Source organism: Lathamus discolor, chromosome Z, assembly GCF_037157495.1.
Source record: "Lathamus discolor isolate bLatDis1 chromosome Z, bLatDis1.hap1, whole genome shotgun sequence".
NCBI lineage: Eukaryota > Metazoa > Chordata > Aves > Psittaciformes > Psittacidae > Lathamus > Lathamus discolor.
Window position 1 is genome coordinate 6,610,952 of NC_088909.1, and position 144,179 is coordinate 6,755,130.

A 144,179-nucleotide genomic window follows, 5' to 3' on the forward strand; every position below is an offset into this window, starting at 1 on the left:
AGCAGATGGTAATTGTGGAGATTGGAGCTTGAGGTACTCTTTGTGATAGGGAAGTTTGTTTGACTCGGAAAATCGAAGCGGCTGTTTGGAGTTGGGATATTTGGTGTGAGGGAAACATTCAGGTAGCAGGAGTTTCTTCAGAAAGCCATTTTGCCCTTCCTTTGGTGCAGCTGTGCTGCTCTTGGTTCTGTTTTGCAGGATGGCCAAAAATAGATGGCAGGAAGGCTAAAGAGGGGTAGCAACAAGGAAACGTGAGACTTTCTCCTGGGGCTTCTTGGTATTTAAGATGGAAACTCTTGAATCATCTTCTAGTTATAACAAGAGCAAAATATTCTGCCTTAGATTTTTCTTTGTGGGGCTTTGTGTTCAAGGGCTCTTTTCTGTGCTTCAGGCTGTGTTCAAGGTGAGGGGGAAATGATGGAGTTGAACTAAATCTCCTAATTGGAATATTGTTTGTTGTTGCAGGGAGTGGTGCATCAAGTGGAAACCAGTTCCGGTGTCCAATACTTACTGGAGATGTTGTAATGTTACTCTTGTTTGTTATGTCTTGCCATGTGTGAGAAGATGCTGCATGTGGAAGTCATACGCTAGACATTAGACCGGGGAAGCAGAACGGCCATACATGCAAGTGAAGTGAGAATTCTCCCTTTGAGCAGAATGGCAGGCAAGGAATCTTGCCCATGTGAAAATATCTCTCTCTTAAATAGGTGGAGTATATGGGAAGAAATTGGGACATAATTCACAGGGGCTTTCTTTTGTTTCTTGATGGGGCTTGCATTGTTTGTGGTTATAGATCAACAGGCCAGTTACAGTGTACTGTGTTGCTGCTAAATTGAAGTTTTCTTATGTCCTTACATCACAACGGCGCTTAAGAGATGTGGGTCATGCTTGGCAAGAGCAAGTGACATGAACCTAGGTCTCTGCTGTGTCCTTTCCTTTGTTGTGTTGCCTCCCATTTGCAGCCAAAAGGGTTCCAGAAGTTGCACAGCAATTCTTGTCTGGTTTATATGAGTGAATTAGTAGGAAAGGGGGAAAAGTAAAGGCAGCAGTGTAGGTTTTTTGAAATTATTAGTAACATCCAAAGCTACATTTGAAGTGGTGTTGTGTGTGTATGTATATATATCTGTGTATTTATAAATGTATAAAAATTAATACAGCAGCAGAAGAAGGGAAATACCAAATTTAGCCAATATTTCAAATACAGAAGGTGTAGGGTATGTTTCTTGCTTTCCTCTGAAGCTGCCTGCTGTATTGAAACCTAGCAGTAATACACAGTGTAGCCTTAATGATGGCGTTTACTTTTATTTTGGGGTTTTGATTTAGCGTATGGAAAGTGAAAAAATATTATCTAAAATCAAGAGAGAAAACAAAATGCATTAATCTTTCTGTTATCTTTTGAGACGCTATAAAACATATTTTAATTTGACAATGTTTTACTTGGCTTTGGCAGTGAGAAAAGCTAAAATAGCTTAGCAGCAGCAAGGAGTTTGGAATTGTTACCTGTTTCTGTGCTAACCTGTGTTCTAGAATTATTTAAGCTAAGTGCAGAATTATGTTCTGAGTCTTGCCATTCCCAAACAAATCAGATTGATAATCCTAATAAAGGAAGCAAATGGTGTACAAATACAGCAAATAAAGAATTTCCCGTTTTTCAGCCCAAAAGAAAGCATGACTGGCTAGTAGATTTACATACAGACTACACATATAGTGTGTAGTCCTTAAATAATGATAATAATCTCTTATAATAAATACCTTTATTTCAAATTCACCAGCAATGACAGGTAATGTAAGTTATTTTTGCTGTTGCCATAAACTCTTTTAAATAATCATGGCTTACTCTGTAAAGTTAAATCACCATATTCTCATCTTCATTTTAGCTTCCTGTGAAAGTGGTAATGAATAAATGCTTCAGCATAGCCCCTTGGAGTCTATGGTACGTTGCAAAGATCCAGTATTTAGCTGATGTAGCTGAAAATAGATTGGGAAACCTCAAATTTATTGAGACACTTAGATTTTAGCTAGTGATGGTCTCCCTCGCAGAAAAGCCATGGACTTAAACATCTGTGAACTTATGTTCAGATTCAGATCTGTTTTTTATTTTATAGCTTCTTCTTATCTTTGTAAGCAGAACCAAAACCATGGTTTCAAGTCTCTTTTGCCCTGAGGATTATATGTGTGGGCTTGAAACTAAATACAAATTTGGTGGTTTAGGCTCGTGCTACTTAATTTTTTTTATTATTATTTTAATTATTTTTTTTTATTATTTTTTAATACGAAACAAAATGTGAACACCACCTTAGCAGCTGGCCATGCAGGCTGCCATTTTACCATAGATAAATTAGGATTCTCAGTTTAAGTGTAAAATTGGTCCTCGGGAAAGGGAAGAACACAAGGTGCTGCCCTGAGACAGTTGGCAGGTGGCAGGTTGACACAGTGTTTTCCTCCAAGCCTATGCCAGGCCGCTCAATCTGGACTTGAAACTGAGTGCTGGAATGATAACGTTGTTACTGTAGAGCAGTGGCTTCTTACAGCATAGGACTGCAGTTACATGCATGTAAAGTGCATGAAGGAATCCTCAGATGCACTAGCCATTTTCTGTTATAAGCAAGTATGTAGACAAGGAATTTGTAACTGCAGTTGGTTTTCTGCAGAAATTGTTGTACTCCATTACATTCTTTTCACAGCAACATTAGGGAGTTCTTTCAATTAGGTATCTTTTGAAATTGGTTTAAAAAAGTGTATTGTTCTCGGTTTACAAACAGACAGTGGAGCCAGGCTAGTGGTTTTGCTTTGTATGGTTGTCGGGAATTGTTTCATTCTCCTTTCTGAATCCTCTTTCTCTAGGTCAGCAGCCAGCAGTGAGGAACATTAAGTAAAAATAAAACTCCTATTTTTAGTTCAGCTACATAATGCCCTATTTATAATACTGAAATTTCAGCTACTACCTGGCTGCTTTCAATTCAGTGAACCATCTCTCCTCAGTTAGCCCTCAGTGCTCTTTTTTTTCCACACCTGCCCCATTTGATTCTTTTGCAGTTATAGGTTTTGGGATGCTTTTCCAAGAGGCTCTTCATTCTGCGCAGTGCTGACAGCTATCAGTTCCAGTAATTTGGCTAGAAGTAAGGGCAAGTAGCAGCTAGCAGGGGATACTCTAAACTTGGCATAATTCATCCTCAAAATTTTAACACCATGGAGCTTTTGGGGGCAAAAAATAAAGGAGAAAGAAGCTGCAATCATAATGATGTATCAGTTTCTGCAACGTCCAGATAAATGTTTGCTTCTGGTTTCAGTCCCTCATGACTACTGAAAATAAGATACTTTAACTTCATTTTCCTCAGGATGATACATGACAGTCATTTTCTGTTTTTCTCCTTTTGTACAAATTTTAACACATCTCACCACACTAACAGTAGGCTAGTGAGAGAGAGACAAAGAAGAGTATATACATAAACATCTCATGGATAGCCAATAAGCTGCTCACTATTTGGAAGTAAAATTGTTAAAGATGTGTTGAAAACCTCAGAGTTTAGCAGAAGTCTGGGGGTTGGGGAAGTAAAAGATGGTGCTTAGCACAGGAGCTTAGGAGAAAATACATTTCTGCAAAGGCAGTTTCTACCCTGCTCACGGTCTTGGAGATAAGGCAGTAATTGTAACAACAGGTATAGTTTCAAATTACGTTTGTTAACTCAGAGAATTAGGGGGAAATGTTGATGTGCTTCTGGACTTGTCCTGCAGACGTCACAGAGTGGGCTTCAAACTGGTTTATCTCTCTGGTAAAGCCAAAATGCAGAAAAAAATCCCAGTTAGAAGCAGTTTATGGAACCAGATAGACGCTATTATCCACCAGGGACCAAGCACTGCAAATAACTTCTGTAAAACACTTAATTTATTTCCTCCATATGATGTATCCCACTTGAAAGGAATGAAATTACTTGTAAACCTGCTGCTTTTCAACTGGGTTGAGTCATGCTGCAGACTGACGAGGAGCTGGATTGGGGGCGTCGGAGGAGGCAGTGTAATTCTGGTAATGTGGAGACCCTATCATTCTGTGGCAAAGTTTTGAGTTTTAAGAGCCATGATTATGCTTGATAGAAATTTTTTGTAGGATATGTGTGATACATGATGCCAAATACACTGCGCTGAGCTGGGATGTGTTGGAAACTGGGTAACTGGGTTGAGCAGGTAGTTAGCCAGGCATGGTTGGTAGTTATAATGAAGGCAGCAAAGTGTGATGTCTGGGAACAGCTGTTCTTTAGGGAGATGGGGAGCTGCTTTAAAGGGGCAAAAATAATGTAAAACCAGAATTTAAGAAAAAAACCCGACCCAAGCAGCAAACCCTGTGACGCATGCTGCTTTACAACATTCAGTGTCAGCAGTACAGAACACTTACATGATTAGATTCCATACTCAAATAGATATGTGTCTCATGAAATTTCAGGTGTCTTCAGAACAACAGCAAAAAAAAGCTATTGTTTTTGTGTCCTGTTTCATCTCCTTGTTTGAATACAGCTCCAAAGGGAATTTTCTCCTTCTCAGAGGGCTACCCCCGCTTATTGAATATGCATTTTTAAATATCAGAATAAAAAAGTGAAAAATAAGTGAGGTATACATAAAAGAAAGGAACCCCTATCTTATGGCTGCTCTCTCTCAAAACCTTCACTTGTTGGGTTGGGTAAAAGCTTCCTTTTGGAGAGAAAGGCAATGATTGCAATGAGGTTAGGTGGGATAAATGTGTAATTCTATTATATTTAGTATTGCAGTATCTGTGAGAGGAGAGAAAAGTGGCAGGGTAGAGGCACACAGAAGAGGAATTGTCAGTCCCTGCTTGAGGAGAGACCACATGAGTGAATGAGGTAAACAGAGGGTAGAAGAAGAAAATGTGAAAAAGTGGTGGGGTGAGAAGAGCCCTTTGGGTAATGTCCGCAGGTACGGTGGGAGGAGGAGGAAGAGGAGGCTACTGGATGTAGGTCTGTGAAGAAAGGCAGGGAAGAAGCCTCCTGGTTAGAATCATAGAAGAGTGTGGGTTGGAAAGGACCTTAAGATCATCTAGTTCCAACCCCCTCGCCATGGGCAGGGGCACCTAACACTAGACCATGTCATCCAAGGCTCTGTCCAACCTGCCCTTGAACACTGCCAGGGATGGAGCATTCAGAACCTCCCTGGGCAACCGATTCCAGTGCCTCACCACCCTTACAGTAAAGAACTTCTCCCTTATATCCTATCTAAACTTCCCCCATTTAAGTTTTAACCCATTACCCCTTGTGCTGTGGCTACAGTCCCTAATGAATAGTCCTTCCCCAGCATCCCTATAGGCCCCCTTCAGTTACTGGAAGGCTGCTCTGAGGTCTCCACGCAGCCTTCTCTTCTCCAGGCTGAACAGCCCCAAATTTCTCAGCCTGTCTTCATACAGGAGGTGCTCCAGTCCCCTGATCATCCTCGTGGCCTCCTCTGGACTTGTTCCAGCAGTTCCTTGTCCTTTTTATGATGAAGACACCAGAACTGCACACAATGCTCCAGGTGAGGTCTCACAAGAGCAGAGCAGAGGGGCAGGATCACCTCCTTCGACCTGCTGGTCACGCTCCTTTTGATGCAGCCCAGGATACGGTTGGCTTTCTGGGCTGCGAGCGCACACTGAAGCTGGCTCATGTTCATTTTCTCATCGACCAACACCCCCAAGTCCTTCTCCGCAGGGCTGCTCTGAATCTCTTCTCTGCCCAACCTGTAGCTGTGCCTGGGATTGCTCCGACCCAGGTGTAGGACCTTGCACTTGGCATGGTTGAACTTCATAAGGCTGGCATCAGCCCACCTCACAAGCGTGTCAAGGTCCCTCTGGATGGCATCCCTTCCCTGCAGCGTACCAACCGAACCACACAGCTTGGTGTCATCGGCAAACTTGCTGAGGGCGCACTCAATCCCACTGTCCATGTCAGCGGCAAAGATGTTGAACAAGACCGGTCCCAACACCGATCCCTGAGGGACACCACTCGTTACCGGTCTCCAGCCAGACATTGAGCCATTGACCACAACTCTTTGTGTGCGGCCATCCAGCCAGTTCTTTATCCACCGAGTGGTCCATCCATCAAATCGATGTCTCTCCAATTTAGAGACAAGGATGTTGTGTGGAACAGTGTCAAACGCTTTACACATGTCCAGGTAGATGACATCAACTGCTTTACCCTTGTCCATCAGTTCTGTAGCCCCATCACAGAAGGCCACCAAATTGGTCAGGCAGGATTTCCCCTTAGTGAAGCCGTGCTGGCTGTCACCAAGCACCTTGTTGTTTTTCGTATGCCTTAGCATGCCTTCCAGGAGAATGTGCTCCAAGATTTTACCAGGCACAGAGGTGAGACTGACTGCTCTGTAATTCCCCGGGTCATCGATTTTCCCCTTCTTGAAAATGGGGGTTATATTTCCCTTTTTCCAGGCGTTGGGAACTTCACCTGACTGCCATGATCTTTCAAATATGATGGCCAGTGGCTTAGCAACTCCATTTGCCATCTCCTTCAGGACCCGCAGATGGATTTCATCAGGTCCCATGGACTTGTGCAAGTTATGTGTGTAACTTGTGGTTACACAACTGTGTCACAAACTGAAGTTTTAATGAGAGATGGGTAACTTGTCAAATACATTGACGGGGGGTTGTTGGAGATGACAAGGAGCAGGCAATGTGAGGTCTTAAATTAAAAAGCTGTCAGTGGTGCCTTTGGTGGTGGTTTTAGCAGAAGCTGGAAAATGCCTTTCTATAGACCTGAGGTGCAGACTGCTCTGTGCTCCCAACTTCTTGAGTGAAGAAACTCCCATTTTTAACTGTCTTTACCTTTAACAAGTTAGGATCATTTCATATCTTGTAACAGACATCCTCCAGCTATTCATTAAATGACTAATATTCTTGCACTTTATACAGTCATAAATAATGTGTTAGATGTGACCATTCCTGGCAGAACTCCAGATCCTTTCTGCAAAGAAGCATTTGTTTGCCTTCTACTTACTAACAATCAATGGAATGAAGATGCTGCTGTCGTATTTTTTTTAAATACGTGGAGTGTTTACTGCAACATAACACATTCACTACTCATTGCATTCTCCCAGATTTTTCTTAATGACAAACACCCTCCTTATTCCTGATCTCCCTCCCTCCATTCACTTCCCACTTTGAGCAGAATCCTTTCCAAGCAATCAGCTGGATCTAACCCAAGTATAAATACACTACGTTATGCCATTGTTGTTCTGTTTTTCTTGAAGTCCCCTTGTTTAATGCAAATTCATTTGATACCTCTTGCCTTTGTGCTACACGATCCATACATTTAATATAGCCTTTCGATTATTTCTCTGTATTTAATATCAGTATCTCTTTTTGGCTATTCATAAACTTTGCAAACAGTTCCAAACTGGTGAAATGTTCAAAACTGGTGCTTTACTTGTTTCTAGAGCTTTTAGTGCCAACTTCACGTAGCTACACCTGCATTTGCCATTAAATATCTTCACTTAGGGACTGGTTTAAGACAGGAGAAAAATATATGGAAAATGTGGAATTTGGAGACAGCATGGTCATTGCCGTCGTTTATGTTAGAGAAGAACGGTTCGTGGAGGCAGTGATGGCTTTGAATATGTTCTGTGAGGGGAAACTACTGTTGCTCTAGATCATAAAATGTGACAATAAAATGGGAATACACTGCTTGCCTTTGCACACGTATTCTGCCTGCTGTGGGTGAAAGGTCATGACTGGTAATGAATAAAGTAGTGAAAATGTTTTGTATCCCAGTATCATTGATTCATGAAGGTAGCTGGTGCACTGGAGGGGATTGAAAGTACCTGTCCATAAGCAGAGGGAGTATTGATAAACACAGAGCATGAATCATTTCTTATGTTGGTATAACTGTTCAAGGTTGTGTGTTCCCTGATAGATTGGTTGTGTTCCCTGTGAAAAGGGGCCTCTGCCTAATTGTTGGTTTGTGTTAGCCACCATTATCAAATTAAACTGGGTGAAATTCCACTAGGAAGGCAACTGATCCACTGTTTCTGGTATATGAGAAGAATATGACTGGAACACTGCTTTGGTTTTTGCTGTAAGTCTTTATTTATTTATTTATTTTTAGCTTCCAAAAATTAATAAGATACAGGAGAAATACAAATTCCTTTTGATATTTGAATATGTATGAGAAGGGAAGACTGTCTTAGGAGATGGCTGCAAATAAGAGAGAATCTTATTCACAGGAAATTGGGAGCACAGTTCAAAGAATATATTTAAGAAAGTCAGCAGCATTGAAGCAGCTAGAAAGGAATGTGATGAAAGAATACTGTGCTAATAATAAATAGAAATACAATACTACTGCAACCAGTGATAACGCAGAAAACAGTATGTAACTGTCTTCCACTGAGGTGGAGATAATGAAGCAAAGATGAAGCAGAATGTAAGCTTGAGATACAAACTGTGGCTTCAGAATCCAGAGGTTGTTCATTAAGTATCTTGGAAACTGAGAGCCTTCGAGATATTGCCTCTTCCTTGAATTGTTTTGTAAAAAATAAAATACCAAATGAAACTGCAGAGAGAAAACTGTCCTTCATATTTTGTCTTAAAATTAGGAATCTCAAAAATTATTTCCCATCCTACCCAGAAAACTTCTAACTTGTATTCAATGAAGCTAACAGGTCAAGAAGCATAAACTTATCTGAAAAGTAGGTAACTTTGCAGTATTATGAGAGGTTGCTATCATTCCAGTGAATTTGATAGTGCATTAACAAATTGCTTAGTAGCCAACTGCAAGTTGATCCCAGAACACATTAAATTGACAGATTCACTTGACAGATAACACAGTCCTAAAATCCTTGCTCTGCTGAAAGACAGTGTGGCTAACTGAGTGAGTCTACCAGAGAAAGAAAGACTGGCAGTGCTAACAACATAATTGAACTTAATGGGGAATAAATAATAAACACTTTATGATCAAATACAAAAAGTTCTTTGTCTTTATGGTATGCTGAGAATAAATTATGAAAAAAAATGCAAGAATGTAATGGTTTGCTACCATCTATGTTTAGAATTTTAGGGACTGCTTTATTGTGTATTCTCCAGGTTTTCAATTCTAAATCTGGTGTTTCTGAATAGACTTGGGTTCTGAAAATCTGAGTGATTGCTGTAATTTGCAAGAGTAATTGTGTAATCACATTTTGCAAACTAGGTGGTGAAGAATTAATTTTGTGGAAGACAAAACAAGGTATGAATTAACATTTCAGGAAAAGCTTTTCTTTCCACCACTGAATATCTTGGTATCTGTATCAGCATAATAAAACACGAGCAGTACGTGAAGACAAACATGCATGAAACTCCGAGCACATGTAAAGAACCTTCTTTTTTTTCAAAGGACTGGGGATCTGTCATGGTTTAAGCTCTGTCGGCAAGTCAGCCACGCAGTCTACGCCCCCCCAACCCTTTCTTCCCTCTGCTCCTGGAGGGCTGGGGAGGAGAATCGAAAGAATGTAACTCCCACAAGTTGAGATAAGAACAGTCCAGTAACAAAGGTATAACCCAAATCACTGCTGCTACCACCGATGATAGTAATGATGATAAGGGAAATAACAAGGGGAAGAGAATACAATACCACCCGCTGACCAGTACCTAGCCCAACCGAGCAGTGAACTAGCCTTTCCGGGTAACATCCAGTTTACATCCTGGGCATGACGTGCTGTGGTATGGAATACCTCTTTGGCTAGTTAGGGTCAGGTGTCCTGTCTCTGCTTCCTGCCGGCTTCCCTTCCTCCCTGGCAGAGCATGAGGCTCACAAAGTCTTTGGTCAGACCAAACATTTGAGCAGTAACTAAAAACAGCGGTGTTATCAGTGCTGTTCCCAGGCTGAAAGTCAAAAACATAGCACTGCACCAGCTACTAAGACAGAGAAAAATGACTGCTACTGCTGAACCCAGGACAGGATCCCAATGTCATTAAAATGCCATGAAAGCTTTGGTTTTGAATACTGATGTGGAACTCCTCCAGAGCAATGATAAACAGGCAGAACTTGCAAAACGTAAACGTAAAAAAAGTGAATGTTCTTCACTGGCACATTCTTGCCTGGGATTCCTGAGTGTTCTGCTGTCCAGGACCCTGTATCATCTGCATGGCATTCCCTTGCTCTTTTCCTTATCTTTATAGCCTTTTGAGGAAGAAAAATATCTAATTCATATAGTGAATTTCTGCTTCTGCATGCAAATTATTCATTCTTGAGTGCATGGCTCTAAGGGAGTAAGCTTGAAGGAGAGGGCAGCAAAGACTTATGGGTTCCTCCTGTCCCAAAAGCTTAGTCATTAAAATGCACCAGCCTTAGAAAATTTTATGTACAAAAATTTTGTAATGTTGTGAGGCAATAATATTTCTTAAGTGAGGCATGGTGATAAAGCTTTTTTTTTCTGTGCCAGAAAAGCTTCCAGTTGGTTAAGTAGGATTTTTCCCTCAGTTTGTTTCTGCAGGTCCTTTTTTTTTGCCATTGTTTCATGTTTTGCATATGCTTAAGTAGGATTTGTCTGTTCTGATGTTGGATGTCCCAGGCTCTGAAGGTTCTCACTTCAGCTGGGTAAATAGAGGAAGCAATAAAATTAGCAGGTTATGTCTACTTTAATTCAGCTGTGGAAAAATTCTATTGCTCCATCAACTTGAGTGATGGCTTTAGACAAGAAATTATGTTTATTTTCCTCCCAGTCATCTTCCTCATTGTTAAAGGACAGGCGAGTAGATCCTGTTTCTCTGCTGGTAATGTTCACTGCAGCACAGAAAATTAGCTTTTAAGTAGGTGTACTTCTGAAACGTATGTTTTTAAGTCCCTGTCAGGGACTGGAATTTATTTGCTATCATAGTTTTAGTTACTTTAGTTAGTTATTGTAGTTAACATATTTTTGTCTTTTATTGCTGGGACCTGTGTCACGGATACCCATGGTTCATCAAGAGGTGCTCTCAGCATCTTTCGCGTGGTAAAATTTGTACAAAAGTTAGGCTTTTGTCCTATTTGTCAGGCTTTTTAAATTTAAAATAAGAACTGGCCTATGTTTCCAAAAGCTGTTGTCCAGTTTGAAAATTGTTAAACTGTATTGCGGAATTTATTCTACGCAGAAATGAAATTAAACCAGATAAACATCCTCTTCACTTACTGCTCCCGTCAAGTTCTCCATTTATGATAGCACATTAAGAGGAACATGCTATTCACTGTTTCTTTTCTGTTAACGCAAAGCAGTCACTGTTGATTGGAATTTGGAAAATGCAGTGACATTTCTAGGGAATTGTTCCTGACTTGATACATACTGCCCCTGAAACGGCAGAATTTCGTGCATTGAACTGAGTATTATCTTTTTCTAAGCTCTCGTAGTTTGGGGCCTTCCCCCCTTTTCTGTGTCTCCATTACTGTGTATAAACCCAAATAGGCACAAATTGAGGTATTAAGTAGCTTTTGATGCAAATATGTGCCATAGGAAACTTCTTCGGTTGCCTGACCCTGTAAGAATTACATACCATGTCATGGTGTTGCCACTGCGACTTTCTAGACTAATGTGTTTCATTTTGTTTCTCAGGCAGTATGCAACAATCTCTGTTTCCTCTTTCTGCTTTTCCGTCTTGATATTCTGCTATAATTCTGTAAAGAGAGGGATTGGACCCATTTTTGGACAATCATCGTAGTTCCCTGTAAAGGTGAGTTTTTGCATTCCCCCTCAAATGTGTGCACATGTTACAGGCTTATTAGCCTTTAAGGTAGAACTTCTCTTGTGCAATGGTGTGTAAGGTACGTACCGATAGAGGCCAGCCCTTTTAACCTTTCTGCTCTTCCTAGGTACACAACTTTAATAAGCAAGTGTTAGGTCTTTTGTGTCCTGGCTGTTTGTCTTAGTGCTGTTCTCTTTCCCAATGTATCTGTAATATTGATTATAGCAGCCGTTGAGGCATGTTGAAATGATCAGTGTAAACTACTATCACTGCTGAAGGAAAAATGTGTGTTCCTTCAATATGTGTGGCTGTGTTTTGCAACAGTCTCTCCCCTGACGTATTTGCGGCTTCCAGACATGCGGGGTACCAGGCCAGGTAAGCTGCTTTCCTTGGGTAGTTATGCATCACGCCTATTTTTTTCCCAGCTTCTCCCTGAGCTGGCAGTGATTCCAGAGGCAACAAAGCAGTTCATTGACAATCATGCTGGAAAAATGGCTTTGTTTTCTTTATTAAACTGTGAGTTTATAAGACCAAGACTGGAATGGGCTTAGTTCTAGTAAGTTAGAACAGCCTAGAGGGTTTTCTGTGCTTTACCAGCAATCTCCTGTGTACCAATGGTAACATCCCTACTGCAGTGTAAATCGCCGGGTAGCTGAGTGTACCTTTTATTTAGCTGAATATAAATAAACAGCAGGATACTTGAAAGAAATAACACTCCAGAGAAAACACAATCCTAGTGCAATTAGAGCATTTCTATTTAGATAATTGCTCACTGAAATTATAAGCTTGCATCTAATCCTCAAAGGATATAGAAAATTGGCAGTTCTAGAATGATCTTCTGCTTTCACTTTTTTTTCCCTGCTAATACATGAATATCATTGTTTCACAAACCCTAAATGCTTATTATTATTAATTTTTTTTGGCTTTCTTCCTGCTATACTGAAGGTGATGCTGAAAGTGACAAAACAGCAAACGATGCCCTAGAGATAATCTAATTTTTGAGGGAATCGGTGTAGAGAAGTGATAACAAGCATGGTAATTTACTGCTTCTTGAAACAAAAACATGACTTCATGCAGTTACAGAGGGGCTTGCCCTAATTATGGGTGCAGACAGGGTAGTCACTAGGGTATTGGTGAGACAGGCAGTGATCTTCACATGCAAGTATTTACCTTAGTGAAGCTGTTCTCTCCTACCCTCTCTTTTATAGGACTATGCTTTTAGTGACCTTTTTTTTTCCAGATTTCTAAGAACTGAGGCTTGGTGCTTAGGCTGGGAGGCAGAAATAGGATTCTGTGCCTTGCTGCCCTGTTTGTATGTGGGTTTAGGCAGGTTAACTCAGTTTCTTTTCGTCCTTTCCCATATCTGTGTAGTGGGGATTACCAGCCATGGGTAGAGTGCTTTTTGTTACTTCACATGCTTTAATTTGGTTTCTATCTTTGCTTCTCTGTTACTGTTATTTTTTATTTTTTTTTTAATCCTTCAATTTTATGTTAAACTGAGACCCTTCAAAGCCAAAAAATTGGGAGTACAAAGAGACTTCCCTGTTACACAACTCAACAGAGTCCTCTGAAAAAATAGCATTTTGGGCAGAAAGAAACTGTTTGTAAGTACTGATGTATAAAACAAATCTTCCCTGTAATCCATATCACTGATCTGTGCAGTGGTGTTTTCTTAAATGTCTCCTCAATTCTCTGTGTGCAACACATTTTATGAGACATATTTGCACTTGCAGTTTATGGAAACACTTACTGCTTTGAACACCTGCCAAAAAGCAGAGTTTTTAAGGATGGAACTAGAATAAAGATCTTAGGGTATGTTGCAGTTCATAAGATTAAAATGAGAAGTTTTTAAAAATAACATTTCAATACATTAATTACTGGAAAATGGTTGAATTCGTTGATAAAGCAAAATGTGAAGCTGGTAAAGATGTGTACGATGTGCCCTTTTTGGTAACGAAAACTAGCTCTGTATTTACATGAGAAGATTCCAGATCAGAAAAATCAAATGCTGCCCTGTGTATGAAATATTTATTGGCTAGAGGAGTAAAATATGCCTTGAAAGAACTTTTTCTGTATGCAGTCTTTCCTGTGTATTCCACAGCTCCGATTTTTTCACAAATACATGGGAAAAGGGTATGTATCCATATGCAGCTTCTGTGCACTAGGCCTCTTCCCCAGCTCTTTAACATTTAAGGGAAGGGAAAAAGTGGGTGTGAAGTATGGGGGCAGTTTGAGAAGGTGCTCTTTAAATGGCATGGGACTGTGTCATTCTGTCTTATAAATTACATCGTCAGACTGTCATTTACTTCTTAATCCTACCTTTGAATTATGAATATTCATCTAATCTGTTCCTGGTTCTCCATGTAACTCCTGTCACTGATGGGTATCTCTACGCAGCCACTGAAAGGCACTCTGAATTTCAGTCCTTGGGACCACTAAATTCACAGGGGCCTGTTCTGCTTGTTTTGAACAAGCCTGGAAGGTCTGGATGCAGCAGAAGATGAAACTGCTTATTTTCCTTTCCACCCTGGGGTCTGATGGCACATATCAGCTCCAGTCCCTAGCATAAAGTAAAACTGATACAGACTAAGCCTCTGCCACAAAGGACTGGTTTTATTGATTGGGAATTGGTAAAAATAGAGTGACGGTCTGCTCAGGATCCTCCCCATTCATGGTCTGTTTAACTCTCCCAAATGGGTGCAGAGCAAAAGCCACAACAATTGGGGATTCTTCTGAGCTGAGGAAATGCTTGTTGACAAATTTCCTTGATTTTAATTTTGAATCATGCTGTTGGATCAGGGCACAGCAGACTTAATGGCTGATGAAGTCACCCACATTTTCCTTTGTTATTTGTGGTCTGCTGAATGTTCACTTGTATCACTGCAGGACACGAGTTTATGAAGTTGATGTGTTGTTATCAAAGCCTTTTAGTGTGGCTATTATACACCTCTTTTTTTTGTCTCCTCTAGCAGTCAGCCATCTGCAAGAGCTGTTTATTATATCCAAGTGATTGTGATAGCATTTATTTAGGCTATAAACAATAGCAGAGCTGGTTTCATTAGCAAAGGGCATGCAGAATCAATGTCTAGGTCTGATTCGTTCATTCTTGATCTTTTATCAGTATAATTCATGTTTAAGTTGTTAACTTCTGATTTACGTGAGCTCAAGTGAGAACAGATACAGATCCACAGGCTGACGCTATTCATGTTGATAGGAAACCTTTTATATTGCTGCCACATTGTTGGGGATTTTTATTACAGTGGCAGTGAATAAAAGCCAGAGTAAATCATGAATTTCACTATCTATAATACCTGAGAAAATGCGACATCTTACCATAGGAGCCCTGAAGTAATTCACAACAGTCATTTATCTTCATTGTCTTCTAGTGAGATTGGCTGAACATTTTTAATACACATAGCTTTGTTTGGCACTGATTATAAAAAGTATTACCTGTCTTAGTGTCAAAACACTCTTCACTGATTATACAGTATTTGTCCCAGAGAGAAAAACAGTTGAAGGGCTCCCGTGGCAAAGTTTTATTCCCATAGCTTCTCAAAGAATATTAAAAAAGAATAAAAATAATCTAATAAATCTGAACATGAGCTGCCAGATTTCCACATTTCTGCAGGGAGTACATCACAGATGAAGCAGGCTTTCTCCGGGGGGATTTTACCTCATTACTTGGTAAAGTTAATTGGTAGTGCAAACCCCACAGAAGCATCCACTTCATCTGCAGACACAAGATACCTGAGCTGTCCACAATAACCTCGTTTTCTGGACTTAAAAAGGCAAAAGTATAGGACCTTGAGCACTTAAGTATTATACATTTAACTAGGGTGAGTCTGTAAGCTGCTGAAGCAAATGGTTTGACTTGGTGCATTACTGAATGCTGACAGGAGCCACATTCACTGTCTCATCTCATGCTACGCTAACGTTCTGCCATGCAGCCTTCAGACTGAGTGCTCCTTGTGGGAGGATCACTGTGCAGTGCTGTATGTGGATGTTCAGGAAGGAGGTTACCATCAAGACCAGTTGCAAACTTCTCTGTGTCATCAGATTCATACGAATTCACATGGCAGACAGTACAATCAGAGGGAGGTGGCTTGCTCATACGGAATATCCACGAAAGTTGGGAGTGAGAGGAACTTGGGCACACCAGCATCTTCTGTCATATAGAAAAGGCTGCCTGATACTTACAACAATGTACCTGATTCTCCACTTGCATAGACTTTTCTGAAATATAACTTAGTTTTTCTTTGAATCTCCTTTAACATGTAGACTGGTGGTGTTACTGTAGCCAGCAGAGACCCTCTATTGCTGTATGTCTGTGGGGAAGGTCCCCTGCTCTGATCGGCATCCAAGCTGAATGGGTGTTCAAACTGCTGCTGACAATATCATGTCATCATCAGTTCTTTAGAATATGGCTTTTGTGCATCATAATGTTGTTTCTTACAGCAGTGCATCCTGGAAGGCATAAAATCAGTGGTGCAGGAAAGAGGCTGGATTCTGTGTGAAAATGAAAGCAAGATTGTATTAAAATAAGACAATACTTGAAACGATAGCAGAGCCTTCCCAGCATTCAGTGCGGGCTGTCGCTGTTGTTGCCTCTTAAAGACAACTGGATATTACATGCCTGGAAAGTCTGTACTGATTCGGAGAAAACTCCAGGAACAAACTCAACAACAGAGTTTCAAGCTGACAAGCAGGTATTCTTTATTGTGGCGCTGGGAAACAAGGGGGATAGTTCCTCCTAACGTGTGTCCCCCTATTGCTATTCCTTATATATGAGGCTACACATGAATTACATCATTTTCCAGAAAGTTTCCCACATGCATACAAAACAATGTGATGGTGGTCTTTAAGGGTCGTTTACTTCTCCCAACAATCTTCATAACTTCTGTTAGTCTTTGAAGCACCAGCTTAATTAACATTACAGACATAGCAATCATCCTGTCCTTCTACTTATCACTTAGTTTAACTGCTCCCATCCTGAACATCTGCTAGTCCCGGGATACTCCCCAGTAGATGTTTACACCAGCTTAATGGGTTCATTAACACCACAAACATAGCAATTATCCTGTGCTTCTATTTATCAGTTAGTTTAACTGTGCTCATCCTGGACATCTCCTAGTCCCAGATACTCCCCATCCCCATGTCTGGTTTTTCTATTCTGCTTTTCATACACTTTTTGTACTAAGGTCCTAAGGACCTGAAACTATGTCAACTACCTTCAAGCACCGCAGTTAGTTTCCATTACAAAGCCATCAAACTTAACCTTGCTTAGAACTGACTACATTGTGCTTTTGTGCCTGCTTGTCTCAGTACCATTCTTCCAAGTTTTCATGATTTTTCTTACTGCCAGTGGTTAGCACATATCCGTACCTAAAATTGTTCTGAAAATACCCTTTCTCATTATAACTCATCCAGTCATAAAGGTAGTGGCTGATTCAGGTACTTCAAACAGGTTTTGGGACACAGTGACTGTTTTTGAGGCACTTTCAATGGCACTGAGTCATGGCACCAGCAGCACTTCCCAGGCTGCAGTTAAAGGCCTTTGTTAATTTGCTGGCCAGCAGTGTGTACCTGTGCAAAGTACAGGTACAAGGTCACTAAATCAAAAAGGTTGCTGTCACAGGGACACATTTATTGAGATGGGATGAAGGGCCAAGAGGGCTGCTTCTTGCCTGTGCCTGTACTTGCATTGCCCATATCCCAGTCACATAAGTAGGACAGCTGTGGAATTCCTCCATCCACACTACAGCGTTTCTGCTTTTGCATCATTTCTTGTACTTCAGAGGTTCTTGGGCCCTAAACTGAAGCTCATTTTGCTGAGTTAGTGGGAGAGTCTGCTGCCTCCAGAAACTTGGCTCTGCTAGAGGTTTCCGTACTGCAGCAGAACTGCATGAACGCTCCTTGAGTCATTCTGCCTAATGGTGTTAATCCACCTTTGCTGGAGGGTACTGACCTGGCAGGTAATGATGGGAAGGTAGAGATGGGTGCAGACTTCATCTGTATCTGGCAAAGATGTCTGTCTGTGGTTTCCAGTAGTCTATGGACTAGTGTCCATCTTCCAGGCTGGCCAGTGGACCTGCTCTGCCACCTAATCCCGTGAAATTAGATAACCCTTCTACAGCTGTTTCTTGTAGCCTGTCAGATTTGGCCAAAACATTTGGGGCAGTGCTCACACGTGGTGGCAATGGCGTCACGTTGGAGGATGCACATTCTTTCTACGGACATGGGTGTATACAAGGCTTGTGATGCTACCGCTCTGTCAGCAGATGTTGCCTATATTGATTCACAGCAACAAAAATGTAGCCCATAAACATAGAGAAGCAGGAAAAGGTCAGAATGAGGGCATTTTTTGTGCTCCTGTTTACCATTTACCTCACTCTTCTCTGCTATTCTCTACAGTTGTACTCTTCTTTGGGACAGTAGCACAGAATTTCAGAGTTTAGTGTTAAAATATAAGGTCAGGACCAGCCAGGATATGAAGAAAGTTAATGTTGTCATGTCCCAGAAACAATAAAGGGCCTGGGGGAGCTAAAGAAATGAAGAAATGCTTTGCCACCTTATCATCTCACATGTTTCTTCCTCTCAGCTTGCCCTGCCTCTTGCAGCCTTGGTATTAAGGCTCGTGTGCAGAGTTATCCATTGGTAAAATGTAAGAACCCAGCTGGAGAAGTAAAGAGAAAGGGAATATTGTGCGCTGCAGCCTCAGTTATGAGGCTTCAGTGTTTTGTTTGCCCCAGGACCTAAACCAGCTTGTGGTCTGAGAGTGGAGGTTGAGCTGGAGCTCTGTGCTTTGTGGGGGACACAGATCAATACGTGCATGTTGGTAACAAAGGAAGATCTGACCCTTGGCTGTCACTTCCATCTGGCAGCTGGAGGCCGGGGAGGGATTTCTTGCAGAGGGGGAAGGGACGGATTCATTCTGTAGACCTACAGAACAACTCTTGCTGTGGGCAGCAGCCAGTGACTGGGAATGGCTGATGCTGAGTGAACCACTGAACTGATGCGATTTCACAGCCAGTCTGAGTCAGATCATCCTTCTTGTTTCCCTTAATTGCATTTGTATGTTGATCATGAGCACTGTACTTGCTCTGGTATAAACACCAGTGGCTTTGAAGAACTCATGAGAAGAGGAGGAAATGCGCGCATGCACATGTAAGCACACACCACACGCACAGAGAAGGAAATTAGGAGTCAGCAAGGCAAGGAGAAGTCAGCCACATAGGGGTAGAAGTGCAGGAAAGAGTAGCATCTTAAGGAAGTCTTATTAGGGATCCTCTTTCCATCAGATACATGTTTTAGTGATGAACTCAGATGTTTAGTAATCTTACTGCAAAGAAGCAGAAAAGGAGGAGATTCTAGACAGCACTTTTTTCTTGACCAGGCAAGCAATGTTTGGATGAAGTAGACCTTTACTGTTTTGAAAATAAGGTAGTGCTTAAAGCTGTATTTCGCTTAGTACTTGTTATTGCAACGTTAAAAGCCCCTAGGTTCTGCCCTGAAGAGCTTACAGTAAAGTACACAAGGCAGAGGAAAAAGGAAGCGTGTGAAACAATGACTATTAATTATCCTTTTTTAAACAGATGGAAGGATCAATAATTTGTAAGACTGTCTACAGCAGGGATTTTTGGGGATAGTGGGTGTTGTTTATAAAGGGGTTACTTCCATCAAGGTCAAAGAGTATGTTGTTCCAGGGCACTGTATTTGTGAAGTGCTTTGGCTGCCAGGGATACGTGTTGTATCTCGTCTTTGTTGACTGTCAGTTAGCTCAAGCAGGGATCTGTTCTGTTTCTGTCCTCTGGATGTTATTGATCCTACTGTACTGCTACTTGTACATGTTCTTTCAAGGTATTGTTGGACTGAATAATGTATTTCTGGCTTAATAGTAATACTTGGCACTTACAACATCTTACTGGCTAGCCAGCTTTCAGAGTGGGAATGAAATAATGTTTCTGGAATGGTATCCCAGGAGTTAGGACACAGAGTTGAGCAGTTCTGGGTATGCAGCCCCAAAGGAAAAGACCAATGTTCATGCTGGAATGAGAAAAGCTTGGGCTCCAGGTGGAGGGAGGGAAAGGACTGTCTTGCAGTGCATAGACCACACTGCGTGCCAGACCTCATACAGTGCTTTATTTGCTAGTCTAAATACCACACTATAAAAGGGGCTGAGGAATCACCTGCACGTGCTGTCTCACTGTGGAAGTGATCAGCTGTCCCTTGCTGGTTCACATGAGTGCAGCTTATGTTATACTTGATGTTTTTGCCATTGTGGACTCTTACAAAGATGATTGCTCAGGCTTTATGTTCTGTAGAAAAAGATAATCTGTGCAGAGCAGTTTTAGTGAAGGGGTTGTATTTGTCATTCCTATATTTACCCAGAGTGCATCAAAACATGAATTCTGTGAAAAAAGACCAATGCCGCTTGGTGTTATTGTGATCCACAAAATGGGCAGGAGGAGATTGAAGAGCTCTGAAGGTCTTGGTCTGAGCTTGTTGCCAATGTGTTAAAGAAACGGAGTTGCCATCACTAAGGTTTAATTGGCTTTTAGGTTTATAATACTGTAGTGATTTTGAATTACCTTCCCTAAAATATACTGCAGTTCTCTTTTTTTGTTGTTCTTTCCCCACAAATTAGAAACTACACACTAAAAAGTGCTGTTACACAAACTCTCACACTGTTTTTTTTTTATTTATTTTAACCAAGCAGACAGTGGAACACAGACATAAAATTAAATGCAGGACAAATGCTGTAGTCATATGCATATGCAGTAAGTATAATTTTGAACATCACAGAATTATCTGTTGTGCTCCAAAGCAGAGAAACTACATCTTTTCTACACTGACAGAAGCAATAGTAAAGTTAAAACATCATTTCTTGGGTTCTATAAACCAAACTGACTGATGTGCTGTCTGCTGAAGTATGCATTGCCTCAAAATTGATGCTGTTGCTATTTTTTATATGTCTAAACTTTTAGCAATCTGTCTTCCTCAAAGACAGAAAAAAGAGGCACGGGGAAGAGATTTCCAGCATCTGCCCATAATGAAGGATTCTTTTTATTCTGTATTTCAAATCTTTCTTGATCAAACCCATGCCATTCTCTGAACTGCTTCTTCAGAAGGAAAAATGGTTTTTAGCCTTGAAGACAAGAATTAAGCAGCTTGCCCTAGAGGGCTCTAAAGCTAATAGCAAGAGTGAACACTCTTGTCATTATTCATTCTGGTGTTTCAGGTTTGGAAAATGTAAGGTAAAACAACCTGAATAGTCTTTCTAAATGGTTGCACAGTAAAAGATTTTCTTGTGTTGAGAAGGGTAGGGGTCTTGATCCTAAAGGAAAGGAAGACCTGGGATGGTTTAAAACTGTCTTACAGTATAGTTGGTTTACTTTTTTCTGGGCCATTTCTTCTGTATTTTATCTGTTGGAGAGGAAACATAATATTTCTGATCAGGTGAAATACATTAACCTTCCTTCTCTGTCCCATTTATATATGGAAGATAAAGCCGTGGCTTCCCACTGACTTTAATCCAGGATGCACTGAGAGTGAAGAGGGCCTTCCTGCTTTCTTCCTTCCCCCAGCTTTCCCCTCTGTTCGATAACAAACCGTTGTCTATTTAGCATCCTGTGATGCCTAAAGGGGTCAGTTAAGTGCTGTTGCTTGCATGAAGGAGATGGGAAGGGGATGGGCAGGAGATGCATTGCTAGCTTTCATCAGTCTTGAGTTTTTCCAACAGTATTGAGGCAGGTCTGTGCTAATCGAGTTTGTTTTGGCTAAAGTGGTTTTGGTGCCTGTTAAAGTGATAACTGGGAGCTGCTGTGAAGGAGCAGTAACCTCTGCAGCTGAGCTGATGTTGAATATCTGGGGATAAACCTTTTCCACTAACACAGCTATTTGCCATGTGGGTGTTTACCTACACCCTTCATTTCTTCTGTCTGCAGAGCTGAACTAAGAATCCAGTAAAATAGATGGCTACCCACAAAGCCCTTAGATATCCATTTGGTGCTGAAAGCTCTACATGTTAATTTCTTGCTATCTCTTATTATTTCTTATCCTTTTCTATTTTGCAGATACAGTATTTTAGTTTATTGGAATACAGAACACAAGGAAGTTTTGCTATGATGTGTCTTAGGAAAATAGACTGGAACACACTGTCACTTAAAAGTTGGCAGAGATCTTCATAGTTTCAAGAAAATTTTGAGAATATATTGCTCTTTATCTTCTTTTTTTTCCCCTATTATTTGAATGACTGATTTCTTCAGGAATTAATGTGCCTATCTTCCTTCTTTTTCCATCTCTTGATCAAGGCCACTGAGGAACTGAAACAAGATAAAGCAGAAGTTGTATTTTGTTTTGCCAGTCCAGTGTCCTTAATTCTTAATCAGGCATTGATTAAGAGTCCATGGCATTGTTTCAACAGAATGAATGAATTCAAATGCTAAGAAGGCTTTTCTCCACTCTTGCCACATGAGGTTTTGGAGGACACCTGGGTACGGATGAGTTCTTAGTCTCTCCACAGAGCTGAACCGTTCAAGCAGTAAGATAAGTGAAGATGCCGCTTGCCTCTGCTCCCGAGTGGCAGCTGTTAAACAGCTGCCTGGGTACCCTGTCAGCCCTGTGACATAGCAATCCTTTCCATTTTTGAAGATTAGGAGTAATGTCCTTAAAGAGTGATAATTGAATAACCCGTATGTGGCTTGGCCTGTGGGTGTATAGCATATACTCACAGAATCATAGAATGGTTAGGGTTGGAAAGGCTCTTGTGATCATCTAATTCCAATCCCTACTATGGGCAGTACTTCTTAAATTTTGAATTCTTGATTCTGTTAGAAGGCAAACCAGTAGCCAGGCTGTGGTGAAAATTCCTACCTTGAAATCTGTCATTACAAGTATTCATTACACACAATGTAAATCACACTTAAGTAAAAAATTCACAGAAATATTTTCTTAGGTCTTCATCTTCATAATCCTCTTTGTTCTCATCATTTTGATCTCAGTTTTCTTTTTCAGACAATACTGTAAAATGTCAACAACACAAAGCTTGGAAATTAAAACTTGGATCAATGATTATCTAGTACAGCAGAAACTGATGTATTAAAAATTATGAAAGCAAGTATCTTTTAATAAAGCAGAGACTTCTGTTTACTTCATAGCAGCTGAAGTTTTTTATTTAGCCTTTCAGAGAGCTGGTTTATATCTCATGATGAGAGATTAGAATCATTGTAGAATAGTGATAAAAATCAGCTTCATGTTCTGAAATCACCAGTGCCGTTTCATCTGACACCTTCTCTGGTGTAGTGCACACCAGAAGACCTTCAAAATGCAAGTATCCTAGAATTGATATTTGTAACATGTACAAAGGAAAATATTTAAATACAAGTATATAATAAGCAAGATCTCCATGGATGTAAATTATCACAGGCCTATTTATGTTAGTAGGTCATGGTATACAATGTCCAACTTGAGGATTCTGTTCGGGATAATATACAGTATTTGATGCCACAAATACTTATGTCTTTGTTGCAGCCATAATAAACTAAACAACTTGAAAACATCTACATTTGGAAAAAAAAATCCAACCAGAAGAATTTTATTAGAGCAGTTTGCAGAGGAGAAATATCCAATCCAAGTACTGCATTAGAGCTTATAGAATCATAGAATCATAGAACAGTTAGGGTTGGAAAGGACCTTAAGATCATCCAGTTCCAAGCCCCCTGCCATGGGTTTTTGCAGATGAGAATCAGGTAGGGATTTAAAGATCTCCTGCTATTGCCTACAGGGAGGCCAGAACGCAAGGGAGAAAGGAGAGCAGAATACAAAAGAGATGTGATGGATTTGGAGAATGCAAAAACCACCATAAAGAAATGTTTTAGAGGAGGCGCATATATCAGCTGTTAGGCCAGGAGCATGTCTCTGTGCCTGGCAGAACACTTGGCTGCTTAGTTAAAGCAGCCTTCTGACGAAATAGAGCAGTCTTACAGAGCTTATTCAAACAAGGGCTGGTGGATGCCATTTGTGAGCTCTTCTGGGGACAAATGAAAGGCTCATTTCACCTTATGGTTCTTTGTGGCCCTCAAGTCCTTCATTAAGACAAAAAAAAAAGATTCTAAAATATGTCAATGCATTTTAAAGATGCATTTTGTATTGGAACTTCCACAATGAGTAACACAAAACAAATTATTTCAAAATCTTCATTGGAAACAGTAAGAAAGCAAAGAAAAATAATCTTGCACACATCTGTAATTAGATATGCAAGTCTTTTTAAAGAAGCAGGTAGCTATTTAAGCAGTCCTATATGAGCTCAAACTCATCAAAATACAAAAGCTTGCACTCTCAAATTTAAGTGTCGTAGACATCATCAGGGCTACTTCTGCATTTAAAGCTGACCACACATTTTGCTGGCTTGGGAGTCTTAGAATCATAGAATAGTTAGCGTTGGAAAGGACCTCAAGATCATCCAGTTCCAACTCCCCTGCCATGGGCAGGGACACCTCACACTAGACCATGTCACCCAAGGCTTCATCCAACCTGGCCTTGAACACTGCCAGGGATGGAGCACTCACAACCTCCCTGGGCAACCCATTCCAGTGTCTCACCACCCTAACAGGAAAGAACTTCTTCCTTATATCCAATCTAAACTTCCCCTGTTTAAGTTTGAACCCATTACCCCTTGTCCTGTCACTACAGTCCCTGATGAAGAGTCCCTCCCCAGCATCCCTATAGGCCCCCTTCAGATACTGGAAGGCTGCTATGAGGTCTCCATGCAGCCTTCTCTTCTCCAGGCTGAACAGCCCCAACTTCCTCAGCCTGTCTTCATACGGGAGGTGCTCCAGTCCCCTGATCATCCTCGTGGCCTCCTCTGGACTTGTTCCAGCAGTTCCATGTCCTTTTTATGCTGAGGACACCAGAACTGCACACAATGCTCCAGGTGAGGTCTCACAAGAGCAGAGTAGAGGGGCAGGATCACCTCCTTCACCCTGCTGGTCACGCTCCTTTTGATGCAGCCCAGGATACGGTTGGCTTTCTGGGCTGCGTGCGCACAGTGCAGCCGGCTCATGTTCATTTTCTCATCGACCAGCACCCCCAAGTCCTTCTCTGCAGGGCCGCTCTGAATCTCTTCTCTTCCCAACCTGTAGCTGTGCCTGGGATTGCTCCGACCCAGGTGTAGGACCTTGCACTTGTCATGGTTGAACTTCATAAGGTTGGCATCAGCCCACTTCACAAGCATGTCGAGGTCCCTCTGGATGGCATCCCTTCCCTCCAGCGCATCAACCGGACCACACAGCTTGGTGTCATCGGCAAACTTGCTGAGGGCGCACTCAATCCCACTGTCCATGTCAGCGACGAAGATGTTAAACATGACCGGTCCCAACACCGATCTCTGAGGGACACCACTCGTTACCGGTCTCCAGCTGGACATCGAGCCATTGACCACAACTCTGTGCATGCAGCCATCCAGCCAGTTCTTTATCCACTGAGTGCTCCATCCATCAAATGGATGTCTCTCCAATTTAGAGACAAGGATGTCGTGTGGGACAGTGTCAAACGCTTTGCACAAGTCCAGGTAGATGACATCAACTGCTCTACCCCTGTCCGTCAGTTCTGTAGCCCCATCATAGAAGGCCACCACATTGGTCAGGCAGGATTTCCCCTTAGTGAAGCCATGCTGGCTGTCACCAAGCACCTTGTTGTTTTTCACGTGCCTTAGCATGCCTTCCAGGAGAATGTGCTCCAAGTTTTTGCCGGGCACAGAGGTGAGACTGACTGCTCTGTAATTCCCCGGGTTATCCATTTTCCCCTTCTTGAAAATGGGGGTTCTATTTCCCTTTTTCCAGTCGTCAGGAACTTCACCTGACTGCCATGATTTTTCAAATATGATGGCCAGTGGCTTGGCAACTTCATTCGCCAGCTCCTTCAGGACCCGCGGATGGGTTTCATCAGGTCCCGTGGACTTGTGCACGTTCAGGTTCCTAAGATGGTCTTGAACCAGATCCTCTCCTACAGTGGGCCTAGGGCTTCATGCTCTGTGTTGTGAAAATGCCAGGAGTCTTAGCTGGGGTCATGTATTGATTTTAGAATGGAGAAACCTACTTTGAGAAATTTGTGATCTCAGCTTCCTGCTGTGTTCATTCACACCTGTTAGAGGATGTTGAATCTTGGTGTGCTTGGACAGGTTAGTGCTGGGTTTGCCAGTTGATACAGACTGGTAAAAATCTAATATTGTTTCTTACAGATCAGTAAGAAACAGGAAATTGGATTAACATTCTTTTTTTAACATGATGTGCTTTGGTTTATGTTACATAAAAATGTTATGATGAAGTACTGAAGTTACTGTCAAATCAAGTCGTCACTCATCTACCCCAGCTCTCGGAGCCCAAAGTAAGAAGTAAAGAATAAAGTAAGTGAAATGTGTAAACTGAGCTGCATTTGTCGTCTTGTGAATGCTACAAACAACTCAAGATTCTTTTCAGTGTATCTGTTTGAATGTTGGTGCCTCCTACTAGATCTGATAGTGCAACTGACTGTAACAAGAGGCTTTGGGTTCATTCTAAGTACTGCCAAAAGACCATGAGATCAGAATACAGGAAGCTTTAGGGCATGTCAGAAAGTAAAAATCTTACATTACATGAGGACTACAGAGGCTAAAAAAAAAAATCTGTTTAATTTTATCTGTGGTTATGGGCTTTGCTGCAGTAATCCTTGCACATGAATGCATTCATTCACAGCTGTTTTTTAATGTGAGAAGCAGCGCACATACTTTTTCTGTTCTACATTGTCCTTCCTCCTCCTCCTTTCAGCCTTAGTGAAAATTGCTCTTGCAGATGCTGGTAATACCCATGTACAAAGACTGTAGTAAGGAAGCTTTCAGTAATAAATACATGCTTATCTGGTAGTGTGTGTGTTTTCTAAAGTATTTTTAGACAGAGTTCAAAAGAGCAAGTTATGGTTGGAGTTTTTAGTGTTACTTTATGGTTGAATCTTTCTCTGTAACAGCAAGAATTCAGCTGTAGTTCTTACTGCTGTGTAGTGGAGAGGAATAGTGAAATTAGCTCTGTTAAGAAAAGTGGTGTCATTGAGGAAGATTTGCTATGTGAAATATGCTATGTAAAATGCAGCCCATTTTGCTGTGCTCAGATGGTAACCGAATATCAGTGTATGTGCATGCCTGCATCCAAAATCTGAAACTTTGATTGCTGGTTTCCAGTTCATTGTAGGTTTGTATGTCAGTTGAGTTTAACAGTGAGTGTGGTATCCTTTCTGGGAATGTTTTATGCAAATTGCTGAAAGCACACTGTGAGATTTGCTAGCAAGGTAGTAATTTCAAGAGTGAAATGTATGAATGAACTTCCTGTCCATTAAAATGGCCATCGACTCGGTGACTTGCTCTTTTCTGATTTTTCAGGCGACTTATGCAGAACATTCACACTCAACCATGTAGACAAGATTAATTCCTTCAGAGGCTTTCGTATATATTGTGTTTGTTCTGTAATCATCAGGTTTTTTCAAAACAGTCTGAAATGTAAGGACTATCCCCATTTCACGGGTGATAAACTGTAGCAAAAGAAAATAAATGACAGTTTATACTAATGCTGGTTGCCTAAATTGAGACACCTAGGACATGAATTACCCTTTTCCAGCCACCATGTAGTAAAAATAAGCCCAGCATGTACCTGTCCTGAGCAATAGGGAGTGTGGAAAAGAGTAATATGGAAATACACAATCCAGGGCCATGTGATCCTACATAATGCATGGGACATTTCCCCACATACTAATTCTGCTGGCACCTTGCATAGCAGTTCCTGAGTTCTTTCCCTTCCCCCTGCAAAGTCATATCCTGCCAAGTGTGTTTTAGTTCTCTTCCCCGTTTATGCGCTGTTCTTCTCCATCTAGACAGAATACAGGCATGAAACTTTCGAGTCTGGCAGATGTTATCACAGAAAGCAATGCTGCTGTGCTAGACTTTACCTCACTGGGGATGCAGGGCCAGGGGTATTTCTGTAGCACAGCTATAAGTGAGCTGCCGCCACACCATACCCAAGCATGTTTTGTGAGAGAGGCTTTCTTAGGCTTCATGTGTAAGGATTTGCTGACTTGAAGTATAAAGCAAATAATCAGGCTAAGTACTATTCCTAAATGACATCAGAGTAACTCTGTGTATCCTCTTACCACTTTTTGTGATAAAAGCTCTTTAATAGACAGGCTTGCTCTGTCAATTAAGATTATACCTTGTTCTAGTGGCTGGCCCTGCAGCAAGGACAATTCAGTGCTAAATAAGTGTCCTCGTCCCTTAAAGTGTGGAAGACGAGTTTGATTTTTGTGTCAAGACGTGAAAGATCCAGTCTTCACTGACAAGGCAGAGTGGTTGTACACAGTCCTGTTTAAAACACACTATCATGTTGACTCTGCATATGTGTATAAAATAAGACAGTTTAGTTTAAGCTTTGATTATGCTTAAATCCTTCTACTTCCTTCAATATATAAGAATAACCAGGCAGCATATAATTTTATTGTTTAACAGCAAGTTCTCTAGCTGTTCAGAATTTTACTGTAGGTTGTGAGTGTAGGAAAACAAATAAAGAAGAGATATACGGAAGCCTTACTTAGCAACACAGAGAATTTTTCTATACAAATGTATTTGGCAATTATGCTGATAGCTGTAATGATAAAAAATAATGGTATCTTAATGGAAGTTAATATTTCAAATGTATGGAGTGTACTGTGGCACCAGTGACCTTCTGCAGTTGTCCACAGAGCATCCCAAAGGCACATTTAAGGTGCATTAAGTAAGAACTATTTAGTGTTTATTTTTAAACACTTACGAAGGGTAGAGCACAATAGAAGCGAACCTTGTCCATGGTCTGTGGTTTTGGTCACAGTGTATTCAACAACCAGTTTGCAGTTTGTGTTTCCCTTTTCTGGAACAAATTACCTTTACTTGTCCGCTTACAAAATGTCGAAGTACAGTTGAGAATCTGTACTCCTTGTGTTCTAATTTGTGGACTTTTATGCCACATTAAACCGTGACATTTGTAGAAGTTGGGAGCTGTAAACTGAATCTTGGACATTCACATGCCCAGTTTTGAAGATATATCTGCAGTTTTGAAGGTATGAACCCCTGAACCTTTCGAAGGCAACAGAGAGAAGAGGGATGATTTGAAGTTGTTAAAACACGTTATTGGAAGGGTAGAAATGTTGAAGGCTGTTAATAGCTTTACTTTCTTTCCCCATGAGAATTATGTATGTTGTAATAAAAGTCCAAGTGTATGTTGGGGTGAATGAGTCATTGAACTGTCTTATCTATCTCCTACTCACTAGCTTGTGGAATCCAGAGTGCGGGTCAGTTAGCAGTGATCTCAGCTGCAGGGCAGTAGATGTGAAGTTCACAACTAATCTAGCACACTGATGGTTAAAAATGTTTGCTTATCGCTTCAAAGGCATCACTGTGATCTCACACTGGGAATCCAGTAGACCTCATAAAAAGTTACTGTTCACGAATGTGCAAACACAAAAGGGAAAAAGCTCAGTAAATAAAACCGTACTTCGGTCTTGTGAGTAATTCTCAAGATACTCAGTGTTTGGTTTGCGCAGTTGATATTTTCAGGTGTATTCTTCTTGAGTGTAACTTCCCTCATAGGTCACACCAAAAAACCTGAAGCTCTTCATTAAAATAGCCTGATGCAGCAAGTAAGCAGAGTTTGGAGGTTTAGAATGACCGTGTAGATGGGGTAAGTAATTTCCTGTGTAAAAGTAACCTTCCCTGTGTCTGGTGTGTTTTAAAAAGTGTTTGGTCATGAACGCTATAGTTAAATTTAGACTTGCACAGTAAGGCTGTTTTATAAAATCATTTATTTTCAGCAGTTTTTTTTTTTTTCTCCTTTGAGAAGATGATTTTATGTGATTTTAGATTTTGAGAAAGACTGCAAAATCTTCCTTTTCCTCTCTTCTGCCCATCTTTCTTATCTACATTCGGACTATATAAGAGTTTCTGAGTGTTTTTAATATTCATCAGGGTCACAAGCCAAACCACACTACTGATCTCTTTGAACATTTTGTTCCCCACAACTTCACCCCCTTTCACTCTTGTGGCCTCTTTCCTTGTCCCTGCTTTTGTTGCTCCTTCCCCAGGGAGGCCTCTCTCCATCTTGGATACATTTCTTCTAAACTGGGAACTTTATCCTTTAGGTTTTTACCCTTCTGCAAAAGAAAGAGCCTAGAAATTCCTTAGCTATGTAAAAACACAAGCCAAGGTCTAGAATGCCTTCAGTGATGTAACTGATGTCATTTGATTCTCTGAATTTTCCTGACAAGGACAGGGAAACGGGGCTTGGTATGCCAACAGTAAAATAAAATCTTTTACTAAATCTCTGCTTCCCTGCATGCTTTTTCTCCTCCTTACTTATAGAGGCATATCTGATATTGTTGAGAAATACTAAAGAGGAAAAATAAACTTATTCTGTATGATTCAACGTGAAAAATTGTATCATACCTTAAATTCATAATCCCAAAAGTAGAAATTGCACTCGTTTAGTGTTCCTGGAATCACCATTATTATGAAGGAAACATGGTCAGTGTTTCAAATGAGCACATAGTTCACATGTCTAGGGTAATGTTTTCAATGTACACGTGTGTATACATTGAAAAAAAACAAAAGGAAATTTATTCATTAACAATACTTCATGAGCAGAAGTTTGATTAATTTAATACTTACATTTTCTAATTTCCTGCTATTCTGAGAATCACTTTTAAACAGGATATTGATTCTGTTTACAAAAAAAGAGCCAGTTTATTAATAAAAGATTGGAGTTGTGCCCAGATAGAAATATGTATTCCCTTGCAGCTATCTGCCTTATATTGGAGCTAAATGCTGAGGTTCACCCACCATCCACAAATAGTATCTGACTTTAAAGAATTCTTGGGACTTCCTTTTAATTTTTCTTTCTCTATATTCTTGGTAGATTTTTCTCTAGAGATTGCTGATATGGAGACTGATTATCTGCTGAGGGTCTGGCCCAGTGCAGTTAAAATGTCTAGGTTCTTAGTAGGAATTCCAAGGCTCTAATCCTGACCTGTGGAAATTAGCCCATGTTTTGTTGCTGGTATCACTCCCTATGGAGTTATGCCCTTTCCAAAACCAAGATCTATTGACACCATTTGTGCAATATGTATTATTTATCTACTAATATACTTGTTCAGTGACTTGTTTCTTTGTCACTTAATTTTGCCTTTACTTAACTGGAAATTTGAGTTTATCTCGTGTGGATGAATGGTTAGCCCGTGTGATGTTGTTTATTTTTCAGTATCTCAGAAAAAGACACAAGTGTGAAGCACTATGTGCATATAGAACACAGCGGAAAGTGATGGTGGAGTAAGGTGGTTCAGTGACACAACCTGGTTTAGGGGATCTCAGTGAAAAGTACCTAAATATCTTACCAGATTGGGGCCAAACACAGCACATATGTTACACCACGTGTTTTGCTGGAGCATAGAATTGAAGCTTGATTTGTATTGCTAAACCTACTACCTCAAACTACTTGTTTTCTCTCTATAAGCTGGCTGATTCACCTTAACTCATTTGAACTTAATTTGAGGTAGGAACTGATTCATTTGAATGATTTGAAGGTACTGATTTATGCAGGAATGCACGTATGACCACACGAAAAGTAAATAGTGGATTGCAACAAATTTACATTGCAAAGACCAGAGAGCAGATTTGATGTGCTGTGGTGCGTCTGAGTTCAGCTGTATTGGCTGGAGTTTGATTTGGGGGAAAAATAAGTTTCTCATAAGTATGATTAAGCAGTGCAATAGAGCACTTGATGTCTTTCTGGTAAATGACTGGTCATGTACAAAAACCTCTCAGTCTTCTACCATCACAAATAATTTAAATTCCATCATTCTTTGGGGTTTTAAAATTACTTCCAGTACTTCTAAAAAGGGGCTGTTGACCAGCGATGAGTAAGCAGCCCTCCTCTTGAGATAAAACAGATTCTTTGGCTTGCAGTCCCTAATTCGTTTGTCTTGCAATCAGTCACAGTGGAAATATCTTCGTATCTTTTTGAATCAAATGTTCATAACAATGAACTAAAAAATCAGTCGTGTGATACCCACTAACTGCTCATTTGCTTGCTAATGTCATTGCGAGACACTCTGAGAACACTCAGCTCAGGGTATCCTCACATGTCTGTGGTTGTTTTAACAATTGTTGTTTACAGACTTCAAAATACTGTGTAAATTAATCAGTGCATTACCCCATCCTTAATGTTCCTGCTTCCCTTCAGATCACTAAAAGCTCTTTAATACCTTTCACCATGCGGGCTGGCAACAAATCCATAGATACATCAATCAAATCATTCCACGGCTCGAGTTCTAGAGAAACATTCTATTTCCCACAACTGCCTTTATAAAGAAATGCACCCAGCCATCCTCTTTTCTTGTACTAAAGTCCCGTTTTCAACCTCATCATTTTTGTGCTTTACCCTGTTAGTTTCTAAGCCCTGTGCTCATGAAGATGTTTCACAGTTCTCCTGGAGTTGTAATGATTTGTATCAGCTGCTAATCTGTGCTTCTTCCTACTCATCTTTTGTATCAATCCCCCTCCATCCCCAGCCTCAAACCCCATTTTTAAATCTTATACAAACTTAGCTGTGTCTCTTTCTGCTTCTTATTGATCCTCCTGACGACCTCCCTCTAATGTGCAGATTGTAATAAATGAGACTGTGCAAAGGCTAGTGGACTCTGATGAGCAGAAGTGGCGTATCTACCGTCTCTGTGCTTGATCCCATTTCCATTCCAGCTTGAGAAAAATCTGTCATTGATTTTAGTACAGCAAGGTCAATATTAATTTTCCATGTATCTGTATTTATAACTCCGCATTTCTGATGGTGAATTTTCCTCCGAGACAGCAGCTACATCTTTGTCTGTGGTACTACAGCATCTTGGCAAACGCGCCAAATCAGGGTTTGAGATCTAATCTCTATTGTAGTAGAATCATAGGATCATTTGTGTTGGAAAAGACCTTCAAAATCATCAAATCCAACTGTAACCCTAACACTGCCAAGTCCACCGCTAACCATGTCCTTGAGTGCCACCAACGCCAGAGACTGGGATAGAGTAAGAAATGGGGAAAGGTCTGATGCTGACTGTGTCTATACACAATATCGTGATCCTCTCATCAGTTTGTAGTGGCAATGCCGTATCATAATGCTCCTACTGTTTTGGTTTTGTTTTAATTACATGACTTGGTGTTATTTACTCATCACTCTGGGAAGGTTCCCTGAATTTAACTTAACAGCATCATCCTGCTTTGTAGCTAAGCAGGGGAGATATGATGCCATATGAAATAAAGGAAGACATAATTCTCCTAAAAATGCAGCATAGAGTTCTGCAGAAAATGAACCAGGTTCTAGGGGCCTGTCTGGCAAGAATCTCTCAAATCAAAGATTCCTTCTGTAAAACTTGAAGAGCTGAGCCTGTGGACTAAATATACATATAGTTAATTTAGGTCTTGTATTGGCCAGCACTGCAAAGCCTGAATCTTAAGGTCTGTGTGACCCATAGCAAGTTAGGTGCCAAGGCATTGAAATGGGTTACGGATCCTCCCTAGTAAAACTCAAGATAAATACAAGGCCAATGAAGAGATACTTTATTTTTCCAGAATATGGAATGTGGAGGCGTAGCTGCAATGCTCTCATCTACTCAATGGATTTGAATCCACCTCCTGCAACATCAAAAAGTACGTATATCCCAAATGATGAACAGGATACTCAGAAGTGAAGGAAAGCTTTCTCAGTGCCTCCCATTGAAACTGTTCCGCTTTGCAAAGAGCAGTTAAATGTTCAATAGGCCAGCAAGCATATCCTGTGACTTACTGGTCAGGGAACTTGTTGGGAGGGTGCAAATGAGGTTCCTGTTCTGCTTCAACGCTGTCACCTTGTGGATCAGCACAACACCTGGAGAACAAAGTGCTGCGCATCTTGTACAAGGGGAGCCCTCAGTAGAGTGTGGGGAGTAAATACAGGTGGGTTTGACAAAAGCAAGGTGCAGAATTGAGCAGCAGCAGCCATCTGATGCCATCTAGTCTTTACTGCTTGGCTGGTGCTGCTGCTCAGCAGCCTCCTTGATGACTCAGGACATGGTGAAACCAGTTTTCTGAATCCAAAGGAAAAAAGTGGCTTTTATGACAGGAGGAGGTTCTCTACCTCTCCTCTGTTCACAAAGCAGAACATTAACTGGCTGAGTATCATACTCCCATAATATCAGTGTCATCTTCTTTCATGTTCAGCGTACAGGTTTTACACAGTGAAAACTGAGAGGTCTTGCAGAATAGACATGGGAACATTTTAGAGCATTAATTGACTTACAGGGTGAGAACCTCACCCCAAGCACGTGCATTTGGCGTTTTGTTCTTGGCTGGTTATAATTCTTTTTATAACAGGTGAAGATGACCTATTTTTCTAGTGGCAAGATTTGAATCTCTAAAAAATGTGCCGTTTTTGTCAAATGAACAAGACCTTCCTCCTGTTCTGAAAAGTTATTTTCATGCTTATAATATGGCCAGCTGCTTTAATTAACTGTGGTTTTGTAGATCATATGCAAATCATACACAGGCAAAAATAATCCAAGCCTCAGCAAACCCAGTATCTCACCCTACCCCTGCTTTGTAAGGTGATATGAAGGCTTATTTTCAAGAAATGTATTTAAACATATGGTGGTTACACGTTAAGAATGTGACTGTTTGAAAGCTGTGTTACTGCGCCCATGCTCAGACTGCTGCCTCAGTGGACACCCTGGAGTCAGGCAGTGCTTACAAAAGCACCTTTGTATTTTGAACAAGGTGGACAAAGGTGTTGCCTAAAAGCTAAGAGGAAGCTCCCCAGTGAAGACACAAAAGACAGGACACAAAAGACATGCAGCTGTGTAGATTTGGTACCTAGCTTCAACTGATGCACATGTAAAAATCACATGGTGGATGCCCTGTCTTCTTTGCTTGGAAGGAGCCTTGCTGCTGCCATGGTGTCGTTCCACAGGTCATCTTTAAAACAAGTGGTACTATGGCCTTGGGAAATCTGAAGGTCTTAATGGTGCAGAGATGTGCCATGTTAGCTAGCAAATAATAAAATAATTTAGGTTGGAAGGGCCTGCCAAGCTCTAGTTTAACACAGAGTAAAAAACAAATAAAATTTTCACTGTTATGTATATTTATAAACTATTTTTCATCACAGTAATTCTGTGAATGTTACTTAGATTGGCGAACAAACAGAACCTTTCTGGAACTGGGGCCCACGTTCGCATCAGCCTATTGCTAAGTAGTCTAAAAGACAACAACGGGTATTGCTGAGGAAAGTAAAGATTTATAAGGAATATAAAGAATCTATGAGCAACTCTGGGACATGTTGGACTGTCAGCTACACACTGCATTAATACCGCAAGTAGAGAACTACTGTAATCAGTGAGAGGATCTGTGACAAAATCAAAACTTCTCTGTACTTGGCGTTATTGGTTGTTGTCTTCTGCAGACAATAAGATAACATATCTAAGTTACAAACATTTTTCTCTCTGGCACATTTCATTTAATATCTGCTATGATGGTGCTTTTGTGGGACTGCATTTCAGCTTCATCCTTACGCTCTTCCCCCCGGGGCCTTCATGGACTCATTTTTCAGTTTTAAGCATTTGCATTCTCTTTTGGCTAAAGTTCATCCCGGCTGTGCTGCTTTTCTTTTGCTGCACACACAGAAGTGTCTCATTCTCACTGTACCTCACCGCAGCAAGACATTTTGGTGCCTCTTCCAGCACTCAATTGAGTGCCTCTGCTGTGTGCTGCTGGGGACAGGTTTCTGCTGTGTCCCTGTGGTGTGTTCAGTGTGTGCTGTGAGCTTCCCGACAGGCTCTTCCCTGTTTTCCTGGTGTGTTTGCATTATAACCGTGCAGGAAAAGTGGCCTCACTGCTACTGTGTGTTTATGTGTTCCTTTGTGTCTTAAGAATGTGATTTTTTATTTATGAGTTAATTTCAGTCTATTTATGGTGGCATCTCTCTGTGCTTGTGGTGGCCTTTCACTGCTTCAGATGTTTCAATTTCTAAATTTTATTTTTATATTTTAATTTTTATTTTTATATTTTATTTTAATTTTATTATTTATTTTAATTAGAGAAACTTCAAGAGTGCTTTCGAATAAAAGCCCCTCCTTGTAACTTAGAGCACAAGTTTCATAGCTTGCCTGTACATTGGCCACTGTACACTGGACATTGGAATCCTTTCTGTCCTTAGATGAATTTGCACAGTGCCTGAAAACTGAATGCAGTCTGTTGCAAAATGGTTTTTTACTCTTTTTTAGTAATTACATATCATTATAGTGCTATTGAAACGCAACCTAAGCATTTTGTTAGTACTTTGCCACTTAATTAACATCTGTTCTGAAAACAGTCCCCACACTGAGACTTACTCCACTTAAGCACCCATCCTCATGAAATGGAGCTCCCCATTTGGAGCACTATATGGCGTTCTGTTGAATTGTTTCTTAAAAGCCACTTATTTAGTGGCTGAGTATCTGAAATTATTTTAAACAGCCTCTGCTTATGCTTTCTGCAGGAAAATTGCAGAGATTGTACAAATAAAATTCTCAACAATAATTCACATTCTCATCCGGGTGAAGGACTTTCAGACAAAAAGCCAATGAATTGTGAAGTGTTCAGATATTTTTGGTGCTAAATCAACAGTTGTATCATTCTCGTGGCGCTGCTGCGTGTGCCATTTCATTTGGTCTCTTCCTCTCCTGATTCATTCAATATGTTGCAAGTAGTGTAAGCTGGCATAACCTGCAGATGCTGGCATCTCCCAGGTGTACACACAGAGAATGGGAGAGCAAGGATGGGCAAACAGCTTTCTATTTGTAATTGAAATGGAGATTGTTTTAGCCAGTTTTTGATGGAGGAGTGCTGGTTATGTGAGATAGAGCTCTGGAGAGTTCAGGATTTCTGGGAATTAGGGATAATGATGGAAGATTACTTAGATCTTTCTGCATACAGGAAAGATGTGTCATGATTTCCTTCTATAAACTGCAAGCTTAATATTGCAAGCTGACAGTCTTTCACATTCCTCTTCCTTTATAAATTTCAGATGGAGGAATTCAGCAGCATACATGGGGAATGCGGTTCCAGAACTGAAGTTCGGCAGGACTTTGTGCAAGCCAAATGCGAGCCATGACGGAATCAGTCACAGTGAATGACACTGATTTCTCATCAAAGTTATTCTTTGGTCGTGCTTCCATATTTCTAGTCCATGAGATCACGGTGCAGAGGAATGTGGTGTTTGGAGAGGTAACCTCCTTCTCGCTGCTGGGTTCCTCTGTGGGAGGTTGCCATCATTCGTGTCCTAGATTTCTGTCAACCGTTGGAGCTCATAGCTCACATTTATCTTCTTTGGTGCAGATGCGGCTATCTAGCACCCCTGCTACAGTTGCTAACATCTGGCAGAAAGACAGGTCTAAAGGCTGGGGGTCTTTTCAACCACTCCAGCAGGGTTTGGCTGGGCTTGTCTCTTAGTGCCATAGGTGTCTAAACTTTGGGCTTAGGCTTTATGAGGGCTGTTAGATGGGGGAAAAATTACTTCACAGATCCGTGCAGGGAACTATGAGTATTTTCACTCTGGTCATACACGAGGTGTCTGCACAAACTAATTCTTATCTCCAGGATTATCTCCAGGGAGGTTGTGAGTGCTCCATCCCTGGCGGTGTTCAAGGCCAGGTTGGATGAAGCCTTGTGTGGGATGATTTAGTGTGAGGTGTCCCTGTCCATGGCAGGGGGGTTGGAACTAGATGATCTTGAGGTCCTTTCCAACCCTAACTGTTCTATGATTCTATAATTTCACATCCCAGGCTTAATCATAGAATCCCAGACTGGTTCGGGTTGGAAAGGACCTCAAGATCATCCAGTTCCAGTCCCCCTGCCATGGGCAGGGACACCTCACGCTAAACCATCCCACACAAGGCTCTGTCCAGCCTGGCCTTGAACACTGCTGGGGATGGAGCATTCACCGGGGCAGGACAAACACTACCATCAGGTGGATGTTACTGGCTGTGAGTTGGGCTCCTGTAGAAAACAGCTCAGGCTGTGGAGTTCGGTGGGGATGAGATGTGTGAAAAATTACTCATTGGTGCAGGCGTTTGCAGGATTGATCAGTGTGAGGCATGGCAGAGCTGGCTGTTGTCAGCCTTTGACTGGGAGCTGTATCTGTTTGCTGATGGGAGTAAACGCCAAGTTCACAGCTGGTCTATAATTACCCTTAACTAACACTATGACGGTAATAACTACAATCTCCCCCCCGTCCTTTCCCCTCCTCTGCAGGTGTCCAATGTGGTTATTTACACCTGTGAAGAGCGAGTGAGAAAGCAGGTATAAAATGCTGCCGTTCTGGTTTGGCAGTGTTTATCAGCCTTGTAAATGAGTGTTCAGATTTTCGGGTGGAAGATTGGGTTCTCTTTCAATTTCTCTTTTTCTTTGTAATTTTTTCAATCCTCATCTTTGTTTCGGTCCTGTGTTGCTCTCCTGAAGGGAGTATCCAGGGTGATCGCACAAAGTGATGCTTCAGTGGGGAATTCCTGAAGAGATTAATTTAGAAATGACTGAGGAAATCTTGTGATTTCATCAAATGCTCCACAAGAGCACTGTGAGCAAAGTAACGCACACAGAGAGTCCCTTGGGAGTACGGCAGATCATCCGAACTGTATTTTCATTAGGAAGATGTACTTGCTTCTTATATCTCTGCAAGTATCTAATATTATTAATTCTAATGCTCTCACGAGACCCTTCCTCACTCAGCCTTGCCAGGATCACCAGAGGAATTTTCGTCAGAGCAAGGATCGTAGGACTGGATTGGCTGGTGTCCATGCACCTCTTCCTTATCAGTTTGGTGACTGCTGTTTTCGTAAGCATTTGCCCCAGTTCGAAATGTGAGAGCTCCTCTAAGATGGAAGAAAACTGAGAGGTGCCTGATGGAGAAAAGAATTCCGGTCATTTTTTTCTTTGTTGGTTGCTTTTCACAGAGTGTTTTTGTTCTGTTTGTAAGAAAAGTGTTCTCTGGAGTGAGGGTTAAATGGATTCTTGACACTTGATTCCTTACCCTGCCTGCTGACTCACCATTTCACTGGCACACAGCCATGGTATGGTTGTGGAGTGTGTTTACTGAGTGCTCGAATCCCAAATGGAGCGCTGTTGGATTTTCTCATACTTGAAATGGTTGGGAAAGGTTTTGGCCTTTCAGATCAGCCGTATCGTAGCCTATTTCGTTAAAGCTCAGTTTGATTTTCAATAGATTTTTAGAGAAGGTGGATTTAATTTAAGATACCCCATTTAGAAGGGGATAGTGTCCTTGTGTTCTAACTAGTTACAGCCATGTATGGAAGATGAATCCTACCAGGTTTAACACGTTTTGGGGTATTTCTTTCCAACTAGCATCACATTAGCAGCTGGGAAAATAAGTGTATCTGTTTTATGCTGTTACATGTAAACACATGAAAAATATAATCTCCTGTTTTTCTGGTCTGATGAATTCAGGCACAGCGTGGTGGTGCTATGGGTGTCAGGATTGCCTTGTCCGCTGCTTTTTTCACATGGCTTGGTCCTTGGCATAAGGAACTTGTAGACTGCTTCGTAGTTAACAACTTCCATTGCTCCAGGTGTCATTCCAGGGCACAGCCCTATGCAAAGGAGTGAAGAAAGGTCATTATGGCAGGAAAAACCCACAGAGGGCTGGCCTGCTGATACTAATCAGGGCTTGCTTTCAGAAGTAAAGGGAGGATCAGGGTTAAGCAGCTGTTGACTCCAAACCCCATGCTCTAACCACTGGGCATGCTGCTGGCGATCAGCAGAGCTGATCTGACCTTCACCCTAGAAGCAGGAGGGGATCCGTGGCAGCTCAGCTGGCAGGGGTTTGGAGCTGTTGCTCATTACAAGCCTAATGGGCAAAAAGTGGACTTGGAGGGAATTGCTTGCCAAAGTCTGAGTCCCTGACAAAAAATCTGCTGCAGCTGCATACAAGATAAACAAATGAGAGGGTAAGATAATGCAGATCTTGAATAATTAGTCATGGGAAGAGTTTTCTATGAATGCCTTTATCCATTTAATGAAGCTCGTGTAGAACGTGAATACCCTGGAGAGCCTGGTAGGCAGCGTGTATAATCTGTAACCAGAACGCTGGCAGGACAGCAGTATGAAATTGCCGATCTTTTTGGAGTAATGGAAATTGTAGCACTTATTTACAGACACATCAGAAACACATTTCTGGATGACTGTGAATAACTTACTTCTAGATGATAGTAATTAACTTAATCCTAACAAGTCAAGATTGCTGCTTAGTGTTTAAATCATTTTTCATTATAGAAACTAATGCTAGTGCAGCTTTTAATCTAACATCCTGGGAGGCAGTGGCAGTTCCATAGCCCCTGCTTCCAACATGACTCTTAGTTGCAAAAAGCATTTTCACTTTTCTCTTCATAGTTGTTCACAAACGTATGTCTGTCTATGACCAAGGTATAAAATAAGTTTCGCAGATTTTAGTCATCCAGAATCCAGGCTGATAAATGTGACCAAAGAGTTCAGGAGGGCTAAAACCCAGCAGACATGTCTTACTACTAACAGGAGTCACTGATAAAGTTGAAAATGTTGAATTTTAATAAAAATGTCTTAGTCACTGCTGTTGAATTTTAAATAAAGGCCATGGAACCCTGCCTACGGTGCTGATCACGTCTTTCTGACTGGTGCCACGTTGCTCTCTGAAGATGTCTACAAGATATTCCCTGTACTGTTATGGTGAAAGAGTTTGCTGTGGCATCGGTCAGCCATGGGGTTGACCTAGAAGGAACTGAAGTCAGTAAGATCGCCATTGATGTGGATGGCTTTTGACTTGGATTTGCTCAATTTGTTCAAATAACACCAGTGCTGGGAAGTGATAAAGGAAACATGACACGGTTTAGCTTAGGATTTTTAAGTTATGAAAAAACAAACTGTTTCCTTTTCCAGAAACGAGAATTCCATTCTTTCTCCCATAGTACTTTTGACTGAAAATTAGTGTCAAGCCAGATGGACTTAATAATTGGAGTTCAACGAAGTTTCCAATGGTTCTATTTTTATTATACAGTTGGAATGAGCAAATTTTGTAAAACCAAAGAAAGAGCATAAATTAAAGCAAAGTGGTGCTAGCACAATGCAAATGGTTTGCACTCTAGAGTGAGCTGTTATTCTGGCTTCCTGAGTAATTTGGAACTCGCTCTGTGTTATGACTGTGGATTGGTTTTGAGGTTAAGTCTGACATCAGTCATGAAGAGATGCATTATGTTTTATTAGATTTTATCGTCTTTCATCATGAAAAATAATGCACCAGGGAGGGGTGAATTCCTGATGTTATGGGCCCAGAATGTCACCCTCTGATTTTCTCCTCCTCACCCAAACTATCCCCTAGTCCGACTTCCAAGACTTTATTTGCTTTGAGCTCCCGCAATCTTTAAGATGGTGTCAGTCTGGTTTTCTCATGTGCTTTTGTTTCAGAACCTCTCCCTGTTTTTTTCCATATGTAATATTGTTTCTGTTATTCAAAACTCAAAATGGGAAATTGGCATGTTTTAATACATGTAGAGCTTTGACCGGTTTGAGTACTGTTTATATCTTTGGGACTAATACCTGCCTCTTCTGTTACACATGCAATTCATAGACTAGTCTTGTCCTCTTAAATTTGTAGACCTTTTTTATATAGCATCATAGAATCATAGAATGGTTTGGGCTTGAAAAGACCTTAAGATCATCCAGTTCAAGGCCAGGCTGGACGAAGCCTTGGGTGGCATGGTTTAGTGTGAGGTGTCCCTGCCCATGGCAGGGGGTTGGAACTTGCTGATCTTAAGGTCCTTTCCAACCCTAACTGTTCTGTGATTCTGTTTTGCCCAAGGCTCTGTTCAACCTGGCCTTGAACACCACCAGGGATGGAGCATTTGCAACTTCTTTGGGCAACCTGTGCCAGTGCCTCAGCACCCTCACAGCAAAGAACTTCTTCCTTATATCTAACCTGAACTTCCCCTGTTTAAGTTTGAACCCGTTACCGAATAGTCCCTCTTCAGCATCCTCAATGGGCTCCCCTTCCATGTAGTTTGTTCATGTATTAATTTATAGCAAGAGGGACTAACATTTATCGTGCTTTCAGAAACCCTGGCTTGACAAAATATTTGGGTGGATTTTTTCATTTTAAAGAATTTTTGCTTTCCTTTAAAGATGAATTATTTAAAATGAAATGCTCATGCTGGCAATCTATGTTAAAACCAGAACCTATCCATAAAACCGTTGGACAGAAACAGTGTTATACCCATCATGCGTACATTGCTTACAGTCCAGTGCAAGCTATGGTAAGTTAATTCCTGGCAAGAATCACTGCAATAAATAATTGGATTTGTTGATAGTGAAGCAAGACTAAATTGCTCAATCCTCTGCTCTAAATAGCTGACCACAGTTTTTATTAACGGTGTCTGTCAGATTAAAGCTAACCAATATAATTGCTAGGACACTGCTGCTGTCCTTTGATTCAAACGTAGGTCGTTTTTTCAGACCTTGTTGTATAGGTGGTTTGGGTAACACTGGCTCCCTACAAAAATATCCCTCCTTTTCTACCACTGGTGGAAGTAATTTACAGTTACTCTTCTAATCATGGGAGATACATGATTTGAAATGGCATTCATGGACGCTACAGCCAAACTATCACCTTGTATACATGAGACCCCACGGTGTCTCTATAACCATGCAGGACCATAGGGTGACTAAGCTTCACACTGCACCAACAGGGTTCCGGGCTGAATCTTAGCCTCCCTGGAAAATACCACTTTAGTATCAAATTCCTCCACGGGGAGCTGAAATTCTATGTGCAATAGTTGGTTCTGGAGAGATATGGTTTGGGTGACATTCAGGTATTAAATAGTGGAAGTGATAATGGTGGAGAAGGTGTCGTAGAAGTGCATTTATAGGACAGTTCTTGTTGATTTTCTTGGATTTGATAATGAAATGATAAACAGACGGATCATAATGCATGATTTCAGACAGTTCTTGTGCAGTGTCTTTTAGTGCCCTGGTTTTTGCCCTTCAAAAGTTTTAAGTTTAACTTCTCTTTTAAAAAGCCTGCTGTATGCCTGCTTCCTTTGAAAAGGCCAGAGTCCATGAATAGCTTTATCATATATAATACAAGGGTCTGTGGCTACTACTTATCACATTCATTCTGACTGTGTAAAACTGAAGGTCACCGCATTGAAATGAAGTTTCAATGTTTTTATTCAAAGCAGCTTCTCACAATGTATAAATACTGCATATTAACACACATGAAAAATACAACTTCTAAGGCACCCAGAAATGTGTCCATACACTAGTTACAGGACCATCAACAAATAAATTGTGTACAATTTGATCTAGACAGTCAATATCTCGTATATCAGAAGATACAAGTCCCTCAGTACTGTACCAGTTTCAGAAAATATTTACAACACTGTGACATAGGGGTGCCTGTACCCTTATAATATTATAATATGTACTCATCGTTACAAATATTAGAAACTGTTTTAGTCTGTTTCATGGCATTTTGACAAAATAACTTAAGGGGCTAATTTGCAAAGTTCTACAATTAATTCTTTGTGCAAGTTCTGAAAATAAAGTTACATTGACGTAATTTGTGAATTTTTGGTTCTTTGCTTCATCTCAGAGGTTTGGTAATAAGCCTTACCAATAGACATGCCATCCTAGCTGAACGTCACTCCTTTCCCTATAGGTCCGTGGATACATCTTTCCCCCTTATGCTTGACATGGATGAGAATGCAGTGTTTGTAGCAGAAAGAGACTGATCTTCAGCATAAATGTCAAACCAGTTCACTGGTGAAGGAACTAATGCTTTGTTAAAATAATGCAATTCTTTGGTCCTTTGTTTTTATGGAAGGCATAACATTTTTATTCACTAAAAATTGAAATCCCGTCTGTGAGTAAGCAAGCTAGTGAATGACTTTCAACGTAGTATTTAAAGTAGCAGTAAAGAGATTTAATATGGCTTAAAACATACGGTTAATTGGGCAGACACAGATAACACATCTAGGATACTGAGTACCCAAATGTACTATAAGATTGTCTATAAGTCTCTTATGTAAACTTCTTTAGTGTCTCCTAAAGAGCGCTGGCTTTAGCCAGATTTGACTTTTATAGACCCAGCCACACAAAGCCTGAGATAAACTACTGTGGTTGGGAGCACAAATGCACAGTTTATATATAACAAAGCCCATGCTGACAAGTCTACCTATGTTGTTCAACCCGTATTACCCTTTTCACAGGAAAAACTTAAGGCCCTGTACTCTAATTTGCTAACTTTCTTACAGCAATTATTTGGGGAAGTCCTTAGCACTACATAAGCAATTTATGTAGCTTTAAAGATTTCTTGTACCTAATGGTAAGGCTTATTCACAAATGCAATAAAACTACATTTTAAAACTGTAAAGGCTGGCAAAATAATACAAAAACCCAAACCAAAACAAAATAAAACAAACCCCAACCAAAATTGTCTGTTTATCCCTACCATTAAAAGAGCATTTTATTCTAATGAAAAACTATTGGCACAAAACCATTATATTAGAGATTAAAAGAACAGTTAATAGTAGTGAAAAAGATTGCCTAAAACGCATACCCTAACCTACCACAGAAATATAAAAGTTTATATTCTGAAAATATATACTGTATTAAAGTTTGTAAGCTTATTCATTTAAACAGAAATGTAATGAAATAGTAATCTAAGCAACACTTATCTACAGCAAAAATATACATGCAGGACAACACAAAATAAATTGCTTACCTTTAATATCTACAAATGCAAAACTGTAGATTTTTAAAGATTGTACAAAACAATTTACACAAGAATAAAATAACATACTTAACAACAAATTGCATTTATAATCTTAAATACTGTGAATATTAGTAAAGGTACCCAGACTAATATGTACAGTACATCTAGATATCTGAATACCTAGTAAGGACAGAAACACAAGAGAAAATTGATTTCTGATCTTTAAATACTGGAAAAGAAGCTGTTGACATTGTTATTACTTTTTTTGGAAGGGAAAATAGAGTCCATGAAAACTAGACTGTAACTGTATAGCTATGAATAATTAAAAATGTTAACTATGGTTAGTGCTTGCTTTAATGGAAAAATAATTATAGAAAAATGTATTTCAACCATTCCTTTGTCATAAAAAATGCTAAGATGCTAAGATATAGATATCTGAAAATTCAGATGAAATGATGCAGTTTAAAGGTCTTAACAACTTACGATTCTTCTCTGAAAATCTCATCTGGAAAGCATACCTTCACATTGCTGAGCAGTTTCTCTATATCTGTCTGCAAAACCCAAGCACAGTATTAAAATAAACTTCCTAATGTCTTACTAGCACATGACTAGGAGTTATGGCTCTCTGAATAGGCATAAAGGAAATGAAGGAAACTGAGGAATCATGGTACTTTCCATTGCTTTTTTCTTTTTCTGAAGTCATATGCTGGACCGCGTGAGCACATGTTCTGCATGTGAGTGGTTTCCATTTGAGTAACCCCTCTCGTTTAATGCCATCCAGGTGACTCACATGTGCACAGCAGCAGAGCAGGGGGTCCCACGGCCCTGACTCAGCCACGTCCCTGCACTATGTGGCCTTGCTGGCAGGTTGTGGAAATAATCAAGTATTAGTCTAAAACAAGTGGTGCACCCATTACTTCCAATAGTTCCTGAAAGAGTTTAGTTTCAGATGCTTAGAAGTTACTTGTTCTGGTATACTTTTTTTTTGTGGAAACCACTGAACGGGCTAATTAGAAGCCAGATATTGTCTTTTTAGTGAAGAATTTCCATGAGAATTTCTGCTGTTAAAGTGCTGATTTCCTTAAAATTCAGTGGTACAGTTAGGCTGTAGAAACAGTACTCCTATTATTGAGAAAAAAGAATGTTATATTAATGTGTTGAAGGTTACTGTGTACTTTAATCACCTTTAACTTTACAGAGGCTTTGTTGAAACCCTTCATGGAAATACCAGGAGGGAGAAAACCTTGCAGAGGTTTAAACCATTAGCAAGTAATTGAGCTGAAGGATAGCGAGCAAGTGCACAAATCACAAAGCAAACAAATGTGCAAAGCTTCTTCTTCAAAAAGCGATGGTTTGGGCACACTGCAATGGCAGGGGGAGTCACAGAGCATGCTTGTGTTAGTTCCGTATTAATTGCTTCACTAACAAGACAGAACTTGGACATCCAGTGTTTAGGAGTCAATCAGTGTCACTGAAAAGTACTAGGATCACATTCTAAAATAGCAGATTGGGTTTTTGTTGCTTACTGTGGACTGCTTTTATGGATAGCCTTAAGTTCTTGTACCAGATGGTGGGGTGGCCAGATGTGGAGAGCAAAACAAAACCACTCCCTCCATTTAGTTCAATACCTAGCACCTTGTATAAACTGCTGGCCTATACCCAAAGGCCTCCAGAGCAGGAATTATCTCACACCTGAGGAATCAGGCGACTAAGGCTCATAAGGAGTTGCTTTTAGACTTCAGACCAAAAGGGGATGTTTAAACCTGAAAAACAGTACGATGCCACATAACGGCACCACTCACCCTGTCACTGATACCTGGCTAACAGGAATATAGTCATCTTAAATAAAGCATCTCCTTGGCAAGCCCTTCAATGCCCCTCAAGAAGGCAGAAAGTGAAGAGAGACTTAAGGGGGACTCGCTGTTTCAGAATTAGTTCCCCCCCCCCCCCCCAGCCCTCGCAAATGAATCTATTCCATTCGTTTTTTTGTACAATTTTAAACACAGAGGAGCATGCACGTGGCTATTTCTTTTACTGCCCGCAGCATCCTGCATGTTTCCTATATATTCTGCACGTGGCTGTTTCTTTTACTGCCTGCAGCATCCTGCATGTTTCCTATATATTCTTTATTTTTCTACACAATTTGCTGCTGTAATTGTGTTTGCGTTCCCATGTGATGCCATTAATTCAGTCAAGGGTAGTATGAAAAATCCGACCTGCAACCAATAAACAGCTGAACATGAACACAAAATAAATAAGTTAAATAAATTCAACAAAGAAAAAAATCCTAGTAGTTTTTGTAAAACTTTACATATTATACATATAAATTATCAAATTTTTCCATTACACTGTTCGAACTTAGGAAAAATGAAAAAAAATTAAGGTATTTCTAAAGCATGGTGTTTGGGTCTACAAAATATAGTGCTGACCCAGTTTTTAGATTGAGCCCTCTGTGTCAGCCCAGATGTGTGGCAGCAGCAAGAATAAGTCAAGAAGGACAGACAAAATAAATCGTTACAAATGGTGTGCCTTACTGGGCCTCAATGGTGCTTCTCAGCACATGGAATGTATACTTTTACCTGGATGAGCAATGTGAAAGATGCAGCCCTCTGTTGAGATTATGTGCACTGAACAAGCCTGCCTATGTTTCGCTTACACAAAATCAGACCAGCTACAAGCAGCTGTGTATCTCACAAGGAAATCAACACAACCATATGTATTAGGATACACTGTCACAAATTCCTCATTGACGCCTTGCCTCTGCTTTTCAAACACAGGTAACGTTTGACTTGGTTCACAACTGGGGCATTTTCTAAGTTAAGCCAAGACATCAGGCTTCATATATTTTGTCTTGCAGGTAGCTGAATAATGAATCCAGTCCTTTAGAAGAACTCCACAGCTGTTTTAACATCTGACACTCTTTCTCATTCACATCTTCAAGTCCAGATTTCAGGAAGCTCCGCACAAGACATTTGGACTCTTCCAATACCTAAAGCCAAAATATCACTCAGTATCTCATTTTGCATCTGCTAGAATTATTACGGATAATGTTGTGAACAGAATTTTTACACTACTGACTCTGTTTTACAATTTAAATAACTCCTCTGGGCACAAAAACTAGATTTGATTTACAGCCATAACTCCACTTGCTGATAGTCAGCATCTTTAAGAATTAAGGACTTCTCAAGTTTATGTGGTAGTGCCAACATTTTTAAATGGAATGAAGGATTCTGAATTGCTTTACTTTACTGAAGCCATGAAGCACTAGACAGAGCTAAAAATGTTATCTGTTGAAATGAAAATGTGAGGCATGATATACTGGCTACCTGCTTTCTTTAAGGTTAGAGAGGTTGGAAACCCCTTTAACAATTTTCCCTCATGCATCATTTCCTTATCAAAACAGAGATGAACAGGAAATGGCCTTTACTGCAAATACTTTTTATTTCCTAGACCCAATTTAAACACAGATTGCAGCCTTTAAACTCCTTTTTAAAATATGTAACACGAGCATGTACCTCACAAGGAACCCGACTAGTCAAAACCATTAATAACTCATACATTGCTGCTCTTTTGAGGGTAGAAGATTTAATGTGAACTAATGCAGTGTTTATGTTAAGGAAGACGCATGCTCTCCACTGAGCTTTGTCAATACCTACATGCTAAGTCCAGTTCTTATCAAGTCTAGGTTACACACTGCTATTCCAAAGTAGTATTTCCCTTTAACTCAAGTAGATGGTGTTCATTGCAAATCCTGGGGCCTGTGTGTTCTTTTTAGTCTGTTTGTGAGCAAGTATTGACAGTGAACTCAGATGAGCTCATCATATTCTTTGTTTTTGTGACTTCAGCCTGATTTGCATTTAGGATCTCAGAGAGTAAATCTTGTCTCTGAAAATTTTAACTCTCATCTTTGTCCACAAGTTAGCACCAGTCTTTCTAACAGGTCTCAAGAGAAAATTCCCTTGACAGCCAGGAACAGTGAATTCACAGTGAAGCCCAGAGGTTTTCCCAACTCATATAATACATTATATCAGCATGATCAAATAAGCTTATGCTACATTTGCAGAGTTTCATTCTGAATGTCTTTTCAGAAGATCTAATCTACATTTGATTTAATTAAAAGTCTTCTGTGTCTCTACCTTCTCTTTTATGACAGATCTCTTAAATGAAGGGATGCTAAGAATTACAGGCATAAGAAGTATAGCATGAAATTACAACAGTGTGCACTTCTGCTGGAGCAGTTTTATTGCAGCCAGTATCACTTCCTTCACTCTGAGCATTGTTTTTTTAAAACAAGGATGTGCACAGAATAGGAGTGTATTTGCCTGAAGGGAAAATCCTTAGGAAGTAAAAATAGGAAAGGATTTTCTTTCAACTTCAATGTACACAAAAGGAAGTTATAATACACTGTGACCAGACTGTGTTCAAATCCCTCTGTGTCTGGATCTCACCTCTCCTGCACAACAGAACTTAGCTGGCACTTTCCTACCCTTCTGGTGCCTTCTTCTGCATATTCTGCAGAACCAGGAACTATGCAGCTGCAGAAAAAAAGGCAGATCCAGTTGAAATGTAGTAGTCTAGCACATTGTGAAAGGCAAATCTATTTTCTTATTGTCCTTCCTTACTGGCCCTGCGGAGATCTCCCAGTCCAGTTGTATTGCTTCAGTGTCTTCCACCTTCATGAAAGAAACCTATGCTACAATCCCCCTTAAAAATCTGGGGCAAGGAGGTTCCACTCATATTGCATAAATGTGAAGATAGGGAAAATAAATAACCCTCCCTGACCCTGAAAAATGAGAAACTCCATGAACTCATGGATCCCTATTCAAATTGTCTGTTATCAGCCTTCTTTCACAGGTATAGTTGTAGAAACTGAGGACCCACCATGTGATGAGCCTCTGGAGCACACATTAGCTCTGTGAAATGTAGTTTAATCACAAAGGAGTTTGATTTCTTACCACTGCACTGCAGGATGCCATTTCTTTCACTCGCAGCATCACTTCTTGGCTAAATGTTGTTGGCCAAAATACTTGTGACACTAGTCCTCTGCTGCAGGCTTCCTGTGCTGTCAGCTTTCTTCCACAGAACAACATTTCATTGGCCTGTAAAACCAAAAGATTACATGTGATTGTGTGTTACCAGTCTCTCAAAGGTCTTTCCATACTTGCCTGCTATTTTCAGGATTAAATTTACAAACGGTCTCCTGTATCTTTCCACACTGCAAAACACTTTAAAAGGAGTTTCGGTAGCTATTTAAAGATTGTGCAGGTGGCCAGAGCACAGCATGGGTTTCATTTAAGAGAAATGTGCTGGCATGCATGATGAATCTATATTGCTGATTTTACAAGAGTAACTGTCACTGCTACTGTGCCAAGAGTCATGGATTCTAGTATATAATACTCTGTGGGGCAAATTCTGCTTTGTTATACTGGTGAAAACTAAGCAACCTTACTGGAATTACTATGGATTGTCTTTAGAGAGCAAAGTCTGTCACCACACAATCCTACCATGGTACAGACAAGGACTCTGTAACACTACTCTGCTAATGCATTACTTTCTGTTTCTACCATGACCTTGACAATCTTTGCTTTTTCAATCGGTGTTCAATCCTTCTTGTGCACAGCATGTGTAATACACTGAATTCTGAGGTCATTTTGTGGTAAGAAATGGGTAGGGATCAGATGGACTTTCCAGAGATTTCATTTCCACTCATGCCAATTAAGAGAAACAGTTGTTTTCTGTTTTACTTTTTAAAGAGAGAAAGAAGAGCATGGATTTAAGAAGGGTTCCTCAGTAAACTGAGGTTGAAAACCTTACCAGTGCAACCCCCAGAATTTGTGGGAATGTGTATGATGAGCAGCCAGCTGGAGTGAGTCGGATTGTTGCATATGGTGTCTGAAACCACGCCTTCTCACTTGCCCAAACGATATCACATAGTGGTAAAATAGAAGCTCCTAACCCAAGAGCAGGGCCGTTGATAGCAACCACAATGGGCTTCTTAAACTGAATAAAAGCTTTTACAAAATCCCTAAAACAAAACATAGAAGAAAGACCTTGAATACAAAAGTAAGTCTCAGACAAATAGCCAAACTTAAAGTACTTAATCTGAAAGCAAATTAGAACCACAGATGAACACAACAAATGCCATGGCCCAGTTTTATGAGGTCAGAATTGCAAGCTACTTTCTAGTTTGCACATGGAGAAGTTTGCTTATGTTTAGTTATTTAATCTTTTGAGTACCTGGCATATTAAATAATTTTGTGTATGTTGTATGTGAACTGATTAACTGGAACGCACTGACTTTCTGCAGAATGGTTTGGTCAGGCTTAGTTTTACTTCTGGAATAGTAATTCATGAGTTTGTACACATAGTGCTTCTGTTTGCTCCACAATGGCTAGTATGGCTTCTGATGATCTGGTCTGGCTAACCTGATGGACATATTATAGCATGAAAGAGAGAAATGTCATACGTTAATTGATGAATATCCATTTTTTTCTAAGTTCTCTTAAGACCCTAGGTCAGATGCTACTCCAAAGTCCCATACATGGATTGGGAGATAGTAAACATTGCTGGCACACCAGCATAAAGAATAAGACCCAAAAAGGGGAGTCAGAGAGAGAGAGAAATATCTGATCTGAATTAGCCAAGTGATCTGTTGAGTCTTCGCTGCAAATGTCATAAGCAAAGACATAACAAAGTAGATGCCCTTGCCTGCACAACAGTAAATATGAAGGGATGGGAAATAATGTGAAACTAGATGTGATCAGATTCATCTGGACAAATGACTGAGAACATGTTAAATTCTGTGCAGTGAGGAGATATTTAAAATAACCTACCTATCAGCAACGGTGGAAAGGTATCTGTTGAATGGAACAGCCTATACCCCAATTAGGAAAAAGCATGAGTGTAACTGTGAGCAAATTATGGGTTCCAGCAGCTCATGCACAGCAGGTACATGAAGGAAACGAGATGCTCAATTACGTTAGAAAAGAGACATGTATAAATCAAATTTGAAACAAAAGAGGAGAGTCTGTTCCTGCCCTGGTTCACACAAAGAGTGCATCTTTGCTGACAGACCTGAGGAAAGAGCATTTTGTCAAATGTGCCCTTTGACGGGTTGTGGTTCTGCCACTGAGGTCAAAAAGACCCAGTCTTCTCTTTCTGGGAGCAGGGGCTGTGCCTGGCAGGTCAGAGTGCCCATATGGCAAAAATGGAAAAGATACCAAAGAGAAATGTTTTATGGGACAAGGGCATTGCCTATATTTTAAATGAAAACAAAGAGCCTGAGGTGAGCCAGCATTACACATTCAATGAATCAGTTCTGGTTTTCCAGCTACCTAGTAAGGTGTTGATCTTTGACCATGGGAAAATAGATACTTGTGGGTTTGATGCAGCTCTCTTCACACTGTGAGCAGTAAAACACAAGATGAGTGGCAAGATAAAGAGAGCGAAATAAGGAACTTATCTCCTTTGAAGACATGTCTTTCTAGAAGCAGGGTTACGAAGAGTTGTGGTTCATTTCTGTTCGCAGAAGCAATGCTGTTCCCTTATCTCGTTATTTCTTCAGTTGTTTATGGCTGAGTAATGACTGTGGATCGCTGCACGTTAATTCCAGAATTTTGACAGCCTTAGTAAGTGAGCCTTCCAAGTAAGACTACAGATGGGAATGGCGATGTGATGAATGACAGGTAAAAAGAACAAACTATCGATAAATGCTGGCACCAGATCTGAGGACCATGTGAAGGCAGAAGAAAACAGTGTGGTGGAGAAAAGCAGGAAGGATGTGTTGATAAATGGGACTGGGAATGAATATGGAAAAGCAATTAGGAATGTGCAGAGGTAGCAGTTAGATGATGAGGAGGAAGAACAAAGCAGAACACATTAGTGAAAGGGAAGGGTTGAAGGAAATGTGAAATCTTCGTATGAGTGAGGAAGGAAGGGAGCACCTGGAGATTGGGAGAGAGTGGAACCGAACACTGAGAAGGCACAATGAGCTTCTGTCATGAGGAAAGGATGGGAGCAGAACGGATGGTACCATGGATGGGTGTGGAATATGCCACCTGTAGGCTATGATGTTGGGAACTTTTGAGGGGAACAAATGCCTGTATTTGGTCTACAGAAGCTGCAGTGAACAGAACTGCACTCAGCTGTGTTCCCTGTTTGGTACATTACCTATTTCAGTGAATTGTCTTTATACGCAGAACCTGGCACGTTTCTATATCTCCGAATTGTAAGTTCACACCTTTAGTTTCTGGGCTAGAAGATCCTTGTTTCGATTCAATGTAGTCTTTCAGGAGGACTTAAAATTGTAAGTGTTATTCCACAGCAGAACCAGAAGCTCAAAGACAAGAAAAAGTGTCACATGCAGAAGGCTTTTGGTTTTGCTGGAGGACGTCTGGGAAGTTGACCATCAAATACACTTTGGGACGTTGCAGGCCAGGGCTCCTAAGTATGTCAAAGGCTATAAAGAAGCTGAGTGAGAGAGGTCATCCTTCTCTGTTTTCTTCTGAGCACACACAGAATTTTACGTATCGGGTCACATAAGGATGCCTGACTGACGATGTGAGACTGATGCTGGGAATGCTTCCAATGGGGCTTTCTCCTGCCGGGCTCTGTAGGCTACATACATGCAGCAGTGCAGTCTGTCTGTCTGCCTCTTCCCTGCTTCCAGAGTGTAATGCCAGACACACATCTGGATGGTGGCAGCTTGGGCTGATGGATCTATGTTCAGTACCTGCAGAGGAGCCACAGGGCCACACACAAGCCCCAAAGGCAGTGCATGAGGACAGGAGCCAAATGAATAAATCTTTCACATAAGATGAATACGGATGATGGGTATTTAAACTTCATTTTTGACTTGTGATCACTATATGAGATCCATCTTCAGAAAGTGGAAACATACATTAATCAAGACTTTAATTTCATTTTGTTACAAGTCTAACTTGATGTACAGTAGTGGAGGCAGAGACCCATTAATGTGTTTGAGGACATCCTAACCACTGAAAAGCAAAGTGTACATTTTTTTCTACTCCTATTACAGTATATTTTCATTAGTTTAGTCCTTTGTTCACACAAAGCACAGAGTGCTAAGCAGAAAACGTAGTGCATTGTTTCCAGAAGTACAACAAAAATCTATTTCCAGTGGGCCTGAAGCCGATGTTCTTGACAAGGAGCAGCACATTGTACCAGTATTTCAGGAGTGTTCTGTGAGTCCAAGGGTAGAAAAACTGAGTATTATAGTCTATTTTATACTCATTTGTATGTGGAATTGAAAAGTATAACTGTATATTAAATGTGTGTGGATAAATGTATACATATACAACAATACCTATCGACATAACATTTACATGAATATCTTCTAATGCAGTGAAAGCATGTCTGTATTTTCAAACAAAACCAGTGATTTTCTTTCCTCACTTATTTTGGTTCCACATTATTTAAAATCCCTCACATTGAAGTAAAAAATAAATTAGGATATGTACTCCAAGAGGTTTTTCTTTTTTTAACTATCTCTATAAGATATTCAAGCATAGCTAGGCTCTTAAAAACATGTCAAAATTTCTTATATTTAAGACGTTAATTTTAAATTCTTTCAAAGTAATTACTACCTTGAAAATTTCAAAAGTATTAAACGGAATCCAAACTGATCTGCTGCAGTTTTAACCAAGATAATTGGTGGTTAATACATGTCATGTAATAACTAAACGTGATCTTATGCTATACTAACATACGCAAAAGACAGATCTGTTGTAAAACAAATTATTTAATATTGCTTCACAGAATTGTTGCATAAAGGCTTAAAGCTCTCAGAAGAGTAGTATTTATTTGTAGAAAGTGGGGGGACAAAAATACGGACCAAGCCCTCTCCTGGTACAGACTGGTGAAATACCATTGGCTTTAGTGGACTGATGTTGATTTATACTGGAAGATAGTGCAAATATGTATAAAAAATACCTTGAGGATAATGGAAATTTTTGGCGATGTATTGTGCAGATTGATTTGTAGACTGCATGTCATAAGCCCTGGATTTCTATTAAGGTAATGTGATTTATATATAAGGAAAGTCACATTTTAGTTACGAAAATAAAACTACATTTGCATATATATTACGTTATTTGAGTTTAAGAAAAAGAGTGGAGACCCTTCTAATAAGGTTCTGAAATACAGTGGCAGACTGCTATTTCACAGAATATGAGTAAGCCATGGGTTCTTGTTTGCACTGAAATTCATTACAATGACGAACATCAAAACAAGTGAAGTATCTGCCTTTCAAGAACCACTTTAGAACATAAAGCAGTAACTGATTTGGATAAACAACAAAGTTGTATTGGAATTTGGAGGAATGATTTCAAATATTAAATACAGAGAACTGGAAAAAAAAGAAATCCCTGTGAATATCAGCACTGGAATGAATGTGCATTGTTTTCTAACATTGAGAAGGTCCAAGGTTCTTACTGAACAGATTTGTAGGGCTATAATTAGAATGCAATCAACAATTAAATATACAACAGTTTTTGGACCTGATGAATACCTTTATAATCACACACTGCATTTCATAATTTAGAGATCATAGGTAAGCTTGGGTCACCTTATAGCTTCTGCAATCCTAGTGCTTTCCTTTCTTCTGTCATTGGATAACCTGCCAATTAAATATGAGTAATCTAGGCCACTACAGAATACACTTCCCACTGCGCTGAGAAGTAAGAGTTTACTGTCATCAGCTGATGCATTGCACAATGCTCTCCGAACTTCCTTCATGATCTGTGGATAAAGAAAAGTAAACAATTCGACATGCATGCCGTTGCAATACCATTTCCCTAATTTTACAAACCTTATTGATCTTGAGAGACTTAAATTTTGGGCACTATTAATACTTACATCAATTATATGTATATATTTATCTAATTTTAACATACTTAGAATGAGAACACTGAGAGTTTACAAAATATTGTATATTTGGAAGTGCTTTGTTGATGATTACTAATTCAAAGAGTTTTTAGGACTTTGGCTGTTTGCTATGGAAAATTCTAGCCAGCTTATGCTATCTGGTTGCAATTTGATAATTTCAAATATCACTTTTTTTTATTTTCATGGTGTATATTCAGTGGATATATATCTCATTGCTGTATCTTCAGTAAAATGGGTATCACAACAATAACCTACTATCCTCAACAAGCTGTGAGTAAATCTATAAACTCCAGTTTTCAGTTCTTCAACTATTTTGGTTTATATGACTTTAACCAGAGTAAAGCAGGACAAGAGGACATCACACACATCAACATGACAAATATATTATTCATTTTTCTGTGTTCAATGATATTGTTAAAGTCTATAAAAGTCAGAGCAAAAAAAGCCACTTGAAAGAGACATTTCTGCTCTGATTTACAACTGGATAAAGCTAATAGTTGCACTGTAAATCAAACCTAAAATCCATACAGAACTGAACTGCTCATATTATAAGAAAATGGCCTTTCACTTTCTTACAATGAGCAGAGAATTGTTTCCCTAACGATTTTTAGAAGGAAATATTATTTTATGAACTTCTTGTTCGGTTACCATTCAGCATGGTTTTTCAGCTGTTACTGATTTCAGCTACTTCAGCTTCCGCTCTTCCCTTTAGTGATTTGTTCCCTACTTGAAGGGCCATGAGTTCATCAAGTGTGACATGTCCTATGGTTAAACATACATGTGTTAAAGTATTTCCTATAGACAAGGTCCTGTTGAGTCAATTTCTTCTCTTTTGCAATGCAAGATTTGCTGTTAATTTACGCAAAAGACAGCAAAATGTGGTTGGGGAATTAGATATGATTTCCATGTGAGACAAACGCAAGATTTTAGGCTTGTTAGTATTTTTGTTCACTACTTTGTTTCCAAAATTCATTAGATCTCTGAAATGCCTTATTTAAGAAATGTCCCTAAACATGTAAGTTTTGTTTACACAAAACCTGACAGTTTTTTTCTTAGAAATCCTGTGGTTTGTGAGACCAAGTTTGAACCAGTATGTTCAAACCCCACAGTGTAATACTACTTGCCTGCTTTCCATATGTGTTTGCATAGCAATGATTGCTACTGGCTGCTGAAACCAGGACAGGAGAAAGCAGGCTGTGAATTTCTTGATGCTTCACTTTCATAACTGCACTTCAGAATGCCTGTAATACTGAGTATGTGACAGTGGATTGAAGTGAAGTAATTAAAAGCAGCAGAATTTGAAAGTGTATTTGAAATTCTTGTGCAGGTATGAAGACTTCATCAGTGATTTTACAAGTACTGTGTATTCCCAGAGCCTCAGAGGCTGTATCAGCCCTAAGCTGGTAAAAAAACACAGCAAAACTGCACATTTTGTAAAGGGGAAACAGAGGAACCTAAAACCTCTGTTCAAAGTTAAAAATAAACTTGAAAAGGTGGTAGATGTTAGAATACAGAAAGACATGTATTTTGATATTCCTAGTTCCATGTGAAAGCAAGACTGTCCTTAGTTTATTTTAAATGTTCTCAAAATCTGCTCTTTCTTAGGGAGGGTGTATAAATAATATCAGGGAATACCAGTCAAACATTTTTATATATAATGAGTGTTGTTTTATTATTCAGCAAGTTTCTTTACCATTCTCCTTCCTCCAGTGATATTTGTATTTGTACCATATCTTTGATGTTATCACTGCTATGCTTCAAACACATCATTACCATTCCAAACCTGTCTCTCTTTTATCTTGCCCCTCATTGATCTGGATAGTTAAAGCCACCTGAAAGTATACAATACTTTCAAGCAAATCTGATACTACCTGTAGGAAAACCCAATATTCTGCTATCACTGTTCAATGTTTTGGAGAGGGTGATATTAAAAGCCCATTATTAGGAACTGATTTCTCAGATATGGTGGAAAATGGGAATGCTTCAACAGCATTTTGGACAGTATGAGCAGCAGTGGAAATTCAGTTTCACTGCTCTACTAGTTTATAGCAAAAGTAAATTGTATCAAAAACCAGGAAACCATAACTTATCAGTGTTTTCAAGCTCCAAAAATTATTTCTTTTAAATCTGTAAGTTTGTCACTAACTTTATAATCAAAAGGTGCTTGGAAACTCACTGGAATACACCAATGCCAGCAAAATCAATCCTCATTCCCTTGTTCTATGCCCAGTCCTTTGCTGGTGCAGTCCAAAATCCACCTTGTCACTCAGCCTGGTTCTAGCCAACTTCATTGTTGCTTCCCAATGCCTTGGCTTCATGGCTTTCCCCATGTATTATCTGGGTATGGGTATTTCGCCACAGATGTTTATATGATTATAGGAAAGTTACAATAAAATAAGCACAAAAAAGAAGGTTTGTCTAGGGTTGTTGAACTGTGTATTAAACTGCAGTATTGTAAAGTAAATGTTATTTTAGGTCAGAACTGCAGTCCGGTTTTAAGCACAAATTTCCATTCAATGATGCAGTGAATTCAGTTTGCAAATACAGAGATAACTACATGTTTTCCTCTTCTCTCTTCCATAGTCTTTAAACCTGCCCTCATTTTGGTATAACTATGGCATTTGTCCAATAAAATTTTACTTTTCCCATTGGACCATATCTAGAATGTGCAAGGCTCCATAAGCAGTATTCTCCTATTCCATTGTCTGGGGTTTTTATCAATTAGCTCTTTATGGTCTTTTAGTTAACTTTCAGTTGTGGGAACAGTATTTCTGTTTGAATACATTTGACTAAAATTTCAGAGGAAGTACGTACCAATCAGTATGTGCCAGTTATTTAGCTTGTGATAATCAACTGAATTATAAATTTAGACCAGGCCTAATGCTTCACGTACTGCTTTATTGAAACACAAATATATAATAAAATTATCACATTCTCAAAAGTTGCTTACTTTTTGAATCCTGTCAAGGATTAAATCCTGGTTACTTCCTTAACAGGACACCTTATGTTGCAAAATAAACATAAAATGTGTGAAAACTTCATTAAACTTCTAACAGCTTATTTTAATGCCTTTTACTGGATGCTGGAAACTTAAAAGGCATTTGTTGCTCTTTGCTTTCAATCTTGCTTGCATTCTGGGGAAACCCCAGAGCTGGGAATTTATCACCATGATTACACAAAGTCTCTTGAACACAAGTCTCCTGTTCATATAAACAGGAATATTGCTTTAAACATTTAATTTCTCTGAATCTCTAAGGACTCCCTGTTGATATCTGTAAAGGTAAATATTCTGTAAATACTATAGCAAACCAGAATTTTAAAGTCATTCAGTTGTTTTTAGAATCTCTTCCTCACTTGTACCTTTCTACATAAATACCCTTTTTGTCAGTTGCTTACTCTGTGCAAACAGATTGTGAGTCCTCTCTGCTGTATTAATGAATGATGTAGGAATGTGTAAGGTTGGCTTCAGGCAGAAATACTGGCCAAACCCGACAAGTTCTCTATGTATGAGAGCAAAAATACAGAGAACAGTAAACCTGTACTTCTTTTTTTTATTATTTTATTTAATTTAAAGTTAAGAAAATTGTAAGCAAGGAGAAGTGAAGGCAAACCAGTGCTCCAAAATGCATCTGGTAGAACTTTGAACCCTGTAACTTTCATGGCTAGGAACCTGAAACCTGATTATTTTGTATTTGAGTATCAAGTGTATTTGAAGTTGTAATATCAGTCTTTAATGGAAACATTAGCTGTCTGGGGTATGTTTTGCTTTTAATTCATATATTATGAATATATTAATAAGCTAGGAATATTAATTCCTAGTGCAATCGTGTAAAGTAAAAAGTGTGGATGGATCCATTTAATCTTAATTTTGAAACAGAATTTGGATCCTTGAAATGTGCTGAGTTAAAATAGCAGCATAATCACTGGAGAAAGAACTTCAGAACCAGCAAAAGACCCATGAGAGAAAATGTCTTAATGGAATTTATAATGACGAAATACTTTCCTTATCTATTTTGAAAATTAATTTTAAAGGTAGCAAGACTCAGCCACTGAAATAAAAAAAACCTGTGCTGTTTCATGACACTGGCTTGGAAGTATTATAAGGCCTTGTAAAAAGTAAGAAATAATTTCTATAGTGGCCGTAACATTTCTGTAGAAAAAGCTCAATTACCAGAATGGCACTGAGCCAACTTCAATCAGTGCAGCAAGGGCTAGAAGGAGCATGGGCACATTTCTGCTAAAATCACCTGCACATGCCCACAGGTGTGATGTGGTTACCACAAACAGGATAGAAATTCAGGGAGACTTCTCTAAGATTTTTTTTTTCTTTTTTTGGTATAAATACATTGTTTTTTAATTAAACTGGCATAAATAGCAGAGACCAATAGTTGAACAAAACTATTACATCTGAAAGTTAAGATAAAGCACAAAAGCAAGCAGCGCTGTTTAGGGGTGAGAGTGATTTTGTATAAGCTTAATTTTATGACTGCGGTCCGTGCACACCTTCTCTTTTTTTTTTCCCAACATAGATACATGGCCGAGGATGACCACATCACTATTTTAACCAAGCAAGTAGAGCTACCCTGAGTATATTAATCATTTACTACTTGGCAAGTATAATCTACTGGATGTCTAATTAAGCTTGAAGTTAATGTTTCTTTTGACAAAATGAAACTCCCATTCTTCACTTTGTGGGAGTTTTGTTTTTGTACTCTCTGTTCACTGGTGGTAAGAGGCTTCAAAACTGAAAATGCCGTAAATGTCCCTAAAATACTCTGGCAGTTTGCCTCACCTATGGCGATGGGTGACAAACTGCAGGGACAAGGAATTCAACATATTCCTCCTTTCAGTTCCTTGGATTTCTGGTGTAGCAGCAGCAAGGATGTGGAGTTGCCAATACTGGAGGTGCAGGATTTTGTGGTGTGAATGATCATGGGCAGCAGCCTGGATGCAGGCCAAATAAGTCATTTCATGTGTGCCAGGAAGCAACCTTCAGAAGGCAAGAGCTTTCAATTGCTCTCAGCCTGGATGAGTTTTAAACAGACGTTCTCAATGTGTGGAACACATTACCTTGACTAATTCCTGGCTATCCAGATCCCGGTCAGTAATGTAGTTTTATAAAATGCATCCCCTAGTTTTCAAGTAAGCTTCAATGGTTTTAGAAATAAATTTACACCATTCATGCAAGAGAAGTTCTATTACATGTTTATCATTCATTCTTCACAGAGGTGGCTTCCCAGCATATGGAGTATTTCCAAGGAATGAAGCGGATTGGTTTGGCAGACCTGAAGAGCCTGAATTAATTCACTGGTTTGAGCATTTGAACACTGCTGATATGGAACAGCACAGCCAGCACCATAGAGGTAAGGCTGTTCGGCCTGAACATAGCAAGTTCTTGACTTCATACTTTTTTCAGGCCCTTGAGCTCTTCACTTAAATTACCTGTGGTGTCAGTTAGTAGTAATTAATACATAGAGATGGAATGATGGATTTTATGAAATCTGAAGTGTTTGTGTTAAAAGCTAGTGTTAGCTAGGAATTAGTATTAAAAGTCTGGTGTTCTGTGTTAATTACCAAGATAGCTCTTTAAAATACGATAAAGTTTAAAAACTAAGAGTTCAAAAACTAGTTTCATTCTCTCATTGATGTACCTGTGTAGGTGTGCGTTTGGGAAGGGGAGTCAAATTTAGGGCTCATCATACCTGCTAGTGGTTTTATCTGAAGCTCATTATAAGTAATTAATTTCACAGTTACTCAGTTTCTTACTGAATAAAGTAATTCCTCAAAGCTACAGTCTCCTGTTCCCTCAGATGGTGCTCAAACCGATATTTCATATCCTATTATCTTGAAGTCACTGTGTAGGACAGAGCTCCACTGGCATGTCTGGGGGGCAGAAGAGGCAAGAGATCTGCCACAGTGCAGCCTGCCCTCTGCAGGCAGAGGAACTCTACCTGCAGAATGCTCAGAGTGGCAAAACTGGTGCTGTGAGGCACCTCCTGCTCTTTTGTCTGTGATCTATAGCAGCCCCTTTCAATCAGTCCATTACTGCCCATGTGGAACAGGGCTTAAGCATGTTCTCTTCCCTCCAGGAGAGATCTGACATTTATTTGACACCTTTTTAGTTCTGACATGGGAATGGTACACCTGGGCATCGCTGCCTGCTATGCTGGGATCACAGGGAATGGAAGGAAAAGCTTCTCAGCCCTTCCCCTAACCCATATATTTACTGGAGCAGTAAGTACAAGCTACAAGCCCAAGTCTTACAGTAAGTATGTAATGTTTGGAACAAGGGGATTCATTAATATCATTTATATGTTGTACAACTGTATGAATTCAGCTGGGAATAGAGCTCCTAACTGGTTAAGATTTCACAAGCCAAGGGCTCATAAAGTGATTCAGAATAAAACACAATTGGGCATCAAGATATACACTTAGAATTACTGTCTCAGCATATCACCTGAAATTCTGTTTTCAAAAACTGGAGGACTATTTAAATAAAAAAATGAAAAAAACTAGATTTCTCTCTTGGACAGTAAATATCAGTAACTTCAACATGAGAAAAACTTTGTCATACAACTCCATGCTGGAAGTACTGATTCTGCAATTTCTTTCTCTACTTCTGACTTTGGTTTCAGAGATGTAAATTAAAAATTAATTTCCTCGGCATTCTTTTGGATAGGAATCCTAAGCATGGAAAAGGTTAGATATACCTCAACTCCATATTTCTTTTCTAAGATAATCAGTAAGAGAAAAAATACATAAAATCCAGTTTAAGTGCAGTGTTTGCAAGATAACCCACACATTAAGATGGCTTTTTTTGGCTTTCATGGCTAAATGCTTACCTCTGGGGTCAATGCATTGTTATCTGAAGTCTGACTTGACAGCAAAATATGTGTGAAACCATCTTCTTTCCGGACTACAATGTCCCTGAATCGGCAGTTACTTTCGTTTTGACGCACACTGTATCTTAGTCTCTTATCGAAGACATAATCTTTCTCCCCATCTAGTTTCCTTTTCACAGTGCTGTGTAGATTCAAGCTTCCATTGGCCAGAGAAGAACCTTTCAGATGGAAAGAATCAAAGCACAATTATGTCTCAATCTTTGAAGAAATGGAGCGATACTTTCTATTAGCTTAAAAACAGTTCAGTACTTTCAGTAGCCCCTACATGATAAATGTGATAAATCAAAACTGTGCCTGGCTACTTATATGTAGCCTCAAGCCATTCTTACTGTGTTCCAACCTGCAGTACTTTTTGTTGGCGTATCAGACAACTGAATTGTATAGCATGTACGACTGGGACTGTTGATGGGATTCAGTTCTGCTTTGAAAAATCACTTTGAAAAGTGATTGTATCATCTGAATGTGGGGTGATCAGCTTTGGAAAAACTTGACAGCTTTAGTCCAAATCCCTTCTTTCAAAACGTACATCTTCTTTCTCTCACAGTGGCCAGAAAGTCATTATCACATTCAAGTGACAACCTGAATACACAGTTGTGGCACATCTCTATGTGTCACATAGAGTAAGTTAGGACAGTTCTTACTAAGCTGACACAACCAGCATTCTCTTTCACTTACCCTTGTGTTAGTGTTTCAAGCAGCAGTTGGCCATCCTCTGCTCTCACCCCAAGCTTCTGCACATTACATTTACACGAACAGTAATTACTGACTTTTGACTAATGGGTATGATATCAATAGTGGACTCTGTATACAAGAAATATCAGTGCTGATGCCATTTCTGGAAGGCACCAAGCACTGTGGAAAAAAGGGAACTATGACAAAGAATATACAGCTCCTCCCTAAAAACTAATCAGTTATAGTACGTCAATTTTAGAAGACAGTTTATTCTGACTTACACTGTCTATGAGCTGTAAAGTATTACTTTGCTTATGCTTACAGTTTCTCTCTAATAGGCAATATATAATGATTGTTAACAATGCTGAGCCGCAGTGTTGAAAACATCTTTACAAGATTTTTATGCAATGCTCTTTTTCTAATTACAGACGTTTCATGCTATTGCCATGAAAAATAACACAAGAGGCAGGTCATTGAGGAACTGAGATTAAAGTCAGTCTGTTCATTTAAACAGTTTTGATGAAGAAAATTATCCCAGCCAAACTCAGCACATTCTCCAAATCTGTTTGTTTAAACAGACACAAGCCCAAGAGATGCTGTACTTAAGAAAGGCCAAGAAAGAGCTGAATGAAAACACCTTTGTTTGTTCTGTTCTTCACTCTGCCAAAGCTGACCTGTTCCAGCTTCTGGAATCAAATAGCCAGGAATTTTTAAAGGGCAGATGACATGAATATTAGAACATAGATATGTTATAGTTTAAATGACCACTATCCAATTAAAAATGCTCTTTTGGAATAGAAATGAGTGGAGAATTTGCAACAGATTACTCTCTCCAAAATCACTTACCCTCATTTTAGATCAGCTATTTTTCCACTGGATGTTTATGTAGGTACCTGAAGTGTCTAATACCTCTCAATTGGCAACAGCCCGTGGAATTGCTCATAGTGTGTGAAATGCCTATATATACACTGCAGTTATGGTATGTGATGCTAAAACACATAGTATGCTTAGCAATATTTCACTGGTGCATCATTTGGCCTCATCATGTAACAGGTACATGTGTGTACACATATATTTGCACACAGAAATGTTTGTTTGTTAAAAAGCCTGCTATTTCAGTCCATCCTAAAACTCTTTTTCATTGTTAAATTAAGAGACACCATCTAAAGCAATGCCTGTGCTACAATGAATAGAGGATGCAACTGGTGCAATACAAATACTGACAAATTACATCAGATCATCAATGTGAAAAAACATCCATTTGAAGCCAGCAGAATTTGAATTTTTTTTTCAATTATCTGCAATGGTAGGAATCACAATGTGCTTGAATTTTTAAAATTATTAATAATTTTTTATTTTTCATAAGGTTTTGCTACTGCATATATTCTGACAAGTATTCTTACAAACAGAAATGGACTTGTGAAATTACTAGTGGAAAACTAGTATCATTGGGAATATACTGAAGCAAAGTAATTATCTGAGGCAGGCTTTTAAATATTGCACTTTTATCTAATCAGTCCTTACCGTGTTACTTGATCCAGCAATAAGCTACTAAGATGCGAAGAGTTAAATATCCTAAAAAAGTGTAAAGAACGTACAAAATCAAAGGCACACATGAACACTGAATGGAAGATGTACTGGTTATCTACCTACTATTGAAGATTATGCCACATCTATTTTAAATACTGAGGGGAAGAGAATAGTGAAAGATTAATTCTCACAGATAATCCAGCTCAACAAAAAGCCTCATAGTAATAATTTTAATTTTTCTTGTATTCTTCTTTGTTTGAGAAATATATTCAGTTTGTGAATTAATGTATGATGTAAGAAACTATAGATCTTGTCAGAGTACTGTAACTATCTGCATGCTAACTGACAAAAATTTAACCAGAGGAAAAATATGAATTTAACAGGAGAGGAACATGAATGGAAAAAGTGACATTTCTAAGAATGGATGATCAACATACAGTGTGTAAATTGTTGTTTTGGTGTATACAGTAAATCCCTGTAATCTTGTTTGATCTGACAAACTGGAGAAAATGATCAGCAAAACCTAAAGACAAGGTTCATGTGAAACCAGGCCCATTGAGCATGTCTGCATGGATGTGACAGAGCTCAAGCCACGAAAGCATTGTCCAGATTGTGTCTGCATGGGCGTTGATACTTAGCACCTGCTTAATGTGCGCAAGGGTGACAGTACCTTAATATGTCAAGATAAAAAATGACTGCAACATAGGAAAAAAGAGACATTCTTAAAGCAATCCATACTGCATCTGAAACAAATTAGGGTGTCACAAATTAACTAAGGAAGCTTTAGGTACCTGTAAGTGTGGTTCACTGGCTGAGTACTAAGTATTTGACAGTCAGACTAAGTACAAAAAAACCCCAGAATGTGTGAAAATATTCCTTCATTTAGTGGGATTTTAATCTAATTATTACCTTGATTTTAATCATTAGTAGAACTCATGGAGTATCTAAACCAACACTGATATTTTGAAGAAGCTTCAATACTTTTTAAACGCACATGAGACACCCTCAGATCACTGGTGCATCTGGTAATCCTTCTCCAAGAAGGCAGTAAAGGATGCTACTTAAGGAGAAAATGCAAGCATGGCCACTTTCTGCAGTCCTTTCCCCTAGTATCATCCCTAAGTGGTGTACAAGAATAGGAAAGGATTCATCCTTTCTGTTTCCTTCAGTATTTGCTCATGGACCTTTTCACGGATTTCCCTAATCCCCTTCCGAGCCTGTTGATGCTGTCTGTCTCCACAGCTTCCTGTGGTATCACTTTGAGAAGTTGTGCAGCCACTACACAGAGAATTTTCTTTGATCTGTGCTCTATCTGATGTTCCACCAGTTTCAGTGAGTGGTCCTTAGTTCTGCTAGAGGGATCTAGTGAAGAACAGTTGTGCATTTACTTTATCTGAGGCCTTGATGACTTTGTAAACTTTGATCATACTTCCCCTCAGACTCTCTCTTGCCTAACCGAAGCCTCTTTTATTCTTGCGATCCTCATCATTTAAGTTGCCTGTTGCTGCACCTTCTCTAGTATTCCACCACTGTCAAAGGGAACAACAAGGAACGATGTTACTACTGCTGCTGCTGAAAGAGTCTGAAGACTCCAGATCAAGTCTGAGACTGGGGCTTCATTATACTGGACAGAACTTTATGGTCAAAACAGCTGAGGCAGAAAGTAGGAGGGGAAGGGGTGAAAAGATGGCAATGAGCCTCAGATCACTCAGTGCTTTAGTGGACTTGGATCTACCCATCTCCTTCTACTGCTTCTACCCAGTAGAAAAAGACACCTCACCTGTTATTTTCAGATACACCTTTTCTTTCTTAGCACTGACTGCAATCAGATTAATGGAGCAGTCTGTGCCACCTCCTATACAGTGGTGCTTGTGCTGGTACCAGCATCCAGGTAAGCAGCCATACAATGAAGAGACCTGATGAACTGTTCTGGCTGGAAAGAACCCTCTGGTTAATTGTCAAACAGATCAGGTCCACCTTGCAACCTCAGGAGTGCTATAACCAGTGCAGGTGAAGGGATAGGAATAACAATCAGGTTATCACAGGAAGTAAAGCTGGACTGTTCCTTTTGTTAGCCGCATGCATTCACAGTGAATGAAAACCATCGTGGAGCTAGGGCTTTAATTTTTCTAAGTGAAATAAACCATGCTCCCTTACTTTCCCTGATAAAACAGCTTGGCATTCCCCAGTCTGTCCAATATTTTTTCTCTGTCTCCTTTCTGTCTTTCTTGTGGGCAATGGTTAATACTGTACATACTTAAACACAGTGTTCTGTTGATAATTTAGTAATGATTTCAGACTTCTCCAGCTAAGTGAGCATCTGTAAGATATCTAAAAGCAATGAGTTTTGATCCAAACTGAGAAAGCAAGCATATTTGGTTGTCTTTTACTGGCAGTATTGCTCCAGAATAAATAAAACCAGAACAAGCTAAAAAAAAAAAAAACACAAGAGGAAGCAGTGACTAAGTTCACTGAGAGTATTTAAAATAAGGGCACCATGAGACTACAAAGATTGTTGTAATGGAGAAAAAGAGTAGTTAGCTCTACATGAGAAGCAAAAATTCTTCAGCAGATGGTACAGAGCTATGTAGAAAAAGGAAAGAGAAAATTAAAAGGGGATGTTCTTTGATGCCGCAAGAAACTTGACAAAACAATCATTCTCAATTACAATATCTGGAGAAACAGAAATGTGGTAACAGGAGACAACAAATATAAGAAAGAATAGCATTGTTAGCTCCTAGGAACATCTATGGATGCTTGCCCCCAGAGTTTCCCCACATTTTCCAATTCACAGACTGTCTTAAAACTGTTGGTAAAGATGAATCTACCCTCCTTAGGACGGGATGTCTAGAAGGTCAAGAGAGGTTTTGGTAAGAAAGGTCTCTCCCAACTTAAGCAAGGTTCCAGGCCTCAACTGCGGTGCACATATGATTTTGTGCAGGCATCTGTAGGTATACACTCATCTTTATGGGGTAAACAGCTTACTGGTGAGAGTTTTATCTATCGGTTGAGGAGGAAACACTTGTACCCAAGTGGACATATACGCAAAACTAAGCACAGACTGGTGGAAGCCCATTCAAGAAATCATCAAAAACTGGTTTTCAAATAGTCACTGTTTGTTTCAACAGAACTGGCATACCACAAACAAAATAGATGTATTTTTATTAGCTACAGTTTATAAATTATTAATTACGATTAATACAACACTGGCAGCAGAGCTGGGCCTACAGCTGAGTTTTCAGACTGTGAGGTATTTTTGTTTTCCAAATCTAGGCTTCATCTTAAAACTCCTATGCGCATTTTCTGTGCACTCTTACACACAGCTGTGAAGTGAGTCTGACATTCACTTGGGCTCCTTACAGGCAATCTCAAAGCCGGCACAAATGTCTGCTTCCTCACATTCTGCCTGGGGCTGCCTGGGAGCCACAGCTTCTGGTAGTCAAACCCAGGTCCTCCAGGCTCTCTCTCTGTTCCACATACAGTGCCCTGGAAGCATTGATGGTGCATGCCAGGCTTTCGAGTTCCAGACTCTGTGGCAGACTGCCTGAAACCTCTGGCATAGCTGGCTGCCTCAGAGCTAAGTGCAAGAGTCCTGCCAACCAGAGTGCCACACTGCTCCTTCTCTCAAGGGACGAAGCTTTGGGACCTTAGCTTGGATTTGGAGAAAGTTTTGAAACTCACAATGTTTGGAAAACCCTTCTGTTATTCAACAGATTGGCATTTTCCTCTGAAACTTTGTCATGTGTAATATTTCAGACCACTTCTAGTGTGACATCTATCCCGATGACAATGAGTCTGTGATACTAACAGGACACGTGGCAGAATCACAGTGGCATCTTCTGTGCTCAGTATTCACATTCCTTTGGAGTGTGAATACTGAGGGAATTCAGTGAACTGTTGGGCTTGTTGAAGAGTAGTGCAAGTTTCTTCTATATGACATTTCAAATGATACAAAACCCTGTATCAGAAAATGTTACTTCTCTCAAATTTGTAGGGCAATATTAGGAAAAACCCTAGTATTTCTATTTTGACCCTTCTTCACCAATTCCTGCCTGCTCTTCCTTTGGTAGTCTCATCTCTCCTTTTTGTAGTTTTCTCCACTATGCACGTGCTGGGTATCACAAAGCAGGACTACAGGGACTTCTGACCTTGGGACTGCTGCTGAGTATGGGTTTTTTTCAGATGAGAATCAGGTAAGGATTTAAAGATCTCCTGCTATTGCCTACAGGGAGGCCAGAACGCAAGGGAGAAAGGAGAGCAGAATACAAAAGAGATGTGATGGATTTGGAGAATGCAAAAACCACCATAAAGAAATGTTTTAGAGGAGGCGCATATATCAGCTGTTAGGCCAGGAGCATGTCTCTGTGCCTGGCAGAACACTTGGCTGCTTAGTTAAAGCAGCCTTCTGACGAAATAGAGCAGTCTTACAGAGCTTATTCAAACAAGGGCTGGTGGATGCCATTTGTGAGCTCTTCTGGGGACAAATGAAAGGCTCATTTCACCTTATGGTTCTTTGTGGCCCTCAAGTCCTTCATTAAGAAAAAAAAAAAAGATTCTAAAATATGTCAATTAATGCATTTTAAAGATGCATTTTGTATTGGAACTTCCACAATAAGTAACACAAAACAAATTATTTCAAAATCTTCATTGGAAACAGTAAGAAAGCAAAGAAAAATAATCTTGCACACATCTGTAATTAGATATGCAAGTCTTTTTAAAGAAGCAGGTAGCTATTTAAGCAGTCCTATATGAGCTCAAACTCATCAAAATACAAAAGCTTGCACTCTCAAATTTAAGTGTCATAGACATCATCAGGGCTACTTCTGCATTTAAAGCTGACCACACATTTTGCTGGCTTGGGAGTCTTAGAATCATAGAATAGTTAGCGTTGGAAAGGACCTTAAGATCATCCAGTTCCAACTCCCCTGCCATGGGCAGGGACACCTCACACTAAACCATCCCACCCAAGGCTTCATCCAGTCTGGCCTTGAACACTGCCGGGGATGGAGCACTCCCAACCTCCCTGGGCAACCCATTCCAGTGCCTCACCACCTTCACAGGAAAGAACTTCTTCTTTATATCCAATCTAAACTTCCCCTGTTTCAGTTTTAACCCATTACCCCTTGTCCTGTCACTACAGTCCCTGATGAAGAGTCCCTCCCCAGCATCCCTAGAGGCCCCCTTCAGATACTGGAAGGCTGCTATGAGGTCTCCACGCAGCCTTTCCTTCTCCAGGCTGAACAGCCCCAACTTTCTCAGCCTAGAACAGTCTTTAACAAGGTATTTGACGTCTGGATTGAAACATCCCAGCAGTCACCAGATGTAAGACCAAGTAAGACCATGCAAGGCCAGTTCTACCTCCCAAATCAAGCAGCATTTGCTAGGTTGCCAGTAGGGTAGAAAATGGAAATTGGAGTGATATAATTTAAGTTGACGAAGTTTCTGGCAGGGCAATTCACAAGAAGCTGTTGGGGAAATGAGCGCTATCATGGGCCATAGAAAGTGGCTAATAAAAACAAATAACTGGAACAAATGCTTACTTTTCATCATGTCAAATGATTAGTAGTTGGCTGCCCCAAGGACCTGCAGAAGGTTTATTTATTATATATATTAATGAACTGGGAAGAGACGTATGAGAGGAAAATTTGAAAGGAATACAAAATTAGTAGAGTGAAAACTAGGAAAGATTTTGAAGAGCTTCACTGAGTCATAAGAAAAAGGTGAATTAGCAACAGTAAAGCAGATTAAATGCATAATGAAAAGAACCATACATATAGCTGGGCTCTAAATTAACTGTAACCAGCAAGGAAAAAAAATGTCAGAGCAACTGTGTACCACTCAATGGAAACCTTTATGCAGTGTGTAACAGCAGAAAAAAATAATCCTCAAAAGGCTGAATTGCCACTGTATCAGTAAGCAGTAGGAAATCATTTGGTACAGCTCCTGCTGTTTTTAAAAGGTATTAAAAAAACCCTCCACACACCAAAGGCACAAGAGGACACTGAAAACTACCAGGAACCTGGAAAGACCTCCACATGGTAGGCAGGCTAGAACAGCTGGGGCTGCCTACTGACTGACAGGACATCATCCACTTTATCCCTTTGTGTAAGGACAAGAGCTTATGCAATGAAAGCAAAGGTGAAAAAACCCTAAACAACCCCCCAAACCCAAGAAACTGATCAAATAAAATGTGCATCTCATTGTCTTAACTCCTGGAGGCTTTAAATTTGGTAGGATTAAAAAAAAAAAGAAACAAAGAAAAAAAAAGATTGGACACATACAGATAATGAGAAGCTACTCAGTTGCATTAAGCCAAGTAGTATTTACAAAGAACATAAACCTTTATTTCTTAAGAACTAAGACAATCAGCAACCAGAGGATTAGAAAGAAACTTCTCCCATTTCTTCTCATTCACTTCAGGGATTTTGTACGTTCCCACAAAGTATGAATGTGACTTCTGACATATCTAGTCACTGTCAGAGACAAGAACCTTGCATTTCTGAGTACTCTTGAATATGACGAGCGCTAATACTGAGGAACTTGAATACTACTCATCCACACTTACCAGGATACTTTAGGAAGAGTGGTATTAATTCTGTTTCTAAAATAATTCTGATCTTTGGAGACCATTGTGTCTGAGCACACATAACTGAGAAGTAATTTGTTACTTGGTAATAGACAAAACCAGTTGCAGTATTATACATACCTCAGTCATCATTCCTACTCAGTGCCTTGTCATCATTTCCCCAAAAGGACTTTCTGCTTCAAAAGCACATAATGAAGCCCAATCTGCTTCATGTCACTCCGTGGGAAACGGAAGGAGAGAAGCAAACTGATAAAAAATGGTGTAATACATAGGGAAAGAGTGTGACACTTGTTTATATGCTTCTCACCATAGCACTTGCATAGCACGACAATGATTTTTCCACGAGTGGGATTTCTATTTGCAGTTGCTGCAATTAACATCCCCCACCCCTAAGACTGTAGTTGTTTAAATCACATACCAATTCCATTCACAACAGGTGAATCGTTACTAACTTCCAACATGCTGGCCAAGTTTTGATCTCCTTCATGTTCATTTAAATCCGCGTTTTGCTGTTGTGAGCCATTCCCAAAATGTCTAGAATCCTTTTCATGACTACCATCTCCATTCTGCAGACCACTGTGTGGTTTTTTCAGTGGCATAATCTGTAAACCGCTGGGAGTAGTTCGGTAAGTCACAGTTTTAGCAGCCCTGTCATTAGCAGATGCTGGCTTTGCTGTATATCCCCTTTTCTGTTTTTGAAGAGATGGGTTAATTCTCTTCCTTTTGTGTGCTGACCCTTTAGGCTTCCCAGTTTCAGAAGGTCTATGTGGTACTTTCTCAAGAGATGACCCTCGGCTTTCCCGTAAAAACTTAGGAGCCTGTTTCCCATGTCTTGATCGTTTCTCTCTAGAAACATGTAGTCCATTGAACTCATCAATAAATTCCTCACAATGCAGTAGATGATGTTCAGGTTCCCAGGTGTCCTCATTGCTTCCGTAGCCTTTCCACCTGATGAGATACTCCCATTTGCCCTTCTTGTTCTTCCTTTTGTCTACAATCCTCTCTACCTAAAAGAAAAATACAAAAGTATGTTATTAGAAAGAACAATAGTCCAGACACGTAAACAGTGCTCTTCTGCAGCTGACTCCTGATGAGAACCCACTTGATGCGTAAACTGCTTGACACAACGTTTAGGAATCTGCCTTGCATGTTTCTGTTAAACAGAAACTCCCATCAACAGACCCGGCAATACAAGAGAGGAATGCAGTAGCCCCAGTGGTATTTTGACAGCAAAGCCATAACCCCTTCTGAAAGCATTAAGGAGAGACATAAAACACCCGATCAAACCTAATCTGGGAACCTGCAATAGCCACAATGTGAAGAAACAAGAGAGAGACAGAAGATCATTTATGAAAGCATGATTTCTTTGTAAATCTGGTTGTAAAATGAGACTATTAAGCTACCTCTTATTTGGAAGAGCTAAAGCAAGCATCTTTTGCTATATTGTGAGTTACCGATCATTCTCCTGAATCCATACATGCATTATGACCCTATAAACATCCCTTTACTCATTTTTTATGAGTGCAATATTTGAGTAAATAACAAAATTTGTGAGTGCAAAAAAAAAAAAAAAAGGCAAATAAAAGGCATAAAGGCAGGATTCTTTACATAGAAGTAATGGATTTCAAGAACCTATGCTAGAGAAATGTCAGTTTAAGGAACATTTCTGCAACAAAGGATAAGGGGCTATATTGGGACTGCAAGCTGAATGTGAATTAACAATATGCTGCTGTGGAAAACGGCTTGTACAACTGAAGAAATGTCTGTGCCATCTCAGCACTGGCAAAATCTCAACTACAGGGAGAGTGCATATGAAAGCCCAAGCACAGTCAGTGGACAGCAAGTCATGGGTTTAAGTTGCATCAACTGAAACTTACATCAAGACACTAGGAAAAATGTTTTAATGGCACTAAGAATAAGCATGAGAACAGGTAACATGGGGAAGATATCCAGGGGTTTTAGAACAAACAATTTTTGTTAGACAAACATCTGCCACGAAAAGTCATTGCTGGAAAATCAGGTTATGATGAGCAATGACCTTTGATGTCTCTCCTAAGTTTAATTTTCAAATTCTGTATTTTTTTTAAGATGTGGCTTATAAAGGATAAAGATGCCAGTAATAATGAAAAAATCATTATAATTAACCAAAAGCACTAGTGTTAATTTAGAAAAATAGGTAAGTGGATAGCAAATGCAATAGCTTTCACTACTCTTCAAAGAAAAATCATCTCATGTGAAGAGCAACAGTGGAATGTGTACAGAGAATTTAACCTTGAGGAAGGTCAATCACAGCAGTGTAAGTAATTGTTCTTTTCAGGTCCCCTGTTAGAGCAAACCAATGGATTAATTCTGTCTGTTCACTGGCTGGAGCCGTACATTCATAGACATCTTGGTGGATTCCCCAAAGGAGTCTAAACGTAATTAGCAACTAAACATTATACTTCTATCCAAATGCATTTACATGGAAACTGTGCTAAGATATCTGTGTCTGAGTCATAGTGGTCAGCTTCCTTTTTACTCTGAATTTAGCACAGTCCCCTTCAGAATTGCTCAGTGTGGCAAAACGATTCACTGAAGCTCAGCCCAAGCAAGCTTGAGATCATTTGTCTGAAAAGAGGGAAAAGTCCTCACCAAAAAAAACAATTGTCATTTTTTTTGTCCTCATTTGGGATGTGTTGCTTTCAGTTGACAACTAATAGACTTAGTATGCGCTCGCTGACTTTACAGGGAGCAGCTGTCCAAATGATCCCTGGTTTTGAAATACTTCTCATCCTCCTATCTGGGACTAACCAGAAAGACTGTACATTGAACTGTGGAACTCTGTAGTGGCCTGTGGGCTGTCTCTGGATTTGTTATTTTAATTACTCCAGCTCACTATACCAAGGAGCAAAACACATATATGTATGTTCTGGGGAAAACATTAAATTGCTAAGCTCAGTAGACCACAGCTGTCATTACTATAGAGAATTCTGGTTAGTGCTATTCTGTTTATACTAGCTGAACAATACATTCATTCCCCTCCTCTTTTAAATCATAAGTTTGGAGATGGAACACCATCTCTGCATCAGCTTGATGCTACCTCGAAGTAACTTGTCTTTCTCTTGAGGGATTACAACAGTTGCATTCCCCCACTTGCTCATTGAAGGAAGAGCCTCAGTAAGGACAAATCCCTTGATATTCCAGAATCACACACAAAAACTCTCTCTTCAGCATCACTTTTTTTTTCCACTCATGCACGCATCTTTAACTATACTGATTTCTTATTTTTCATATTATTGCTCTACTACAAGGAGAAGAAGCGAAGGTAAGAGCTTCTGTGGAGAACTTTTTTTTAATATGGAAAACACTCAAGTATTTTGGTGCTGAGGCATTATGCATTTCAATTAAGAGAAAAAAAAGGAGAAAACATGAGTGATCTTTGTTCCTGGGAAACACAATACTGGCAATGCACAATGCGATTAATCAGTTCAACACATTGTAAAGGGAGAATAAAAGTATTTATGAAATTGTGTAAAATTTAATAAATGGTTTCAGAAATGCATTTGGAAAGCAAATATATTTGGGAAAGACTAAGCATTTTATTACAGCATTTCCAGAACAAAACTATCAATGTTTCACTTCAAATTTAACTAACAAAACTAAAATAAAGAGGGACTAAATAAACAAAACGTTTTGTTTCTGGTCAACCCTCTTTTCAGTTTATTGTTCTGCTCAGCAGAAAATGAAAAAGAAACGTGGGTTGATCCAAAATTGGTTGTTTTCCTTGAGTTTTTTTGTTCCATCATACCCACTGGCTTGACAAATGATGCAGAAAGAGGCTGAGTAGGTATCTGCCTCATCCTCATTACCGCCTCATTGTTCATTACTGAATGCATTTGAGGGTAGCATCAAAGATTCTTGACCTCTCAACATGGTCCCTTTTCTTTCTTGAGGGTTTAAGTTCTTCACTGATATTTATCCCCTTCAAAGTGCCACTGTGCTCCTTCACTGCATGCAGTGAAATGCTTCAGTGTTGGCATAAATATTAGGGTTCTATCCACACCTGGTACTGTCTGTCCCATTTTCCTTCTACTCACAGCACACATTAATAACAAACATAATTAATTTGTTTTTTTAATGATGTGTATTTAACAAGTAGTATACACAAAGTAATAATCCTTCTGCATTTACTTAAGGTTACACAAATTCATGAGTTTTCTTAATGAGAAAAATCCTGTGACAGCTACTGATTAACAGAAATCATACTTTATTCCCTCCCTAGAATAAGGAATACATGGTTCTGAGAACATGCAGAAAACATCTATGGCTTCAGTGTCTGACTTTCCATTTACCCCCTCAGTTCTGTCTTTAATGAGAACTGAACAACGTCGTCACAAAAGGGACCTTGGTAGCTGCAGTTTGCCAAATCTTTGAATTCACTGTATTTGGTTTGGAAAACTAAGTAGCTGCATTTAATAAAAGTGAAATTACTGCAAACTAAATTTGCAGGGGGATCACTGTTAAAAAAGTGCTAGGATGACAGATACCATTACTTGCCTGGATTCTCTCTCTCTCCCTGTCCCTCCTGGTTAATTCTGGATGAATTAAGGTGCTGGTAAGTTACCATATAAATATGTTTAAAGAGAACAAACAGTACGAGAACATGGCATCTGTGCAAACGCATTTGGAACACATTTTTCAGCTTCCAACTGGCCTTAAAGCTAGCCTTATGCCCAGCTGCACAAACTGGGGTGAAAATTGCAATAGAAGTCTTTTTTTAAAAAAAGGTATTAAAACGTAATGTGAAACAAATCTCCTAATAACTTACGTATAAATACGTAATCATCCAAAACTTGTGCTTATATATGCAGAGTACAACACACATATATCTTCCTTCACAGAAGATTCAGGGTCAAAATCACTCATTTAACACCACGGTGTTATTGTCCATATGTAAGGGAAGAAACCTGGACTAAGTTAAGAAAGGGTAAGTCCTATTGTATTATTTCTCAGATATAACTGCAAAGTCGGAGCAGAGTATATTCATTTCACCAACCACAGCTCTAAAGAGCATAAATAAAAATAAAATCCTTATGCTCAGAAAACACCTTCAAGGAGATAGTGAACTTCCAGAAAGGTTTGGAAGACTGCGTATCTACTTAATGAGTTCTATTGTAAGTACATGTCATCTCCTCTTCTTGCCATGCATATTTATGTAAACAATTTAAACTGTAATCTGTGATGCTCAGATGGTGCCTGTTAGTGCACTGTACAGAGCAGCAGACCAACTTCATGACATACACTAGAAAAACTGCTTTCATTACTATAAATTACAGGACTTGTACTGTTTCATGTGTTTTTCTCATTGAAGGTCTTTGTCTCATGTTGTGCCTCAGGGTGCTGGAAGGGTATTTGAAGAGAGTGCCAAGGCGAAAAAGGCAGCAAGATTTCTGAGAGAGATAAGGCCATCTGATTTAACGTTTGTCTTTAAAAAAATTTATTAGTGCCCTAACTTCTTCCTTTTTGTTACCTTCACTTTAAGAAATAATGTACTTCACTAGTTGTAAATTGCTCGCTTGCTTGCATCTGTAACTTATTTATGTTTCTTGCATATTTGTATTTAATTTTTCAAAACCTGGTAATTGAACCATTTCTTCCACATGTACAAAAAATATGACACTGTATTTTCTGAAGCAGTCAGCGTTCACTTTAGAATAATAGTAGTGGAATGGATGTACTCTCCAGACTCTGACCCACAGTTTAAAACCAGAGTAGATCTAATCAATGTACTAGTGTTGAAACGCCCCCCCCAACAGTAAATTTGTGGAGTTACCTGGTAGGTCAAAATGAAAGCAAAAGGGGTAGCTAGTCAGAAAAATGGAAGGGAAGACATTCCTCATTTAAATAACTCGCAAGCAAGCCATCAAATGTTATCTTAGCAGGAAGTTCAGTGAACACACTCTTAATGTCAAGAAGACACTGATTTCTATTCAGTTCCTCTTTTCTAAGCATATGGATTTTTAATTTTCGACAATCTTCTCAGAATCAGAGGGGGTGTTAAACTTGCTGGAACATCCTGAGAGTTCTGCGTTTCTACTGGAAAAAGTCCATCAGCCTCATATTATCATGGCTGCAAACCACTGTGCTCGGCATACGTGTCCTCCAACACACACATACAAAGACTTAGGACATAACAAACAAATGCTGTGAAAACTCCTGCTGCTCCTTGGATGCAAGCCTGCATCTTTGATCCTCCTCTCCTGACAGCAGCGCTGCAGAGGCTTTCTGCTATGTGATTCAATAGTCCAGGTTTATACAGAAAACCGGAAGTGCACTGCAAGTTAGTTCTATTTTACACTACTGATACAGCAATTAGATTAGAAATTACTGCCACTGGAAGTGGTGTTTTCACATTTCTAAGACTCTTCTGGACCCATTTCACCTGTGTAAATATGCTCTGTTTGTTACCTTCCCTGGCATCCAGGTACTTTGAAGAACCTGAAAGATAAGGCACACTCCATCCTTATGCAAGCAATACTATTTCCTCTTTATGTAAGGGGTCTTCTGGTAGAAGCTTGCCTTATTACGAACCTACATCAAATGAAGCTGTGGCTAATACAGCTTGCAGAAAAACAGCCAACCACAGCCCCCATGGAGACTCCTATCTCTAGTGACCTTACGCCCTTTTTCTTGGAAGTCCCACCTTTCTCTGAAACTCTGTGTCACTGAAACAAATTCCGCTGTGGTCTCTCAGTTGTTCTTTCCTGCCTCTTTTGCAAACTGCCCTGATGATACATCTCCAGCTCCACACAAGGGCTGTGGTTCCTCCCTTGATGCCATCTGTCCCTGTTGCTGACTCTACTAACAGAACCCATTTCTGTGCCCTTGTCTCCCCTCGTTTCATTTATGGCAGCTTTCTCCTGGTTAGAGCTTCCAGTGCTCACATTTCCCAGTCTGTTAAAGCCATTTCCTTCTCTCACTGTAAACTTAAGGATGTAATGTAAATCACTTTATTTTATTAGGCTATTTCAGTGGATGTGTGTAAACAATACCTGTGGTGGAAGTGCCACAATCATTGTGCTTTTTTGAGTGAACAGGAATAACAACATATACAAGAAGCTTGCACTGGAAGATGGGCCTTTTTGTATAGACTGTCCCTTGGGAAAGGACTGGAAAATTGACAGATGACACTGGGATCACGAAGGGACTTCTTGGTCAACATGTGTAGTCTCTGTCATTGTAGGCAATTACATCATATAAACCCTTTCATATTGGGTATGTTTGTGATACAGAACATATTTCTGCCTGGGCTTACTGTTGACAGATTGCACAGCAAACAGCTGCTCAGTCTTGAATGTAATCATTTTGTAAAAAAATCTTAGGTTTTCATGTGGAAAGCAAGAGAGTTTTCAAAGGTTCAAGAAAAGTGCACTACAAAAATAAAGATATTATTTAGCAGTACGTTGATGTTATCTTGACAATGTTCTTTTTATGGAGGAAGAGCAGGATTTTTGCCTTTGCAGTCCAACAAGTGAGCACCTGTTTCATCAAAGAACTGTTATGGAATGTGGGGAACACCTCTTTAGGTCTGTCTGTTCCTCTGTAAATGGTTTTAAACCCTTTCACTTACAAACATTAATCACTACACACAACGTATGTGGAAATCCAAAGAACACTGGGGTTCCTATTTATGTTAAAGCATAATTATGCACTTCATTTATCATATCCTCGTTTCCTTTTGTACAGTAAAGCAGTTCACTGTTGTATTTCAGTGCTGATACTGCTTAAGGAAAGGAAAGCAAGAAGCAGGGTATACCTTGGTGTCCTTTATGTTAAAAAGTGGTCAGTTCTGAATACACCCTTTACAAACTTGCTAGTATGATTTATTTCAGCATGAACCTGTTAGAATGCTATCCAGGACAACATTTGATGGTAAATGCTTACTTTTATTTCAGTACTGAAGTACAGCTGGCAATTTATACTATACTGCTAAATTTGTTTTGTACATTATAGAGCACACTTTAAAATTAGACACAATAGATAGCTTCCTGGTTTGCAGAAGAACAAAGTAAAAAAATAAATGCTGTTCTTACTGTCAGAAGAAATTTTAACACATGGTTAATGTACGCTGCTGATCTAAGGGCATTGAGACATGGACAAAGTTTGCTTTAAGCAGAACTGGTTTTGTACAGTGTCCTTCTGTGATAAGCATGGATGAGTAAAAGATGAATGAGAAATCTAAATTCAAGAAGACAAAATATTTTGCTAAGCTCTACAAAGAGCTGGCTGTTTTGGACACATGTAAGGCTCGCAGCTTTCTAACACTGTTCATTGCTTCCTCAAATATTTCTCTGAGGAATTCAACAGGATTCTCCAGTTTTATACCATCTGAGGATATGTGTATGGGAAATATGTGTGTTTATGAGAAGAGTTCAGCACATCCTAGTAAAGACCTGAAGCTGCCTATGCTTCCTTTACAGTACTACAAGTCAGTAGAGTTATTCCAAATTTACTCTAGATGCCTGTAAAATCCAAGTAGGAATCCCTGGGATTTAAAGCAGAGGTTGTTTACTTTTATTTTAAAAGCAGTTTATAGGACCAGGAGCAGGACTTGAAGAGACTTCCAAGCAAACCAGTGTTTATGTGAACATATCACAGTTTCTTCAGTAAAACTGCCTGGAATTTGTTAAAAATACTTATGTTTCCAAACAGATGTAGAAAAGTGTAAGCAGTAGTTAAAAAACAAAAAGATGATTATCACTGACGATGATTTCACCAACATTAAAGCAAGTCCAGAAATGCAGGAAGCAATTACTGATTTACATAAAAGCTGCACCTGAAATCATTACAAAAATATTAATGCTGTTTTCTTTATGTTTGTTCTCCTTTACCTTGCCCAGTTCCAACAATTTAGTGTTCTGTCAAACAGTTCACACAGCCTTTTTCTCCACAATATGGGCTTCATTCAGATTCAGCTCAAGTCCAGGACTTCAACACTTTTACATCAATCCCAGAGCTTATCCAGAAGTGAAGATTCCACATTAAGAAAACACAAAGTTTCAGCTATAATACAGTATAAATAAATATTTGAACTACTCTGCTGTACTACCGATCAGTGACTTACTGCTTTACAAGTGCTACTGGTATGACTGTTATAAAATAAACCACATGTTCTTGTGTGGTAGGTAGGAAAATATTTCCTTAGCTCTTTTACAGCAAAGTGGTAAACTTGAGCACAAAGAAGTGAAAGCCTAGGTTTAGGGGAGCTGTTTGTCATACTGTGGTTTCCATAGGTGCTGAGGATTTAGGATTTCAATAGGAGCATGAGCCTCAGCTGGTCAGAGGTTTTACCAATGCAGTGTGACAACTGAGGACAGCTTGCTAGCTTTGCAAAGCCAGGGTGAAGACAAGAGACACTGGGAGGGTACATCATATTGAGTGAGCTACAAGGTGATACTGGTCAGTCAAAGTGGACATTGTACAAAACACTCTCCTTGCCAAAGTCGTTGAAGTGAATTTTATACTGATCTTTGAAAGAGGACAATGTAATAGCTTTGCAAATATTGACAAGGAACATGCCCCATACTGAAATGACAGCTTGGTAACAATTAAGGCTCTGTATTGGAAAACAGGACAAATGGACAATCAGAGCATGTATTAGGTAGTTACTCCAAGATACAGGATGGGGAATAGCAATTTTTGGGTATGGTGTATACAGTATCTTCCATGACAGTACGTGTTTCCCAGCTGCTGTATACTGTGAGACACAAGTGAAGTGATCAGTATGTATCAGTATGATCAGAGCAGCAAGTCAAAAAAATTCCCAGCTTGCAGGACTTAAGTTCCTTTACTGAATGTGAAGGAGCATGGTCATCTCTCCCCACCACTGAGAAGAAAATGAGGAACTATGTCTGTGTTGTACTAATGTCTTGAGAGGGATAAGGGTGTGTCAGAAGGATCAGTCGTATATATCCATTTTATGTTCTCTATCCAAGCTAGAATGGGAGGCAACTGTTTTGGAGCATCCATATAGCAAAGACAGTAAAATTCAAATTTGTGAATAATACCATGCAGGGATAGGTTTTAGAAGGAAAGGGCTAAAAATAGATAATTTTGTACAATATAGGAGGTTGAGGGGCAATCCTTTGAGTGAAAAGCTGAAGTAGCAGTTTGTAAAGTAGTGGGATAATAAGAGAGGTCATGGAACACAAAGGTTTTGTTCAGAATTCAGTAGAATTCTTCATTTTCTTAGTTACACAAATTGAGTTAATGTGATGGCAGCATATAGGAAGGAGCCAAATGGAAAGGGAGAGCAGAAAAAAAGAATAAAGAAACATGCTTTAGGCAACTGTAATGGCATGATGGGAGCACAGACTTTTACAAGGAAGTATCCAGGATACCAGTGCAACATCACAGAAAAACGGCACATAACATTTCAAAAATTATCTGTGAACGAGCAATTGTCAAAAAGGAACAATAATACACCACTATCCCTCAGAAACAGCATTCAGATGAGCAAAGTCAGCAAGCCAAGTTCTGGCCTCAATTATTTATTGGTTTTCACTGCAGATTTAATTTCTGTTCAAGATGTGAATTCTGTCCAGTGTAAAACCAACTGGTTTTACTACTGGTGCCTGGAAGGAACAAGCTATCTTATAGGGAGTAGCAAATACAGCTATGAAAGCTGTCAGCATTCATCAGATGGATAAATTTTAAATCTGAGAGTGCAGCTAGTTAGAAATTTGCATTTAAGAAGAGAGGGCAGTGCTTTAAGCATAGGGATGCAAAGGCATGAGAAGCATATTCACTGATTTCACCTAAGAGAGTGTTTTGGAGCAATCAGATGGACTCTTCTGTGAGGAAGACTGCTTACAGTGCAGATGAAAGGCACTACACATCTGTGCTTGTACAAATGTCTGCAGTGAGTCAGACTGACTACACCACACTGTGTGGCAGGCTCTGGCCATGTGCTACCATGAAACTCCTCTGGCTATGGCAAAGTCCCCTGGGAGTTGCTATCAGAGTGATATGCTACGGAGAGGACAACCACAGGTTATCCTGCTGTCCTCAGGCCCTAGGTCCTCTTGACAGCTGGCTTTGGCCACAGATGGTCACCATTCCTTGACCTCAGTGGGTCCTTTTTCAGCCTTGGTAATTCACACAAGCTAAGGAAGTGTTAATTGATGGGTCTGGAGCTCTTTTAGATCACTATTATTCCTGCTGACAGTGTTTCAGCCAAGTGTTGGCAGTACTTCCAGCTGTAGGGTTGCTATAGAGTGGAATCCATTATTCCTTTCAGGGAGGTCCTAGGAACACTACTGGGCTTTTTCTGGTGGAGAGCTACTGATCCTGCTATCCTGCTCAAAACTCCTGCCAGATCATTTGGAGGGTTACCGGGGAGGCATGTGCTGATGGCTATCTTCTCTTTCTGTTGATGATGCAGACGGATCAGGGTGAGACTGGAGCTCTGATGAAGCTAAGGAACCATTTAGATATGTCTGTGCTTGAAGCAGGATTGAATATGTAAGTAGTGAATATATTACTGAGGAAATTTTCCATGTATTTGTTAGTCAGATTCCTAACTTGGCGGTTGCATTAATACCTCAGCTGCTCCTGGATGCATTTACAGCAATGATGTGGCAAAGGGCTTTGTTCCATGTGCCTCTGTAGAATGGGGTATAGCTCTTTTATAAATGTAGGGTTTCTGACGTTCATTCCCTACATTTGTGTCACTGGGATTAGGCTAGTGTATGTTCTCTCCATGGCACTATGCCAGTCACAAACTGAAGCCCTGGAAGGTTGCAGCTGTCTGCTTGTTATTAATTGAGGGTTAGTGCAGACCAACATACACTGGTGCTCCAACACCCATACTGTCTTCCTGATACTTTATTAATGGCGCTTAACTTCACTCTTCAGTATAAGAAACAGTCAGATTTACTGCTACTGAGATCCCGCTTGCAAAGGGTTTACGAAAATACAAAAAGAAGTTTTAACAAATGGCTAATAAGTTGGTAGATACTCTTATGAATCTCACACCTCATTAGTCTCCCAATCTAGTGAGCTCCAATCTAGTGAGCCCATGATAATCTTCTGATGCCCTTGCCATCATCCCTAGCACAAACTACACATGTAGTCAAATGGTAGAACAGATGTCCAGAGAGGCTGTGGAATATCCACCCTTCAGGATGCTCAGAACTTGACTGAGTAACCTAACTAAGTTGATGCTGCTTTAAGCAAGGGGCTTAAAGCAAGTGGCTTTCACACATCCCTGAAACTCCCTTCCAACTGACATTATTCTATGGTCCTATGATACATATATTTTGTCTTCCATATTTACTAAAAATTTACTAATTCTTTATTAATTCTTTTCCACTTGGAGAAGTAGCTCCATTTGGAAAACTTAGAGTTTACTCTAAGTAAACCATGGATTACTCATCTGGATGCTTAGGTGGGGCTTGGAAGTCTGAGTTTCTGTTTCCAGTCCTGCTCACTACCTGAGCTGTTCTCTTCATGTTTATGTGCCTTATCTGAAAAGAACACCCTCTGTAAAGTGATTTCAGACCTGGTGTTGAAAAACGGAAAGGTGCATTGAAATAATTTCTTTGTACTGCAGTCTACAAAACAAAAAAGTCGATGAAGAAAATCTGTTTTGAAGCCTATATATAAAAATACAAAAATAGGACCCCCCCCCCCAAAGATTAACATGTGCTGTATATCTGCATTTAGTATTTATGATAGTTGCTGCTTGTATTTAGCAGTTTTGTAGTAGATCATGCAGCATAATGTCCTGACAAGACGAAAAGCTTTACAGCATACTTGGGAGGGGTAAGAGACTCACAACTACAGTATTCCTTTTGATGGGAGAAAGAATCCACTTGGATTAGATGGCTCTGGAATTACATAACGCATTTCCAATCACACTCGAACCTTTCTTTTTCTCCAAAGAGCAGCTGTGCACAAAGTCATACATAGAAAAAATAATAAAGAAATGAGCAGTAACACACAGGATGGAGTGTTATATTCTTACCGCTTCAACAGAAATACTAATATTAGTATTGCTTTTATTAGGCTTGCCAGCTGTAGCCTCATGAAGGAACATAAACCTCATAGTTTTGAGGTATTTTTAGGGATATTGACTAAGCTTGATGAAGTATCTAGAATGCAACTAGATCTGCCTTCTAGGTAAGAAGAAAGTATTTTATGTTCTGATGCTCTGAAGATTTCAAGATGATATGCACGTGGTTAAAGTTTTTAGTTTCCAAGGTAGTAAGAAACTTCACGTGGTCATGGAAGAAGGATTTAAACAAACTGACAGTCTGTCTTTAAATAATCAGAGAATTTCCCTAGAGAGTATGTAGTTCTCCAATCACTACCCTGAAATATTATTTTCATAGTTAGAAAGCATCATGCAAATCTATCCTACTAAATAGATACTAATGATCATTATTATTTAACAGCCTAACAGGTGGAACTTAGAGCTATGAACACTTTCCTTTAATATGTAGTGTGCCATTATGTTTTACTTGTTCTTAAAATTAAATGGTCAGAATATTTTAATCACAAAATTTAGTCTACAGTGTCTTCCAGATAAGTGCTAACGATTGCTTAATGTGGCCCGAAGACAAAGATGTTAGCTTTGCAGTATAAAAATTCGGTGTTATTCTGGAAAAGACCTTGCCCTTGGCTGTTGAATGTCACATGCAGTATTCAGAATATGCACTATGCAGAACAGGGCAAATACAACACATGCAGTACCGTATGCTACATGATCTTTACAATTTCTGCCTTGTTGATTGTGCTGATGCACACAACTACAAACAGGGTAGATTTTAAAAGGCTAGTTCACACCTGTGAATTACTTTCAAAGGGAATCTGAGATATTTTATAATATGTGCGAGGGTGTATCTTATTTAGATGACAGCCACTGGGGGAAAATGAACAGAACATTATTCATTTTCTCTCTAAATGGCTAGAAAGAGTCTTCTGAAGGTGACAGGACAGGAGAACAAAGTGTATGAATCACCTGTACATCTACATTTTGCTGGAATTCTTCCTTACTCAGATGAGCACTCTGAGGTGTTTAGTGAATTCCTCTGATGGCCACATTACTGAAGATAATAAAAATGTTTGAAATCTTTCCTCTTTCAGTTGTTTCGTGGTGTACTTTCCTATTTACTTTCTTATTTTTAAACCCTTCATAACATTATACATATTAACCATGGAGAGTCCTGTCCAAGTTAATCAATATGCTCTTCAGTTTTGTGTAAGGATCATAACTGTATTTTTTCTTCCAACACAAGTATCTATTTGACTTCAGGCTTTTTACGGTAGATTCTTAGGGAGGAAAGAGATTTCCCCCCAAGTATGTACTTTAGGATTTAGGTTTTTTCCCCTGTCGAATGCCTGTCTAGTTACAGGATTCATAGGTCAGCAACATGAAATCTAATTATGTAAGTGGTTGTGGGCATTGTTCAATGAATGGAATCCTCTGATAATCCACATAAACTTCATGTACTGTGAAAACATTTACAATTCAGAAGAATAAGAGCCTGAAATAGTTTGTTATTTATAATGGTATAAAGTACTGAAAACTTCTGATACATGAGAGTGAGATGCACTTTATAGTTCATTCACACACCAGAACTCCTTCTCCATCAGTTGGTCACTGTAACTTTTATAAAACTACAGTTTCATCCACTGTTTTAAAGAAAAAGCTGATAATGTCCTGTTCATCAGATGTTCTAATAATAATGGTGAAAGAGAGTCTGCATGTTTGAGCTTGAGCTTTCTAGCAACTTAGGTGTGATACTGTGCAGTCTAAAAATAAAAAATACAAAACTATTAAAATGATACTGAAAGTAAATGACATACGATACTACAACGTTTTTTCCATGTCACCGAAGTTTTCTGTTTGTAGCTTTTTGGTTTGGTTTTTTTTTGACAAATGATTATTCTGGGGCTATAAACTTTTGGGGGTGTAGTGTCTTGGTAACATCCTGAAAAAAAAACCCCAAACCCTGGAATTGAACTACAATACAATCTAGAACAAGTTTTACTCATCAAGGCACTGAAGAAGCACCAATGCCTCTTCTATTTAAGAGGAACCTATCTATGCTCCTTTTCAGTAGGATGGCTCAGACTTGTTTATTTGTCTGTCATGACATGACATACAAGCTCATAGATTCACAGATTTGAAGACTAGAAGGGACAGTTACATCCACTTAGCCTGTCTTGGGTTACACAGGAATGCTTTTCATTCAGCAGTTTTGCACCAGGTCCCAAATTCTGGTTTAGCTGCACTAAATAGTTTCCATTTGAAAACCATCACATCTTAATTTGAAGTGATTCACAGAAAGCACACATTGCTGTTAAGGAATCCTTCTCAATGCCTCAAATAAAATGCTGTAACCTTACTCTTAAAAAAGTGCATCTCATTTCCAATTTCTGAAGGATAAACTTCCAGTCACTGTTGCCTATAGTACCTGTTAACTAATTTAATTTTCCAAACCTTCATCCTGTGAAGTAGCTTATAGCTAACTGAACAGATGGTCTCCAAATTTCTCTAAATTTGGTAAAATTTGGGTGCTACTGGATGGCACTGTCTAAAATTTCGTAGCTGCTTTGGAAGCCATATTCTAAAAATATATTGTAAGTGTTAGGGTTCATCACTTGTGTTTAAAGTTCAAATTTAAATTACTTCATGTAATTTAGAGGGAGAACAATTTTATGAAGTACAGGACTATAATAACTGCATTCATCAGTTCAATGTAAGTCAGTTACATTCTTTGTTTTATTGCTTAGAAAAATAACGAACTTCTTAAAGAAGGTACAATTTTGACTAAAAAAAAATGGAAAAATTAAACATAAGGAAGATGTGCAGTGTTCGGCTCTGCGCCCTGGTTTGATTCTGCTACGCAAAAAGTTTACTACTTATTGTCTCAAATCTGTACCCATGTGTTCAGTCATACGGAGAAAGAGAACAGATTTCCCTGTGCTATACAAGATCATTGCATACGACTATATAATTACCCACATCTGTCTACAAACTGCTTTACATCTGCATAAATCTATATCCATTCTAAACCAAGACAATACCCCATTTGTCTTTGAAAAATTGAAGTGCTAAATATTAATCTGAATTTATTTAGATACTATGTAATATATAATACTCTGTAAGTGCAAAACCTTAAAAAGATTCCATGAAAGTTGCATGTGCTGTAAAACTGTAATAATATACATTTGGAAAAACAAGAATTTGTAAATGTTTGGGTTTTTTAAAACCACATGCCATGAATTCAGAAGTGCTAATTAAACAAATTAAACCAGAACACTTCAGGAACTTTCTGAAAGCAGGCACATAAAGCATTAATCAACTATAAGAAAAGAGTAAATACCTTGAGCTTACTGGTTTGTACATTTTCTTTACCATATCAAGTCTTTTTATCCAAAGGACTAGTATCTTTTGGATACATACACCCCAAAATAAGAAATTAGTTGGTTTTGCTGACTTGAGAAACCATCACTAGCACAAGTGATTCAACATAAACTGTGTTGTGGGAAATAAATAACAGCATTTTCTTCTCAACCTCAAACTTGTTAAACAGTTTGTTGAGACTACTGGGGTATGCAAAAGAACTGCTGTCACTTCAGAGCAGACAGTGAACCAGAAATTACACGTTTTTCTCAAATGAAATTCACAACTAATGAATCAATTCCTACTAAAACAACCCAGTTCTGCATTTCAGAGATCAGGGAACTCCACGGGGTAAATTCAGTCAGCCATTTGCATTAGTGGTAGATGAGCTCCCTGGTCCAGGGCAGCCGAATACGAATGAGATTTTCACTCTCCGATTAAAGTACAGAAGCTACACTTCCCTGTCCATCTGTAGCCCACAAGGAATCTGTACACGTTGAGATTCATTCTGAAGCCAAGTTTTCTGTGGACAACCTGCCTAACTTTCCAGGGTCTCCTTTGCATGGAGGCAGCAGAGAGAGGCAGTGGGGTGCTAGAGAGCCAGAGACAGGCAGCAGGGGTTGCAGGGCTGCCGATGACTTCCCAAAGACAAGGCCAGCAACACTCAGGGAAATTCCACTAGCAGCAGAAAGGGAAAGGATGGGAAGAGCATGGTGCAGGGCTGGCCACATAAGTGCCCTAGAGCCTTCAGAATAAAACAAGTGGCTAGGGATTAGGAACGATTTTGAAATCACTGTACATATTGCCTAAATTATAGTAGCTGTTGGTGAAGTGACTGACTTAGCCACATGTCACATGGGAGATCTACCACTTTCTTGAGCTACACACACACACAAATGAGCAGCACGAATCTATCATAAGGCAAGGTACAACAGTCCTGTTGTGTGCTAGGATGCCTTAATTTTCCTGAAAGAGAGCCACAACATTTTGCACCATGAGCACTGGAGAAAGTTACTAATATGTTCACTTAAGGGCCACTCAGGTGCCTTTTAGTTTTAGATACCTGAAATCCTTTTCAAATGGCTTAATTAAAAAGGAAGGGAAAGACAGCTTTATGGAATAGCAGAATAGCATTAATTTTTTTTCATATACATAAACTATTTTCCTGTATTTTCCTGTGACAAGAGAACCCAGCATATCAGACATTTTCCTAACCATGTGAGTCAAAAGCTATAGATTTTGTCTTAGCAGAAGTCACAAAGCATTACTCCACTGATAGATTCCAGTATGTTATTTAAACAGTGCTATACTCATAGTGCACAACCAAATCTCTTTAGCGCTGTAATGAGTAAGGTCAACTTGGTTAGCTGAAGTTCTGTTTTTTAAATGACTTTTATAAAAATATTTAGCCCTGGGGCTTTTAATTTTCTTGGTATATCTACCATTTTTCTCATCTTTTGGTACTAAAGCACCCTGGAGTTATTTTATAAAAGTAGTATTTTTGTGTTCCAAAGTAGACTGTCCAAAAACATATAATTTACAATACTCATCTATTAGTAGAACTGGTGTAGCCAGAAAATCAGTGTGATAATACTTTTGTTTTAAAATGATACCAGTTCAACACCCTCAGTAATTTTTAGGTTTTTAAGGTGAATGTCTTTTTTTGCAGAGGTGGCCTGAGAGTTTGCTTGCTGCCTGAGTCTTTTGTCCAGTACTTTTGCATTTTCAGTCCTAACCACCATGGGAGGTAGGTGTGAGAAACAATTTCCAAAATCAACCTTTAACTTTCGGGGGAGAGGGTGAGAACCCTGCTCATTTAAGACAGAGTCTATCCAGATAATGCATTTCCTTTGATGAAAGTTGATTATATGATGTGGGTGACTATGATGAGAAGTTGATAGCCATGATTGTAGAATTAGTAACTTGGGAGATCTCCTTCCATCCTGCTTTGCTAAAAGTGAGATAAATGGCACTGCAATGAATTTTGCCCTTTGAAGCTCAGTGTCCATACTGCACATGAAACAAATCCTTGCCATTCATGTTTTACAAGAACCATACTAACAGTCATGAATGTTTCAGCTTTAATCATATGATGAGTTTGGTCATCAAAAATGCCAACTCCTTACCTTCTGTGGGTTGGTTACTTCACCAAGCAAATCAGTTTGTTTCTACATGAGCACACACCTCCAAGACTTCTGTGAACATGGTGACCTGGGGCAGTGGAAACCATGTGCAGTACAATGTCATTTAAGCTCTGTTTAGAGAATTCTGATCAACTTGATGCTGAAACCAGCTGCTGAAGCGGGTGAGCTACTTACACAAGGGTTGCTGATGTTGCTGAATCTGGTCTAGTATAGAACTATGCAGTTTTTTAGAGCTCTACAGTGCACAAGGCTCAAAGGTCAGCCTAAGGGCACTGTGTCGCAGGACTGAGAACTCCAAAGAAACTCTAGGTCCTATATAGGATTTATTAAGCTCATTAAAATAACACCCAGTCCTAAATGAGCCACAGCTTTACTTATTCTCTGTTGTGGCTCTTGAAGCTCAGAGTGTGATTCCCTCACACAATAGCAGCAAGAAGCCACAGATCGAAAGCAGCTGCCACCATGTTTGCAAAGGGTGCTCTTAACAGTTTGCAGTTTCTGTCCCAGAAGTGCTGCAGCTACCGGTTTAACCATTCAGAGATGCCTTTGAGTCAGAGGTTCAAGTAACCTTCTCAGAAATGGAGCTAAAGGCTAGTCACTTCAAAAGAAGGAAAAAACCAACAAACCAAAACTGACTGTACAACAGCTTTGGTTGAGCCTCTGTCTCCCTCAGTTACATGGTATCTGCTGCTGCAAAGCCCTACCCCACTAGTGTATAATCAGAAGGGAAACGGAATGGTAGGTCTTGCTATCAGTTCTCCTGTAAGATCTAAGGCTTATCACACAGTTCCTCTGCTAACCCTGAGGCTTATTTCTCAAGTACTTTCCAAATCTTAAATAAGTAATATATCAAATACTAAATATCTGTAGGCAATCCCCAGATATCCCCTCGAAGCCTGTAAAAGCGTATGTATTTAAGTACACAGCCAAAACATACCTTTGTGATTCTCAGTACTAAACAACTTCCTCAGCACCTAACTCTACACTTTGAAAGATCAACTGTCATTACACTGAAGCTTTTGATTTCCAGAGAAGCCTGTGATCTTGGAATGGCTGCCTCTTGGTGGTAAGAGGAACAACAGCAACTGGACATGAAGAAAGATGTTTAGGGAAAGTTCTGTTAGAGCTGTTTTGAGATGCACAAAACCCTAGAATTAATAAGGGAATGTAGAAATTTTACAGGAGTGTAAGGCAGAAATTATTTCAGCTACCTAAGGAACTCTGCCTTGTGCATAAAACAGCATTAAAGAATCTTGTCCTGGTCTGTCAACTGCACTTCGCCCACATACAGACTGCAGAAAATCAAGGGGTGTATACTCTAAGATACAACAGCAATGCAGATTGCCTAGCCAAAATAAAAGAGTCCTTTACACAACTGATCAGTAAGGCAGACTTTTTTTTCCCTGTATATTAAGTAGGCTACAAGAGCAGCAGTTAATAGCAGGGGAGGAAAGCTGTACAAATAGAATGTCCAGTTCACATTATAAGATTTGCCTTTGTCTTCTAAACAGGTTGTCAGTGGTATTTGCTATAAGTGGATGAAGCACAAGAAATAACAGCAGCACTGTTGCAGAACAATTAAAATCACAGCCCACAGCTTGTAAATAAGTGGCAACCATGCATGCACTGCAATACTTGGTACCACTTCTAAGAGTGAGAAATGTGGTATCACTGGCACTCACTAGAAATACTGTAAGTAATGTCATGTCAGAAAGCCAAAGCTTATGATGGTCAAACAATGAACGAAAAAGATCTGGCATCCTTTGTGGTGCACATGACAAAGCTGATGTTACCCAACTGGAACAAATAGCAGTCTTCTATTCATTCTTCTTGAGCTTTTCTGAGGTAGCAAGAACACCAGTTTATATACAATCATGAACTATAACACGCAGTCCATCGTAGGGCCATGCTGTTCTTGGATGAACATGCATTCTTAGTGTAACAAAAGGTAGATGAGAAAAATAATCCAAAGCTTCTGATGTGTACAATGAAAAACAAAGGGTGTCTTCCATGGAGCTTGGAATTTTTGTTATCTTGATACAACTGATAAATGCCATACAACATATTGTTTGCTTAGGCTTTAGTCAGCAGGGAGAGATGACCAGGCTCTGCTGTGTAAGTCTGTGAGCTGATGCAAGCGCAAGTGTATGAGTGCATGGGAAAGGCAGCTGAAGTCATTTGTGGCTGGTGAGAAGGCAATGAGGAAGATGGCACAAGGGCAATAGATGAGTCTTCTTGTAATGGCCTCTGAAATGGTCCCTGGGGAATGAGGACGCCAGGAGGAGCAGAGCACTCTGATACTCCTTTAGCTGTTGCCGGCCTACCTGCTGTGTAGTCTGATGGTGTATTAATACCTCAGCCTCTCTAAAAATACCAGCAAGTCAGCATTATGTACAAAATTCTTCAGCAGGTCCTAAACCAAAGGAAAGTTAGAGATGGAGCTGATCCAAATCAACTGAGCTCTGAAAGCATTGCTCAGCCCTATGATGCCAAACAACTTTGCTTTGAAAGACCCTAATTCCCACAGTTAACTGACAATTGCCATTCTTGACACCAAGAGGCAAATAAAACGTAGTCATGAGAAGGCCATAAAAGCTGGCTGTGGGCCTCACCCTTTTTATTTTATTAAGAAACATAAAGAGTTTCTGTGGGTGTAAAGTAAAAGAGCCACTATTTCCACTGCATATGTAAAAATACATTATCAAATACAGCTTTCTCTAGTGTTTCAGTTGTATCTTTAGTGTATCATCAGTGCACAGATGATTAGGGCTTCTACTGTACATTATCAAGCCATTAAGTTAAGTAACGGGAACACTCAGTGCTACTAGATTTTGCAGCCTGCATTGCCTATTTCTTATTTAATTGCCTGTCTCACACTTTGTTTTTATATGTAGAGACAGAAAAACAGTCACTTTGCATTTCCACTGTAAAAACTGGAAAGAAAAACAGTAAAAAAAAAAAATAATTCTCCTCTTCCACTGCTGAAGAGCCAAAGCTGATACCCATGGCTTCTTTGACTTTCCTGTTACTTTTATCACTGTTTCCATACTAAGGTGTATTTTGCTGACTACACAAATATTGTATTCTCTTAGGTATTAACCAGCAGCATTTAATAATATTAGGTATATAACAGTGACTACTTGATAAAACATTGGCAAGTTTCTCATCATCTCTACCACCTCCTCTTCTGACTGTTACAGCACATTGGTTCTAACATTTCAGCACAGAAGAAAACAGTGAACCAGTGGTGAAGTTTAACTACACAAGAATACAAGCTTTTCATATTTTTGGGTTGTAAAAAGCTTGAGTTTGTGCACCCAGACTCTATTACAGTCTGACTTCCAGTTACTGCAGTTGAATCGTGAAGTTTTAATGCCCCTCAGTAGCCTGCATATATTCCTTCAAGAGCTTTCAGGTTATTGCCCCTGGAGTCATGTGAAAGCATTTTATTACATAAATGAGGTATTCCATACAATTCCACAGTACTTAATTTGGGATGCACAAAGTCTCCTTCCTTCTCCCTGTATGATTTTGATGCTTTTGTCATATTCTTATTTAATTTGAAGCTATACTATTAGATGATAGCATTGTTGAGCCTAAAAGGTTGCTACATCATCTGTTTAGGTAGAGCTAAGTTCAATCACTTGCCATCAAAGAGGTCTTCTCATGCTGTGTCATCCTGAATTCATGCATTCATGTTTGCATTGTAGTTCACTATTCCACACTCACATTAATGACCAAAAGACTTTGTGATGAACATCTTTGCAGTCTCCAAATCCATTTAGGAGCCTAGTAAGCATTACTGTGCATTTTCTTTCCATGTGAACCACATTTAGCAGCAATTCCCCAGCACCTTTCCTGTCAGATTTCCTGTACTAAACCACCTGAAACCTATCTTAAAAACAGTTCTGAAAGACAAATTCATCAGGTGTACTAACGTGATAATGGGATTTTATATTTTGCAAAACAGTCCCTTCTCCAAAATGGGAAATGATTTAATGGTTTAAAAAATATTATTAGAGGAAATTTCAACTGCTTACCATTTAAAGGGAAGTCTATTAGCACAGCCAAGAAAATTTTACAAAGCAGTCTTTAAAAAAAACTATGTAATGTCACACTTTATTTTGTAATCTCCCTCTTCTTACTAAGCTCAATACATAAGCAATGCTCTCTTCTTCATAGAGATATCAGAGAACAGTTTACAATACCACTGCTCAATGCAGTGACTGTGAAGTGATGTCAAAAAAACTATTAATTTTGTCTGTGTGAAAGAATTTGACAAGTTGAGCTGGTCAGTTAGAAATGAGACTGTTTATTTTTCAGTGTATTAGTAACCACCAGTCCTGGAAAAACAAATGCCACAATAGCAACCTGAGGGGGTTTTTAAAAGTTAGTGTCTTTTTAAAGAATACTCAGGTAAGGCCTTTAAAGATTTGTAACTGTGTATCAACAACCCTGTACAGTGTTAAGAACTGTATGAAAACCATCCAAAAATGTAAATACAGGTAAGTTGTGGATAAATCCTTTCAGATGCTGAAATGCTTTTCTCACAGAAGTGGGAGAAAGCTCATTTTGTTAATTAGAAACATTGCATAAATGTAACTTTCTAATAACACTGACTCAATCATTTGCCTCATTCCATGCATTAACTCAGTTTTCCAGATCTTTATCCCCTTTACCCCATGTATTAATGAGAGCTACAGTGATGAGCCAAAACTTCGTTTTTATTATGCCTGTTTGATTCAATTCAACTTCATCACTTCCTCAGTCTCCTGTTTGCTTCTACCACCTGTCACATCCTGTTGTAAGTCTAGTGTGGAAGGTCTCTTAAAAACCATGTTTTCTGTGTCAGAAACTGAATCCACTACTCTAGTTTGTCCTTTAGTTGCAAGGATACTAAATGCCAATGACTAGCAATTAGAATACCAGAATACAACTTGTAAGGCAAGTATGTTTGTGATCTCTGCAGACCATATCAACATCTTAGTCAATACCTATGTTTGTTTAATAACCCTAGTAACTACAAAACTAAGAACTGCCATACAAGGTTGGACTGAAAGTCCATTTAGCTCAATTATGTACATTCTACTAGAAATCAGTACTGAATGCTTAGGAAATGGCACCTGTAGACGTGCTGCCCTTGCTCTACTCTCCTCGCTGCTGGGGATTAGCACCTCAAAGATTCTTTTTGTGCTTAAAGGGATCTAACCTCCAAGAAGCTCCTTTACCAGTCTTTGAAACCATATATAGTTCTGGCTTCCACAACATCTCATGGCAGTAAGTTCCAAGATTTCAACAGGGCGAAGAAGTGCTTCCTTTGTCTTAGTTATGTGTCTAATAATTTAATTTGCTGCATGTCTTTTCTCGTGCAATGAGAAATCGTATTCATCACTGAATTAACTAATCATCCCCATTTGTCCTTTCCATAGCATTCATCTTTCTCTTGATCACCTCTTCTGGAGCCAGGAGGCTGTTCTAAGGTGTTTTTTCACTGACACCCATTCCATATTGGGCAAGACCCTGCTGTCTCTTCTCTGCACTACTTCTGGTACTGTGTTCTCCTTGAGGTGGGTGCAGTACTACAAATGTAGAACCACAACAGTGTTCCCCAGTGACACGAAGATGACCATCTTCTCTTTCATTCTCAATTCCTTCTTTAGTAACAGACAAAATTCTGTTTGCCTGGGGTTTACCTTCGTTACACAGTAACCCAAACACCCATTAGGAGCTGGAACATCTTCTGGCTTAGCTGCATCTGAAGGGAGTGTGGTCACTGCTCTCCAAGACAGTTCTGTGATGCAGACAGAGGCGTGGTAAATGGGGATCACAGAGAGACTCACTTCGAAAGCAGGCACCTGATCCAAATTTAAATACTAATGTGGACACACCCAAAAAATTTCCACAGTGATTCCAAAATCTCTCCTTCCTTGGGGCTCACTGTTATGCATGTATAGCCAGGATTATTCTTCCTTTATTAGCTTGCATTTATAAACACTGAATTTCAGCTGCTGTCATCCAGCTCTTCACTGTCAACCTTTCTCTTGACAATGCTAACAATAATCCAGAAGTTATCAGCAGTAAGTGTAATTATTTTCAGATAATTAATGATTCTGTTGTACAGCACAAGTCCCAGCACTGATGTTTGGAAACTCTTAACACAGCCTCCCTTCATTCCTTCCTTTCTGCGAACCAGGTAGTCTAAGAGATGATCAATCCTTCTGGACCACAGCTTTGGTTCATTAGCAGTTGCTCCAGTGGGATCTTACAAGAAGGGTTTTTGGAAATCCATTTACACCAGCCAGAGCTATTCTCATCCAGATACTAAGAGTTCTGTGAGATGTGCCTTTCCTCTAAAAAAATCAAGACATGTTCACAGATATCTACTGATTCTATTTCTATTTATAGGTACTACTAATTTGCATGCCATATAGCTCAGACTTAGGGGTATGTAGTCCCTTGTATCCCTTCTTAATCCACGGGGTGCTGAGCACAAGTAAGTGCTTATATTATTCTAAGATGATTTAACATAAACCCCACAAAATCTAACTAAATGCAGTGAAGTGCCTTCTGGAGGAAAATACCGTCCTTGTTCCTGTTTTGTCCCTCTGAATGAATGGGCTGCAAGTTTTGTGGGTAGTCTGTGAGAAATCTAGCAAAGCCCAAGCAGGGTAACTGCTATTTTCAAGGAAAAGTGTCCTTTTGACGTATGTTTTCAATGCTGGTTTTGTTTTAGTGTTTTGTTGTAGTCTACTGATCATGTCTGTAGACATGTTGTAGTCTACTGATCAGTCTACCCTTTACAATTCTGCGACTGTCAACCTATTTCCCGTTCTTTGGTGAGCCACCAAGAATAGTAACTTTTTCCTACACAGGTCAATCATACCAACTTGTTGTGAAAGCTTCTAGAGACCTATTAGATCGGCAACAACATTTTATGTTATGACTCATAATGAGGTAGTACTGAAATTCTTTCAGAATCTACATTTTCTTTGTGTGACAGAAGAAATCAGGTTGAAGTGGATTCCCCTTCAGCTTTGCAAGATTACCAGTCTAAAGCTTTGATAACAAACACAGAATGCGACATTGTTACTCAAGAGGCAAAAAGGATAATTTTCCTCTTGTCAAAACCAGAATATTCTTATTTGCATGAATGTAAAGTAAGAGAACATTAACATACCCCACTACTAGTTGCCCTACATTCCAAATATTTCACTTTAAATTGTTTGATACATTATATTGTTCTAATAGTTTTAACAGGAAACAGTTAACTATTTAATTAATCTTTTTTGCCAGTGTCCAGACGCCACTGTCATAAAATGTGCTGCAGATATTGTCTGAAAAATATATGGGTAGAGAGGAATAACACTGATGAAAATGTACAGAGCCAAGAAACTGTAGTACTGCTGAAAGTCAAACTAACGGACAAGGAAATGATGGACAACATAGCTAGCCATCACAATTACTCCTTTGATTAAAAAAAAAAAAAAAAATAAATTAGCCAATTTCTTTCAATATTAGACCACATTTAAATTTTGCCATTATTTGAACTGTCTCATCTCTTTTAACTTTCACAAAAAATTACTGAACAATGAGTTTATTGCTGGATTTTAATTTTGAATCTAAGATCAGCCTGAAGTAAAGCACTACATTTGCCATTCTGAAAGTGTTACAAATATTCTTGTCATTTTAATATTCGGACAGGTATGAACACTTGAACCTGAGCAACAAAGTGAAGCATGCTCAGCTCAGTGTCTCTGGCGGTGAGAAAGTCCTCACTGCAAATGTTTAGGCTTTCTAGAGTGGTACAGTGTGTTTTCAGTAGCCATTCCAAGCAGGAGTATGCTTATGACATATATTTAAAGATAAATTAACCTTGATTCAGATAAAAAACTTCATCAGAATTGTAAAAGAACTGTAACATGGGTAAGAAATCAATTGGTTTTCGGTACCCCAAAATATGCCCAGCAGTTTAGAGTGTAATGAGGAAGTTGGAATCGTGGTAACAGAATGACGTTGTAGGTAAACAAGACAGTCATTATGTGCATTGTAATGTTCCATATGCGGCTCGACACTGGAATTTCTTAGTAAGATAATGAATATTGCCGGAGTTATCCAATTACGCTTTTGAAACTCGCTCAGGATCTTTAATTTAGGCAATTTCAAGGCTCAGGCAGAGGAGACTCGGGTTAACTCTTTGTTATTAGCTTTATATCTCAATTTAACCTATTGTCCAGATAATTGCACAGTTTACTATTATTCTTGCCCAGAACACTACACATCACAACTAAATTGGAATATAGTCCTGAAAACTTTCATCAGGCAACAAGATTTCTGGATTTCTGCTGACTGAGAGTAAAACTGCTCACAGGTTACTGCATTTTGAGGATAGTTATCTACCAAATATGGATTTTGATAACAGATCAATGAAAACGAATAGATAAATATCTGACTTTTTGAAACAGTTGTTAGTAAAGCTTTTCCACTAAAAGAAAACTAAGGTGTTAATTACAGATGACCAAGTGCTTAGTGGGTAGGAACAAGCCTGGTAGTACTGAAATCGGCATCACAGCCATACCTTGCCATTCTACAGAAGCAGGTGCTTGACTGTTTTCTATATTCCCCAAATCCTACTTCAACAGCAGACTGCTTTCTGCTTGTGAAATCAGCCTTGCTCCTTCACCATGGAACCATTATAGCAATACAGGTTAATTTAACCTGAGAAGTAATACCATTTACTTAAATATACCACCTTGCAAGTCATCTCTGTCTTAGAAAATACATGGGTGAAATATTTAAAAATTAGATTTCTGCTTTCCAGTTCAATAAGCAGGTATAAGTATGTATCTTTCCTAAAACGTGGCTCCATTGACAGACAGGCAAGATGGAAAGCCACAACGCTCAACAACTTGCATTTCCTCCTTTTGTGAAACAGGAATTCTATTCTAAACTCTGCACCTGCAAATCAAACCTAGCTCACTTGTGTTCTCTCCCATCTATGTGTTTCCACATGTAACAGGGATTCAGCAGGCCAAAAAGTGCCATTATTATCTTCAAGTTTTGACTTTGCTGGTACCTGAGTGCAGGTACAAAACAGCGATGTTGGAACTCATCTGGAAATACACTGTCTTTCTAGTGGATCACATGAGCCAAAATAAACCGCAGCTCGGTCTTACACAGCACCATGAGATTTAATTGGAACCTGCCACTATGGTGGACAAGTCTTCCATCCATGGGCTTGTATCATTTCAGTGAGAAGATGCCACTTTTTAAAACATCACTTTTCATTAAAGAGCAACACTTCAATGCAAAAACTGCTGAGTTTTAAAGACTGATTATTGTGATCCAGAAATACAGGAGACATTTGCTTTCACAGATTTAGTTATAATCTGTAGATAACTTACCTAAGGTGGTGCAGTATAATCTGACCCACCGTAAGTCATATTAGAATATGACTTAAATTTCAACATCATCATCCCTGCATGTCTAATTGTGTTCACTGTATGCAAACCCCCAAAATATGAACTAAGAAAAATATCAGTTTCGTGAGCACCTCTGAATTACTGATAATGGATTCATATATTCATTAATAAAGTGGAGTTTTATTGCAGTAAATGGGATGCTCTGTGCTATGGAAAACAGTTAGATGCACTGTTCCTATGGAAATTTTTTTCCCTTCCAAAGCTATCTCATAACTTTTAATACCGAAGTGTTTGTGAACTACTTGGGTTCAGGTAATGTGAGAACTAAATTATACACGGAAAATACAAATGTTACTTCAAATTACTGACAACTTTAATGTCAATCAACAAACTTGGTATTTATAAGTAAATATATTACCTTTTCTGTCTGTTAACAAAATGAACGAGGATTTCCTATCACTGCATTGAACAATGTATTTGAATTGAATTATAAATCAAATCAGGACTGCCTTCCTGAAGGCCACTGTGTTACTCCCAAAGCGCCCTTTTGTCAATCCCTTATTTTCAGTTTGCTATTTCTAAGGAATATGCACCATAGTTCTTTAGTATTTAACAGGTTACCTCTTATGAGAAAAATTCCGTGACTCTCTCACCCACTCAGAAAAGCTTGAAGTCACAGGCACATGGAAGTTAAGCAAAGCCAAACTAGTATTTTCTACAGCCTGAAAATTACGCTAAAATATATACAGCATTCCTTACTGTTAATTTTACGGAAAAAAAAACCCCACCACTGCTTAAAAATAAAGCTTCAAAACTAACACCTACCTTCTACGACATAATGGAAGCTATTATCTTTGGATGTAAAGTTTCTTGGTTCTAATACACGTATCTAGAACTGACTACCAGTAAACACAGAATTCACAATGGGTGTTCTTTGCTTCTAGAATAAATTGCTACCTGTTTCACAGCCCTAAAGGAAATATAATAGGAGGCTTTTCAGATCACTAGAAGCCATTTCTAACTAGAAAAAGGCACTCAGTAAACCAAACACTGAGTTTGGTATTTTGTCTGAGATCTTATTTTGCTTCAATGTAAATATACAAATTGAATTTAAGCTTAAAAGGCTAAAAGGCCTTTTAAACTTACACAGCAGTAGAAAATAAATGAACGGACAGGATACATATGCGCATCAATTTCCAAAACTTAAAATGTTATGCTTAAATTTTTTCTTGAGTGCCACCAAAACAGGACTATAGGTAATACACACTGTACTTTTTAATGTGCTTTACCATGGCTCCTAGATCATGACTGGCTTTAACAAAATAATTCTGCAGTATTAAATACTCCGAATTACAGAACTAATTATTGTCTTATTTGCTGAAGTTCAGTAAGAATCCTTGAAGGACTCGGATATTACTAATGGAGTTGAAGGGCAGGCAAAGGGGAGTGTAGTACACTTTTGGAATGCCACCGTTAAGTGGCAAATTATTTATTTATACCAACAGCCCCAAATTATTTATATTACACCAACAAATTATTTCAAGCTAAAATCATGGAACTGTTTAATGGTAATCCTGCCGTCCACATCATGTTTTACTTCTTCAAGAGGAGAGAAAAGAGGGATACATCCTAGCAAGCAAGTAAGGTGTCAGCTCTGAAGGCAAAACACACTTTTATCTCATGTGCTAACTGGTGTGGGACATCACACCCACCTGGAAGAGCTTCTTTCTACAAAGTCCCTTTCATGCAGTTGGTTTTCTGGGATGGAAAGGAACAGGGAGGCAAAGTTGAGTCATTTTTTAAATGAAGCTACTACCATCTACACACTTGCCACCTATTACACATACAAACTCTTCAGCTTTCTAGATATTTCTTCTGTCCTCTGTCATCAAGAACATCGCAGTGTAAATGCACACTGTAGATTGACTGATAGGCAAAGCCCTGCACATGCTTCTTCCCACAAGTCCAACATGTAGGTGTAGATTTTACACGGTGACCACCTGAGAAAATCATATTCCAAAAACCTCATGCAACAAGAAATGAATAGCCATACCTCTTTCACTTACCTGTCCTGGTGGATACAATCCTTCTGTATTATACAATGATAAGCAAAAGTAGTTCAAATGGAGTAACAAAGAAAGGAAGTGTGATTCAGAGGGTTTGAACTACAACACTAAAAATTCATGTTCATCCATTCAAATGTCTCGGCCTAAAAACTGACTGCAAAGTGGGTTGAACAAATGCTCTCCCACAGAAACCCTACCTGCCAGGTTACTACTTGAGTAATGTCACTTGCATACCATGAAGTAGTGCACTCAATGCACAGCTCACATCCAAGTGCCAAACATCCACTGTCTTAAATAACACAAAGATCATAAAAAAGCAGAATTTTTGCATGATTAGTAAGAGTAAGCCAGCATGGCTACCATTAGCCTGAGAGGTACTAGTCTTACTTCTTTCTAGAACTAATCACAACATCTAAATAAAACTTGGGCAATACCAGGTGAAGACACTCTACACAAAACTGGGTAACATTTCTGGGTCAAAATTGTTCTTCACAGAGCTCCCACCAGCTATTGTGGAGTCACAACAGCAATACAGCTGACATGCAATATCTTTAAAATGCAAAGTAGTACGATGGATACTGCAAAATGGCAGGGAAAAAGTCAATGACATATTCAAATCATCATGGACTTCTGATAATTTAGCACCACGCATGAAAGTGTAAGCATTGTTCAAAGTAACTGTGTGTCCCACACAGCAAAATACAGTCCTAACAGAAAAATGTCATTGCTTAATTATGACCTTTGTTAAAGACTTTGAAATACCATGACAAAGTAATCACTGTCTATGTGAAATCTGCCAGATCCTCTACTTCTTGCACTTAAGACCCTACAACTGATCATCAAATGGAGACTAAATCCAGGCATGTCCAACCAACTGCAGCAGCAGTTCCACACCCAAGCACACCCTGATGGCAGAGCAGTGCCTAATCCTTGGCACACAGTTCCAACCAGACGGGGATAGTTTCTGTCCTAGCCCTCAAACTGTGTGCTCCGGATGACCACACCAGGAACGGCTGTATCTACAGGAACCATGGAGCCTGGGGAGGTGCTCCACATCGAGAGCCGTTGGATGTCCAGTCATATTTGGGCTTTTCAAATGGTAGACTTCCACCCGGGTTTCACTTAAGCTTCCACTTACTAGAGCTATGTATCTAAACACCAGGGTCTTCTGTCTTATTTTAATCTCTACTTTCTCCTTTCTCCTCTCTGGCACGGCAAGAGCGGCTTGACTTGTTCTCAGTTTGGGCATTAGAACTGGGTGCCCGAGGTCAAAATCCGGCTGTCTCACGACTGCCTACCAGCCCCTTCCTCCGAATGGACCCCGATGCGCCGCCGCGCTCCCGGCGGGGCACTCCACAGCGGGCTGCGGGGGGCCGGCACCGGCCCCACCTCGCACCCCAGGGCCGCCCGGCCGCACCGCAGCGGGGACCCCGCCAAACTTTGCCGCCCGGCGCGGTGCGGTGCTGCGCGAAGTGGTGCTGGGGGCCCGGCCCGGCCGCCGCCCCCGCCGCCCCCCCGGGCTGGAGGTGAAGCAACCTGGCGCCGGCTCCTGCACTTTGCACAGCGGGCGCAGAGCCGCCTCCATCCCTGCGCCTCCCGGCAGCGCTAAGGCGCATTTTTTCGCACTAATCTGCACATTCAGCACGTCCAGAGCGCCTATGACTTTACCTGGACTTTCTCCACTCTCCGGGCTCATCACACTGCGATCGCCTCCCCATCCTACCGCTAACTCTCGCTCTCCCTCACTCCTTCCTCCTTCTCTCTTGCAAGGCCTGCTAAGATCAAGCCCGATGGAAAGTACAGAGAGAAAGAAAAAAGAGAGAGGCAGAGCGAAGGGAGGGCAGCCGCTCCATCCCTCCCTCCCCCCCACCCGGCGAACACGCCAGCCCTTTTACCCCCACCCCAGCCCTTCCCTCGGCGATTTCCTCCGCTCTTCGGCAACTAGAAGGGCTCGGAGCAGCGGCTCCCAGCCGCGGCACCGCTGCCCTCCGCGCCGCCCGGCCGGCTCCCCCGCCGCCGCCCGCCAGCCCCGCTGTCCCCCGCTACCTCGTAAAGGTCCCCTGAAGCCATGCTGGGTTGCGGGACTGGGCTCCTCCGCGCCGTCTCCCTCTCTCCACCTCTCCCGCTCCCCCACTCGCTCTGTTGAGTAAACTGTGTTTTGCAGAATGACAGGCTTCGGGGCTGGCTGTGCGCAGAATCAGAGGCGAGCAGAGGCAGAGGCAGGCGGCGGGGCTGGCGTAACCAGCAGCAGCTCGGGCGCAGAGCGCCGGGAGCCGCGTCTTCCCCGCGGCAGCGGGGCCTGCGCTGCCCCCCTCGCCGCCGCACGCACCCTTCCCGCAGACACCCTCACCGCCCTCCGGGGGGCAAGGGCGGGGGCACACACGGCGAGGACCTGGATCGGGACGGGTACCCCCGCGCCCTCCGGCAGGGAAAGTCCCGGGGCCGCTCGGAGGGCGGCCTCCTTCCACGCCCCGCTCCGAGCCGGGAGCGCTTCAAACTCTTTCCGTAGCCAAAATCCATAAATAAAAAATGGGTAACGATAATAATAATGAAAATTAAAGGGGGCGGAGGGAAGGAGCAGGCGCGCGACAGGGAGGGCCGCGCCGCCCGCCCAAGGTCACCACAGGGAGAGGCGAGAGCGGGGCCCGCTCCCCGCCGGCGTCGGGCGGCCGTGCCAGCCGCCTTCCCGCCCCTTCGGGGCCTCATGGCCGCTCCACCCACCCCGTGCCCATCGCCGAGGGAACGGAGGTGGCGGGAGCGCTCGGAGCCTCGATGGGCGCGGTGGGCTGCGGGGACACCCGTGCCCTCGGCCGGCGCCCACCCTCCCGCGCCCTTGCAGCCATTTTGACAATTAGCCAGCCTCCTCCAGGAAATGGAAGCCAGCGCCCTTTTGCCACATGGGCTTCGTGAGGAGGGAGCGGGCGGCCGGTGTAATGAGGTGGTTGTGGACAAGGTGCCCCACGACGTCCTCACCCGTTGCCACGTTACAGCCTTTTCTCTGAGGAAAAGGGTGGGCTCATGGCTGCTGGTGTCTTCATGCGGCTTCCCTGAGCAAGGGCAACGGTGTGAAGATGGCGCCGAGCTAACCGGGTGGCCGGTGAACCTCCTGCTAGCCACCATCGATACCGAGCGCTTACTGCTTAGGGATTCCCACGTTGAGGAGGTTTTCTCACACGAGCTTGGCCATAAGTGTAGCCGAATTAGGTCATCGCAAGAGGAAGCTCCACTTTACACCACACATGCTGGAGTCTTTGGGATGCTGGTGTGTGGCAAAGAGCTCTTAGTGCGGTGCTCTGGCCCCTGTAAAGCAAATGGTTGTGCTGCGTGGAGGCTGCTTGAGTATCAAGTGGTGTTCCTGTGGCTTCACACTGTAAAGGATTTCATTCTCCAGGTAGCGTGTTGAGTGTCATACGATCATGGAATCATAGAATACTTAGGGTTGGAAAGGACCTCAAGATCATCCAGTTCCAACCCCCCTGCCATGGGCAGGGACACCTCACACTAAACCATCTCACCCAAGGCTCTGTCCAACCTGGCCTTGAACACCACCAGGGATGGAGCATTCACAGCTTCCCTGGGCAACCCATTCCAGTGCCTCACCACCCTAACAGGAAAGAATTTCCTCCTTATATCCAATCTAAACTTCCCCTGTTTTAAGTTTTAACCCATTACCCCTTGTCCTGTCACTACAATCCCTGACGAAGAGTCCCTCCCCAGCATCCCTATGGTGTCCTCTCGATATTACTATTCTTGATAGGAAAGAGTGCCGTTAGGTTTTGCTCTGACCACCTCTTCACACCTTGGCTTTGTAGCCAGCCTGCTGTAGTGTTACCAGCTTTTAGACCCCATGTTCTCACCTCCTGGCTGACCTCAGGTAGCCATTCTCCTGGACCCTGGAAGAGACATGGAATGCTGCAAGGTCTGGCGTTGCCGTGGTCATGGCTTTCGTTCGTCTTCATTGCGTTGGCATTTTTCATCTCTTCGATTTCAGTGCTTTGTGTAGCTCTGCACTCCATGTTAATGTGGGACTTGGCACTGCCCTGACTATTATCTGAGCGGCAGGTTGGAGCCGGTTATTGAGTTTTATAGAGTAAGTCTTGGCATAAATGTTGCTGGTATTGAGCGCTGAATTATTTCTCAAATTTAATTTATGACCCAAAATCCCGGGCGCTCTTAGTGAGGTGAAGCCAAAGACTCCTCTGACTGAGAGGATCCTGCTTGAAATACTGATGCCGAGTATTTGAATGTTGCCACATTTTATCATGAAAGTAGGAAATAACACGTGCATCTCGCTCTTGATTGACCCCATTTCCTGAATTGTGAATATTACCTCTGGTGATTATGAACTTGCTGGCTAATCAGTTTAGTATTGACTTACAATTCAATAAAGACTATCTTGTGGTAGCTTGGAGCTCAAAGATGTTTGTGTGGTCTGCTGGGTGGTGTGTTAGTGTTGCATTCATAAGGACAAGCCACTCTGCTCACATAAAACATAACTTTTTATCTTATATATGAAGAATAAAATGCTGAGAGGATTAAGAAATACTGTAAGCTACCCATGCCTGTACCAATTTCAGTAATTAATGCAGCAAAAACTTCTTAATTCTCAAGAAATGCATTATTTAATAATCACACCCCATGGTTTTTTCTTTATAAATGAATTATTTTGTCTCATTGTAAAGTGACTTTTATTGTTTACAGAAGTAAATCAGCTCTTTGGGGTGCTCATTGAGCAGAATGTTCCATCAATAAGTAAACATTTTAATACATTTTTCTTCAAAGTCTGCTTCATTACACCTACTATTTTGCTGCTTCCCAGCAGTAAACAAAGTGGCAGTCAAATCCAGTGAATCATTTTTCATATGCATTCTAAGATGTTCCGTGTCTGAAACTGTTGCCTTTCTTTATCGCATCAACTTGTTCCAAAGGTGTCTTGAATTAATTGAAAAATGTCCCTTTCCAATGTAGAAGAATATATGTCTTGTCTTTTGAGACAGGTTTAATAATCAGATTGCTCTTTCTGGCCTTTGCTGTTAACTCTGTTGTCAGAGAACTTAAATTAGAACCCACCCTGCACCATAATGGAAAAACTCTTCAGGACCTGATCTGATCTAATATTTTAGGAAATTTAATTTACATGGTCCAGAGTTGAGATCATGTTAGACATTGTCAATATTGGATTTACAACCCAAACAAATACTAGTTTGGAAGTCCTGAAAGGATGAATGCTTTAGTGAATACTTTGAAGAAGGGAAACATCTTTTTCCTGATTACTCATTCCTTGCTTTAGTGTACGCAGTCCCTCGGGATGCAGTGGTGTGTGAGTCAATAGTGAGGAGCAGAAAGAGGACTTTCGCGACTGTCAAACCCAGGAAAAGTTGATGGTGGTTTCAGTGTATTTCTCTGTCGTTTAGCAGAAAACAAGATTTCAAGTTTTAAAAAATCCAAGTGGCCTTCATTTTCCCAGCAGTTCTCTATTGTAGCTAGTCAAGTCATGCTGTACACCTTCAAGTCTTCTGGAAAAAATAGAAATATTTAAACTAACTACCATTTAAAAAAAGATTTCTGATAACAGATTTTGTGGAAATACATATTTTCCAATTTAATTGCCTTTAAATAAAAATATTTTTGCTTCTAAATGAAATTGCTCCAAAAATCCAGATTTTTGTGCAAATTGCAGACTCCAGACTGAATGATTTTGCTAAAATGTGATTATTCATTATTCTTATTGTTTCACTGCCTTCTCCTGTTTCCCATCCCAGGAGAGCAATGCAAGCAAGGGAGGCATTCCAAGTGTGATACGTCACATTTGAATGCTTCTTTTCGTTTGGTGGATGCTTTGGTTTCCACTACTTTAATTACAGGAATTATCTCTCCAACTGAATAAACTTAGAAAGAAAACTATGCTGTTTCAGAAAGCTAAAATGCAGTTGTTGTAGCTGTGCCATTGATGTGTTATCGATTGTTTAGTCAGTCTGTCCAGTGCTATGCAAATACTGTGGATACTGTGCAGTCAATAATACAGTTCCCCCAAGGAGTGTACAGTCAAGCAGTGCATTTTGGCAGCAAGCTTTATGAAGAGTGGCTGTAAAGGGCTGCATTATCTCCTGAAGAGGAAGATGAATGATTTGATAAATAGAGAAATCGAGAGAATTCCTATATTAATGTATGATAATTAAATCAGAAAAGGGTGGCTATAAGGAAGGGGAGAAGGACAAGGAACCAAAGGTGAATACAAGGAGAAAGCTGTGCAAAGCCTTGGCTGTGTGGAAAAATATGAGGCAAAAGGGAATATTTCAGCAGCAGCAACTGGAAGTGAAAGGAGGGAACAAGGTAGCAGGATGTCTGTCTCTAACAAAGAAGGGGGATGACCAGAACATGGAAAAAGTCAGTGAGGTTGAAAATGAAAGAAAGTGTTTTAGTGAGTTCATAAAGGAAGAGTTGACAGGAAGTGGTGAGTAGCTACAGCAGGAAGAGGAGAGCCACTTATGATGCCACTGTTCTGGCTGGGTGATAGGCAAGGTGATGGATTTCCTAGGGCTTGGTACCGTGATGGCTGTGTACTCACCTGTTTGGTCTGAGAGAGAGCTAAAATACTTCAGGAAGCTTGTCAGAAAAATTATGCAAGATGTGAAGGCAAGTAGGAGTTGCAAAACAAGATGAGGATGTCCTTAGCCTACATATATCAACTAAAAATCAGAGAATAGATGAATGTGAAAGGCAAATAGGAAGGCACCCTTTTAATGAATATTGGATTTACATTAGTGTGTGACAAGAAGAATCAGACTTGGGAAGAGCACAGTATATTTTGTTCTGTGCTGTGCTGTCTTTGAAAGCAAACAAGTGGTTGCTATTATTTGATTCTAATGCTAAATTAATTTCTTTCTCCAAACTTTTCTTTGGATCTTATAACATGTAATTACTTATCATCAAGAGGAAGAATTTGAAATACAATCTGAAATACTACAGTATAATGAAATTAACAATAATGTATAGAAAACAATATGTTTACTTGTTGGCGTACAGCATATGCTATGAAGCAGAACTGTTCTAGGGTTGAAGGCATATTTTAATGGCAGCTGTTCTGGAAACTGTCTTTGCTTCTTACAACCTTACAATTCTGTGCTATTCTGTTAAGTATGGCCAATATGTCATGTGCATCACGACAAGAAAAACAGGTGAGTGCAGAAAAGAGGAGACTTTGCTGTCAAAAGTGTTTTCCTAAACCAGTACAAGGAGTGCTCCATAGCAGCAGTCGCTGAAAAAACCTGGTAGTGAGTAACACTTTGCATCAGATACAAATGGCTCAGAATTAGTTTCTGGTGTGAGTCAGCAAAGAGATGTTTTCCATGGATTATTATCAGAGCCACATAACAGCTATTGTGGAAGATGCTTTGCTAGGATATACGGTTGTTCTGAAACAGAAATGATTATGTAGGGCCTCAACCAAAAAACATGGAAATGAGTGGAAGAATTCTTTACTCTCGGTGTATTTAGGTGCCTTCTTCACCCTTTCATCTCTCCTTTTTCTGATTCCTCTTGCTATATAGGTGTATCATTCACCATCTTACTTTACTAGAGCCATGTCTGGCAGCAAGGAATTGAAGCTAGTTATTGTTGTGTTTTACCACCAAAAATGAAGACAGCTTTGGCTTTGTCTGAACACAGTGATTCTTTTGCCGGTACCTCCCAATGACACCAAAAATAACATCTTCCCATATTCTGTTCCCTCTTGTTTGCACATGCCATTTTTTCACCTGACACATTGTCAAGTATTTGATAGCTTTCTGATGAAGGTGAAAAAAGTGGGAAAGCATAGATCATGTTAGAAGTCCATTTTGTATGGGAACTCTTGTGTGTACAGAGCTTTCAGAATTGATGGCTTGACAGCTGAGTTTTCAGCAGATTTAGGAAATCATAATCTACATCAAGCAGGAGCAAATGTCAGACATTATTTTCTTATATTCGTGTATATCCTGAAGATCAGGTAAGAGTCCAGTTTTAAAGACTTTGGTTTATGGCCTTATTTTTATGACGGTAAGAACAGAAGTGTGAAGTGGATAGCTCAAGTGATTTCTTCTGTTAAGCAACAAATGGTGGTTTGTAAACACCTCAGAAGGCTCTAAGTTGTAATGCAACATGGGATTTGAAACTTGCCCACTTGAAAGTGCCAGTTAAAGGAAGTTGGGATAAGTTTTATTACTACTATCTGGATAAGATGTATAAGAATCATTATAAAGAATCCATAAATAACAAGAAGATGGAGAATTGTTAGATTTAGCTGACTGAAAGATTCTCCTAAGGGAGGACATATGACAAATTGGGTTCGGTTTACACATGGAGTACGTGTACTGTTCAGAGTGATCACGGTGTATTACAGCACATTAGTAAGCAAATGGATTTTTTCCCCTGTAACTTTGCTCTATAAAAATTGCACTGAACTAATACACAAATACGCTGGGGTTTTTAGGTGTACAGTTCTATATGCTAAGCAGTACTGTGTCTTGTGATTTTTATTCATGGACTCAGCTTGTACATCTGTTTTTGCCACTTGAAAAACACTCTCTGTATAGCCGGGTTACTCCCGAGGGTCACAGGATGCAAAGGAATATCATTGCATGAGTATAACAATAACTCTGAACCTGTGCAAGGACACGTAATGTGTCAGAGAATGAAAAGAATCGTTCCTGTCTAATGAGAGACAGTATGCAGCCTGATCCACCTGTGAGAATGGTTACTTGTGAGGATGGAGAGTCTGAAGTCAGAAGTTGACTCTGTGTCTGTTTTTCTGGGTTTAGGAGCAAAAAACCCATAACGCACCAAAAATGTTTTAAAAATACATGCAATTATTAGAAAAACACAGGATAGTGGTGCTCAGGGAAGACCTCTGTAGGTCATCTAGTTCAACCCTGCAGCTCAGAGGAAAGTCATCTAAGAGCACATTTGTTCATGACTGTCTCCAGTTGGGTTTTGAGTATCTCCAAAGGTGGAGGTTTCACAGTCTGAGCAACCTGTTCCAGTGTTCAACCACCCTTACAGTAAAAGATTTTGTTGTGTTTAAATTACATTTCATAAGGCTAAATTTAACCAGTTCACTTTTTATAAGGCTTTCAAAATACTTACTAGAAATGTATTAGCATCTTAAACATGATGATCTGAAAACTGAAATGTATCATGACTTGGTGATTGTCAAGATCATTGAAAGTTGCATAGTTAGCGATGAAATCCATATCCCAACTCTCAGCCTTTGCTCCAGCAATTAGTTGGATTGTGTGTAGCATTGTTTCTGACTGCATTCTTTCAGAAGAAATTTCTTTTTGCAGTTAGGGGATTCTCAGGTCCTGAAACTTATGTTAGGTTTCACTCCAGAAAATGCATATATATTGTATTTGAATATCGTAACACAGCTCAATGTAGTATTATGAGCTAGTAAAGGATTAGCTGCTCTCTGCCTGGAAATTTGAAACAAAGAGCTTTTAGATCTTGACAGAATGGGAAGAGCCTATTGTAGTCCAGGGAGAAGTAGCATTAATTCTGTCTGGGGGGTATTCAGAAATCCTTTCTATGCCTAGTTAGCTAGAGTTACTGGTGGTACATTTGTTAAAAGATACGTGTATTTACAGCGGGGGTTATTTAGGAGCACGGAAGCTATATTTTAAGGGAATATTTATTTTGCTAAGATGTTTTATATTTGAAATAATACGTTTTATGATGCCTTATCATACAGTCTGTACTTTAAAAATATGTAAATATATCATGCATGTTAATTAATTGTTATTATAAATGCCTTTAAATAGAAGCTAGAGTAACTCTTCATTTTCATACAGGGGCTGTTGCTGGGTTTGGTAGTGTCTTTAAAAAGAGAATTATACCCTCTGTGAATGAATATACAACAGGCTATACATTACAGTACATTCTTAACTATGCTAATCATTAGGAATGCCTTTTAGGGTAAGGGCTATAAACCAGACCTTACAGGACCTAGTATTTGCATTGCATTTATTTGCAGGAAAAGCACATTTCAAAAGCATACTTAGGCAATTTTGACAACTTTAAAAACAGTGATGACTTATTCTTAGACATTGTTCTGTTTTTTAATAATATCTTTTTTATTTTCACACATTAAACATTCTCAGCTTCAGAATTGTCAAGAATTTAACTCCATTTAGTTATTGCACCAGAGTGAGTTTTAAAAATTTAGAATCCATTTGCAATAGTAATTTACAAATAATGTAACCTTTCTTTACTGTCTGTAACAGAGTATCAGTAGAGATGAGATGGCAGTCAGCCCACTTGTGGTAGGCATGGGCTGGTCTACAGTCTGCATAATGGTGTGTTCTTAAAGCAAAATGAACTGACTTAAAGGGAGAGTGAAAAGAATTAAATGAAAAAGCCTAGTTTTAATTTGAAAAACTAATGAATTTGTCAATGGGAATTGAGAGTAATTCTTGAAAAATTAGGGAACGTAGAACCTGAGTAGGATGGGAATCATCCTTCACCTTTATACGCTCCTACCTACACAGTTTGGTTGGAACAAAGCAAGTTGGAGCATATTAAAAGCCACAACCTGAAAGCTGGACTTCCTGTGAATTTAATGTAGTGACTTTACTGTAGCAGCAGCAATTCACCTTCCCCGAAATTCTGGCCTGGAGTTTTAACTGGAGGTAAATCACATATTGGTAGTGGTCCCAGCTTACATCTCACCACTTACTCCGTGTAATTTCAGTTATGTAATGGTGCATTAATTTTAGTTTTTCATCTGCTCAATACATTACTTCTGGTTCAAAGTTGTGTTTTTGTTTCAGTTTGGCGTTCTGGTTGGTTGTAGTTCTCATTGGCTTGTACTGCTGTGTGTTCCCTGTATCGTTGAACAGTTTGACCAAACCAAATAAGCCTATGTCCTGGGTTTAGCAGTAGCAGTAATTCTTCTCCTTCTTAGTGGCTGGTGCAAGGCTGTGTTTTTGATTTTTGGCCTGGGAACAGTGTTGATAACACCGATGTTTTTAGTAGCTGCTCAACTGTTTGGTCTGACCAAGGACTTTCCAATAAGAGCAGTTTAATAACTAAGGTATAACACAAATCACTACTGTTACCACCAGTAATAATAATGATAAAGGGAATAACAAGAGGAAAGAATACAACCCCTCAACACCAGCTGACCAATAACTTGCCCCATTCCTCCCAGCCAAGCACCGACCGATACCTTCTCCAACCCTGCAGTGAACTAGCCCTTCCGGGTTAACTCTCCATTACATCCTGGGCATGACGTGCTCTGGAATACCTCTTCGGCTAGCTTGGGTCAGGTCTCCTGTCTCTGCTTCCTCCCGGCCTCCCCTCCTCCCTGGCAGAGCATGAGGCTCAGAAAGTCCTTGGTCAGACCAAACATTTGAGCAGCAACTGAAAACATTGGCGTTATCAGCACTGTTCCCAGGCCAAAAATCAAAAACACAGCGTTGCACCAGCCACTAAGAAGGAGAAGAATTACTGCTACTGCTAAACCCAGGACAGCCTAACTAAACTAACTGTATGGAAATAACAGCTGAGTTTTGTTTATTTGTGAGCTTGTGCACATACTGTTTGTAAGTATGCAATACAGGTAATTTTTCACACAAGACAGTGGAGAATGTTGGTATCATCGGCTAGCAATCCTGGTTTGTTTTTTTGTTATCTTGGACAGCCTCTCAGTTACACTTTTTTTTGTGCACAAACTAGACCATTCTCATTCTAATTCTGAGTGAGGAAACATATAATTTTCTGTTCTAGTTTTAATAACGCAGTTTCAGAGCATGTGTCAACAGGAGTTCCTGTCTGAGAATGACTATCCAGTTCCCGATTGCTGTTTCTGTTTATTTTTCCTCTCTAACCCTGAAATCTTTGGCGCATGTTCTCCACCCAGTTAGTTCCCTGGACTGCCTGTTAGTTCTGTTCTGGCAGTAAGGGCAGATGCCTTAGGTGAGTACTGGCCCCATGGAATGCCCTAAAGGCTGGGACCTTGCACCTGGTGTCACTATGTTATGTACAATGACTTTCAACCCTGTTGATGCAAAGCAATTCAGTGTGTCTACACGCTAATGGATACAGCATGATAACAGCTGGGCCTTTAAGGTGGCTGGGGGACTGAGAACCTCCTGAAAGACTGGGCTGAAGGACAAGGTTTGTTTAGTCCAGAGAAGAGAAGCCTAAGGTGGATCTAGCAGTTGTAATGAGAGACAATGGTCACAAGTTGCAAGAAGTGAAACTTTGAGTGGACAGCAATAAGAAAAAATAAAAAATCATAATGAGGGAAGTTAAGCACTGGAATAGATGCCCAGATTGGTTGTGGAATCTCCCTCTTCGGAGATTTTCAGGTGTGGTGCGTTGACCCTGGCCGGGGGTCTGGTGCCAACCTAAGCTGCTCAGTCTCAGCTGGACAGGGGAGAGAAAATACAACCAAATAATGGTGGGTAAAGGACAGGGAGAGATCACTCACTAGTGATTACTCATTCATGATTACCTTCACAGGCAAAAGAGACTCCACTTCGGGAAATTAGTTTAATTTATCACCAAACTAATCAGAGTAGGATAATGACAAATAAAACCAAATATTAAAAATACCTTCCCGTCATCTGTCCCTTCTTCCCAGGTATAGCTTTACTCCCAAATTCTTGACCTCCTCCCCACCAGTGGCAGAGGGGGACGGGGAATGGTGGTTGTGGTCAGTTCGTCACACGTTGTCTCTGCCGCCCCTTCCATTTTAGGGAAGACTCCTCACACTCTTCCCCTGCTCCAGAGTGGGGTCCCTCCCATGGGCTGCAGTTCTTCACGAACTTCTCCAAAGTGAGTCTTTCCGATGGCCTCCAGCCTGGTTCTCCCATGGGTCATAAGTCGTGCCAGGAAACCTGCTCCAGCGTGAAGTCCTCCCTGGGTTGCAGCTGGATATCTGCTCCACCATGGACCTCCTGGAGCTGCAGGTGGTTATCTGCTCTACTTCCATGGGCTGAGTGGCACAGCCTGCTTCACCATGGGTTGCCTGCACCACGGGCTGAAGACAAACCTCTGTTCCAATGCCTGGAGCATCTCCCTCCTTCCTCACTGACCCTGGAGTCTGCAGAGTTGTTCCTCTGACATAATCTCACTCCTCTCTACAGCTGCAATTGCTCCTGTGCAGTAATATTTTTCCTTTCTTAAATATGTTACTGTGGGGGCACTGCCACTGTTACTTAATGGGATCAGCCTTGGCCAGTGACAGGTCCATCCTGGAGCACTGGCTTTAGGCCAGCACCTTCTTCCAGTGCCTTCTCACAGAAGCCACCCCTGTAGCACCCCTGCTACCAAAACCTTGTCATGCAAACCTGATACATCAAGACTCAACTCAACAAGGCCCTGGGCTGCCCTATGTAAGTCTGAAACCAGCCCTTCTTTGAGAAAGAGGTTGGACTGGATGACCTCCAGAGGTCCTTCTAAGGCTCAGCTCTTCTGTGATTCCATGAATCATGTGGCAAGAGCTCGGATTTTTCTGCTTGATCTGTAACTGCAGTTCTAAGGGTTTTACTTCTTGAAATTGCAACTGTTAACATCATGTCAGTACATAGTTATACGAAATCAAAGTGTTCAAATTACCTTGTGTGGGTGGAGGTAATCTGTGCAGCCTTGAACTGCAAATAGTAATTAAAAAGGGTGGTAGCAGAATGTATCCTGTGCTAGAGCTCCTGCTATCTGCATTTCTGTGTGCTCTTCACTGCATTGTGTACAAGTGCCAGTGCAGCTTCAGGTGAAGGAAGGCAGGAAGCTGGTAAACCTGAGAGACAATAATGTACTGCGTGTGGTTGTTACGATACTGATGTACTGTTCAAAAGTGTTTTTCAGCTAGTAAAACACACCTGCAGTTTGGCATTTGGCATTTCTAAGATGATGGAGTCTGTTTTCTAAATCTTTGTGTTCATTCATATGCCATTATATGTAGGTTTCAGACTGTTTCAAAGCCTGACTCTTTAGTAGAATGTTAGCAATTCAAGCCTGTTATGGGGCAGTGTAACCCAAGGGCTTGATTGTTTGATGACTGCTTGCTGCATGTACCTGCCAACATTTGACATTCAGGAAGTGGTAGAGTTGGTTAATGTGCCTGGTCACTCTTTCTGCCTTAGCAGTCTTGGCGTTGTTTGGTTAGCAGAGGCTGCAATGTGAACAAGAGTTTCTTGGAGGTTTCAGTACTCAGTAGGGCTGTTACAAGGGGTAGTTTCCTTGGTTCCTTGAAGCAGCAGAGATAGTGCTTATACTGAGAACTGTACTTCCTGTTCCACAGAAAGTGCGCCATACTGTGTACCACCTTTGTATGTATCTGTAGGCAGATGCTAAGAGCCAGGACTGATTGAGCCATACCTATGGCAAGGCTGCTTTGCTTCTGTGTCAGGGCTGTAACTGTGCACAGTGTCTAGTAGCAGTGGCCAAAGCATGGTTGTCTATGTACATGCCATCTGCCCCTGGAAATCTCCTTCCCTTCTCTGTAAATCCTGTGCTGACCCACACCTTGCATCTCATCATGGCCAGCAGTGCATATAGGTGTGGTGCTGGCTGCTGTGATGTAGATCTTGGGGACCATGGACAACCTGGGCCCTGAACTTTGCTTAACTCATGTGATTGCTTCAGCGGCTCTGCTGTCACATGGTTGTGACAGCAGCGGAGACAGAGCTGCCTTTGCCTCCTCCTGATGCACCCAGACATGCTCAATAGCTGCCTTATTGCTGACTCTATCTATGCAATCAGTCGAAAGACTGAAAAAGCAGTTAACATGGAGGAAGGCTCATAAAAATAGCAGTCTGCTCCCAACAGGAAAAGGAAAGTATGCCTGTGAAAAATGTTTGGAGTTTCAGGTCTAGATGTACATGTCAACCAGCCACTTTTTCTGTCAGTCCTAAAAGTCTGATAGTAGCGGATATAAAACCAGAACTTCTCTGTCATCTTAAGTGGTGGTCTGCTTGGCCTGAAGGTTGTGTATATCAGCTGTCTGCTCTTGAGAAATCCATGCATATGCCTCAATCCTTATGGCTGTTAATTGTCACCTTTCTTGGGTAGTAAAATTCCTAACGAGGCAAATCTTGCCCCTACTTTCGCAGGACTAATAGGGTAAAGTAACTTAGTTAATGAGCTGGCTTTAACAGAACACTGAGAACATGCTACTGATTTTAACTATGTTGGAAGGCAGCACCCTTATAAGCAGTGTTTCCACTTAGCTAAAAAAAATATTTCTACAAAAATATAGGCAGATTTAGTTTCAAATGTAGTAGGTATATTGAGCTATCTTCCTTCAGGTCAAGGAATATTCTTTTGTCTCAGTAACATCTCATGAGTGAAAGCAGACGTGGAGAATATTTCATATATGGCCAGAGAACATGTAAAGCTACAAAAAGAAACTGTATTCGTTGTTAAAGGACAGAGACTTGCAGATATCTGGATCCACTGAGTAATCACTGTTGGGGGTCTAAAACAAAATTGAGCAATAACAGATAGAACTTCTAACTCAGGAGGACTTCTAAATCAAATGTCCAATCAGCTACATTAGCAACTTCTCCTTTGGCTTTCTGACTAGTTTTGAGAGCTATGGAAGATGTGGTGGTCCTAAACACTCTTGTTATATACTCAGCTGGCTTTTCGGTAGAAATACCTCTTTTTCTATTTTTTTAGTAAGAGGTAGTTCATTGCTACAGATTTCAGAACTACCTGAGGAAGGAAGAAAAAGTATGTATATGTTGAAGAGGTGTACCAACCTTATCCTTCACCTAGGTCTTTGGAACATAGTATTTAACCAATAAGTCTCTTGCTAAGTAAAATTTATTGCTGTTGTCCTACTGTGGTGTCTTCAGAATGTATTTCATAAAGTTAGACTGAACCACAGCAGTGACACATTGTGCTTGATAAAACTAGATATAGAGAATTAATTTTCTAGTTCACGTGTCTTTCTTTGTGTGTGTCCATGATAGATGACATGACAAAAGACTCTCAAGTGCACTCTGAATACTAAATCATTCATAAATACTGTTGATGAGTGTTCACCTTTCAGGTTGGTAAATGCAATGATTCCCTTCGCCTTGATGTTTTTCTCCAGTGCTTCTCAGCGATGGATTTGGGAGATGGTGAAACAGCACTGTGGCTCCTCTGCCTGCTGCAGGGAATCAAATCAGTGTTCACTATATGAGAAAGAGATGCGGTGCCTTTCTGATTTATAATTCTGAAATTCCTTTACAGAGAGAAATTCAGGGTAGAATTTACAAGGAAATTTGTCAGGTAGAATACAAAAAAACCAAACCTAAAACACACTAAAACAAACCCGTAACCAAAACCTGAGAAATGAAAGATACAGAATTAATATTCCTTCTCTCAAGTCAACAAGAGTTTGTTCATCCAGTGCTTTGTGTTACTGACTTTCAGACGTTCACTGTTTTGCAGTTTCCAGGCTCTAGCAGGTACGGAGCTTTTTGTAATACTCAAGCTAATTTTCCTTGTGTGTGTTTTTTTCTCCCATCAAAATCAATGTTGACTCACCAAATTTGATTATATATTCTGTTTTTTTCTTTGCCATTACTGATGCTGTATTTTTCTCACTCCTTTTCCTAGAGTATGTTTATTATATCTATCTTGAAGTCCATGGACAATCGTTGTGTAATATGTTCTTGTATAGACACATGCCCCTTTACTTTGGCTGTATAGGCTGTCACTGAACTTTTAAAGCCTCCCCCCAGTTAGACTTAGTTAAAGCCTTTGGAGAGTTTCTGGAAGATTGAGACTAATTTCAGTGGCTTTTTATTGAGTATTTAAGAACCCTTCTTGATGTTTTCTGCTTTTGTTCTTAGATAAAGTACTTCAAGAATTATCAGTTCCAAAAGTGCTTGAGAAATAAAAAAACTAAGCTTGCACCAGTAGTGTCCTTCTGTTGTCTGGTGATGTTGAGCTCCTAAAGCAGGTGCATCTGCAGGACTTTGCTTTATCCTTTTCTTAACTGAAACTGTTGATGAATGCTAGATGATGGGGGTTGGAGAAGAGTGGCGTGGCAGCTGTAGGGTAGTCGGGGTCCCCAGCAGATATTGGAAGGTTGCCGTGTGTCATTTGCCTTTACTTTTGCCACAGTGCAAATCTGGCCCTTTAGAATGCCCATGGACAGTTAATTTTTGCTGTTGTCCTGAAGGTCATTAGGGGAGTAAAGGACTTATTTTAGGAATAGGGGACTGAAAAAGACTTGTCTTGTTCAGCATAGGAGGAGCAAAACTGTGAGACAATAAGAATACATAAGTAAGTACAAGGCATGGAAAAGACCTATTTAAGCTAAACAGCAGTATTTGCTTGTGAAAAGAATTGTGTCTAAACTGGCCATGACTATATTCTGGCTGAAAATCAGAAGTTTTTTTAATTACATGAGATTCTGAAACAGCCTACAAATAAGGTACTGGTTCAGAAAAAGAACAACTGCTTTTAAGGTGGTGCTCAATACTTTTATGAACAGGATTATACAACATGGTACCTATGGACTGATTCTGGTGAGTAAGGAGATCAGTCCTGTGTTTCTAAATTTTCCTGAGCAATTCAAGTAAAAGTAGAAAATGTCAATTTTAAGCAATTTGTAACTTGGCTCAGCCTGAGTACAGTTCAGTGGGATGAAGAAAAGGCACTTCTATAGCTTAAGGGCATCCTGCCTTCCGCATTTCAAAGGCCTGTGGCAACAATGGTAGCTTGTCAAAACAGTTGTAGGAGTCTTTTAAAATACAAGGTTTTAGACATTAATCTCTGGTCTGCCCATAGCCATAATGTTTAATGTCTTTATAAAACTTTCTGAATTCTACCCCCTAGCTCAGGGGAGGAAGAACAAGCTCCATTTTCATCATGTGTAGAGGGAAGGGTAGGTATAATCCATTTATAAGGGAAAATTATTGTGGTTATGTGAATTATCTGTGTCCCAAGACTGATCTGTAAGCAATTACATGTGCAGTACACAAGCATGGTGGAGACACATAACCGGACAAGAAGTTGTGAGAAATGTTCTCCATTAATTTGTTGGTAAAATGCTTCATCTGTTCTACAGAGAATTTTTGTTATGTTTACTAGGTCCAGGCCATTGATTCAGTCGCTAAATTCTCCATGCCCAGTAAGCAAACTTTCTTTATTGTCACATACAGCTTGTTATGGATCAGAAAAGCTGTAGATCTCTATAGCAAGGCTGCAAAACCCGGGAGACAATATGTGTTAAACCATGTTCTCATTTTCAAGCTTTTGTTTCAATATTTGGGATTTTCTGGTGCGCTAGGCTCACTAGGAGCTCTTGCTTTGGCCTAGATTAATCCCTACAAGCAGAAAACAAGTTACTTTATACTGGTGGATTAAGAGTTAATGAGGACAATTGGTATTGCCTCTTCAGTTTGGCTCTTACAAACCAAAAGTGTCTCCAAGTGTGCGGTTCTCACCTGCAATCATAGGAGCAAAACCTATCTGAGAGATAACTAATCAGTGCATTTTCTTCCTGGCCTAATTGCATTTCTCATGAATCAGCTAAACCCATTCTGGGACTTTGGCAGCTATTTCTGGGTCCCTGAAGGGAGGTGGGGATTGCAGGAAGCTTTCAGCATTGCACTGCTACTGGTAACCAATTTATCAGTGTCAATGGTTTCCAGACTCTGGGTCTGAATGTTAAAGCTAGTTGTTGCAGGTAGGACATTTTTCATCAAAAATTTTTCTGTTTTGCTGGAACAAAAATGGCTTTTCGATTAAATAACATTTTTGGGCTGGAAGAAGAAGTTTTGTTGGGATATTTATTTCTTAAAATCTGAAAACATACAAATGTTCTCAACTCTGGTAATCAAAACCATGTTGTATACAGACCCCCTTCCCAAATTTAATAAAATATTTTGGTGTCTTATTTAAACTTTCCATGAAAGAAACAAGTATGGCTTCCCAGCTGCCTCTGCTCTGTACTGTTTGGTTTTTCACAGGTGGAGTTTGTCTGGGAGAATCTTGAATTCCTTGCAGCTGCAGTAAATAGGTTGAAAAGTACGTGTAATACTTGCCCAGTGTCTGTCCTTGCTCAGTGTTAGCCAACACTTACAAAGTCGTGTTTCAAAAAAAGCAATAGAAATGGAATGTTTCTGTTGTTCTGTAGTGTAGTACTGGCATTTTCTGTAGAGAAAAGGTTACCCTTTTGTATGTTATTGTCATGGTGTGAAGAATATTCCAGTTTTCAGCTAAAATGTGCTGAAATAACTCTAGCTTGTCTTTTAACATCCATTACTAAATATTTGAATTCTCCAAAGATCAGGAGCATGCTTATGCTGCTAATGACTGACTGACCTTTATATTAACACCACTTCAAAGACAGTTTAGTGGCTTACCTCTTTAGCAAAATTAATAAATCCAGGGGTTCCATTAAGGAGTATTTTGATTCCTAGTTCTGCTTTAAAATGTAATTATATGTTACTCATAATGTTGCTTACTCTCCCCTGTATTTTGTCTCTTCATTCAAAAACTGGCTTGTGATGTAGCTGCATTTCTGTTCTTTCTTTTATCTCTAAAGCCACATCTTGAAATCAGTGGGACTGCATCATTGAAGCAGAAAAGTATTTGGCACTGCATCATCTTGAGAGTCTTGTCTCTCCACACATTGTTCTTAGTGTAACTTGAGAACATATGTCCCATTACTTCTCTTGAGGAAATATCAAATAAGATGTAGAATGTCAACTGTAGTTATTGCGGGAGAGTATAATGGCTGGGAAGGCCTCTGGAATAAATGCTGAAACCTGAAGAGCAGCTTTCCACATCGCTTGCTCCTGCTTTCCAAATGGTGGTAGAATTCTGAGCCCGAATACGTGGTAGACATGGGTTGTCTCCTGACACAAAACTTCACACTTTCATTTCTGAAATGGCAAGATTTATCTCACCTTTTCTGTTTTAGAAGACTGTTGTTTGAGACTATGCAGAATACCTTTCTCTCTCTTTTTTTCTTTTTTTTTTTTTTTTTCCTGTTAGCAAGTAGATCTCTCATTGAGCTTTCGGGCAGGCAAGAAGGTAGTTCTGCACTTAGATATTATTATTTTTATGTAAGTAGTACTGGGATAGAAAATTCCAATTCAGCTGCAGCTACTTATCCAAAACAATTTCTGTCAGCCCTTTCTTTCATACAGCTAAACCAAAACAGTCATGAGTGCATCCTGCCTGACTCAGCAGCGTATCTGATAAAGGGTACTCTAGCACAACTGGTGCAATTACAAAGAAAAGGCAGCAAAAAACAAAGTATATGACTTCATTGTTAGCACTCATTTCCTCAGTGCAGGAAGAGCATCATCCACAAGCTATTGCGTCCTCTGCATTCAGAAAATACCAAGAGGAGTCAGGTATTTCGATGTTTGCAGCTCTGATCTCACCACACAGAATCTCTGATTGCCATCTGCCATGTTGTTTCTCTAGTGATGCTTCCTGCAGCACTGATTTTTGCCAAAGAGCTCAACCTGGCTCACACACACCATTTTTCACAAACAGAATCAGTCATGTAATTGTGAGTGTTATCGTTTGTTTGTCTGCGCAAGATGAGAAGACTCGTGCACCCAAATGGATTTCATGCCTGTCAGCTTAATCACTTACGTGTGGAGGTTCCAGCACTCCTAGCTTGAATTGATTTGGCTGTGAGATATGTGTGTACTGGAATATATTTATTTGTGGTGTATGCAGTCTGGGTACAGCCTAGTTGGAAGTCAAAAACTATTTTAATGACTAATTTAATGTATTTTAGTCATTGGTTCCAGCAGAGAAATAAATTATTTTAGGTGTATCCTGGTATTTTCTATTTCATTCCGCGAGAAAGACCAGTGGTTCTGAGCCATGGTGCCTCTCTTTCCTTTTGAGCTTGCTGTGATTATAGTTGGCATCCAACATCAGAAACACTTCCTCTGGAAGCTCTAACAATGTCACAAATAAGGCCAACTGTATTAATCTGTTATGGAACAGAGTTTTTGTGTAAGTCCAGACCTTGTCATTTTAAAGGTTGCATGATGACATCAGAGATCAATAAACGGTTAATGTGTTATATTTCAGTGGTGAGGAAAGAGCAGATTAAGAACTGCTGTAAAAAGCAGTTGTACCTTTTCAATGGTTACAGCTTTGCATTTGAACTCAGGGTGTTATTTATGCAATTGCCATATTCCCATGACTCCATCATAAATGAGTTGTGAAATTCTGTAGATATCCTGGTCAGGTAAATAAATGGGGACAAAAAACTATAATGGTGTTCATAGTTTGTATCCTATGCGTTTTATCTCAGATAAATAGACTCAATAAATGTTACAGTATATGCACTTGTACCACAAATATTACATTTGATTCCTAATGGGTCATGAAGTGCCTTTTTGCAAACCTTCAAAGAAATGTCAATCTGTTCTGTGGGAAATGTATTTCAGTCTAAATTTACTTTATACAATTTTGCTCTAGTGAACTTAGTCCTGTCTTTATGTTTCTAAACCATGTAAATAGTAAAATTTATGGTTTGGATTTGATCTGACTCTTGGTTACAAAGATCTTAGTTCCGCTGAAGTGATACAAGCTGGATTCTTTGAGTCCTGTTGCATTTTAATGTGTCCAGTATTATATTAACATAAGAATAATAGTATCAAACCCTATTATAAGCTACATGAATTTTATTATTTGAACGTATAAACCAGAACTAATTTACAATATTTATCAGAGTAAGTCTGAAGTGTGTTACACAGATCTGTATTATATAGTATGGATCCTCTGTCATGCTTAGCATGGTTTGACCATAAGTGATGTCACTGATGATATAAACAAATGCAAATGCTAAAAACTGATGCTAAAAGAGAGGATGGAAGCAGCATCAACTGTACTCTCATGACTTTTGAGCGCTTGAATGAAAACTCAATTAAAATTTTGTGTTAATAAGAATAATCTCTAGCTAAAGTGCATAATACATTAGCAGTTAACTAAACTTAGGAAGTTACAGAAAAGCTGAAAATGTCACTATGTAATGTAATATTTCCTAAGTGATAACTTTGAAATAAGCTTGTTTGATGTAAGACCAGAATTTTATAGATGTGGCTTATGAAAAGGGAAGAGCTATTTATTTTAAGTAGAATATGGCACATATTGATATAGCCAAATTTAGAGTTACATCTAGATGATAGTGTTAGTTCCACATTTATTTTAGTATTTAGGATGATGCAGTCCCAGATTCCATTTATGTGTAATGGGAAGTTCTTGTATGTTGCAGAGACAAGGTTAATACATAATTTTTCCTAGTTGTTCCATAAGGCTAGTTAGTACAAGAATAACTAGTTAATGGTTGCAAGATGTCAGTAACTCTTGGCTGTTGAATATTGAAAAGCATATTGAAATTGCAGAATCTAAGTGAATTAAGAGTCACCATGTTTACATATTTAGATACGTGTTGCTGAGGATTACGTGTGCATTAGTGCTATGGACTCTGAATAGTTTCTGATCATCCTAGATCTTTGAGCTAAAGAAAATGGATGGCTAAAACGGCAGCATAGTGGGCGTGGAACTAAAGTCTTCATCTGTACTCTATCCATGACGCCAGGAAGCTCCAAGGAAGTTGTCTTTAACTTATGTTTATAGAAAGTCATTTAATGTTTGGGGTTTCTTGACACCGAGGAAGAATATAAAACATGCAGTGGTACTTGGCTAAAGGTTTGTGAAAAAAGCACCATGCCAGCATTGCTACGGCTGCTCCTTAGACCTCTGTTAGTTCAGGGAGCTTCAGGAACCCATTCACTCTTAGCCAAGTCTTTGAAAGACTTCCCATCAAATGAGATGGTATTGAGCCAGATCCTTTGGCTGAAGTGCGTAAGTGTATTCTTCAAGCAGTAAATTTCAGTAAGTGACAGGAGAATTAGAGAGAAAAAAGCCATGGCAATATACTTGGGCACTTAAATGTATTCACCTTGAATTTAAAATCTTTGATCAGAAAACTGAAGTCTAAATTACTTATTTTTCCTGTTACATCAGCTAAGGTATTCAGAAGACTTTCAGACAAAGTCTGTTGAGCAATAAAATTAATAAAAAAGATGTGTGAGCAACCACTGACAACTGAGCCTACCTTGAGTGTGTTCACCCATTTTCTGTTCCTCAGGAGCTCTCTGAAGAAGGTTTACAATGTAGGTGCCATGACTATTGCTCCTTAGGCACAATGGTGATTTACTGGTCTGGCTGTTGCTAGATATGATCTATTCCACCACACAAGAATAATTTGTTTAAAGCCTGTCAGGAGTTCACCATTGTAATAAGAGGGAAATTACTGTAATCTGCTATAATAGTAATTAAGATTTAAGTGTTACACACTTTTATGTGCCTTACATGCCTATTCTAGGAATAATTTATGTACAAAAAGGTATCTTAAACTGAATCCCCTGAGGCCAGTGGCATATGTCTCGTTCCCTCTTAACCTCGTAGTGAGGGTAAGACTTGGTAAAAGTGATTAAAATCAGGATTAAAATATGAATTTTAGGGAGAGTTGTGTCCTCTTCAGAGAAAATGTAATGGTATTTTTTTTTCTTTTCTGTTGTGAAGCATTGAAGAGAGTCTGTTGCTTTTTCTTCAGAAAATAAACAAGTTCCTTACCTTAGTTTACATGCCTTTGCATGTGATGCTCCATCGTGTACATACATGTCCAAATGGATGCTTTGTCTGGGAAGGAGACCTTACACAGAGCTGTTCATGAGTAGGCATAAGCCATGTGAATGGTGTCGCAGAGCTTTCATCGCAGCAGCAGTGGACACGCTTTTATGTTCTTAATGAGTCCTGAAAGAGTCAGTGACTCAAACTCCTTTGTGTAGAATACCCTGACTAAAAGAGTTTATGAGGTGTATAATGTCCCATGCTCTGTACTTCCTAACTACCAGATTGACTTTTGCAGCTCAAATAAAATCTGACATGCTGGATCTTCTGACACATCAGCAGCTAAACATCTCTCAAGGGCTGAGACCAATGGGTTTCCAAACTCTGCCCCACATTTGTACAGATTAAATGCATAATAAACAGGGAGGTCAGGTTCCTTGTGTTCCACAGAGCTTTAAAAAACAAGCTTAAAAGCCTGTTCAGTTCGGTTAATTTGATCATACTTTCCTCGTTGGTTTTAATAGGCAAAATAAAACCTATTTTAAAAATAAATAAAATAAAATAAAATAATAAAATAAAAATAAAAAAAAAATAAAATAAAAACTGTTGTCTTGAATTTTCTGACCTGATAGACAAGCAGTTTGTTGGCATTTCCAGTTGTTAGTAAGGGACTTCGTGTAAGGGAATTGAACAGTCACTGCTTCAGCTGTGTAACATTTGTCGCATCTCCTTAGAAAGATATAAAAACTGTAATTTCTAAGTCATTAATAGCTTTTCCCAAGAGCTGTATTTCTCTGGGCTTGCCTTTCTTTTTCAGTAGAGTACTGAGAGTTTAGAAGTTTTTCCTCATTAAATTAAGTTTTTTTCCAGAGCTGATGGAAAGCCAACTTTTTGCTATAGCTAATAGTTTCAAACTGCATATATTGCATTTGAGATAGATGTGGATGGAGAAATATCAGAAGTGTTATATTTCATTACAGAGTGAAACTCCATGGAAGCTAAAGCACATTGAAAAATTGCGTTGTCTTCCCCATCAGTTAGTTTCAAGAAAGAAAGAGCTCACAGAAATGTCAAAACTCGGTAAATTCCATATTAAATATAATGAGCTTTTGGCTTTGGTACTGTCAGAATCACTGAAAAATAGAAGTGTTTCTTAAAACCTTCATAGTATCTTTCTCCTGTTTTCTAGCTTGCATTTTTTCGAGAATGGTTAATGCATCTGGGCAGTTTGTTGTTAATTCAGTACTGTCCTATAGCTGAAATATGCATTCACCATACTTAGCTCTCTAATGTACTTCATACATCAGTCATAAACCTTTTCAGGCTTCAGTCTGCTAGGCTGACCCTAAGTTCATTTAGTTTTCTTGTGAAGATAAGCTCTGCCTTTCCTATTCATCACAGTAATGATTTTCTGTGCTTGATCCAATTTGCGTTCATTTTTCTTGAGCAGGGGTTGGTGAGGCTGTGCATAACACTGGGACAAGAGTGATTCCAGCATCTTGTACAGTGGCAAAATAGAAATATTTCACCTGCTGTCCCCTAATCTTGAATCACAGACTCACTGAATTGTTGAGATTGGAAGAGACATCTGGAGAAATTACACTCCAAACCTCCCTGCTCAATGTAGGGTCAGATATCAATCAGTTGAATATCACTCAGCTCAGTGTGTCAGCTTAATACTCAACAGTGGTTTAAAAAATACATTAAAATTGGATATTGAGAAAAAAAGGGGAAAATATAAACAAACAAAAAAAGTATTAAAATGTCACTGCATGTTGTGTACTTTAATGTGTAACACTGTAGAAAAAAGTTTTGGTTCTGTGCCTCAAAGAAAATGCAGTAGAAATCCAGAATGCGGGAAATCGTGGAAACGGCGTGCCAAATCAAATGAGAGAAACTGTATCCTCTTGGAGAATGAGTGAAGAGTAGGACTTCTTAGTCTGTAAAGTGAAGAATAAGATAGAAATCCATAAAATCAGAGTGGCATGGAAAAATGGAGGAAGAGATTGCTCAGTGTTTCTTCCAGCAAGATCTGGGGCATTAAATGAAAGTAGCAGCTGGCAGGTTCAGAAAGCAAAGGATAAGGTGCTCCTTTAAACCCATGGAATCCAGCTGTGGAACTCTCTGCCACGTGATACTGTGGGTAACAGAAATTTTCACGAGTTCAAAAGCAATGGCACAAATTTATGAAAGAAAAATCAATTAACAGCTATTTAAGAAGAGACACGAATATTCAGGGAAATATCATTCCCTGCTAGACCCATTCTTTGCACTCTTTGTATGATAGAGTGTACCGCTCTTTGGTTTTAGTTTAGAATGAAGTTAAATTTCAAAATCTTGAAATCCTGTGTATTACTTCTCCTTAGAGCTCTAATTTCTAGAGACTGGTCAGAGGGAAAAGTTCAGTTGAAGAGCATCATTTTTTTTGTAATGGACAAGTATAAAGGGTATGCTACTAGTTCTTTTTCAGTGTTCTTACTGAGTTAATAAGGGTACTTCCAATTTACATCAAGGGAAAGAGGCTGCCATTATCTCTTAAGAGAGTGAAATTACAAAGATGTCAGTAGGTGCAAGACCTGTGTATTTCCAGCAGAATATATGTTTTCCAGGATGCTTCAATTTGTCATCCATAGGAAATGGGAAAATTGTACATGCTGGTAGTGTTCTGAATTGGCCTGAAACAGAATAAAAGCTAATTAAGTTAATGGCTGGGGGCTAAATTCTCCTTTACTTGAGTATGTCTTCATGGCTGTTAAAAGGGCTGAATATTGTAATATCTAATGACCACCCAGAAGTCAGACTTGCCAAGAGTGAGGACTGGATATTGTTAGTAATTGCACAAAGAGTTAAAATACAAGCTTTGGTCACCCAGTCTTGTGAAAGACAGGCAACACTGACGCGTTGTGCTGGCTTGCTCATTCCTGTTGTGGTACCTCTGGTCATAGCCATCCTCTGACTATTAACTTGATATCTAACCTCACAGAAATTATATTTTCAGCAAATGTTTATGCTTAATAGTTTTGTAAATATAGTGGAGCAATGTCTTCAGCTTTAACCTCTTGATAATCTTGTGGGAGAAAATAGCATTTTCTTCACTAAACCCAGTTTAATGCCATCTGCTCCCCCAGCTCTTTCTTAAAGAAGTGTCCTACTCAACTGTACTTTAAATTCTCAAGCTAAGCAAACAACTGCTTTGATATAAAGTCAGCTATTCTGAAAGCTTGCCTTTAAAGCTAATAGGAATACTTTCTGATTTTATTTTGAAACAAAAAACAAACAATAAAAACCCAGTGAAAACCCCAAAATCTTCAGTAAAAAATTTTTTTTTAAGGTCTTAAGTTTTGAACTTGAAAGTGCTCCCAGGGCACCTTATTTCTTCTATTGCTTTTGTAGAGTTACACTTCAGTTTTCCTCTCATGGAAGTACAAGACTCTTGAAGTGCAGCTCTCACCCAGAACAGTAATAAATGTCCTCTGTGGATTTCTCTGTGATAAGTTGTTGTCTTTTTGTTTGTGGGTTTGCTTTTTTGGGTTTTTTTTTGTTTTTAATGAATCAGTGTTTATTTCCAAGGAAAGCCAACACTTTATGGAGGCTTTTATTTTTTTAAACTAACAAACAAAAAAATACTCCTTTTAAAACCAGATACATCCACCCACTTTCTGGAAGAATGGAGGAAAGAAATTGTTTGCTTCTCTTCTAGGTATTTTAACATTACCCTTTGGCTTAGGCAGATTCATTCTGCCAATTTAATTTGTGTTTCTTTGGGTGTACTGTTTCCTGTAGTTTATTGAGTCAGACCATTGTAGTATTACTTCTCACAGTGAGCAGGTGACTGTTCCTTAATTCCTGTTCCCACTGTTTTCTGTTAACCTGCATCATCAATGGAAATTGTCCAGAGCCAGTCCAGTGACTTCTCCTGAGTCATCTTGCTTGTTTCCTGCTGAGGGTCTTATAACGGCTTTTCACTGTTTGTCTGTTTCAGCAATTATTTTCTGATTTCTAGCCAAATAGTGATTCACAAAGCGTATAAAGGTTTCATTCCACTTCTGTTTTCAGTTTCCAATGTTCTTGTGTTTTCCTACAATTTTTCTTCCAAAAGACATACTACCGTTTTAATTTCTGTATAATCTCCTACTACTTTCAATTTACCTTCATTTGTCTACTTCATCTCTTCTTTTCATGCTGTTGGAACAGAGTTTTGCTGGAAAGTCAGGGGCTGCAGCAGGCTCTTCTTTCCTTTTGAAGATCTGTCACATTTATCGTGGACTTCTAAGTTTCCCGTATTCTCTTCTGCATGGAAACGAGCTTTTTTTTTCCAGCAGAATACATTCTAACATTGGTCTGTTTTCTGATGCATGGTCTTAACTATGCAGAAGAGCACAGAGAAAAACTCTGCTTTGCAAGATCTCTTCTATGAGGCCTTGTACCGAGCAATGGAGGTTGGAACTGGTATTCACAAGTAACAACACTACATACTTTTTTACTTTTTTCCTTTGTTTAAGAAGCAGGACCCCACTCATAGGCAAATAGCAGCCAGGTGTTTGCAAGTAAAAAGCAACGAATAATGATGCTGTTCTGTTCAGGAAACAGAGTTGTTTTCTAGAACTGATAATGCATCACAGAAGATACCTTGATAAACACATCTGCTTTAGTGTAAGGCCAGAGCTTTCAAATGCATAACCTGGCACTCAGAAGTAACATCTACTTGTTAAATATAATTTTTACCATGAGCTAATTTTGTCACACTTCCCTAATGACTCAAAAATGCAGTATCGATCTCCTTTCCACAACTTGGGGAAATACAATGTAAGTAAACTGATTAGAAGTGCTTATGTATACTAAACCATCTGACATTAAATTGCATAGTCTCTGGCCGAATAACCAAACCTGACTCATTCTGAATCTGTCAAATATTGAAAGAGATAGGTAGAGAAACAGCATGAAAACTTTTACCTACAGTTTATATCTGGCTCTGGGAAGAGAGGACATTTAAATAAATAAGTAAATGAAGGAGAAACAGTAGTTTACATTGCTGTATTAACAAGAAAAAAGGTGTTATCATTCATGATACTTGTTGCAATTTTGTGTTGCATGACAATATTTTTGTATTTTGTATTTTTTGTTTATGTTGAAGGTTTAAATTCCACATACAAATGAAAATGAAAGAGGAAAGAGGAAGGGAAAAGTCAAATTTATTTATTAAAAGATTTTTATATTTGTGTATGTGCAGTCCAGACGTTCAGACAAATCTGTAGACCAAGCAACCAAGCACAAGGACTCAGCTGTAATTGGTGTTCTAGAATTGTAGCTGGATTTCCACACTTCCATAAGCATAAGATTTTTTTAAGAAGCCAGAAATCTTCCTAGACATATAAAGGTGAATTTATTTACTCTCTGAAAGTTTTTGGGTTATGGTTTTTAAAATCCTCTTCAAAGGACTTTTTTAAATATAGATTCCCATATCAGTGTGCATGATCGATTATATGTGGTTCCTGCATGCATATTCAGCTGGAGACTCTTTGACGAGTGATTCCCCTAAAGGCTACATTCCTTTAGCCGTTTTCCATCTCCATTGTAGTTGTAATGTGTCATAATTTTTCACCCTCACAAATACACAATATGTGTGTGTACAAGTATTCATTACCCTCCTCTCCAGTCTTAGAGATAGAAACCATAGCAAAATGCAGATCCTGACAACCCAGCAGTTACCCATTGTGTGACCACGCTTTCCTGCCCATTTGTTTCTTTGGGAGGAACTAAATAACAGAATGTTGCTCTGCACATCACTATTTCTTGAAACTAGGAATTTGTAAATCCAGAATATTGTTTTGGAGAAGTACCATATCTGTGATTTCACAGATATCTGAAGGGATTTCTTTTCCCAGCTCCAGAAAAGTTGGTAGTGGCACTGGCAGTCAGACCAACTTCATTGCTGCCCAAGTAACTTTTGAGGGGAGGAAGAAGCATCACTAAAATGTGGGTCCAAATGAGCATTGCCTCTTCTGAGTGAGAGGGGCACATCTTTGAGCCTCGTTTACCAAAGGTCACTGTACTGGGGCCTGTTCTGGTACTCCAGATGCATATCTCATCTCACTAGAATGACTCACCTCAGTTCTCATCGTTCCAGTCAGATTGGATCACTGCATGGGCTAAAATCACATGCTTCGACACAGGGGCTGACTGATAACACAAATTAGCCCTGTTTCACTTAGGGTAGCTGATTAGTCAATAACAGAACTTAGCACCTTTGGTACTTTTGCAATTACTTATTTGCAGCAAATATTTTAATTTTCAGGTGAATTAAAACCTTATGAAACAACCGATGTTGTGGGAAGACATGTTTTAAGGCCTTGGGAAGCAGCAGGAGTTCATCAGCCAGGGCAAGAGAGTGATAGTGTGAATCCAGTCCTTCACAGAATGACAACAAAAGCAACCACAGTCAAGGATCCCTTTGATGCAGGAGTAACGCTTTCCTTACTGTGAGTCCCTTTCCTTTTGTGTACACGAGCCTGGGCTTAAAATATAGAATATAATGAATTTTTAAACAATGTTTTTCTTTTTGGATTGAAAAGAGTCATAGCAAAACTGACTTGCATATGATGAAAACTATTGGAATTACTTCATTCCAAGGGGGATAAAAGCAATGCACAAATACAGCCTGTAAGTTTACTGGCATTAATTATATGGTAGTGGTATTTTGTGTGTGACAGAAGAATGGAATCGTGCTTTTATCAGTGGCACTTGTATTAGTATTCTTTTTCATGGGACATACATTAGTGACAAAATGTTGATGTTCCTTAAGCCATTATTGTTTTACTATGCCACTGATGCTACTAATTGAATCATAGAATTATACAATCATAGAATGGTTTGGGTTGGAAAGAATCTTAAGATCGTCTAGTTCCAACCCCCTGCCACGGGCAATGATGTCTTAACACTGTACCATGTTGTCCAAAGCTCTGTTCGGTCTGGATTTGAACGCTGCCGGGAATGTAGCATTTACCACTTCCTTGGAAAACCCATTCTAGTGCCTCACCGCCCTTACGGTAAAGAACTTCCTTATATCTAACCTAAACTTACCCTGTTTAAGTTTTAACCTGTTACCCCTTGTTCTGTCACTACAGTCCCTGATGAAGAGTCCCTCCCCAGCATCCCTATAGGCCCCCTTCAGATACTGGAAGGCTGCTCTGAGGTCTCCATGCAGCCTTCTCTTCTCCAGGCTGAACAGCCCCAACTTCCTCAGCCTGTCTTCATACGGGAGGTGCTCCAGTCCCCTGATCATCCTCGTGGCTTTCTTTGGACTTGCTCCAACAGCTCCATGTCCTTCTCATGCTGAGGACACCAGGACTGCACAGAGTGCTGCAACTGGGGTCTCAAGAGAGCAGAGGGGCAGGATCATCTCCTTTGACCTGCTGGTCACACTCCAGGACACAGTTGGTTTCTGGGCTGCGAGTGCACGCTGAAGCTGGCTCATGTTCAGTTTCTCATCGACCAGCACCCCCAAGCCCTTCTCCGCAGGGCTGCTCTGAATCTCTTCTCTGCCCAACCTGCAGCTGTGCCCAGGATTGCCCTGACCCAGGTGTAGGACCTTGCACTTTGCTTTAACTTCATGAGGTTGGCATTGGCCACCTCTCAAGTGTGTCAAGGTTCCTCTGGATGGTATCCTTTCTCTCACAGCATATTAACTGAACCAGAGGTTTATCCAGAAATATACACTGAATGGAAAAAACCCATGAAATACAACACTGTTGTATTAACTTCTGTATCATATATGTGAGAAGCTGCTTTTCTCATATATCCATATATATATATATAGATGCGTAAAATATTAAGTATTGTGAAATGCCTACTCATCAGTGAAATTTTCTTGTGAAATGGAAAGCCAAATCCATGTGGGATTTTTCAGTAACAGAACTGCTTCCTGTTTGCCATTGCTTATTGTGTTGTAGTAAATACGTTTATTTTCAGCTGAGTTAGAAGTTAATGAAAGAAACTGGGGGTCACTAAAAGCCTTTCTGTTGACTTCAATGAGCAATTTCTTGAAGTCTTTCCTAATGTTGTGTTGAAAAGGGCCAGACTTTGCAGGAAAGTTTCTACTGCAGCATCTCCTACAAAACACTGTTCCATATATTCTAGTAGACTTCTGCAGATAGTCTTATTTGTAGTTGGAGATATGGGATATGGCCTGCCTTGAGTGTGGTAATGTCAGCTAAAATATTTACATTGCAGACCACTTCTTGTTTTGATTTCTTATCACCTTTGGAAATTGTGATTCTGATGTCTGGAGAGGAGTACCGTAAATCGGCAATCACTCATCATATTTTCATTCAAATACTTGTTGGAAATGTTTAATATATATGTTCAGCATCAAAACCCTGTCATTTATACTACATGTGGGGGCATTCCTGGATTATTTTGCTGAAGGTAGATGCCTTCTGTGATCACCGCAAAGCAGGTCACATATGTTGCCCATAATCTAGGCCTTATCTAGCTACTTTACTGTTAATATCATTAATAATGCATGTATATGATGTTTTTCCTTCATTTCTTGTAGTGAATTATTTCAAAATGTGAATCCTTAATTCACTCTGATAATCACTTGCTGCTTTCCAGAGTATTTTCACAGTATCTTCCCACCTGCAGTTTGAGACTCTTTGGGTCAGTCCCCTTATGATGCTCATGTGCCAGGGTAGACAATCCTATAAACGCTTTTGAGGCAGGGATGAAGCCAATTAAACAATGATTAACAACAGGATCAAAGAGGCTGGAGAAGGTTTTAAATACTCTCATTGAATACACAGCTATCTTCATGGAAGGGAGGAAGCACAGAGCAAATAGGACTTTTGTCATCTGCTATGTATTTTTCAGAAGTCCCACAGTGCAGCATAAGCCCAGTGAATTCCAATCAGCAGGTACACTTGCTTCTCTTTGAGAATCCGGTTCTTGTGAAGTTGCCCGAAATGCAAAGCAATAGTGGCAGAATAATGCTGTAATGGAAGATCAGACTCATTCTTTCTGCTACATTAGTCTAATTTTGGTAACGCCTTCCCATGAGCATATAAATCCTAGATGCATGGAGCAATGCTAGCATAAGTTATAAGCTCTCTGCCCCAATTTGTTTGTTCATCCTGGATAGTCAGAAAATGTGTTTGTTTCAGAACAAAGTCTCTGTTTTCCAATTAGATAACAGTCAACTATTTTCTGTTTGCTTGGTTTTCGCTATGAGAATATTTAACAGAAGAAGATGAATTATTTGGACTTTTAAAATTATATTTTCCAGAACAGGGGTTTAGGATCCATTGCAGATACCTAGTTGTCTACATCAACACGAAATCAGTGAGATTGCTTGTTTGTGATAGCAAATCAATTAGTAAAAAGACTTGGAGCATAAGCTTTGTGAGAAATATTTCCAAAACTGTGGTGATCAGTATTTACTGTTAAGTCTGGCAATGTGTTATAAATTAATCATGACTCAATTTTTCCCTTTAAATTCATTCATCAGAATATCCAAATTAGATTATACTGACTCCAGGCTTTTGCTTTAACAGACTGAGTAAACCCCTGTAGAAAAATTATATGAAATTTAATAGGAACAAGCATACTGGGATTCTACAAGAATTTAATAAAGTCTCACAGAAACTTTCAAAATTACCCCTAGAACTAAATAGCGATACCTTAGACTTTTGAAATAGCTCATAAAATTTTATAGCAGTGATACAGCCTTCTAGAAAATGTCATAGGATTTTTGGGGGAGAAAACCTCTCAAAGTATCAAAAGCCTATATATTTTTAATTTTGAAAAGAATGTTTCCATACAGGAATATTTGAGTCTAACCCATCATTAACATGTCAGATCTGTAGTGGAAAGAACTCAGGTAGAGTACAGCATCTTTTAGTCTGTGTCAGTTATTTTTGCATTCCAGGCATTGCCATCCAGTTTCAAATGGATGCCACACCTTGTGGCCAGCTTGAAACCTTGATCCAGATTCTGACTTCAGCTGAGCCCTTGGAAAAAAAATGTGATGCTTATCACTTGTGTTTGAGAGATTTCCCTGTCTGCAGGAAGATTCCATTACGCAGCCCATCCTTTACATACGGTTGGGGCAATTAGAAGTTGTCCAAGGAGTAAGAAGGTTTCAGTAGGAAGAAGGTTTCATTAGGAAAAGACAGGAGCTGCACTGTGAGAAAGTTACCCTAGAAAGGATCAGCTCCAAAGAAAGATGGAAAAACATTTGTACCTTCCTTTGTGGGCAGCTTACAGTGCAGGCTGTAGCAGTACACCAGTGTGGAGTCCTGCTAACAAAGCTATCCACTTGCCCCCTGAAATCTATTGCGATAAAGCATCACTTCTCTCTAGCTGAGCATATGCTACACATTGTGATACAAGAAGCACTGAAGACAGGACTGAAAAAGCAAAACAAAACCCCTTCTATTTCCTGGTGGAGCTGGAATGAATCATATAGCTGGGTGTGGAAACCTGCCCGGACCTTACACCCAGCACAATTTCTGATGAACTGAGGAGCTCCAGGAAGTTGTTTCTGTGAGTGAATTACAGAGTTTGATCGTGCAAAACACCTTGAAAACCTGGAGTCATTTTGACTTCTTCAACTTGACTTCTAAAATCTTGCTTTCAGTGATGGATGGGAATGTTTTGGGTTTGGATTTAAGGTGTCTTTTTGGCATTGCAGGAATCATAAATGCACTGGTGTTTTTTTAGCTTTGTCTCCTGATCTTTGCGTACAAACACTACTCATATGAGAAGAATTTTGCCATTATGTTTTTAGCTTTCATCTTGCTGTGTTCTAGAACATGAATTTTATTTCCCATTTTGTTTTCCTACTTTGAAAAGTGTTTGAACTGTTTCTCAGCTCCTTTTGTTTAACCCTAATCACCTTTTCCTTTCCCTGGGTATGATTTTTTGGACTTTTCCACTCTTTCTGTGAGCAGTTTGAATTCTGAGGAGGTGTTAGTGTGTTTTAATTTGTCCGTATTATTTTTATATTGGAATCCTTCAATCGAACTGTGAGTGTTTTTTGTTTTTTAAATAACAGCTAATTCTATTTCTAATATTCATAAAGGATGGTTTGACCTATAAGCTTGACTTCTGTGATTGTATCTGGAAACCTGTGAGCCATCTGCTAGGTATTTTAAAGAGAAGTAGATGCTCATAAAACTTAAGGAGGCATCATGGGTGTGTGCAAATCTGTTTGTTTCCTACCTTAAAGAAGAAATGATTCATTATTCTGCATTTCCTAAAGGGAAGCTATACTTAAAATTTAATTAAAAGCAAATTCAGTGAAAATTCACAAGATTCGTTAGGAATAAAAGGTGTTTTGATAAAGTCACTGTGTTGGCAACTGGAGTGTGATTGAGTTACTTTAAGAAAGTTTAGCCTTTGGTACAGTTGGTTTGAAACAGCAGCACTTGCTTTGCAGGCATTGGTAGCAATAAAAGCTATTCTCATCTTTTTTGCCTAATGCTTTTATACTTTGGAGTGCATTACACCGTAAGCATGGGTCATGCAGTAATTGCCTTCCCTGGGATATTCCCAGTATACGAAGCACATTGCTCACAAATAAGGGTTTTCACATGCTGAGTGGAAATTGGCAAATAGTTTGAATACATAATAGGAACTTTACTAACATTTCCATTAACTTCTCCAGTAGAAAAATGTTGCAGTGGTCAAATATTTTGCTATTAAAGAGCTGGCTAAGAACAAGGAATGTGATTCTGCTTGATAGAACATCTATTTATAACTGCTAAAAAAATGAGATGCCTGCTCAGAACCAAGTGTAAAGGATGGCATTTGCCAAAAATATGGTTTCTGGTTTAATTTTCCCCATGTAGGTCAGTGGTTGTCCTGGGTTCATCAGTAGCAGTCCTTGGTAAGACTAAACATTTGAGCAGTAGCTAAAAACATCGGTGTTATCAGCATTGTTCCCAGGCCGAAAGTCAAAACCACAGCACTGCACCAGCTACTAAGAAGAAGAAAAAATGAAAACTACTGCTGACAGTGCCAGAAAACACAGTAAATTCAATGTTAGCAGAATGCATCCAAACACAGAATTCTTTTAAAAACTTACCAAAAGAAGATGTTAACTCCCCTGGAATATGAAGCCAGTCTGAAATTGCTTTTAATATTAGACTTTGTGAAGAAAAATATTCAGATTAAAAAAAAAATCTTATATGGATTATGTGTTAGTTATAAAAGGTGAAAATAAATATAAATTATTGAAAATACCACTAACAGGTTAGTAAAAAACTCCAGAGAAAAGTGGTCAGATAGTCAACTTCTCAAGCATACTGAGAATATTATTGGCATTTCTAAAAACTTGGTAGAAATGAATATTTAATTATGCATGACCTACTCTTTTATGTTGACTCTGCTGCAGTCCTGCTGCTTGGAAGCAGTAAAGCAACCTCAGTGGAGGAAGTAGGGTAGATTCTTTCATACTTGTTCTCCATCAAAGCCCAAATCCTCCATATGAAATATGTAAAAATAAGTCTCCTTGTTAATTGATACTTGGTACGATTCTTGGAATGGATTCTGATGTTCTGGTCTGTATGTTCCATTACACAAAGGGCATGGGTTTGGCCACAGCTGGCTAGAAGAGAAAACCTTTACCGCAGGAAGATTCCCTGCTGAGTCTTCAAAGCTGGACCTCAGCCCAGGAGCTCTATCCTTACTAGTATGTGCACTGTCTTCTGCACCAAGTAGAGCTCTAATGAAGGAGAGGATCTGTTTCTGTCCACTGGTTTCCTTAATTGTATTTCTAGCTTGCAAATCCATAAAAAAGGAGAAGCAGGGTTCAGAACAGTATGACTCGTATCACCTTATTTCTTTGCCCAGTTGTATTAAAGGTCTTACCCACAATTCTAATGCCGAGGTTAAAGTAATGTCTTCTTGAGGTAGCTCACTTGATGAAGTAGAATTGTTCAGGAGATAGATTGTTTTGAGAGGGGAAGATTATGAAGTACAATTCCTTCTGTTAAACTGAGCAGTATGCATTGATAAATGGAGCTTTTCTTAGTGCTGGGTGGTCATTCTTATAGTTGCATGGTTAAGTGAGGGAATTGGAACCAAATTATCTTCTTGGATCTGACCAACATACCAGTTCTCAACAACTGAGCTCCTAATTATGATTTATTAAAAACTTGGCAGGAAGCCCAGATCTGTTAAGCGACCAGAATTCAATGTCCCCACTGGTATCGTGACAATTCGCATGTCAGACCATGTAGCAGTTGTGGATCCCAGGGTGGCATCTCACCAGGCTATGTGACAGCAACATTTAATCACATCAAGACCAATCCTGGCCATGTCAGGTAGCATGACAGGGAAAGCATACACCAAGAGCCTATTGCTAGGACATGTGGTTCCCTGCTTGGCACAGCCATGGCTACCCTCTTGCTTCAGAATCCCACACACCAAATGCAGCTGGTAATTGCAAAAGTATGATTGTGGGATCTTGGAGCAGGAAAGGGGCTGTGACATTGATCTGAAAGTGTGTGTAGTAGGGAGGCTGCAATAACAAAGCATGAGACAAAGCCCCAAAGGTGAACTTTATGTTTAGTGCATGAAAACTGATGTATAAAAATATTGTAACAGAATTAGTTTCTGCTGCTTGTATTCACCATGGAAATGTTTGTATAAATATTTTATTTTAGCAGTTTTCTGCCAAAATGGGAGAGAATGCTAAACTGTATTGTGCTGGTAATAATAGTGATGTCCAGTCAACTTGTCCTTCTTCTTCATGGTAATCTGAAACAGCATAGTATTGTCTCGAGAATTTTTTGGATTGCAGTTAACGGTAAACAGCAAGGGAGGATGGTTTCCAAACTATTCCTCAGTCATATACCTAAGAGCTCATAAAATTAAAGAGTCATTGTCTCCATTAATTATTAAATACACAGTTACAGTATTTTAAATAGCAGATAAAAATTCCTTCCTTCACTAGTATAATGCTGTTCACCTGTGGAACTGGAAATTATTTTGTGGTAAGCACCATTATGTGAATTTTTCCTCCTGTATTAAGCTATCAGTTTCTCCAGTTCAATATGCTTTAAAACTCCTGACTGCAGTATTAACATGTATTTGGAGAAGGAAAGACACAAAGTTTGCCTTAATATCCTTTATTAGAAAGGAATATCATTTTGGCCTAGTGTCAACAGAATGGGATGACTCCATTTGAAGGAGGGACTCCTTTGGAGTAGGTGTATCCTTTTGCATGGCTATTTACTGTTCTAAATACTAACTGTCAAGAATTTGGCAGCACAACAAGACTGTTCAGCTGACTGATGCAGGACTAATATCCTGCACTGAACGTATGGAGAATCATTGTATGTTTGAGGTATCTCTTGGCTTTTGGCATCATTTAACTTCATTAACCTTTAAAAGAATGAAATAACTTTACTTGCCAGAAAATGTCTGTATGGACAAAGCTTTGATAACATTCCTAAATGCCTGCCTTCTTTTATGGTTATATATATTAGTTCTTCTGGAAGTCTGTCTATTCGAAGACTGGGCCCTTTGGGTTCATAAACTTATGGAATGACTTCAGTATAATCATGTACTAAGTATCTATAAGCTGATGAAAAATCAGATTAAACATTAGAGGTATTTTCTTTTCCTACCACAGAGCCAGTTCTGCCCTTTATGTGAAATACAGGTCACCTCTATGCAGCTGCAAAGGAATTCGACCTTCAAAGGGTATTTTCTCAGCAATGAGTAGACACCTCCTTTTATTTTTAATAGTCATATAAAATTGTCACCTTAATTAAAAGGAAAACTGTAAGCACTTGGCCATCTGCTTAATTTCAGGTCCTTCTTCTTCCTTGATTTGTTGAATGAAGATACTGTGTTTTTTTTTCATACAGCAATATGCTCTCTTTAGTTAACCCTTCCTGTTCCTTCAGAGGGGAATTATTTACCAGTCAGAATCAGTGCTTATTCCTCAGTAAATATGGATTTTATAAATTCATTACACTTCCTTCCTCTGGATAGGATTGCATACTTCTTTCTTAATGAAAAATTGGCTTCAAATTCCATTGTAGAATCTGTTTAATTTGTAATCTGTAACTGACAGCTATGCAAAAAGCAACATTTAACATGATTGTAAAGGTCCCAAGATGCCATAAATCGGGAAAAAGTCTTGGGAAAGGTTAGTGGTGATGCCTGCAAAAGGGCTATCAAAACTGCATGGTGCTTTTGCTATCCATAATTACCATCCTTTTTGTAGAAGATTCATTTAACCAGACCTTTCTCTCTCTTGCCCTTGTGAGATTAATTTGTGGTCAATGAACTTAACTTAAAAGATTAGCTAACAGGAGTAGACTGAATTCTTGAATAGCAAATACAAAATGGAAGGTGAATTGTGTTGCCACTACTAACAATGACAACTTGGGAGCTGGCTTCTAAAGAAGCTGTAAATGTTCTACTTTCTGTGCAAGGAACTGACAGAGTTTTCTGCATTCTTAAAAGGAGATTTCTCTATTACTTTTCAGAACCATCCTCCTCTTTTGCAAAATGCTGTCCTTCTGCACAATTCAGTTGTTTCACAACTGTATTGCACAGCAGCCAAATTTCCTGTAAATTGACAAATCGTGCAGGTCTTTGGTGTAATTTAGAAAGCAGTCTTGAAGTCTGAACTTAGCCCCTGTGAAGATTTGACTTTTTGTGGATGAGAATTTTCTGGGTACTTTTATTTACCAATGAGATGGTCAAGTAGATGGTGTTAAAAGACCAACAACCCTAGAAACAGTTTATTTCACACATTTAATTGCATTTCTTTAAACATATTTTGGGGCAAAGTCTGTGTTGGGACTTTGAACAGGAAGAGATGGGAATAGTGCAGAATGATCGTTACACTTCCCATGCTGCTTTTTCCTTGTTTTAACTTATTGGTTTTGTTTTTTTTTTTTTTTTTTTTTTTAAGCAGGGATGTGTTGGAAATGTCAACACTTGGAATCAGACATGAATGTATCTCCTTTTCAGACCAGGAGTGGAGTCCTGGGCTCTGAGCAGTGGAGAGCCTGTATCAGTGAAGACGTCCCTCCCTCTTCTCTGCTCGGCTGGTGTGCTGGAGGAAGCAGGCAGAGCCAGTGGCCTGACCCAGCGGCTATAATTAGCTCCTGATGTAAACGACAGAGTTAAGCCCTAACTGCTCAACTTTCATAAACCTGCTTTTGTCATCGCTTGGTGTGTGCTGGCCTACTGAGCAAGCAGGTATCAGAGCTAATCCTAAAAATGCATTGTGATTTTTACAGTGACCTTTCTAAATAATCTGGAAATTGTGTCCTTTGGATCAGATCAGAGCTGTAAGTAGTTCATTACGATCATGTCACTGTGCATTTGCCTCCAAAACATTTAATCAAATATCCCCAGTACTCGTTTAATGCCCTTAATCTAACATGAGACTATTCTTTCCCATTTGGAATAAAATCGTAGTATGTTTTGTTGTTGGCATGGAAAAGCAAGGAAGGAAATTTTTAGCTATTTTGATTTTTTAAAGGGTTGAAATGACAAGGTCTCTCTTCATCATTCATCAGAATGGAAAGATCACTGTTTAGCTGTCACTTAAACTTTACCCTTTAAACTTTAAATATCCCACTGTTACTTTTCCTGATGCTGTAGTTATTTTCAAATTAACTTTTGTGGGAGTTGAAAAGCAGTAGTAAAAACATGTATTAGTTACAGAAATAACTTCAAAATAAAAGTATACTGAAGAAAACCCAAGCTGCCCTGTACTTGAAAGCAGTTTGATAATTAAACTGAACAATTTAAAAAGTAAAAAAAGCAAAGCAATTTGGAAAGGAAGTAATTTGTATAACTAGCAAATATTTAAATAGAACCGGACTATTTCCTGCAGTGTGGGATTCTTTGCAGAGTGTTTCAAACAGCTGAATTCACAACAGGAAGTAATTTGCTATTGAAAATGATATCACATGAAACTCACTGCGTATAGTGGTAAAAGGGAAGTGCTTCACTTGGTGAATCTGCTAGTTAAAGTATCAGAGCAGTTTAATGACACTGTGGGTTTAAAACTGGTTTGGAATGTTAGGAGTAAAGAAGACATGGCTATCACATGTAACAAGCATTACCTGAACATGGCTCCCACCAGACTTAAGATTACATGAAAATGCTGTTTGAAAACATGAAAATCTTTATTACAGGTGCCTGGAAGTGTGAAACCAATTAAAAAGGATGTTTTAGATCTCTACACTGTCACACACAGAGAAAATAATGGAAGACAGTGAATAAAAGTCTTTCCAAATTCTTGTGCAGGCCAAGGTGTAAATATGGACCTGTAAGGAGAAAATTAAGCATCTTGAAAACCAAATTGCATATTTCCTCTAAAGTGACCACAAGAATGATGATATTTGACAATATCTGGTTATGCACTTGGAAACAGTAAATTGTGTTACTGTTAATTTTGAATGAACACACTTTCAGGTGGCAATGGGCAGTCTTACAGGGGAAAAATGCAAGTTCTTAATATTAAACGATGCTGAAGGATAATTTTTTTTCTGGAGCTGATGCACAAAGTCATTGCTGTCAGCTATATCAGCTACTACGTGTGTCCAGTTTTTGAGGGACTTTGATAAAACAGAGTATTTTTAGAGACCTCTTTATATGTGATTTTGTGCCTGTTTTGGTTTTCCTTTTTACTGTGTTGTCACCTGTGAAGGACCTCTGAGACTTCCAAGACTGAAGCTGCTGTTTAACCCACCATCCTTATGTTCCTAAAATACTTACGGCAGGATTACCCCTTTTCCAAAGCAACCACTTTGCTTAGGGCTTAATGCCAAAATTAATAGGAATTGTTCAGTTGACTTTGGTAGCCATGCATGTAGTTTCAGAAACATTAGCTCTGTTGAGTACATCTTTGTAAGAAACCATTCTTAGGAAATATTTATACTTACTTATTCATTCTCTGGCACTGCCAGGCAGCATTTGCTGTGTTGTTGGGATATTTGGCCCTTCAGTAGCAGACACTAGAATACAGTCATCTGCTCTAATAATTCACAAATGTGGTGTATTCCTGACACACGTGTCTGTGCCAATGTACCCTTCTAAATTTATAGCAAAAGAAATTTAGCTTTATGCTTCAGTGTTAAATTGTTATTATAATCTGAATGCTAGTTAAATCTTTGTTATATAACATGGCATTTTAATGCTCTTAGTAGTAAAATAGTATTTTATTTTAAGTAACTCACTATAAAGATGTTGTAATAGTTGAGATCAAATATATTTGCACTCATTCTAGGGGGAGAGATGATCTTGTTTCTAGGTATAACACAGTGGCATGATTTATCAGTTTATCTGAACTATGTCCAAGTATGCCCATACGCATGTAAAAATAATTTTCATTTCTTAATTAGCCACAAGTGCTTTCTCAGTGGAAGTGTGGTCACTTAGTGTCGTTTCATTTTGCCAGGAGTCATACAGTGTCTTCCTTCCTCTCACCAAGATCAATTGGACTTTGGTAATGAAATCAGTTGGAATTATTTTACCCTTGGTTAGTTTCTCTCTGTATTTGTACAGCGTGTTATAACTGGAGGGAGATTCATCTGCTTTCTTGGGATACTGCAGTGTAACTGTCTCATATACCTGTAACCCTGCAGGATTGCACTGACAGGAACTGTGGCTGCTGTAAAAGATGAGTAATCCACAGCGTGAATAGTTTGCGCAGTTTAAGAAGTTTGTGGTTTTTTATTGCTTTGCCCCACTATCACGAAGCAACAGGTTTGGATTCCACTACATAAATAATCTCAAAATACACATGATCTAATTATTTTATTCCCAAGTTTCTGTACAGTTGGGACTTTCATTAAGTTGGTTAGCTGTAGAGTGAAACTGAAACTAGTTGAAGTTTTATTACCCTCAGACTGGTTAATTTTGCAGTTTCTACTTTAAATCCTAGTTTTCCAAATACTCTTCTTTAATAATAGCAAGCCTTGTTGACACAAGTTATTTACCTAGTAAGCATGTCATACGTCAACATTTATGCATATTCATGAAAACACAGAAAAATTATGGTATAAAAGTTGCTTCAGACCCAGTGCAGTCTCATACATGCTGATAATTTACATGTGTATTACACAACTATTTATTCAGCCTTTAAAAGGGGAAAAATCAGTTTCCAAAGCAACTGCTATAGTGTGTTACTAATGCTATTTTTAAGATAAAGAGCATTGGTAAGTCAAACATATCAGTATCTCTTAGGAACAAGTACACCCTTTGCAAAGCAGAAAAACACCAGAACTATTATAATTACTTAATTTGTAAAAAGAGAAGTCCAGACCTGCTTGCTAAGTATGTCCTTACATTTAAGTTTTGTCACCATTTTTACAGCATTGTAAAGTATTCTTACAGGACTTTGCGTTTGACACTGTCCCACGCGACATCCTTCTCTCTAAATCGGAGAGACATCAATTTA

At 39.6% G+C, this 144,179-nt stretch overlaps 1 protein-coding gene across 2 annotated transcripts; it reads right to left on the reverse strand.

Moving 5' to 3' along the window:
• Positions 1 to 21,868: 21,868 nt before the first annotated feature.
• Positions 21,869 to 103,644, reverse strand: CDYL2 (chromodomain Y like 2). 2 transcript variants are annotated; one of them, XM_065663097.1, is made up of 7 exons: positions 103,193 to 103,644; positions 71,543 to 72,131; positions 62,277 to 62,494; positions 55,115 to 55,287; positions 50,344 to 50,554; positions 49,485 to 49,628; positions 21,869 to 22,002 (listed from the first exon to the last, which is right to left on the reverse strand). In XM_065663097.1, exons 1-7 carry the CDS (start codon positions 103,214 to 103,216, stop codon positions 21,958 to 21,960), a joined length of 1,404 nt encoding a protein of 467 aa, XP_065519169.1. In that variant the 5' UTR covers positions 103,217 to 103,644; the 3' UTR covers positions 21,869 to 21,957. The 2 variants fall into 2 exon arrangements, with proteins under 2 accessions (XP_065519169.1, XP_065519168.1); XM_065663096.1 differs by lacking the exon at positions 21,869 to 22,002 and adding an exon at positions 42,966 to 47,518.
• Positions 103,645 to 144,179: the final 40,535 nt, after the last annotated feature.

Bases quoted from the DNA above. Each gene is read 5' to 3' on its own strand.
- CDYL2 (XM_065663096.1), bottom strand. From the start codon at position 103,216: ATGGCTTCAGGGGACCTTTACGAG. The intron at 49,629-50,343 runs GTAAGGTTTTCA...TTGGTTTTACAG, and splicing joins AAATTCTGGGGGTTGCACTG to GCCAATGAAATGTTGTTCTG. The intron at 47,519-49,484 runs GTAAGAAATCAA...TTTTGGCTTTAG, and splicing joins TGGCATCCTGCAGTGCAGTG to GTATTGGAAGAGTCCAAATG.